We start from the raw sequence: 144,179 nt of genomic DNA, 5'->3' as shown, positions 1-144,179 counted from the left end.
CAGGCTTGGAATAATGCAGGTTCCAAAAGAAACTGTCCAAATATTTTAACTTGTGTAATCACAGAGGTCATATGAGTATAAAATGTGGGTCCCAGTGAATTTAATTAACTCATACCACAACACAATTATTTGAAACTGTTAAATCTCACAAAATGATATTTGGGGGGAATTTCTGAACAAAACTGGGCAGCCAGAGAGGAAATCACTGCAGTCAGCAATGACATGGTGCAGCAACCTTAAAACCACAGTTTGATGCTTTTACATGACAGTTTTTGGAATCGGCTTTTGGAGTTTTGTTTAAACCTTTAGGTAGAGAATGCAGCAAATGCCCTGGCTTGTGACTGTAGCCACTGTGGAATTAATGTGCAGCACAACTGATGACAGATATAAACCCTTCAGTAATTTTTTTTTTTTTTTTAAATTAGTGGCCCTCTAGTATGTGCTCTGATGGTCCCGTGTGAAATTACTGTGACGATTTATAAAAAGACTGTCGATTGATAGACGTGATTGACGGACTCTCCCTGCTTCTCAGTCTGGAATTGAACCAGACTTTTGGAGTTTCTGTATAAAGACTTAACAGTGATTTTATACTAGAAAGCAACAATTGTAAGTGACACCAACAAGATCTTCAGTGTTAAATGCAGTCACCCAACATTGTAATGAGATTCACATTTGTAATTGTGATGCTTGCTAGTGTAAAGTAACCAATGGTAGCCTCGGTATGTCGGTTTCCTGTAAGCTGAAAGAGAATTCAGTTGCAAATTTGGTAACAGAAGATCAGGAATTGGCATCTTGTCTGCATCAGGTCTTTGTCACTCTACAGCTTGAACATATTAGAGAAATCTTGGTGTAATTGCAGTAACTACAAATGTCCTGAACCTCTGCACCAAAGTGAGGTGCATACAGTGTTTTACTGCTGTGAGAGTGTACACTGTGGGCTGCTGTTAGATGAATCAAGGCTACCAAATTGAACTAATTGCACTTTTGCCCACCCAGTGAACCTTGTCTGGGACCCAGGAGAGAAAAGGCCAGCAAGCAGATGAGTACATTACTGAATTTGACTAATTGCTCACATCTGCCCAGTTTGCTCTGCTGGGGATTCTATAGAAAGACAAAGAGCAAGGCTGGAAACATATGCAGCTAAACATTTTCACAGATTGTTTATTACAGGTCACTTAGAGTCTGTAAGATATAAATATGCTGATCATTTTGCATCTGAAATGTATGTGGCCAATGCTTGTGGCATGTTGACTTACCAGCTCAAATACATGATTTTAAGCACCTTTCTTTGCCCCCCCCCCAAAAAAAGAAGAAAAAACAAAAACAAAAACATGGGATGACTGCTTAGGTGAGCAAAAAGAAAGGTTTGCACTACTAAGGCCTGACAACATATGGAGGTTATATGTTAAGTGTAAAAAAAGAAAAAGCAAAATTCTACTGAAATGCAGCTTATTTTTACTTTTTCACAAAGTAAATAGCAATATTTTATGTGTAATTCCGTGATTTATAGCTATGGTTTATTTAACAGTGTTTTCATGTGCAAAATGCTGCCTTTACATCTAATATGAAGACAATGGAGGGGAAGTAGGCTTAGGAGAAGGAAGCGAGTGGAACAAAAAGAGAAGAGAAGGAGTGTGCTGGGATAGCTGTTGTCTGACCAGAGGTTTCCTGGGCAGAGTAGAGATGATCTCTGAGTCTCACAGCATGAATTCCATACACCCTTCACCACACAAACAGCGTGAATCCTGTGCACTGCATGTGTGAGCCTTGTGGCTCCCACGCACATGGTACACCATACTTTGGACACACATTCACACACATACACACTGAGTGAAAAACATGGATAAACTATCACTCCTACTAAGATCTAGTAGTGATAAAGACAAAAATAATTTGTCTTCATCCAGAGGCAAAACAATACACAAAATCCTCTTTTTTTTCATTAAAACTGGTCATCTTCAAGGGTGGTGCTGTGCCTTATGGTCTTCAAATGAGAAACATATAACAACCACTAGACTGCAATTCAAAGATGCCACAGCTCCATGCTAAAAATTTGTCCGTCGGGTACTCGGCTGTGATTTTTATCGAACAGTAAATGACTGCTCTCGCTTCCAATTTCCTCCAGCCATGATTTAAAAGTGCAGTAAATAAGTGCGTACACAACTTTCACAATGTGCAACCATCTGTTCAACTTGACTGTGGGACCAAACTTTTTATCCTCACCTCAGGATTGATACATCTGAAGGCATAACACCCATATCTGCTATGTAAGGTCACGTTCCCTTTGTGCATTTGTGGGCCTTATTGTTGTTGTTCTATTTTTTGTTTGAAGTTTGGTGAAGTGATCACACTGTACCTTATGTACAAGATTTCAGAAAAAGGACACCATGTGTATGGTTTTAAGGGAAAGAGAAGTCTTTTGTGTCCAGGCATACTGCATATCCATGCACGAGGGCACAAAGCCATCCCCCTGTGGCCCATTGTTTTGAAAGGGTATGACTCTTGCACCCTTCTCCTGGCTGTTAGGGGAATAGAGCACAGTCTGGCTAATATTTAACTAATGACTGTGTCTCCCAGATTCGACCGCCCTCCTCTCACCAACTGCCAGACCTGAGCCATCTCTGCAGTGAACATCACTGAAGTGTGGCTGTGTGAAATAGAATGCGGAGGGATGGGGCTCTCTGCACAGTATCAGGGGAAAGGGATATGGGAGAAAATAACTGTTGGAGAGCCCATAAAGGAGCTGTGAGTGAGGCGGAGATGGATGCACACTGTTGTGTGGGAGGCCAACAAGTCCAGCAGTCTGAGAGAATGCCATATGCTACCTTGAGGCAGGAAAAGTCTAGCAAAAGGCGAAGGAGAAGCACAGAGAAGAGTGGCTGGTTTCCATCAGCACTGATATTTGTCTGGCCTCCATGTTTCTCATCAGGGTGTACACTTTTCTGCCAATCTTCCTCATGGATAGAGAATGTGGTAGAGTTAATGTGGAAACAAGAGAAGGGGCTGAAAGAAGAGGAAAGGCAGGACAGAGATAATGAGTGAAAAGGCATTATTAGATAATAAGGTCTGTGTTTGTCAAGTGGGAGAAAGAGGAAAAGAAGACAGAAATCTGTAAGGGCAAAATAAGGAAAATTAAGGGGAAGTCAGAGAGACAGGGAGAACAAAGAGGGGTTGATAGATATAAAAGATGGAGCAGGGCTGATTATTGTTATGGTGCCACCAATGTGGACTGAAGCCCATAGTGCTGCCAGGCAAATGTAGTATTAGTCACTTTAATAATTAATCACCCTGGGAGCATGTCGTTTGAGCCATGCGTTGACCCATTTCTTGAACATTTTTCTCAACAGGAACATATCCACAGAGCCCTTTTTCTTCTTTACCTCCATTTAGTAAGGAGGGGGTGCAAATCCTCTGGGTCAAGCCTGGTCATTTATTAGCCACATTTCTCTGGAGAAATAAAAGTAATCTTGCTGCTCTTCTCAAAGGCTGGAAACCATGCAGGGAGACAGAATAGTGGCCTCGGCTGTGGCCCAATGGGCCTTGCTGACTGTCTGTCCTGGTGAAATATGAAGCCCATATGTAGGACGGCCCTATGAAAGAGGGACCCAACAGAGCTCCTTCAGGCTTTGATGCTCATCACCACAAAAGCAGATGGCAGAGTCCTGGTTTTAAAACTTTTTTTTGCAACAACCCCCTTCTCTTCTTTTATCCAATCCTATCCGGCCTATTAGCCCCCTGCCTGTCATGGTCTAGCAGTCTATGCTTAGTCCCCAGGGGGCTTCCAGAGCTATGGAATGAAGTCAAGCTTCCCCATTGACACAGGTCTCTCTGGATGGCTTTGAATAGAAGTCAACTGAGTGAAAAGGCATGTTTTAGAGGACAAAATGGAATAAGGTGTGGGGTGGATCAATACAGCAGGGTTGTTTGGACTTGAAATGCTTTGCTCTCTCTGTGTGTTCAGACAAAGCAGAGCTGACTGCAGGTGGCAAAGAATTTTTCCGGACATTGGGTAAAAAGTAACAAAGGGTGTTTAATGGAAGAGAAACCTGCATGCATCTGTCTGAAAGATTGTGATCAAAGCAAAGAGATAACCAGCTGTGTTTGCTCTCTCTATATATTTATATTCCTACCTGCTTCTCTAAAATAGGCAGGATTTGTCACCGAGGTCCAATATCAACCTGTGTGCTTCACACACCCAAGCAATTTCCGAACCAGAAGGCAATCAAAGACTTAAAGTTAGACACAATGCAAATAGGTCCGGGAGCCCATCTGTAGTAATCCAAGAGTCCCTCCTGCACCAGCCTGATTTCCGTCTCGGGCTCTCTGTGGCACAAGCCAATTAACTGTTTGATTCAGAGCTGAGGATGAACACCCTAATTGATTACATGGCGATAGTCAGTTCAATTATCAATTTAGGCACAAAAAGCTAAGCAGAGGCACAATGAAGTTTGCTGAGCAAGTTCTTCGGTAACTTGGCAGCACAATAGCTGTGCATGTTTGTTTAAGCACAGGAATGAAAAGTAAAGGAGGAAGGCAGGGAGACAGTGGAAGGAACACTGACACTTACTGTAGCTGCTGCAGGTTGTTTACTCGCAGTCTCAGACTTATACCTCTTCTCTGCTTCTTCTGTCTCCTCAACACAGACATTCTTTTCTGCCAAAGAAACACATACAGACCAGCAGACAGACAGAAAGGCACACACATACACATATATAAACACGCACGCATTTGCAGTTTACAAATGTCCAAAAAAACTAAATGTATTATATAGTATGCATTACACACATTCACGTACAAAATACCCTCACAATGCAACACTCTGATTGAACATTTATATGCATAATTAAAACAAAAAAGGAAGAAATGTGCTTTCTACTTGACATTTCTACTTGCTAACTGGCATGCAAACTACATACATGACCGCACAAATCAAAGTTTGGCAGCAATTTAATCACATGAGAAAAACCCTCTTTCCCTGATCATCAATGTGATCGTGTTTTGTTTACTCTGTCATGGAGAGCCGCTCTATTCGATCAAGCTGAAGAGGCACTAGGTTGGGTGGCTGCACTAACAAAGTCTCAATGAGCTGTCTGTCGACAGGGTAATTTCCCAGGGCAGCTCTGCGTCTCACTCCTCATGGTTCTGCTGGTAAAGATAGAAGATCAGCACCTGAATCATTGGATAGGAATACCTCTATGCACTGTCCTCCCTCAGCACACTTATACTTCACTAGCATGCACACCATGCTCTTTGTGGCCTTTTTCCATACTGCTATCATTAATAAGCATGCTGCTGGCCTCTTTTTATTGTGGGGTTATTCACAAGTACACTGAAAGATAATGTATACCAGGTAAATCCATGCATTACTTTGTTTGCACAATTAATAAATGAAATAAATAAAATTTGTAATATTTAACAGGCATATGTGTATTACAAACCCACATGATTAGAGGCATTTTTCCGCTTAAATCACAGAATTATGCCAGATGTCACAGTGCAAAAGAGCATGCCATCAGGGCTGAGTTGCTTATTTACTTCCTTAATCATAAGAAGAATTTAATCTAATAATATTGCCTGCATGAGTGGTTTTGGGTAACACTGTGGGGATGTAAGAGATCTTCTTGCTTTGAATAAAGGAATAGTCTCTTTAGGATTGCATGGAGACAATTCTTTGTTGATAATTTGCTGCTGTTTAAATAATCAAGCTTGAGTGCACTACAGAGAGTCTTTTTCTTGAAATTTACATATCCGTGCAATCCGGGTCATTATGAATAAAAAGAACAGCACATGGTAATGTACAAAGAAGAATGAAAACATTCTTTTCTATAGAGCTTTTGGCTGCACAGAAAAGCCAACCAAGGAGCTGCACATGGCTGGAACAACTGCGGACCAGGATGTTAAAAATTTGAAAGGTGTTGAAGCTGAAATAGAGCAATTTGGATGCTCACACTGATACACATGTACTAGCACATTAACCAGGACACAAAGTGGCCTTCAATTTCTCCTGTCTACTGTAACATGCTGGCTGGCAGAGAAAAACACCTTTTTGTCATTACAGGTCCCTGCCAGGCACTGATGACTGTTCACACAATGACACATAAGTTACACCCCTTTTCTATTAACAGGGAGCTGTGCAGGATATAGAGACAAGAGGTGATGTAGAAAGAATGCACAGGCTGTTGGGAGTGAAGGAGTGGGGTGGGGAGACGTCTCTGCTCAGCAATTTTTTAAATAGTGGTTGGAGACAAAAAAAAGTGTGCCAAATGGACTTCTCCATCAATCTGACAGGGTTCTCCTTTGCTCAGCATGGACTTCTAAGGATGCTGTGTTTGTGTGAGTACAGGGGTGCACAGTAGGGGGTTGCATGGATATAATGCACTGCAAGTGGTCCTCCCAGATGGTTGTCTCCCTCTGCTAGTAGGAGGTCTTCAGCCTTTATCTATGACATGCAGTATGTCTTAACATCATCCACACACACACACTGTTCTGATCCAAGGCTGGGGCCCACAGGACTGAGAGAGAGGCCGGGGGTCCCAGTGCAAGAACAATTCCCTGCTTCCCCTCAGTCTTTCTTTTTTTTTTCCTGGAGAAAGAAAAGACCTCAATGACAGCCACTGCTCGGAAACACAGGGGACCTCGAATGCTTACTATGTTCTTTTGGCAAGGACTATCTTCCAAAACTGATGCGCGCACACACACACACACACACACACACACACACACACACACACACACACACACACACACACACACACACACACACACACACAAAACCCCACACATGAGTGTGTTCACACACACTGATATGCACAAATGCCCCAGCATGGCTCCATCCTCCTCTGTGGGTTGAAGCCGGTCCAGAGGATCAGCATTGTTGTAGAGGCTTCATGAGGCAGAGAGTAAAAGTCTACAAGAGGAGGAGGAAGAAAGACTATAAGAGAGAAACAGCCAGACAAAGAGATGCCAGGACACACTGAGCCACAACATTCCTAACCAACTTTCTGCCAACTTCCGATCTTGTCCACGCAAGGTCGACTTTGAGATGCACTGAAATAAACCAAGGGAGATGCTACATGGGGAGGGAAAAGGTGCAGTGAATAGCTGTTGATAACAGGGAAGGGTGACAGGGTCTAGATTTAGGACAATGCATTTGCTGCCATATAAGCTGTATTTAAAAAGTTGTCCACTTCAGCGTCCTCCGCAATGGCACCTTGTTACCACTTAAATCTCCAGGAAGTCATTTTTCATAAAGGGCAGTATGTGTCAGCGTGTGTTAGTGTCATAGCGAATAGGGGTTATTCTTTTCTCCTTTGACCCAGATTTTCAGGCAGAACTGAACAGGGGACATGAAAGACAGGCCTCCCATTGGAGCGAGGGTCATGTGCAACCTGAACAGAGGAACACACCGGCACGGCCAGCCGAGCAGAAAACACTATTATGCATACGCACAGTCCACACAGACACAGAGCACATGTGCTTTCAAAAATGCATGCATGCACACACACCTTCAAAAACATTCTCATGATCAAGATCACAAAAGGGAGGGTACCTCATATGGAAATGCTCTCCTCTCATCTCCTCTCCATGCACATACACATAGCATATCAGTTCAGGGAACATGCAATCACATATGTGTAATAACTGTTGCATACTGGCTTAACCGACCCTTGCTGAAGAAAAATACATGAATTTTTACATTTGCAAGGACCTGTGCATTTGTGACTATATTACTGCTTGTAGCCTTGGGATATTTTAAAAGTTATACACACACTGAAAAAAAATGTGATCAAGTTTAGCTCTGAACATGGCAAAGGTGAAATAGAGTGATGGCTGCCTTTCTTCTCTACAGACACTGCCTAAATATGATGTAACAGACTGCACTGTTGTTGGTGTAGGTGAAATTAAATGGGTCTTATGAAAGCACAAAAGCGAGTTTGTCTATTTATCAAAGGCAGTATTTCCAGTTCCTTTTGATACAAGAATAAGAGAGGGCAGTACTGATAAGACAGTGACATTGGTCTCTGCGTGTTCGTCTGTTGATAGCCCAAGGAGGGGGGGGGGGGGGGGGGGGGGGGGGGGGTAGTGGATAAAAGATGGGAAGAGATTTGCACCATGGGGACAGAATTAACAGATTTACACAAGGAAAAGGGGAAATTTACAGCCAGAAATGTGGATGCAGTGGAAACACAATACTGGGCTTCTGCCAGTATTAAATATGGCCCCACACCTACAACCAGATGCTTCCTCACTTCGGATGCCTCTGCCACACCCCTTATTCCTCTCTCAGTTTTAATTTCGCCAAAAGTCTCCTCCATCTCTCTCGGGATAGGTAATAGCGAAATGCTGTCATTTCAACAACTCAACTTTGTCCCACAACCAACTGCGCTGTCACAAAAAAATAGTCTTTACTCTGGATATGAGTGACAGCCTTTGGCCAGTCTCCTACCACTGCTCCTTATGACTCCTAAATCCCTTAAGGTGCACTTCTTGTTAGAGTTGACAAGTCAGTTTGGAGGGGAAAAAAAGCCATTACCAGAGAAGAAAGGGATCCGGCAGCCTCCCGCTGGTATAAATTGAAACCAAATACAATGGCTCCAAGCCAAGTAGGCATTTCGGGAAATTTAATAGTGCCATTTCTACACCTTGTTAGTAATTCAAGTGAAGTTTTCTTTACTTTATTTGTGACATGTCTTTGCCAGGATTGGTTCCATTCTATTCTTTACATTTATTAAAGAACAGATTTTTTTTCTGTTCTTTAATATGCATGAAGTACCTATGAAAGAGTGCTGTCCCAGTGACTTCCTGCCAATATTTTGATAGTGTTGTGATGAACTTTTTTGGTTGAATTTTTGGAATCCCTCATCACCTGCTTAGTAATTGCAGCCTCTCTTCCTCCTCTCTAGTCGCACAGTGAAGCCTGGGAGCTGGGCCACATGGTTTAGGCCTGGGCTACAATGCACAAGGACAAGGGGGGATGAGGAAACTAGTGGGGGTTCAGAGGCATAAAAGTTCCTTTCTTCTCCACCCTAGCCTCTTTCTTTGAGCCAGAACAGAGGGTTGCCACGGCGATGAGGTTGGTCTGTCTCCCACAGCGTGGTCTGGGAAGAGCAGCAGATTGCTCTGACATTTACTCAGGCTGGAGGAAACAGAGACGACAGAGCAGAGAAACACACAGGCATAAACACACAGGCTGAGGGGAGATGATGATATGTCAGTGAATGGCAGCAGCATAAAGTGACTGGATTAAACAATGACACCTGCAAAAATCTGACGGTTGACAGAATTGGCTGCTTTTAAGTAAAGCTTTTATCATCTTCTCATTGTCCATTCATCTCCAACTTCCATCCTTGGCTGCGTTTTTCATCTCATTTAGATCTTGCCAGGATGTCAGTAAGCCAACACATTCCCATCCAAATCATATTTACTGCTGAATTCATGCAATCAATCAATGCATGGACATGAGCACAGGCAACACTTCAGAACAAAAAAAAATTGCACATACAAACCCACACACATTGGTTTGTCTCTTGATGGTCATCCCATCAAGAGACAAACTAGTAACGATGCCAACAAGCATATCAGTCAAAACTGGGAAACTTGGCCAGAGATAATAACTTTTTGTTTTCCATTTCAGCGCGCGCACACACACACACACACACAAAAAAAAAGTTGACACAGCAAAATATATTTTAAGCCCATTCCTTTAAATCACTTATCTTGAGGTGTGTGTGAGTCCTTGTGCATACATGTCACTGTGTGCATGTGTGGCTCTAAGGGTTGTATTGTATTTGGATCTTGGATTCACCAATCAGTCAGCAAGGAAGATCTCCACGCTGATAAAACCTGTGAAAATTGAAAACCGTCAGAAAGTCAAAACCACTTTTCTGTTTTTCTCAAAAGCTGTTCAAACACAATCTGCTTCTGTATGAGGGGTGTCAACAGGCAGGCCTATCAGCAAATAAAATAAAGGAAGCAGAAGTAAGAAAGGAAATGCGTTATGTGGGTGAAAAAGATAAGCACGCAAGCAGCGTAATGCCGCATTTACTGTAAACATGCAGTATTTTGCCCCTATGGGTTAGTTAGCATGTACAACTCGCAAAAGACAAAGAAAGAAGAGAATTTATATGCCAGTATAAGTCATGCAACGTGCTAATGTAAGTGTCAGCACTGTATGAAATACGTATATGTTCCACTGCATAAAACTTCAGGAACGCTATGCTAATGTGCACTGAAATACAAAAAGCTCCCAGTGTTCGCTTGTGAATGAGCTTTGTATTCCCTTCGATCGGAGCGCTGATGGAAATATTCACTTTTAGCCTCAGTCTGAATCAGTGGAATCTAATTAAAGGCAACTTCTTTGGGAATACCCTTTGTTACCATTACCCATATAAACATGGAGGCACACAGACACAGTTCTCCTAACCTAGTGTTTACACAGATCGTGCCAGTACAGTGCCATGAGTGCTAGTTGTTGGTTTGAGGTACTGAAAGCATGAAGGAAATTTGAAAAGCTCAACAGCAGCTTTTTCTTAAAAAAAAAAAAAAAAAGCCACATTTTTAGAGACCTCATTGTGAACAGTTTGAGAACTACTTTCTGCCAACTGTTTATCTCACTACAGATGGCAGAAAAACAAGGTCTGTGGGAAATCTTTTTTTTTTTTAAAAAAAGAGGAACTGTGTCACTGTATTCAAAAAGTCACACACCAAGAGTTAATTAAAAAAATTAAAATCAAAAATAGCTGTAAATGCCTATTTTGTAGGTGGAAGTCTCATTTATTTATCTGGATCTGTTACTCAGAACTGTTTTGGTGATCTTTGAGCCCTAGAAAATGAAAGAAGATTTAAAAACCCACTCAACAATGACACCAAATAAATTATATTCAGACCTTACACTCTCTATTTAATGCAGTACAGCAATGATTATTGGCTTTTGTATGTGGCAATAAATAAATAGATAAATACTCTTATACAGTCTTTCATCTGCCTGAATTTAGATTATGTTGATGTGGTGGTCAGTGAACAAGACAGAGATATCAGATATATTTTTAAAATTATTAATGCAGCTTAAAGCAGAAAACATTACCATCTTCTAAGGCATCAAGAAAAAAAATTAACTTCAATAAAAGTCAAAGTGAGGTATCTTGCACAAACAGTTGTGTGTGTGAGCTGATGTTTTACAGGATAATCAGCCTCTGTTAGGTGAAGCATTGGCTCAGTTATTGAAAAACAATATTCAGCATTATGTTTAATATTCATCAGTCTAAAAATTGTTATTTAGATTAATATTGCATACCCACATTTCCAAAATTAACGACATTGATTCCTTGCAGCTTTTTTTTTGTTTTTTTTTTGCCGCAATAAACTTCACTAGGTGCAAACAAACTTTGAGGCAGAGGCATCTAATAAACTCCAAAACAAGCCAGGACTCCTCACTATCCAAAATAGCACTGACTGTGCTTTTTAATAAAAAATATTTCAAGGTTTTCCTCGCAGACATCAAACACCTTAGTATTCCCTTGTGGTGGTCGTGTATTCTTCTTGAGTCATTCAAAGAAATGAAAACAACGCCCCCTCTGGTCAGTCAAGATCCATTAGCAGCCTCACTGTGTTTCATGAAAGTGAACATAACACTTTTTAATAAGAGACTTAACTAATATGGAAATATGTGCAGTCACTGTCATTCCCCCATTGAAATGGAAATTGGCAGTGTTGTTTAAATGAAACAAACTGCGAGTTCGCGTTCCAGGGCTGCTAATGATGCTGCAAGTGTATTTTAGTGTATGAGTCATTCGCTAGCAGAAACAGGAGCTAATTCTGAGTCCCAGCAACTAAATGTCCATACCAGAAACAAAAGCAGTTGCATGACAGTCTAATCTAGATAATTGATGCCCATGAAAGGAAAGGGAACTTCACCAAACATCGCATGCATCAAAATAAATCCTCAGTTTAAATCTATCTTGATTTAGCGTCTGCTTGCTGCCGCTGACCCTCTGCCTTCCCTTTGCTAATTTGTGTAATTAATTTCTTGCCGTCTTGTTAATTGTATGGAGATTACCACTTCGTGTTAGGTGCTGTTAGGTGTTGAAGTTGCTAAGCACACCAACAATCAGCAGAGGCAGAGTAGTAAATGGGGCAGAGCCTCAAGTGTTTTGAATAGTTTGGTCACTCACCTATTGACAAGCTTAAACTAGTGGTCTTTCTCTCTTAAGCAGGCATTGACATCAATATACTGTATTAAAACAACTGAAAGGTGAAGAGCATAACTTTGATCCCATTTAAAGGCAATGATCTGCTGGGAAACCTTGGGTCCGGGCATTTATGGGGATGTTAGTTGGAGTCATACCACCCAGATAAACACTGCTGCACACCATGCATTCCCTCCTAATAGCAATGGTGCTTCATGACATTGTCCTCCTCAGACAAGACAGTTTGCCCAACCACACCAAAAAAAATAAATAAAAAAATTTAAATGCTCAGGAAGATCTTGAGAAGTTCAGCAAAAAGCAAACACACTGACTCAGCCTCCAACCTCCTCACATCCAAATTTGAAGGATTCAACAGGACGAGCATGATTCCCATCCAGCATCCCCAAAGACCCACGCTGAATGCAACTGTTGATGTCATGACAATATTGAAAGTTGCTTCTACTGGTGGATTTTGAAAACACGTGCAGTGTTATCAGTATCAGTGGGCAGTTTGGGCAGAATGACAATTCATCATAATCGGAATTGAGATTTTCAGATCTTGTTGAACTCACGTGATCTCATGATCAGTAGTGTTTCACTGCACTTTAAAAGCACAAGTCATAAGTCTCTGCATCCTGTTTTGTAATTGCTGCCCCTTTAACTCATCTTTCTGCTTGATGCTGCTTTTTGTTGTTGTTTTTTACAAAAAAACTCATCTTGAAGTTTCTTAACATATTAAAATGTGAAACAAAAGCTATCAATATCAAAACCATTTCCTTAGCTCTTATCTAGAGACTTCTTTTTTTCTCTTGATTCTCTGTTACCTGCTGGCATAGCCAAAGCTTCATTTGTGTACTCCATGTGTATTCAGTGCATGTGGTCACTCCTACAGTGATATGGGGATAAAGACAGACCAAATGATACTTTGTAGTGGATTTATCCTTTTTTGCATATAATCTTATCACTTGCTGAAGGCACTTTGTTGCAAAAACCCAGAAGGGGTCTTGAACTTGTTCCTCTCTGCCACGTGTCCTATCTGCTCCTCAGTCTCAGGGGGTCAAACATTCTACAGAGGCTGAACTCAGGGGGATAGAAGCAGCAGGAGTGAAATGAGCCTGGAGGGGATCTTCTCACCCTGAGACGAGTGATTACTTCACTGGGACTAAGTTATGCTAATGCATTCATCTCCAAAAGCAGCGTGATTATTTAGAGTTCCTCACCAACTGTTTTAGATTTTGCCTGCTTGCTATTTTATGCAAAGATGCTTTTTTTTCTCTCCCCCCAGTGCTCCATTGGTACAGTGCTTGCCGAGCTGAGTGAGATAAGAGGGGGGGAAAAAAAGTGGAAGATTGTTGAATTCTTTGCCCTTATTTTAATGTGCCCTTGATGTGTGAATGAATGCAAATCAAAATATGTCTGCTTTTCTCTCCAGAATGTATTGCATGTTGCAGTTCCACAAAATGACAGTGGAGTGGAATAGAGCAGATGATGATATTGCATACAGTATATCATTTTGGTTATTTCTCTGGCCCTCAAAATTGCCCTATGTTTTATTTAAAAGGTTTCAGCACTTTCACTTTAATCCATACAAACTTAACGTTTTTTTCTCCCTGCCTCTGCCTCAGAACTAAACCCTTTGTAGTCCTATTTAGCCAGTTTTGATGCCGTATTCCACCTGGTGCTCTGCATGCTGTTTGGAATGAAGCTGTGTCCTGGCCTGGCCGTGGTGTTCCTGTGAAGTAGCGTCAAGGGATATTACCATAATACCAGACTGAATATGTCAGAGCACATTCCCTCTAATCCTGAGCACACTGTAATCAGAGGAGACTGGGCTTCCTACCACTGTGGCCGCGCAAACACGTGCCATTGGTCTGCTGAACTCTGCAAAGGTGGTGCGGGTGGGGTGTGAGGGTGAAGTCTGAAGAATTGAAAGACTTTACCAGAGGGGAGGAGGGGAGGAGGGGCGGAGTTAAAAATATTTTAAAAAGCAAAAACAAGAGGAAGAGATAAAGTGATGTGCCAAATAGAGAAGAAATAAAGCTTTGGGACAAGCTATACATTGCAGAAATGGTGCAGTGGTGGTCCAGAAATGAGGGGAAATAGAAGAAGTTGCAGGGAGATTTTATGGGATTCTGAAGGGCTGTAGGGATTTGCAGAGAATTTGGTGATTTCTGAAAATGAGAGCACTGCCCAGATGCAATGCAGAGAGCAGCATCTGCAGTATTAATTACAATACCCCCCACCCACCACCACCACCAGCACCACCCCACCCACCCACCCCATGCCCACACACACACACACACACACACACATGCACACACACCCAACCCTGCCCCCACCCCTGCTGTACTCCACCACCTGTTTCCTTTCAATGGCCCCACAATACGTGAGTGAAATCAAGGAATCCACATTCAGCGCTATGGCTGATGCAATCCCGTACAAACTGCATCCCCCGTGCCCACCCATCAGCCCCCACTCACACAGATATTTCGAAAAAAATTCCCTGCGGGTATCTTGATGTCCTATCTATTAGGAAGTGAAAGTGAGAAAGAGCGCAAATAAAAGCTCTCTGTCACCCAGGATGTCTTGTCCATGCGCTTCGTTTCTTCCTTGCTACTGAATTGATTTGGTGAGTGAACCGCTTCGCTGATGGTGAGATTGTCGGACCCAAGAGGACTGAGGCGCACTGTGTTTGTGGCGTGATGTGCACATTGCCATGTCAGGACTGTGGTTGTGCTTGTGTTGCAGTTGCTACATATTGCTCCTTTCTGAATCCCAAGATTACATCTGTTCACTTGGGATTGTTTTCATGCTGCCCTCATGGAAGGAAGGTGAAATTGTATCATAGATTTAAGCTCGACACATTTCACAGCACTCTGCCAGTGATGGGCTGAATTATGGTTTGATCTTCACTACCTAACGGGTGAAAGCAGGGCAGAATCTGTAAAGTAACACAGATTAATAGAATATGTAAAATGTCTCTAAAAGAAAGATCTGCATAGAGGATTTGTAGGGGAAAAAAATTGCACGAGATCAACTCTTAGTGCAGATTCCCCTCATAAAATCAAGTGGTAAGGGCCTGGGCTTATCTGAATAAGGTGAAGGGTTGTTTGGGGGGGGGGGGGGTGCAAACGCATTACAAGCCTCTTATAATTGAAGCTCTCTTCCAGAGAGAGAGCATGCTCATGTGACAGACCACAACCCCCTGCTTAGCCCACAGAGTTATCAGCTCCATTGCCCCTGAGTGCCATTGGCCCAGATACAGCTGGATTTTTTCTAGGTGACCATTCAAAACATTTAGTGGCAATTTAGAAATTTGCTTGTCAGATCTATTGTTAGATCTCTTTGCATCTGAACCCTGAGTTCTTTAACTGGCACTAGCTCTCTCTCTCTCTCTCCCTCTCTCACTCTAACACACCCATGCTCACATGCATCCACGTACGCAGGTGCATGCAGAGCTGAGGAGCTCAAGCAAGAGAAAAACATACAGAGTGAGGCAAACAACAGAGAAGAGAGTAAGCTGCAGTGAAAATAATATCAGCTGTTACAATACTAATGAACACCAAACGCAGAGTTAGAACAGAGACAGAAAAGTACATTTCCCTTTTTTTTTTTTTTTTCTTTTTAATGCTTGACCTCCTGCTGAGATTCAGAGGCTTTAATTCTCCTGGTGATGTTGGGATCCAAACAGCTACAGTGAATAAACAAGATTACCCATTTGGACATGCCAGTAAATCTTATCATATTGGAGCAGGGAGAGGGGCTGGGAAACGGCACCAAAGCAATAAGGTTGACAGAGGCCAAGACGCAGGCAGCCATGGTTCCTGAGCACATTTCTACCCTCAAACAAATCTTCCTATTTCCTTTTTGTGATTTACTGTAGATTTTCTTCTTTGTTTGTGGAGTGACTGTGATGTTTATGTTGTTGCACCAAAAATCGTCACTCTTCATAGGCACGAAGCGTGTACTGTATCAAATATTATTCCTTGTCAAATATTTATTACCAGTGGATTTTTAGGAAGGCTTCATTATACAACCAGTCATTTTTCTGTCTTCCTCTCTCATACTCAAAACATAATATTCTAGGAAAATGAAACTCTGCAAAGGTTGCAGCTAGAAAAAAAAAGTTTCTTCAGAGAGCTGTACAGCCATTGTACTTGCAGATGCTCTCATCAGTTTGAATATGATTTGGTGAAGATAAAAGGAGGGTAGTTTTATTGGGTCTCTGTATGCTCAGACTGTAGCCTAATTTTCTTTTTTTAACATAAAGCCATACCACGCAGAAGCCTCTTGTTACTAAGCGGCCTTGTGCCAGATTTGGTTCTTAGCATGAGGCAAGTAGAAGCTGTGCAGCGTGCTGTAGGGCTGGGTATGATGAAGGTCGGGGGAAGTCAGACATGGCAGCATGCACCAGGCTCCACCAGACACAAAGGCAGCCAGAGGAGCTGTGCCAAAGACAGGTTACTAAGGGAGTTTTTCCTGATTGCATCATGAACATCATGCCTCATCATCATGAATTCATGTGACTGAGATCATGAGAGGCAGTTTTTATGGGACCATAACCTGTAAATAAGATGATTACAACAGCAAACATAATGTGGGCGGGGGGGTGGAGGGCAAGAAACATCACTATGCTAAGCATACATGACAACAACAGTGATAAAGGATTTAGGGCTTATGGGAGAAGAAAGATGTGGGACTTGTTACCACAATATATTTGACAAGAACATGCAAAAAGATTATGAAAAAAGACTCACACACACACACACACACACACACACACACACACACACACACACACACACACACACACACACACACAAACATATAGAAACTCAACTGCACTTGATATAAGGATGACAAAAAAGAGGAAAACAGCAAATTTTTTTTCTTCTGAGCAGACGCTGATCTTCTTAAATCCCTGTTTATCTCATGTTAAATCCGTGTAATGTGGATTAAGACCTGTTGAAACATATATGCAGTTATATCACTGGAACAGACTGAGGTGGACTTCTTTGCCAAATCCTTACTTGGTTGCCCTGGAAAAAATGGCATTACTGATAGGGGTGATATCAGTTTGACATACTGTTATCTATTCCTTTGACATCTGTGGCTGTTTAGGGCACCATGGCTGTTTAAAGATTAAGACTGTTTCATGGTAGTAGAAAATGTATAACAAGCTTATACAAAGTTACTTTGACGGGTCAGTACCACTGACACTGTTGAACTAGCCAATACATACCTTCTTTATTGATATTTTTAACAGTTAGCAAACACTCCAGAAGATTTTTGTATACTAACTAAGGCCAGATGCATCTATGAGCTGATATTGGATACCTACCTACCTACCTACCTACCAACCTACCAATCAACCAACCAACCAAACCTCCTGTCACCAGGGAAAAACCAGGGAAAAGTCATTGGCAAATACCTCCTTGTGGTTGCTTTAGTTGCTACAACATTGCTTGCTGTCATTGTGGTTTGAATGGAAGTGACAAACTTGTCTACAAGCACTCTCTTGCTACTGTCCAAGCTGTTGTCAAACTGTGAAAAGTGTGACCAAGTGAAAGCTATACCTTGGCTGCAACTCTGAGGCACAGCTATTAATTTTAAGGTGAACCATTTCTGGTTTTATTAGCATACAGCTAGTAGTTAGCAAGTACTTGCAGACAAACATGAAAAACTACAGGCAACTGTGGCAACCTGCTAGCAACCAATCACTAGAAGGTTTTTGGTGCGGCACTTTCTTTGCAACCAGTTTAACCCAGTGAGAGCCAACAATCTCCAGGAATACACATTTTTCCCTGGCAGCCTGAGGTTGTATAAATCAGTATAGGCACTAGTCCAAAACCTCCCATATCCTTCAGGTTCTAATTACACAAGTCACAGAAGTGATGCTTACAATATTTTCAGATACCAAAATTCTAAAAAGAAATAGAGAAAAGAAATAGATTGAAATAGAAAGACACGCTGGAAAAGCTACACATGGCACAGCAAACACTGTGGAAGATAGCAACCAGTGAAGCTGTCGTGATAGGTCCGCTCCAGCTTGTAGATCAGAAAGGCAGTAAGAGTCAGATATGAAAGTGCATTGCATTGTTAACCTGAAATATGTGTTACCATTTATATGAGACAGCTGGCATTGCCATTGTGAAATCAGTTATGTTCCATACTGTAAGGCTAAAATTCTTTATACTGGCTTGCCAGTGTAATATAACTAAGATATCTTGTAGTTATGTTAGTAGGCTACTTGGCAACCATCCCAACATTTCTGTCTGTGTCCGATATAATAACATTTTAAATAAATTACCGTCATACTAATCACAAATGATGCATTTAAACATTTAAGAGATAAACAGTGACATGTTAGTATAAGATGTGTGAGTATGGGATGTAAGTATTAATGATTCAAAAATGTTGGACTAACTAAATAAAAAAGAGGACACCATGTCAGTGATTTAAAGCTACTTTTCACTAAAGAAGATTATGTTTAAGTCGACATTGTACATATTTCCCTATGAAATAGTCACATACAGACAGCATTTAATCACCCAAGATTTATGCTAGATGCCCAAAATCTGCTAAGGAATAAAGCTAAGTGACTTCATGTTCTGAGCAATAAATTCCACAATTCACCTGAAAAAATATATATATGTGTATATTAGCACCCTTGATGGACTGGTGACCTGTCTGGAAGGGTACCCTGCCTATCTGAGACAGGCCACAGACACCCATAATCTTAAGTTGGAAAAGCAGTTAATGAAATGAATTGATGGAAATTCAAGTGAGCTTTAAACACAAAAGTTGTCACAATATCTTAATGCAACAAAGTTGGTCTACAGTGCAAATTGCTGATTGCAAAGTTTACAGTCTACTTTTAGGCCATTCATTTTAACGAAGCTGCACTGACAGCTTCTTAGGATGTGGTGTTAATTAGTTTGGAGCTGACTCGGAGTTAACGTTCTGTACATGTAAATGTTGACAAGTTAGATCCAGTATTCTCCGTGGGGTTGTGCAAGACCAAAGTTGTAAAAATCCCCCATTTTTAAGCAGGTAGTCCCCCCCCCCAGTATTAGATTTATCCTGAAATCTATTTGTGACTTGCACTTTTTTCCCAATGAAATAAATACTGCAGATTGTTCAACCAATGAGAATTCAGTCAACTAAGGGCCTAATTAATGAAAACACATGTTCTACTTATACTTATTAAATTTTGACAAATCAAAACTTTTATGACTACAAAGGGGTAACATCCAAATACATGCTTTTTCTGTATAAGAAAAAAGTTTATATTATAATATAGCATTCATTCCTTTGTTTTGCATTCTTCTTTTGGCATATTTCTAGAGCACATGGGTCAGAAAAGACAGTGGGACAAATACTGGCGCAACACCATCAAAGGATGGTGCCTTACTAGGAGCTGCCTCTTTGTTTAGTTAATCTGCAACCTTTTACATTTCAAAAGTGACCTTCCCAACACAGCATGAAGGTATGCAAAATGTATCCACACACACACACACACACACACACACACACACACACACACACACACACACACACACACACACACACACACACACACACACACACACACACACACAAACACAGCGACAATTAATCTCTGCTCTGTGCAGCCTGCAACACCCAAATGGACAGCATTGGGACATCACCGTCCTCCCAGCATGCCACAAAATCCTCCTCCTTTAGCTCACCACAAAAAAAAAAAACAGATGAGTTTTATCAATAGACTCACTCACTCATTCACTCACCTACTTTAAAATTAAGTCTCATAATTTTCTTGCTGCTATTATCATATTATAACTTCTACCACTGTTATGTCTACCTGCTGTGAAAATAGCTATAGTAAAGAAAACCTACCCTGAATGACAAGTAGAGAGAAACAAAAAAAAAAAAAAAACCCAACATACTCCTGCAGCAACACATGGGAAAACACAGCAGCAAAGACATGTAAATATTTTCCTTGCTAGAGAAATTAATAAATAACTAGCTAGCCCTTCCTTACCAAGTGTGCTGAACACCTGCTGGATGGTGCAGATCTGCAGTGTCCCAATCTGTGATGTTTTCATCCCACAAATAAATAGCAGCCAGGTGAAAATGGTGAATTCTCCTGACTCCATCAGGAGACTTCAGCCTACCAAAAGAGCTCGCAGCTGCCGGCTGCAAGTGAACATAAGGGTGGAGAGCCAGGGATGTAATGACTCTAACACACTGAAGTGACTTATACTTTCTTAGAGCTGCTTGGGATATTTGTATGTGTATCACAACAAATGTACACACACACACACACACACACACACACACACACACACACACACGCACACGCACACGCACACACACACGCACACACACTCCTCACCATGCCTGATACCTTTTGATCGCAGTAGTGGAAGAATGAGTGAAACTGACAGGGTGAGACAGACAAATAGATGGAAAAAGATAGAAAGACTATGTGTGTAAGAGAGAGGGAGAAAAATTGAGAGTGTTTGTGTGCAGCTTGGCTTTGTGCATGTCTCTGATTGAGCACATGGTCCCATTTGGTTTCTGCTGCATGTCTTTTTTTGAGTATCTCACATGATCTTCACCGCATGTTGGTGAAATGCATGTACAGTACGAAGATATTTGTGTGTGCAGCAGGGTGGGGTGTGTGGGTGTGTGTGTGTGTGTGTGGGGGGGGGGGGTCAATTGAGTCATTTTGATACAACTGCTGATCTACTCTTGGCAGGGAGAATGACCGTGCTTATTGAATGGCTGCCTGAGTACTCTAATGAGGTAATATTACCACACCAAATGATGAAAAATTCATGTTACAAGTTGGTGTTGGTGCAGATGGCTCTCAGGAATTTCATTTGCTGTTTGATATTCTTACTTGCCAGCTCAGCAGGCACTATTGTATGATTGGAGCAGGGAAAAAAAAAGAAAAACACACTTAAAGCTGAAAGCCCAGGCTATTATCGTGAATAGCCTGTAGACACTGCAACACAAGTGGAAAAGTGTGTTTGTGTATGCACCTCTGCGCTTTGTGTGTGACTTCATGTACTGTAAGCGTATGCGTGCATTTGTTTGTGCCTTTGTGTGTCTCTGGGCAAGAGTGTGTGAAACACAGGGGCAGTGAGGGTGAAGGCATGCATACTGAATGCTAAGTGATTATGCTGCCCATCTCATTGGCATTGGAGAGCTTGTACAGCTCTGATAAGTGCATTTATGGAAAAGTCAGCACAGCTTTATCTCGTCATTGCAGGTTAGATCACACAGATAAAAAAGGATTGGACTGCAGAAAGTAAATAAAAAAAAAACTCAAACCTGAGATAAGACACCAGCTTCTAAGGTATAGCAGCTAGTTTCAGACTCACACTGCTTTGTGACTGCTCATCAGTATAGTGCCTATCACTAACCTAGGGATGTGTACGGGGCCTCACTAAGACCTCCAGGGATGGTTCAGATAATGTTTTCCTGAAGAAACTACTGATGTTAGATTGTGCTACTTATAGTTGTCTTGGGCTGATTTCTGACATCTTGTGCTGATGAGTTTTCTCCTCAAGGCTACACCAGAGCAATCACCCTGTGTAACATTGTGATGTATGTAAATTTAGGCAGCTTCACCTTCAAAGCATTTAATCACAAGTGATTTTTATTCTTACTGTTTCTGTACATTTAGGTCTGTATTTGCCATCCTTGCCAAGCTCGATATCTGCCTTCTTTATCTTTTTAATACGCTGCTTCTCATTCACCTAACACATTCCCCTGAAAGCCTAATTTTTCCCTAATACTGCCATCCCTTGGTATGTCCTCAAACCTCCCTGTACCTTCTCTTCTCTATGTGTTGAAATAAGGCTCCAACAGTGAACCCTTAGGGTGATGGTGATGGAATGCATTTGGGGGGCCAGCAGCTTTCTCTCTCCAACCTGCATGCAAAATCATCCCAATGGGGAATCACTGGCTCCTGTTTACAACATAGAGAGGGGTACGAGTACCATGGTAACACCATTGCTCTCCCCAGAACCCTTGGCAGATAGATCTGCACAATCACTCCCAGTTAAAACGTTTCACTGTTGGATAAAGAAAAAAAGCTGAGGAGAAGAAAATTGGCTGAAAGTATGCTGGCGCACATCCAGTCACAGTGGAAGTCTGTTTTTTAATTCCTTTTTCATGTTTCTTGACTTAGAAATTAAATTTATGAGCATGACAGAATGAAAGATGCCTTTATAGTCGCGTAAACACGTACTGTATACATAAATCCTGCTCGGAACAAGTCATGCACCGTAAACACAAACACCCCAAAAAGTCCAATCAGTACTGCAAAATGCACACCAATGTGCTCACAACAGCAACAGCAACAAAAAAAATAAAAATCAAGAATACACACATTCAACCGTGCATTAAAAAAAAAAGTCTCTCACACACACTCAGTGCTGGCAGAAATTGCTGGTTTTTCACTCTGGCAGAGTGCTCAAGAGATTAAGCTCAGGGTAATTTATAGTATTTTTGGTGAAAATAAATGCTTTACCCAGGTTTCCATTTAAAAAACCAATTTATTGATTTCCACTGTGGATTTTTTGCTAAGTGACCCTGGCAGTTAAATATTCATAAGCCATTAAAAATAAAAGATGCACATTTTGTACATTTGACCCGCTGTTATGTACAGCACAGTCTATAATCTGTTCAATCCCGTATACTGTCCCACTCAGAGGTGAAGTGAGCACTGTTTTGCAAACAGAAAAACACCATTAGTTTCCCACATGTTCAGCGTTGATTAGGACTGGATGAAAGAGACTGCAATCTCCTCATTTGGTAGATAGAGAGGCCCACAAATATCTCCATAACATTATTCGGTTGCTGTTGTTGTTCCAGAAAAATTTCTCTCTCTCTCTCTCTCCCTCTCTTTCTTCAGATTTAGGAATGTGCCTGTTGTCACAGCATTTGGATTGGATAACTGAAGGGAAACAACAACAAAAAAAAGAAACTTAGAAAACAAGTAAACCTTTAATAAGTTTGAGGAGAGAAAAGAGTGTATTCTTGTGAATCCCTTTATGTAAAATGAGGAAGATGGTAAGGGAAAGAGGATGTATCAGGTGATTTGAGAAACAACAAAAAAGGAATTGGGGAAAAAACAGCTCTTTTTCCAATAATACACAATAATTTAGTATTTTACTTAACTAGGTGTAAGAGAAAAAGATCAGCTTTCTTTATTTTGTTTTTTTCCTTCTCATCTGCTCAATATTGTCTTATTTAGTTCTTCAATAAGCTTCTCACATGTCTGCCATTGCAGGATTGGGATTCACTAGCTCAGTGTGAGTCCCCCCATCTTGAGAAATTATGCATTGGCTGTGATGCTCCCTGCTGAATCCCTGCTGGGGCTGAGCGGTGTTCTGGGATGCAACCCAAGTCTAATCATCCGCTACAAGTTTAAAAGTAGCCATGGGTAGTTTTTCAGTGGCGGGGAGGAGGGACCACCATGAGGGGGCCCTGCAGAGATGCTCTGCAGAAGCTATGGCTCTATCCAACTGTCTCCAGATGAAGGAGGGCAGGTAATGAAAAGCAGAGAGACAGATAAGGGAACTGAGCAAGGTATTTGTTTCCGCAGTTAATAAAACCACCCATTCCACATCACATTCATCACATTTGCCCAGAAAGTCCTGACGCTGTGACCATTTAGAGACACTTTGTCCATGTCAAGTGTCTCACATACACAATGTGACCACTTATGCATCCTGTGTGACCATGCAAATGTGTGCACGTTTGCATAGCCAGGAAACTACTTTGGCTCTTCTTTGAATTAAATATCTCTCCACCATTTACTATGTCAGCTGAACTAGGGTTTGCATATTTATTCTTTTAAACACCCATCTGTCCATTTTCTTGACCACTAACGTATCTAATTCAGGATTGCTGTGGGTGGGGCTATCCCAGTTGTCATAGGGTGAGAAGTGGGGTGCCTGGACAGGTTACAAGTCTTTCTTCTTGTTATTGTTGCTGTTTGGCATGTTTTGTGCTATGCTGTTGTCCTTGAAATGTGATTCTAGACCTTGTGAAAGGTTTGACTCCAGGGTCAACTCTGATTACTAAATGTTTAGAGCTCAGTCAACTGCTACACCTCAACCACTGAGTTTGCCCTTATCCTTGGTCCAGTGTTTATACTTGTAGTTTAGTGCATTCCCATTCATGAGGCTCATAGTTTCACTCAAAGAAAATAAGTATTCTAAAATCTATGCCCTCAAGATCTTTCAGGGCTTTTTGCCATCAAAATATCCAACTAGCCCTTGCGCTCTGCCTGCAGTAAAGCAAGACACGAAACATAACACCATTCCCCATTCCCCTCCAATCTCTTATCCCTTTATCCTCTTGTCATTTACTCCTGATCCCTGATTTCTTCTGTAAGCCGACTTTAGTTGGATAACCCCGTAAATGCTTTGAAATTCAATGAGGTTATCACTTCAGAATATGCTTAATTACAATCACAGTTGTGGTTAACATGGAAGTGTTTACACTAAATTGGGAGAGAAAAAAAAACACATAAGGATAGATGAACAAGAAGAGTTCCCAGGATGTCCCTTATACACTGGGGAAAATAAGTATTTGATACCAATTTTGACAATTTTGCAACTTTTCCCACCTACAAAGAATGGAGAGGTCTGTAATTTTTATTGTAGGTACACTTCAACTATGAGAGAATCTAAAAAAACTCCAGAAAATCACACTGTATGATTTTTAAATAATTAATTTGCATTTTATTGCATGAAATAAGTATTCGATACAATAGAAAAACAGAACTTAATATTTACATAATACAGAAACCTTTGTTTGCAATTACAGAGGTCAGACATTTCCTGTAGTTCTTGACCAAGTTTGCACACACTGCAGCAGGGATTTTGGCCAACTCTTCCATACAGATCTTCTCCAGATCTTTCAGGTTTCAGGGCTGTCATTGGGCAACGTTGAGTTTCAGCTCCCTCCAAAGATTTTCTGTTGTGTTCAGGTCTGGACACTGGCTACGTCACTCTGAGACTTTGAAATGCTTCTTACGGAGCCACTCCTTAGTTGCCCTGGCTGTGTGTTTTGGGTCATTGTCGTGCTGGAAGACCCAGCCACAACACATCTTCAATGCTCTTATTGAGGGAAGGAGGTTGCTGGCCAAAATCTCGCAATACATGACCCCATCCATCCTCCCTTCAATATGGTGCAGTCGTCCTATCCCCTTTGCTGAAAAGCACCCCCAAATTATGTTTCCACCCCCATGATTCACTGTTGGGATGGTGTTCTTGGGGTTGTCCTTCTTCTTCTACCAAACATGGTGAGTAGAGTTGACACCAAAAAGCTCCATTTTGGTCATATCTGACCACATGACCTTCTCCCATGCCTCCTCTGGATCATCCAGATGGTCACTGGCAAACTTCAAATGGGCCTGGACATTTGCTGGCATGAGCAGGGGGACCTTGCGTGCTCTGCAGGATTTTAATCCCTGATGGCATAGTGTGTTACTAACTGTCATCTTTGAGACCCAGGTCTGTTCAGGTCATTGACCAGGTCCCCCCATGTAGTTCTGGGCTGATTCCTGACTTTTCTCAGAATCATCCTTACCCCACCAGGTGAGATCTTGCATGGAGCCCCAGTCCAAGGAAGACTGACATTCATCTTGTGTTTCTTTCATTTTCTACCAATTATGTCAACAGTTGTTGCCTACTCACCAAGCTGCTTCCCTATTTGTCCTGTAGCTCATCCCAGCCTTATGCAGGTCTACAATTTTGTCCCTGGTGTCCTTAGACAGCTCTTTGGTCTTGGGCATGGTGGACAGGTTGGAGTGTGAATAATTGTGTGGACAGATGTCTTTTATACAGGCAACGAGTTCAAACTGGTGTATTTAATACAGGTAATTACTACAGAATAGGAGGACTTCTTAAAGAAAAACTAACAGGTCTGTGAGAGCCAGAATTCTTGCTGGCTGGTAGGAGATCAAGTGCTTATTTCATGCAATAAAATGCAAATTAATTATTTAAAAATCATAAAGTTTGATTTTCTCTATTTTTTTTTTGATTCTGTGTCTCACAGTTGAAGTGTACCTATAATAAAAATTACAGACCTCGCCATTCTTTGTTGGTGGGAAAACTTGCAAAATTGGCAGCGTATTAACTACTTACTCTCCCCACTGTACATTTTTAGCTGATCTTAGAAATGAAGATAACTTTTCATTAAGCCTTTTCTTGACCATCATTGCAAATTATTCTACCCAATAATGAAGTAATAAACTTATTGCTGATGTGATGTTTTGTTTGTTGGAAAGCACAGCCTATGTTTGATAGTTACTGTGATTAGAAACTGGAGAGGACTGTTGATTGCCTTTGAGCTGGAAATTCAGTTGTAATACAGCAACACGCAGTACTGCTTCCTCCTGCTAGCCACTCACCTCTAAGCTGCAAACACAAGCTTTTAAGGCTGAAGAATGTTTCAGCATTGAGGTGTTGGGGTACCTACATCCTGTGGTGTGCACTTCCTCAGAAATGCAATTATAGCACACATCAGGGCTAGAGGAATATGTGTTTGGGGCCAAAAGAATTGTGACTGACCTTCGTGAGCACTTTTCCTCTACAGGTTTGCAGTGCTGCTGGTATTAGTTGAGACGCAGGACAACACATAGCAGGTTGAAGAAAGGGTAAGTAATTTTCTCCTTTGCAGTAACACTAGACAGATTCCTATTTTCTTATTTAGCTAAGCTATTTCAAGCTGTAACCTCTTTTGTGCTGCATTTGTCATTCTCCATCAAGTGAGTGAGTGACAGTAAACACGATTACTTCAGGTGTAGAAAAAGCGCAAAACAGCCAGATAATCCACAACATATCATTTTGTATTGTGGTGGCACATTCCCATCTCTGTGCTGGCCTCTGAATGCATCCGTATAACTTGGATATTTACACTGTGAGCATTACAGCAGCATTGTAGAGTAGCATAACTTAGCCTTTGGTTTGTTCATGCTGGGGAGGCAGCTGCTTTGTAGAAGCCGGTATGTTAACCCCACAGTTATTTTACTGTTTTAGTGACTTTGGTTTTTTGCAGCAGCAGCCCTGACATATGGAGCTTTACTAGGGAGAACTAACAGAAAGTTAATCTGCCCCTGATTCCCATGGCTTGGCCAAACTCCCCCCTTTTAATAAACTAGGTCACAACTAAGCACAGCCAATCTAGGAGAAGAAAAAGCCCCACCAACTAAAAATAAACAGTGTGGTACAAAGAGAAAAGAAAAGAAAACAAAACAAAAAAAAAAAACATTAAGAAATCAAAATTGGATCTCTTTGTTCTCAATTTGGATCATCACATCTTCATTTTTTCACTGCGGTACAGAGGGGTGGAGACTGTTTGCAGGCCAAGAACAACCATTGTCTTTGGACTAGACAATAAAAGAAGAAAGCCCAGCACAGCCTACAAGCACAAGCCAACCCAGAGCCTTACACATGAACATCGAGCTGGTGTAATCCACTATAGACATAAGCTGCAGAATGTAATTGAAACAGTGCTGACAGCAGTGCAAAAGATGAAACACAGGCACAACGGAGGGAGGGTGAAAATGGCAGACGGCACTTTTCTTGTGGCTTGTGATGCAGTGAGAAGCTTGTGCTTAGTTTAGGTAATCCTTTCTGCTGGAAATACAGTGGAGACAGTTCCCTTCTCAACTCTGATAACACAGTAGTTAGGCTTGTGTCTCTCAGACTGCTGACCACCTCTCTTCTCCATATCTATCCTTTCCTCTCCTCTCCCGGGTCTTTCCTGCACTTTGTCGTGGCAACCCTGCAGGCATGCTGTCTCTCCTCCTGAGCTCAAAGATTCTGCAGCACCTAGGATGTGCCTCTCATGGGAGAGAAGACAAAAAGAGGCCCTAAGAGCAAGAGGGAAAACTGAGTGTAGGAGACGCAAAGACGGGATAGATAAGGGGAGAATGAGTTATGTTTTCATGTTCACAGGCTGTCCTTTTGATGTACACACCAAAACAACCTGAGGCCCACAGCAGCCAGTCCCAATGGCTAACATGACAGTCAGCTTGGCAGCCAGTCCACACGCTGGAGACTCTACTCCGCCTTTATTCCCGCCCTGTCCTGCCGTGCTCACTGCCATCCCCTCCCTATCTTCGTGGCATCCCCCACTTCCCACTTCCCAACCCTCCATCTCACATGCCAACGCACATTTGGCACCCTATAACCAAGCCTCCCATTTCTGCCAAGCAGTCTCACTGTTATGCCAATGATTTTGGAAGCAACCATGCACCATGAAAATAGCACACCATATGCAACAGGAAATGCTGCCCACTAACACTAAACTTTCTAAATAAAAACGATAGGCGGGCAGAAGCCTTTTTGTGTGAGATCTCAATTGGCTGGATCCCAAAATAAGAAAAGAGAGAATGAGGAACAGCACTAGTCCAGACTCACATTTGGCAGTGTTGCACTAGCACCTCTGCCCACAACACACATATAACACACTCTAAGCATTATTCATTTTCATTACAATGATAAGGCCAGCGCCACATAAAAATAATTACAACAAAGGAAGGAATACTAATGAAGATATGGATAATCATTATATGCATACATGGCCAGCAGTGCTGTGATCATGACTGTTGTTGTTTTTTATTGTCTTTCATCTCGCTTAAGAGGCGATGAAAATCAATGGCAGGCTCTCCCTGCGGCTTGGCAACCATCAACAACCCACTGTAGAGGATGGAGATGACTCTCTGTTATAGCTCCCTTATTTAACCCACACTCGAGTGCCACACACACACACACACACACACACACACACACACACACACACACACACACACACACACACACACACACACACACACACACACACACACACACACAGTCAGGCACATCCACATGTGTACACATTTATTGTACATACACACGCACAGACACACAAACTTTCCTCACCATAGGCTGCAGAAGGAGATTGCTATCAGGGTGAGGCAGGGTTTTAATTGATCTTGGTCACAGTTTAATGTGAGGCAAGGATTAGCCGTTATCGGTGGAAGGAAAGAGGGAGAGGGAAGGGCTTGGGGAGGAGATATCACAGTCCCTGACGTTAAAACCCGCCGCCCTTGATGACAGGAATTCTGTGATGTGACCCACAAAGATGTGAGTGTGCTGCTGGGAAAGTACTTGTGGAAAGCTGGGCAGTGGAGAGACAGGCGACATCAAGCTGAACTTAATCCCAATTTCCCTGTGACGTTTTGGGCCAGATCTTGGCTATTTCTAGCCCTGTGTGGAACGAGGGATAGAGACGGTGCCAGATTTTGGCTTGTGCTATTTAGATCCACAACTTGGTATTAAGCCTTATTGAAGCATACAAGACATGAAAGTGAGGCACTTTTGATTATTGGCAGATGAATCATCAGAGAGCTAAAGGACATAAGAGAACGGCCCGGCAAGAGGTATGGGAGTCCCTTTGCATCATACTTGCACAGTATTGGCATCCAGAGTCAGAGTTTCTGCAGTCCTTCTGATTCCCTATGGTTCAATAAAACAGGAGATAAATAAGGTAAAGTGCAGACAGGGTCAACATTAATCACCAAATTACACAGGTTCAAAATATAGCGCTGTGTCTTGTGGCCACCAAATATCAGTGGGGATGTGTGTGTATATATATATATATATATATATATATACATATATTAGCCAGAGATTTCAAAGAGTGCTTTCACTGCAGCTTAAATGCCAGGGCAACATGAAAAAAGCAGTACAGTGTGCCAGTTGGTGAAGCTTCAAACTGAATGAGGGAGAAAAACATCACAGCTCAGTGGCTGCTTCGTTGTTTCTCTGTACATTTTTTTTCTTTCTTTCTTTCTTTTTTTTTTTTTCTACCAAAGAGAACATTGTAAAATTCCTAATCAGAAAAAAAAAGAAACACACAACTTAGGAACAGAGCACAAAAAACAGAGAGCAGAAAAGCTGCATAAAGCAGCTTTAGCACTCCAATCTCATGACTCTGTGCATGGCAAGGAGCTATGATTGGTTTTGTTCAAGTGTATTTCATTGATAGTGGAGGCTTGTGGCTTCAGGCGGTGTAGACAAGCAAAACAAATCATCCTAGCCATGAATCTGTTGCTTCTTGTGCTTCTCTTTTCTTCTCTTTTGGACAGTTTTCTCATTCAGCGCTCTTCACTGACAGTAGACTATAGTTCAAGAGCCTCTTAACAGTCTCCCTCACCCCACTCCACCCCCAGCCGCCTGCTTTTTCTCAGAGTTCCCAAGACAACACTTAACCCAAAGGATGGATGAAAAATCAGAGGCAGCAGAATGTCCAATTTCTCCGCAGAGGATCGGTTAAATGAGACAAGGTTTGATTTGAGAGTGTTGTCTTGCATAAGAGCCATTTGTAACTTCGTTGTGTAAATGGTCAATTCGATATATAGCACAAACATCCGCTGGATAAGAGACTGAGAAACAAGATGTCATCAGCAAGCAAATCCCTTTCCTACATTGAGCTCCTGATTTATGGTGTATAACGTGCTCAACATGATTGACATAATACTGATTGTTATGCTGTATAAGCTAATTAAATTAGGAATGTTTTATAACTTCAGGTTTAAAGCGTCATACTGTAAGGTCTAACACACACACCTTTATGAGCCCCAAACATCTCTGTGCCCCCACTCATTCAGGACCATAAAAACATATTTATGAGAGCATCAGGCCATTGAGCCACAGCAATGTTTGCCATTTTCTCTGCGCTCTATGATTCCATCCAAGCGTCAAGATTGATTCTTAGAGCTCCTACTGTGTCACCCTCCATAAGGAATATGTATAATTCAACAGCCTGTTTTTTCCTTCTGTTTTTTTTTTTCCCTTTTTTTTTTATAAACATACACTCATACTATTACCAACCCTCAGCGACGAAGCCATCCAAGGAAAAAAGAGGATTGTCTGCTTGGGGGACAGAGCGGAGGGGTGGAGGAGGAGTTGCTGGTGGATTGGTGCAGCTTTTTATTCCCCTCAATGCCCAGAGATGCTGCTAACACAAGTCCCATGTTGTTCTTCGTGCAGAGACACTAACAGACTGTCACATGGTAGGACACTGCCAGCTGAACACTCACCAACAGCAATCCTGCCTGGCAATTGTCAGCCTGTCATTTCTAATGGCCACAGTGGGCCAGGTGCTCGCAGAAGAGGCAAGACAGTCGAACACACGCAGCAGCCCGAGCTTTGTACCTGAGCCTAGAAGGGAAGTTACTGTTGTGTCTATGTGGCTCTGAGTGGAGGCAACAGTGTGTACTGTACTCTTTAGGGGAAACAACTAACTGTGTACAGTACAAGTGGTGTTTCTTTGTGCAACAGTGTGTGTGTGTGTGCATGCATAGATGAATGTGTACAATGTGCAATGTCTGTGTGTGTTTGCGTGTGCATGTGTGTATGTGTGTGTATGTGCATGTGTGTGCGCGCGTGTGTGTGTGTGTCTGTGTCTGTGTGACTTTGTGGACTCCTGTATGTGCGCATTTCTGTCAGGCATTTTCCCAGCAACGAAGGGCTCGCTAGGCTAGGCAAGACTACAGTCATTACATCCACACTCTCGCACAAGCAGATGGCAAAACAGATGATCCTCGCTCATCTCACTCATGACCATCCATATTTATTTCATGGTTGCTGGCCCACAGACTCCCCATGCCTATCACTTCTCCATGAGTGCCTTGGCAGGGAGAGGGTTGCCGACGCACACAAGTGTTTGGATAACAAAATAGGCATGAAAAAGTAAGCTAGTGAGAATGAACACAAGAAAAAGCTGTGAAAACCAGGAAGGAAAACAATGGTACTTGCCAGGGGTTGCCCATCAAAGCTGTTAAATAACTTCACATTGATCAAAGATAGCAGCAAATCCATGTGTTGTTGTGAGCTACTGTTCATGACTAAGGCTCTGGTCGATGCTGGTTGACGTGATTTATACTGCTTCTTGGAGTGCCAATAAATGAAATGTCTGATTGGCTCAGTGTAGAACTAGACAGAATAGCTCTTCACTCACAGCCTTTGATCTTCTGCTACTTACAGGGGAAATGGGGAACCTTGCCTAAGACGAACTCTCAGAAAGCTACATACATTACTGTCCTATCCCCTGGAGCTAGGCCAGAGCTAAAAAGCCCAAATTGGTCTCCACCAATGTTGTTTAATGGAACCCAGTCTGGTGAGAGGCCATTTTAAATCCACTTGACCAGCTCAATACAGGCTGTGTGACATCAATGCAGTATAGCTTTTGCTGAGGCAGTAAAGTTAGGCTTTTTACCAGGTATCCTAATTATCTCCATCCTTTCCTCTCTGTTTTATCTATAGAAGTGAGTGTTAATGGGTGGATTTAATCCAGTGTAATCATCACATCTTACCTTAGCCTTCTACTCACCCCGTTTCTTTTCTTCCCCTTGCTCATTTATTGTTGATGTCTCAGCGCATACTTCATGGCCTTACCAGATCTGGCAGCAGTCCTGGACGATGGTTGAAATTTAGGTTAATCATAGGAAGTGACATAGAGGTGTCCCCCAGGGCCAGTGGCTGAGTGAGCAGCTCAATTAAGAGTAAACAGCCTCAGACAGGGCCACCCATGCAGGCTTGATCTCTGTGAGCTTCAGGGGAAAGGGAGGGGAGATCTCAGCAAAGTCTTGCCTGCCTTCTCTTTGCTCTCCCTGGGCAGGCCACGGATTCAGCACTGGCACTGGCAAGGCAGAGCCAAGGGGCACAGTGACCGTGTGCTCTGTCGCAGATTATTCACCATAACTGCAGGGGGGCTTCAAGCGGGACATGTGACACACACAGATGAGTGGAGAGCAGCTTTGTTCCATTATCAGTCAGGCATGGGATTCTGAGAATGATGGCTGTAAAGAAGGAAAGGGCAGCAAGAGTGGGAATCATAAACATCATCCAAACCACCATTCCCCATTTCCCTCCCTCCCTTATCCTTGAGCCACACTCAGAGATGGGGCCATGGTGGGGATAGTGATAAGGACAGATTGTGGCCATACTGTTAGCAGGGGTATAGAAAGAGCCAAGAGGCTCAGAATAGATAGCTAGGTCTATCAAGGCTAAGAAAGGGCCCTTGAGTCTAACTGCTGTCATTTCCAATAGCAACAAGCAGATAAAAACAGCTGGTGCCCATGGAAAAGCTCTGCTGCTGATTTGTTTAACCCTAGGACAGGAGACAGGTGAAATCCTCCCAAAAAAAGTTGTGTTGCCAGAGGAACAGAAAATATGTTGTTAATTTTTCATCACCGAAAAAATGCATTTTTCTCTGTTTTTATAAAACACTGTGGAAATATTGACAGATGCAAATTAAGCCTGTGTTAGAAATGGTGAGACAAAACAACATCTTGTGAAGCTTAAAAAAATCCTGTGTTTTAGTGTATAATTTAAAGTATAAGAATCAAAGAGCTGGTTTGGACGGTATTTGAGCTACAGGTAAAGTTGTCAACAGTCAGTAATTAGTTTACTTGGAGATGCTGGGCATAGCATGCAGTGTTTCCAACGGAGAGAATGAACTCTGACTGCATTGTGCAAGAGGCACATGAACAAAGAGGTTCGGGGTGCTCGGGATGAAGGAGCAGCAGGGGGTTTGTCCAGTGGAGGAGGTGTAGTGTTTGCCTGGGCCGGAGGAGCACTGTGAAAACCAGACTCAGAAAGTGCTTTGGCATGTATATTTTTACAGCCTCTTCTTTACATCCTTTTTCATCATCTGTATGAAAATATTATTATATTCTCCAATGCAACACCCTCTGGAGCACAATCAGGGCTCTCACACCTATTAGAGTAATAAACATGCAAAGAAGATCTCCATATGGACAAGAACCATGAAGTAAGCTGGGTCCTGTTAGTCTTGGTTTGGGTCTTTTTATGTGCCTCTTGTAAGACATTTGTTGGGGCTCTTTCCTTCATACCAAGAGCTTAGGATATATGAGCTTAGGTTATTGCCCATGCTCTGCCTAAACACCAGGTTTCTGAAAGCTTTTGCTTAATCGTGCTGACAAGCAGGCAAACGGGCAAACAAACAGCAAACATCACGTACATCCACCTCAGAGGCAGACAGATAGTGAGAATATCTAAAACAATTTCTAATAGTGTTTCAAGCATTCTTTGCACTGTCATCCACATTAAAATACGGGGGAGCAAAAATTCTGGCTTTTGTTTTCTTTCACATTGATTTCACTTTCATTTTGCTGTTGTTACAAAGGATCTGAAGTCGATAACAATAACAAATCTGTGGTACAATGAAAAGGAAACAAGCAAACAAACAATGATAGCAGTTCCACTGTGGGCTCTTTCAAATAAAATGACTAAACATCGCCTGAGCCAGGCCTTTTATCAGCTGAGCTGTACCTGTCTCAGGCTGAGGCTCACCCTTTGGCTTTGGAGGAGTATGGTTGAATAATTATAATTACAAAAAAAAAAAATCAAAGACTTGCACTGAACTAAATTTCTCCCTGTAACTGGGACATTGCACCAAATCAGGACGTAGGCAAAATCTTTAAAAACAGTAAGAGTAGCAATGCGGATGACTTCATTACCACCATCAATCACCCAAGCTCGTGGTGACTGTCAGATGTCACCTATTCTAATCTCATTCAAGTCATCTCCTCTTTGCTTGCTGACTAGCAAATAAGATAACTGGAAAAAAAAAAAAAGTAATGTGCCATCTAACGTCACCTTTGAGTTCTGTGGGACGTGTTTTTGTGGCAGTTGTAGAGGGCAGGTTGTGGCGCCCTGACCTGTAGTTTCTCCAAAAGGATAATGAGCCCCATGGCTGCCCAAATGAATGGCGTGGGTGGCCAAGGTTCAGTCTGTTTCCCTATAATGAGCTTCCATCCTTTCTACAATAAGCCACAAGGCTTTTCTGCGCCTTCTAATTCCTCCTATAAGAAATATGGACAAAAAGCAGAGTTCAAATATGTAAATAGCCTTGAGCATGATCATGCACACCATTGTGTGGAAACGTGAGCGTAAACAATAAGAAATGCAACACCAGCTGACATTTTGAGGTCAGCGTCATTCCTCTCTACATCTCTGCCTCCTCAGGATTCCTGATTAGTTGTAGTGGCTTTGAGGGGGACATTCTCACTGTTTGTCCGTGGAGCTAATTAAGAGCGACGCACAAAGCAACAAACAAAACAACATATCAGCTATATTAAATCTCTTCTGAAGGCACTGAGTAGTACAAACATGCCACTCACTCAGCCTCCCACCCCCACTCTCAGGTCGTGGTGTGCTTGGTGCTGAGAAGACAGAGAAAGTAGACAGTGCAGTGATTTTGGCCATCAAACACATGTCATCTTCCCCGAGTGGGCAGGGAACAGAGGTGGCCGAGGGAGACAGTTTGTCAGCACACTATTGTGTGATGGGTGAATAAACGTAGTGTGTTTGCGTGCGCTTGCGCTCACGCGTGTGTGTGGCAGGGGCTGAGGGGACCAGATAAGCGGTAGACAGGAGGGAGAGGACAGTCACTCACAGTGCAGGGACTTTTCAAGTGCAAGCCTGTCAAGCATGGACTCCTGTGACAGCCACACTGAACTCCTGGTGAGCTACTATTTCCCCTTCCATGGTCAAGATTACGATGATTGTCCTCACTGCAAAGGCCACCCATAAAGTCACAGAACACAGATGTTAGGCAGTCTGGCTGAAATTTCTCTGTCTGCGGTGGTATAACATAGACATGGACTGAAATCAGCCTGAACCTCACCTGGCTGTCCTGTGGTGAATTATGCAGGCATGTATTTGTGAAGTAAGAAAGTAACATTGCACTACCAATACACGCTGGATGTGTTAGCAGTGCAAAGACAGAGAGATTTTTCACCTGGAGTCTTCCATGTCAGTAAAAGAGCAAAATTCAACTAACAACTTTATTGGAAACTTAGATTTCACTTGTCTTACAGCGAGAGAAATCATTATCAACTACAGAGGAGAGGACATAAAAGTGCCGAAGGGGAGATGAAGACACATGTAGAACAGTGATTTTCATACCCTCATGAATTTAAAACACCTCCTGGTTTTGCTTTATTGTTCCTTAATTAGTGACAGAAACAGGTGTGAACACGGTCCAGTGGAATAAACAGTGAGTGGCATTTGCTGCTGCAGAGTCATTGGTTTCCACAGGAGGGAGGTCAGGGGTTGGGGGTTAATTTCTTTGAGTCTTTGATGCGACCACAAATGGCTACTGACAGAAGCCTCGTTCAGGCCTGTACCATTAATCCGATGGCATCTGAATGTGTTGGCTCTATGTGCAACATGATGACTTTTTCTGCAAAATTTGCAATGACTGTCTTAGTAGCTCAGCCCTGGTAGCCTTTCCATAGGACTTTCAACACCACACAAGTCTAAACTGCATATCTTCACGATTCAAGATTCTTTATTGTCATGTCTGCAGTTGCAAGCAACAGCAGAAACAAAAAAGGTGTTTCGACTGGAATGAAGCAGTGCAAATAAATTTAAAAACAATCTAACTAAAAATAAATAGACTAAGATATAAACAGCAATAAGGCCAGCAGCCAGGGGCATTCATACTGAATAGTGAGAGCCTAAGCGTTGAAGTGCATATGCTGTACTCTGCAATTAAGATTGTGCATAACAAGAATTGTGCAAATGTTCAAAGAAGGTCCCTGGTCACAGTTTGCTTAGTGCTCTCACAGCCTATAGGAAGAAGGGGAAAGTTGAAACGTCTGCTGGATCTACAGTTGATGCTCCTGAACCTTCTCCCAGATGGTAGCAGGGAGAACAGGCTGTGAGATGAGTGGTAAGGGTCTTTTAGGATATCTGAATTTTGAGAATTAAGAGTTTTGTTTACAATGTTTTTTTTGCCATTTCTAATCCAGGAGACAAAACCCTCCATTGGTGCAGCACGCACGCACACACATACAGAAAGGCACTTCCGTTAGTGGCAAAGGCAGAGAAAACTAAACGTTCAAAATTATTATAATACACTGGAGCGGGTGCTGACATAAATGCAACAAGTCTTTTGGCTGTACAGCCAAATTCAGACATTTCATGTCTCTGTTGTAGGAATGTTTGAATGAATCCTGGAGAAATACTAATACAGCTGACCTGTGTCTGAATTACAGTGAAAGAAAGGCTCACACCTGGCTTTTTATGTCGCTTTTTAAGCCCTTTACATACATGGGATATGTAACATTGGTGGCTTCATTCGTCTGTTTAAATAATGGCGATCTTTCTTTCCCACAGGGGTTGGTCGTAAGTTAATGTTTCTCTCATCTTCACAGAGTTGTTTCGGAAAGAGCAGCAGTGTACAAGCAATATTTTCATTATGAAATTGACCCGATCAAGTGTAAAAATTTAAAAAATGAGACGAACTTGATTGGGTTCTAGGAGAAAGTTATACTGCTGTTTAGGGCATTCTCCAAAACAAGCCGTTTTTAGTGAGCTGCGACTGAATACTTAGTGTTGAAAGTGATATGCAAATATTATTAGGTCCTGCTTAATAAGATTGTCATCCTGAATTTTATGAAAAAGTGACCCGGATATTCATCAGGACTTCAAGCTGATCCATTCAGATGTTGTTAGATTAAGAGACAAGAGTATTTCCCCAGGCTTTCTAGGACTAGGCTCTGACTTTAATCAGAATTGGTGTAAACTGACCTTTGACAATTTAGCGAACTGCCACTAACCTGTCTTGCATGAATGAAGAGACAGAGCTTATTTGTCAATGATCCAACAAAGATGACTCAAGCTGACAATTTTCTTTTTATGTCCCTATGTCACTGTTCCATTGCCTTCAGGTATCCGAAGGCTGTAGGTCTGTCTGACTTTGTGTTGTATGTTGTTTAAAACTTGCAGCTTCTGACACATCATGCTGCATGTCAGCCAGGGAAAATGCAATCCATCATTGCATGCCTGGATCCATAAAAATGCAAACAGGCGCGTTTGCATATTCGGACAAATATGGAAGTGGAGTGTTGCACACACCCTAATTCTCAAAGCAGAATGTTTGCTTATATCTCTCTTAGCCTACTTGAGCTGCGACCTGGTCAGCCAACCATAATATTTGCCATGTGGCAGTCAAAACAGGTTTGTCTCTTCATTCGGACCATTCCATGCACATTGAGTTAACAGGTTTCCGGTGTAGTGAGGGCATGTCAACTGGAGAATGCAGTAATCAGTCATATCTCACTTCAGGCATGCTTGAGCTAAACCACAACCTACCACCATCTTTCCTCTCCCCTACATCCTTTTTGCTTTGTGTCTCTTGAGCACATAGTGCGGGAAACGCTTAATGAATCAGACAAGCTGTTCACATGGACAATAATGAGCAGGTTTTGGTTGAGGGGAACCACAATTTCTACTTTCCACTAAAGCACTTGAGCTAGTGTTACAACAATAATGAATGGTACCACAGGGACTGCTGCTTAATATACTCTTATTAATAGGGCAATACCACACCAGAATTGCATACTGTACATCGCCAAATGCAATTACTTTCTTTCTAAAATTTTCAGGAATATAAAGCTAACTCACTGTTTAGGAATTCCTCTTAACAAACCAAATTAGGTTATTCAATGTAAACAATGAAAAAGTATATCTGTAACAATAAGCCACTTTAGAGGGCTTTGATGTATTCATGGATAAATTGCCATATCCCCCACCCCCCCTGCAGTGGCCCTCAGGACAATGTTTTAACTGATATAAATCAGCTTTACTGCAACTGGTCAAAATTTCCTTATTCACATCACAGAGCTTTCAAGTGATCATCTATCAGCAAAACTAATCTATTTTCCTCTCAAAAGGGGCTCTTTTTCATTTCAATTCATGGATCCACTTAATTTGAGCACGACCTTTTTTAATACAACACATATTATGTGGAACAGTTGTACCCTTGAGCAATGTACTTTACCTGCATTTCACTGGTTCAAAGCTTCGCTTTGCAAATGGGTTCCAGAATTTGTGAGTCACTTGGGATGAAAGCCTCTGCCAAACCATGAAATAATAACACTAATATTTACATAAGGTCTCAATTGCTGCTAATTCTTTTATTTCCCACCATGTGTAATGCTATGATTGACAGTTCCTCACAATGTTGTTAGCTTTTGACAGACAGTAGGGCACAACCCTGGCCTGCAAGCCCCCCTGCCATTGTAAAATATAGTGTATCTAAGTCACATTGGTTATCGGGTGTGTCTTGACTAAGTTCTAAACTTCCTTCCAGACCCTTATTTTCTAAAAACAGCTCTGATCAGGGTGAGGATGTGGCCTTACACGTGCACTAACAGGGAAAGTACAGAGCACGCAAAAGCTGAGGATGTGTTTAAGACAAGATTGGAAAAAATGCAATCAGGAAATACTGGAAGGAAGGCAACTGCAGAGAGCAAGTGGCCAGTTAATAATAGAGCTGATAAGAGAGCAGCGTAACCCAAACAGTATGCAGACTAACTCCTTTAAATCTGGTCTTGCAGGAAAATAAGTTAATGATTTGTATGACTCCTGCAATCCCCATGAGCTGAATGTGCAGATACAATGAAATACAAATTCCTGCATCTTAGCCCCCACCACCCCCACCGCCTCCACCACCCTTAAATATGTAGCTTACAACGAGATTAGAAGATTCACATAACAACTAATTCAGTTTTATATTGTAAAAATGATCAAACACATTAAAGTTGGGTGATTTCAGCGCGCACAAATACATTTAGCTTTTTTGCTGTTTTCCAATCCCAACAATCTTCCCATGCAGCCTCCACTGAAAATCGTCATTTGTTATTTCCTGCACTAGGCGAGATCAGGGGACTAACAGGAAGGCTTTGTGGTAAATCAAACCTTCTTTTTTGTATCAAAACAACCTTTTCTTCATTCTCAGAAACAATCTGCTGGGCTGCTCTGTCTCCCAAACTGTCCCCAGTAACAGATGCTTATTCTTAGCCTATTGAGAAGAGATGAGGGGATCAGGCAAAAGGAACCAGTTCTCCCATATGTGTCAAATCAAAACAAGGGTCATGTTTGTAACATGTGATCCAGTTTCTTATTCAATTAGGGAACAAAGAAATTTGATGTGCAACTAAATAGTTAATTTTGCAGTAGACAATTTCACAGACATGAAGCTGAAATGCATTTATTTACCTGCTCTCTTTCATAAAGCTGATTTACAAGTACTGACCTGTACACCCCCCCCCCCCCCCCCCCCCCCCCCCCATCCGAAAACAGTGAGGGTCGTAGACTCCTTTAGTCAGATGGAAAAGATCTATTGACCCTTAAGACAGCTGAGGTGCACTGGTAGATGTTTAGCTCCCTTTCTTGGCCAGTCTTTGGGCCTGAACACAAGGGACCTTTGTGTCTCTCTCTCCTTTGGCTGGCAGCTGTGGGCTAAGCACTCATCCATAGATCTACACATTTGCAATTTTGAAGACGTAGAAGCAAAACCCTTTTTTTTTTTAACCTTCTCTTTTTTTCTAATGTTAGAAATCTTGGAATGGAAGCACAGTGAGTACATACAGGCGAGGTTAATTATTTTTACAGTGTTTTTCTTTCCAAGGAAAAACAAAAAACAGAAGAAGACAAACAGTCGAGGAATGATGGACAGTGAGAGTTAATCAAATAACATGCTGAAATCCAATGGATTCACTTTACATTATATGACTACAGTGGATGTGAGTGGTTTTTACAATCTAGGGAAACTAAGATACATATTTATGCTTACAGTGAAAGGAATTTGGTATTGATTTAGAGCATGTGGGCATTAACTTAAAGGCTTTTTAGACTTAAGTGCTGTGGTATGCTTTGTTTATATCTGTCCTATATTCATACAGGACCATGAAAGTATGTTAAACAAGTATGCCAAAGCATTCCAGATGTTGCATTTTTAAATCCTGTCATTTCTACTTAGTGTAAAAGTTCAGGAACTCCATTTGGAGTAAAAACCCCTTAAAAAAGGCAGTTTAGCAGCGCATTTGGTTGGATCAGCAGTCTTTGATCCACTCTTCTTCCTCCCTAACTGTTGGCTCCCCTGACCTTTTGCAAACCCAATGTGACATTCACCTTTCGAGCAAAGACAATTTGACAAATAAGTGATGACCATCCACATTTTTAATTTAGGAGTATGATGAAAAATTAACCGTGGCCAACTCAAGACCTGGATTTTTAAACAGGTCCACCTGTCTTTCCCACATTACTTTTTCCTTCCTCTCCAAGAGAGCTTCACCAGTCAGAAATTTGGGACCTGATCCGTATTGGACTAAATGAAAAACCATCTGAGCTGACTGAGGATAAATCATCCCTATCCGCAATGTGTGACCAGCTGCAGTATCATCTGTTATTAATTAATTCAATCAATAAAATAAAGTAAAAAGATGTTTTAAATTGAAGACATACTAACGTCCATTCCACGTGGGTTTGGACATATTGGCACCTAGAGCCCAGGTATGGTTCAATAAAGTGAGTCACAACCTGGATTAATTAGGCTAAGACACTTTGGATCCACCGGAGCACTGCATTGGGTTCCGATTCCTCAGAACCAAGAGAGCTCTATTCTCTGCCATCAATCCATTTTACACAGTCTCAGCTCTTCCTTTGTAGCCCACTAATGCTCCTCTTTTCCTCCACCTCCCCTCGTAACCCCCCCTTCCTACCCCATAACTAATCCTTAAAATGCCTCTCACATAAAATGTGGATCTGGCATCAGACTGCCAGGAACAGGGTGAGAGAGGAGATTGGAGGAAGATTCTTAAGTTGTAACAACCCCAGTGGCAAAAAGGATGCTCCACAGACCCTGTTTCCTTTCCTCATTTGGGACTTATTCCATTATATTCCTTTGTCATCCCCTTCTCAGCATAATAACTCCTGAAAGGTAGATAACTATTAATAGAGTTCGCACAGCACTGCAGTCATATGGATTGCCCCGCAGCGCTGTGACTAAGTAGAACTGATGTCTCCTGTGACAAGCGCTCATGTTGCTGTCATCCAGGACGTGCAGGCACTCTGCATACATTACTGACTGCTGGCTTCCCCCTCTCCGTCCCCCCTTTTGGATGGCACCACAGCTGTCCCAAAGTGAATCCCAAATGAGAGGATCTGTCAGGGTTTATTTGCTGCAGGCCTTGATTTGATGCTATTACTCTGCAGATGGAGAGACTGGCTCGGTCTGCGGGAGTCGAGAGCTGCTGGTGGACATTGCTTGCCTCAGGCTTGGCCTGGTGGCACCGAAGCACATTTTGAACAAACAGAGCTGAAACTGATAGGGGGGTAAAACAGTTTTTAGTCTCTTAGTGTGTCCCCCTAAAAATAACAACCTCCTCTGATTTTTCAACACACCCTCGTGTTTGTGTTCCATAGGCCAAATGACTAAATCTTTCTCTTATCTTTCTCTCATATTCCCCCTTCAGCCAGATGTTCCTCATTCATTTTTCTTAGATGCAGCTGCATGTGTAAATAATCCATGATTTCTCCTGTTAGATGGACGGATTGGGGCATATTGTGTGTCTGGTTAAGTAAGCAATCTCTTCTTTTGTACCAAGGGTGTAGGCCTGCCTTTTTCTTTTTTTTTTTTTACTTTAAAGCAACATCCTTAGCTTTTCATTGGGTCTGAAGGCGACAGACAGTCTGTGTCAAGATGATGAGGTCAATCTGTAACCATAGCCCTGGCAGATCTTAGCTGAAAGTGCTTTGCTACCTGTTCAAGGCAGATTTCCTGCTGTTGCTAGACTAGCGGAGGCTTGCCATATCACCCGTTTTGTATAAGGCCCCTGAAGCATCTTTCTTCTCTGTGGCTACCATCAACTGCAACAACCAAGAGAAAGACTGACAGCCGACCCGGCGAGGAGGTGTGCAGGCAAGTCAACCAGAACAATAACAAAACTAGAGTCAGAGGCAGAAAGGGGGAGAGGACAGACCCTAATAATGGCCGGGCCGTGGCTTGACATGCAATGAAAAGTGACAGTGGACGAGTCATCCATTATTTATAGCAATGCAGAGCTTGGTTATTATTTTTTTTCAGCAGCATGAGCAGCAAGGGATCATGGCACAAAACAAGCAGCCAGTCGTGGCCTATTGATGTGATTGTCAGCAGACAGCGAGAGGCCAGCCCAATGGTGAAGGAACTGTGACTGTAGCTGTGGCCTAGTATGGACAGTGCATCTAGGACAGGATTCACCTTGACTAATGCTGACTCTGTCTCTGTCCCTCACGTTGTCATAGATACGTGGAGTCAGTGTCAACTGTGGATTGCTCAAAACAATCTCGCTGCTTATGTGTAACTTGACATTTTAATGGCATAATGCAATGCTAAGTGCAATGTTAGAACATAAATGTATTTGTTAGATTTTTATTGAGCGAACCGCATTAACGCTCTGGCAGCCTACGATGTATTTTGTTTCATAGCACTACTCCTCTGTTCCACTGTGCAAAAACTCATTGTGGAAAATTCTCCAAATCATCACGGGCTGTTGATGGGGGCCAACAATCAAGTGACACATTTATCAGTGAATGGCAGAATTGCTGATGTCAGTGTGAGACCGGAGTGACTTAATCTATGTGTATGGATTAGCAGAAGTGTTCAATAGTTCTGTCCAGGCGACTGAATCGCTATCGTTGTCTCAGCTATTTATCGGAGCTGAGCAGAGACAAGTGTGCTTGAGCATGGCTTACTACAGAAGAAATGAGGAGAGATGCCACGGACACCATCAGGGCTTTTCTGGCACACAAGAACGCGCCATGACATCAGGAACAGATGTTGCACATGGTGAGGCCCATCAAGGGACAACAACTCTGCATCAGTCTATGAATATTTTAGACAGCTTACTGCTGTACTTATCAGTGAAAACACACTCATGCCGGGCAAGGACCCAGACAGTCTGATCTTAAATTTGGGGGATGCTGTAATGATTTTACTGAAGAAGTGGGAGAAAAATGCACAATAGGTAGATGAAGTGCTGGCTTGTGAAAAGAAGGAGAAGACGTTGTGCAAGCATCCATGAGGTGAGGACAAAGCTCACTTCATCCGGGCTCAAACAATGGCGATTCTGTCAAAGCTTTGGTGTTTATTTATCTAGTGTAATGTCAGACTGTAGATCTTTTCTATATATGTGTAGAAACTGAGGTCAAAATCCACATTCCTGTAATCCACACCCTTTTCTAAGCACAGCTTGAACCAGAAGCCTTAACCTCTCTTTGACCCCTGAGGAAGAGAATCCCTCAACCTGATCCCCGGAGAGACTTTCATTACAGACAAAAACAGAATCCATGGGTGGCCAGTCATATTCTGATATCAGGGCAGAGGACATGGATTTGATATGAGCCTGGAAATAGTCCTATAGACTTCAGAGTGAGTCCCGGGTCCATGTTGAGCTTTAATGGACCTCCTCCTGCTCATCAATCACACGTAAGGAAAATGCTTAATTGCAGATTTCAGGCCAGTGCAGTAGACTGACATCATCCTAGCGGAATGGGAGAGAGGAGAGGGGTTTTGAATTGCCCGTGAGCTGTGCAGACGGATACCACTTCCTAGTAAAGGTAAATGTCCTTCTGAGTTATGAGCTTGTAGCAGCATTTAGAGTTATGGTTGACGCAGATCAGCTCAACATTCAATATCACAATTGCAGTAAAAGCTGGTGTAATGTTTCTCATATGGATAGTAGCATAAACCTTAGACCCCACCAGGAACTGAAACACTGCAATATGGACATACACTACAGTATATAGAGCAAGATGTTAATCGGTCTATATTTCATACCTTAAGACTCAGTTAGGAAAATATGATTCATTCGTGTTTGAACTTTTCATATTTTTATAGAAAATATTTTAGAGCACGAGTACAATATGTGTTTGCATTGAAAACAACGCGAAGTTTTCCCACACGATTAGAAGATTTTGAAACAAAACAAAACTCACATTCCTCGGCTTCCAGCTCAAGCTGCACAGGGTTCAGGTTTGAGAGAGAAATGTCTTCTTTTCCTGTGGTAGTAATAATGAGGTTGATTTTATTCAGTTTAATATTCATTTGAGCTAAACACATGTTTTGTGTCAGTATGAATACATTTCCCCCCACTTGAGCATTATCCACTCTCCAGCCAGACAAAAGGGAACCCAAGTGATTGTAATTTTGAAGCACAACTTTGTTCGCCATGACTGACATCTCTTTTTTTTAATTGACCCCAGGTCAAATAGGGACTGGGATAATATTTTGTTAAATTATTCTCATTTCTCTGTGAATCACATTTCCATATATCTCCACTTCATGCCTTATTTATTACCTCCCTACAATTACCATGCAAACGATGTCTTAACTGTCACCCCTTTCTCCCTCTGAACAGTTTAGTAAATATCAAACCATATTTATTATTAATAAACCCACAGCTGAAAACCCCCTTTTTATTTATAAATTATTCACACGCTCAAAAGCTTGGGGAGTAAGGGCGCCCTCCATTTGATGCCATGGAGGCCAATATAATTAAGACTATTGGCTCAAACTGATGCTGGTGCAAGTATTATCCGTTTTGCCCTCATCTATCTGTCCATCTGTGCGAGCCATAAGAGATCATACATTTCAATCACAGCAGCGTGCCTGGTGACAGACTTTGCACAATGGATGTTGATTTTATTATCACAGCACAACTGCTGGAGACACCCCGCTGCTTTACAGCTCACCCAAACCCTGCCTTCAGTCACTCCTTGATGGTTTCACACATGCACACTGTGTTTTGTGTGTGTGTGTGTGTGTGTGTGTGTGTGTGTGTGTGTGTGTGTGTGTGTGTGTGTGTGTGTGTGTGTGTGTGTGTGTGTGTGTGTGTGTGTGTGTGTGTGTGTGTGTGAGAGAGAGAGAGAGAGAGAGAGAGAGAATGATGAATGATTTCCTTTGATTATCCTTCCTATACCCAATCTGATTTGCACTCTGACACAAGTAAGTACAATAAACAAGTATCTGTCTGTGTCTTTCTCTCTCACTCACTCACTCATTCACACACACACATTCAGACACGCTCATTTACCCATGTGCTCAGTCACACTAACCTGGGTTGGCTTCCCAGCTGTGCAAGCTGTTTTTTTCCATCAACATGTGTTTACTGGCAGGGGACCCTTATGTTTGCATTACAGGGAGGCAATAAACAGGAAGGCCAGCCCCAGGGTTTTAAAACTACTGTTTTGGGGGGGGGCCCTCATGAGGCATGAGCCCTAATCACCGCGTGGTTCAGTGTTTAATTAAATGCACTGCTAAATGTCAAAAAGGGAAATTCTTATTTTTGCAGTTGATGTTTTTTTAGTTATTTATTTATTTGGAACACATCAACACATGCTGTAGTCCTCAGTGTCCAAGTCTACACACTTTGATGAATTTTTCACAGTGTTATGGTGCTTCAACCACCTGGATGTGCTAACAGGGCACATGTGTTTGTGTCTTTGTCTGTGTGTGTGTGTGTGTGTGTGTGTGTCTATCTAAATGGAGGATGTGTTAACATTAAATTCATTCTTTGCATGTGTGAAAGACTGATTAACCAGATGACTCCAAGGCCTATTATTTTGGTTAATCAATAGATTCTTGAATAACTAATGAACAACATCAAAGAACAAGCCTACAAACAGCCACAGGCATGTGATAGACTGCAGTGTTTTCATCTCTTTATAGAAGCCTTAGCTTTTATTGAAAAATGATAATGATTTTGCTCACTTTAGTGCCCGCTACATGACGGTGAACAACAACTAACTGAACTAACTTATATGAACTTATACCAAAACCAACTAAAAATCAAATTACCATTTGGACTGATATAATAGTGGCTAGGGTAAATGTCATTAGTTGTTTGGGTGAAACTGAGTACATAAAAGACAATAAGCATATTAGCAAAACAATTTTACTTTTCTGACACAGCAGTTGATGATTTAGGCTATTATTTAAACAGTGTTAGGGTTTCAGAGTCAAGTGATCATTACACAGTTTTGGCCAAACAACGTAACTTCATTTCCATCGTAATTAATTTCTAAATCTGTTGCATAATGGAAGGCAGGGATTCAGATGCTAAAATTGGCCTATGTCTGACCAAAATAGAAAAGTTGTTGTGTGACTTCATTGAGAAGAAGGGAGAATTTCTGCCTTTTAAAACGAAAACATTCTTTAGATTTTTCTCCTTACACACAAATTTTGTCTGTGGCATGTAAACCACAGTTCATGAATAAATGAAGACGATACAGTTACTATATAATGCATATTAAGGTTTAAAATTTGGGAATCTGAAATTCAGTAGGCTATGTATTGAGTTTGTTACAATAAATAAGATCAATATTACAACCTGTACCTCTAGGCTCTTATATAGTACTGCTTTGTTTTTTTATATAGAAGTATATAATACTGTGAAAAAATATTTGCCCCTTCCTGCGATAGTTTTTTTTTTGCATGTTTATCACATTGACGACTCATCCAGGAAGTCACTGAAGAACCCAGAACAGCATCTGATGAGCTGAAGGCCTCACACGTCTCAGTTAAGGTCAGTGTTCATAATTAAACAATAAGAAAGAGACTGGGTTTTAAAAAAAATGGCATTAATGGGTGAATTCCAAGGTGAAAACCACTTCTGATCAAAAAGAACACAAAGGCTCGTCTCACCTTTACAAAAAAACATCTCGATGACCTTGAAGACTTTTGGGGAAATATTCTGTGGGCTGACGAGAAAAAAGTTTAACATTTTGAAAAGTTTGAGTGCCGTTACATCTGGCAGAAAACTAACAAAGCATTTCATAAAGCGAACATCATACCAACAGTTAAACATGGTGGTGGTAGTGTGATGGTCTGTGGCTGCTTCGCTGCTTCAGGACCTGGACAGCTTGCTGTAATCGATGGAACCGTGAATTCTGCTGTTCAACAGAGAATCCTGAAGGAAAATGTCCAGCCAGCAGTTCATGCCCTGAAGCTTAATAGCACTTGGGTTATACAGCAGAACAATGATCTGAAACATACCAGCATATCTACCTCTGGGTGGCTCAGAAAACAAAATGAAGGTTTTGGAGCTAGGCAAAGTCCAGGCTTAAATCTGATTGAGATCAGTTGGCATAATCGTAAACAGTCCTTTCATGCTCGAAAACCCTCCAATGTGTCTGAATTAAAACAATTCTGCAAAGAAGAGTTGGCCAAAATTCCTCCACAGTGATGTGAAAGACTCATTGCCAGTTGTTGCAAACAATTGCAGTTCCAGCTGCCAAGGGTTTTTAGGTTTAGGGGGCAATTACTTTTTCACACAGGGTCAGGCAGGTTTGGACAGCCTTTTTTTTTTCCTTAAAAAATGAAATCATCATTTAAAAACTGCATTTTGTATTTACTCTGATTATTTTTTGTCTATATAAAAATTTGTTTGCTGATCTGAAACATTTAAGTGTAAAAAATATGCAAAAAAAACCTAAGAAACCAGGAAAGGGGCAAATAATTTTTCATTCTGTAAATGATTTGGAGTAGAAGAAGTAAACTGATGCCCACAGCAGGAGTCTATATTTCCCCCTACAGAACACGGGCCACATTGCCTTTCCATCATTATATTCTGTGGATTCATATTTTTTCAAGTGTTTTTCCACCCAAAGCTGTTAGAGCAGTCATTTAACTGAGAATAAGTTTTTTTTAAATGCCCTCCTCGTGATGCCCACTCAGCCAATCGCAGCCCCCTAGGGGCGGGGGCCATCCCCCCACCCCACACACACACACACACCCACCCCCCCCGGCAAGCATCTGAGGAAGAGGGGCTCCTCTGGCTCAGCTTCTGCCAGATTTGGCTACCCACTACCACCACCAGATGACTGTCAGTGCGCATTTCCAATTGGCAGGAGAGAGAGAGAGAAGTAAACCGAGGAGACCGATCGGGGAAGAGTATGAGAGAGTGAAGCGGGAGTGAGTGTGTTACAGAGGGAACACAGTGAGAGACTCCAGCGGAGGGGCGAGAGGTAACTTCACGGAGGTTATCACTGCGCACTGTCGAGGAGGAGTGATCGCTTTTTTCGTGCGGCATGCTGAAGCAGGTTACAAAGTGGACTCTGGATGAACCTACTGATTGAAATGCCCGATTCTCTAATGGACTGCTGGAGAACACAGTGAGGCAAGAGCTGTGCCACAGTGGCAACGAACGGACACTGGGAAAGAAGCTGATGCAGAAGGGAAAGTTATCAACTGTGGAGATGTATTGTTAACTGCGAGTTTACTGACTGTTCGGACCATTCTGAGTCATTTCTTTAAACTGGATGTTATTATAGAAGAATCTCCGGTTATCCTCATCCCGGTGCCGCGGTGGACCATAACCAGCTCAGTCGCATAGACAGAGCAAGACTCTTCCCACAGAAAAACAATCAGCGGCCAGAACAACTAAAATGTCTTCGTTATACCTCATCTTTTGCCTTATGGTCACAGGTAGGACATACTATGATTTGTCATCATTTACCACGCAGGTCTTTATTATTGGGAAGGATGGACCGCGCTCCATACTGGCGCGCTGCGTCAAGACATTCAGTGCGCTGCTATAGTAGCGGGGCATCTGATCTGCTGCAATGCTACATTTCACTGCTGTTAATTGCTGGTAAATGTTTAATTAGTTTTGAAAGAGTGATTACATCAGGAGGTTTTACTGTCTGCGAGCAGTCCTGGATGAGAAATGGCACTGCGTAACTGGGGTTTGCAGTGATTTTTTTTTTCCTATTATTCAAACATCGGAAGGCTGAGCGAAGTGAGCTGTCTGTTTTAGTGGACAGGCTCAGGATTATGATTCGAGGGCGCACAAACGGAAAGTTTAACTTATATGGTTTCTTAAACCTGGGTACCGGTTGCGCCGGACCGCAGTTTCTCTCCACACGCAAGTGTGCCTTTAAAACGGGGAATGGCCGAGAATGGTTATTTAAGCAGGTGAGAACAGAACAACTAGAGCTGGGAATGAGATATCTCAGTGCGGCGCGCTGCATCTTTTGCCCCCGAAGTTGGTCAGTGTTGCACTGATATCCCGTAATCAAAAACTAAAGCCAGAGGGGGGTTCTACTGGGCTGATAGGGTTGCTTCTAAAGTTTTCTTTTTTCTTTACATGTGGTGCGTAAACGGGCAAAAACAGACATAGTATATCCATCACGGGGGGCAGCGTGGTCTCCCGGGGACATGCATTTGAGATGAAGAGAGTGAGTGCGGGAAAGGGGGTTGGGGGGGGGGGGGGGGGGGGGGGGTGACGAGTAAGTAAGGGGCAGAGAGGATGAGAGAGACACAAACTAGAGAGGGAGAGCATTTGTTTTTCTTGAGACGGGCAGACATAATGCACCTGTTTGCCCCCGCTCCCTTCTATACAAACACCACCGCCGACCCCTGTTGCTTTTTATTTGCAGAACGGAGTTTGAGTCATTATAACAAAAATATTCAGAATAACCAATATCAACATTTCAAAATGCTTCGATTTTCAAGCCATTTTGAAAAAAATAAATTGAGTTTTGACGCACGCCTTGTTTCCAAATGTGATTTGTCAGCTTTGTGTTCCATCCACACTTCAACAATTTAACTTATTATCAGTTATCCTTTAACTGAATAAACACAATGATACAAAAAACAGATGTGTTTTTCGGTGTAAACGCAATCATTACGAACGAGCAGGCTTTTTGAACAGCTGGTATAATCTATTTGAACCGTTTTGCGCTGCTCTTGTTGCAGAAAAGAAGCTTTCAGCAATTAACACTGAGCAACTGTGGACTTATCAGCATTTTTCAGCGTCGATAAACTAGCGCGTGGTATTAACACTTTTTGGGGGGAGAAAAAAATAATTAAATTTAAATGCACCAGAATAGACAACAACATCACACTAAACACAGATGTTTTCCGGGGCGGGGAGAAAAGATGGAATAATGAAACTGAAATCCTTCAGGCTTTTTGTATCTTCGCCTCAGACAGACGCAGTGTAGTTTCCTGACTGAATCACGCACACTTTCAACAGCTCTCTGCAAAAAGGCAAAGCGTGCCTAATGGCCATTTGTTGTGCATACATCTTTATCCTCAGTGTGGTTTTGTCATTATTCAAGGCTCGGGGGAGGGATATGACACCAGTAAACCTCCACTCCCTGACAGACTAGCAACAGCTGGATGAGAAGGAGCAGTAGCCAGACAGTGGCATATTTTCCGGACCCCCAACACACACGCGCATGCACACACTCTCTCTATCTCCCCCCTTTCACACTCACGCACACAAATAATGAAAATGGTAACAGCTGCCCTAATTAGAACCTAAGAGACCCTAGACCTCATTTATTGTGTCAGTCTTATAAAGAGTCACAGATGCTCGAAATTCTTTGCACTCATAAATGTATTTTGTAGTACTGAAATTTGGCTCCAACACATGGCTTCACTTTGAAATTTATGTATGGCATATTGCATACATTTGTGAGTATGTAGTCTTGTACAACACAGATAATTTACTTTCCCGGATAGTCCCCTGGGCTCCCAGAGGAATTGGATTCCACACTGAATCAGTATTCTGAGTAATCTTCAGTGAGCTCTTCTTTGGAACCTTTTGCTTTGGGTCGCTTGCGTCTCATCGGGCCAAGTTCAAAGGCTGTGAGCTGAGATTACAAGTTTCTCTCCATTCCTCTTAAGTCGTGTCACCACTCATGTTTCACTATAGTGTGGCAGTGTGGAAATTTTCCACCTTGCTTCTTCTCACAGCTCTTTTGCCTGGTTGCAGAATGTGTGACTGTGGAACACGGGGACAGGAGAGCGTATCTGCTTAATGGGCCGCAGGCAGATGGGAGACTTTCACCAACGGTTGAAAGTCTGTTCACATTCATACCTCATACAGACACAAACATAGAAATAAACTCTAGCTGAGGAAGTGATAAATGCAGCCTGAGCTGTCTCCTTCCCACCCTACCACCCTTGGTTTTCCCATTACCAGATTTGTCTTTAAAATATGGAGTACAACAGTGCTTGAGGATGCAGTAACAACATGGCCTAGGAGGTTTTGTTTTAGGGAACTGCGCATATTTCATGAACTGCTGTTTTGCTGCTCTTTGAATTCTTGTGGAGGGAGTCAGACTGAAGACAAAGTTGGGAGTGGAAGATAGAGGGAGGGGAGTCTTACAGGAGGGGTAAGACTCGGATGTGTCACCAGTGTCTTGATGATTAAGCGGACAAGCAGTGGGTAAACACCGAAGAAGACCGCTGAGCATTGTTAACCTTTTCCCCGAGTTGTTACGCTTGTCTCTGTCACACAAACGCACACACACACAAACATACCAATGTGCTCTTTCTCTTTGTTTTACTTTCTCATTTTCTCTCCCTGTATCATGCTCCTTTCTTTGCTTTTCCTCTGTGATGACAAAGATCGAAGATAAAGCAGAGAGACTAAGTGGCAGAAAGTTTGGAGGTAAGAACTCTAGCCAGCCAAGGAGGCGTGTAAGATATGAGGTGCACCAAGTGCAGACACAGCAGAATCTGAACGCGGAGTCCTGAACAGAAGTGCCTCGCAAAATTTAGGAGACAAAGTCAAGGCAAAGATACAGATAATATTTGGCCAACTCGATTTTCAGTCTAAGGTGGGTTTGTTGTTCATTTTTGTATCTGACATTTATAGATGGCCACAAAACAAATGATAAATTCATATATTTATTTTACATTTTAAACAATATCAAAAGGCATGCATTTTAGCTCTCTTAAGCATTTTAACGAAGTTACAGTAGGTTAGTCAGTGACTGGCTGAGAAAGGCATTCATCACAAATGATGTCATACACACATACAGGCACACACAAACCAGCAGTAATGAAAGTCCAAAATCTGCAATAATGACCTGTTGCTTCCTTTCATCCTGAAGACCCGTTACGCACATGAGGCATTGTCTTTCTGCCCTTCTTCATATCCTCCGAGTCCCCCTTCCTGCACACACACACTTGCAGCATTTACGGAAGAAGAAACTGGGATGAGAAAGGAAACAATGGGGCTTCATAATGTTGCTTGTCTCTAATCAGCTTTGCCATATGGGTAAACACAGATAAAGAACTTGGCAGTGTGTCCTGAGGCTTTGTTATCAGCTGTTAGCAACTTAAGTGGATGTGCACACTGGTGTGGCTCAACACAGGAAGCCCAAGTAGCCAGGTAGCAAACTGTTGATGACACTTGGCCTCTGCGATATTCTTATTACCTCTGCCCACCCATCCGCTTTTCCCTCCTTACTCCTTCCTTGTGTCTGTCTCTGCACATCCTCAGCATGTCTTCCTCTGGGGTGGTTTGAGGAGCCAGAAAGGAAATGACAGGGAACAGGACAATGGTAGCTTCCTGCCATTTCCTAGAGTCTTCTTCCCCAGTTGTGACTCTTCAGGCTGTATCACGAGCATACAGAGACGGGTGGGGACAGCACACATTTGTTGACTCTTTCATTCTTCTGTACAAACAGAGTAATGGAAAGAATAGAGAGAGAAAGAAAGTGGGATTAATTCTGTGCATGTCATTAAAACAGACCCCAAGGGAAAGAGTTGTATTTATACAGTCGCAGCTATTTTAAGAAAGAATTGTATTGCATTATCTTCCCCTAAAATGCAAGTGTCACTTCCTTTTAGAAAGATATATCACCATTTCAAAAGACCTTAAGCCCAGAAACCAACATACAACAGATGCACTAGACCACACATTCATTTTTATTTTCCAATCAATTCTTGCCCTGCAAGACAAGAATTTCATATCTCCTGCTGAGACACAGAAACCAACAGCAAATTGAAATTTATCTTCTGCGTTGCAGCAATATCTGTTCCTGTGTTATCTTCACCAGCCGCTTTCCTTAACCTTGCATTAAAGATACAGTAGCTTTATTGGAGTAGAATTCTGGCAGCTGGAAAGAGTTTCAGGAAACCGTTCAGTTAGGAATCCCATCAGACAACATTTATTTAGCACTGGATTTATTGTTTATTTTACTTCTATTTTTTTTTTACTCTCTTTGCGTGAACTTTGATTGGCAGTGGCACTTGATTAGAAGGACGTGAAATATTCAGCAGCGTGCACTAGGGCTTATAGTGTGTGCACATCATCCAGAAATGAATCACAAGGAGCTCACGGAAGCAACACCCGAAACACACATGCGCACCCACAGAGGTCAAGGGCGCACACTGGGGCTGTGGATGATGAGCCGAGATGAGTGTTTGGCATCTTCGGGGCTGTGTGCTTTTTCTGGAGCGATTAGTCAAAGTCCAACTGTCTAATTAATGATGCTCCAGCTCTCAGGACATGTCATCTTCTCAACCAGCTAGGGGTGAAAAACACATTCAAGGAAACAAGAGAGTGACTGCCTGCTGCTCACTTTATTAGAAATGGAAAGATTGTATCCTCTTGTGGGAATAAATATTCTAACTACTTGTTCCTTGAACTCCACCATCCCTTCTTATTCTCTTTTTCATCACTCCTTCCTAACAGTTCAAACTGCCTGGAACACCATGGCTAATATCGTGTTAGTGACTCAACCATTAACCAAAATAGTGGGTTGGCTGTGGCTTGCTCTCTTCTTCCTCTGCGCAATGAAAGATTGTTCTGTGTTGTTGTTGTTGTTCTGTGTTGTTGTTGTTGTTGTTGTTGTTGTTCTGTGTTGCTGTTGTTGTTGTTTACTTTGTGAAGGATTGGAGAAAGTGTAGCCGTGTCTTTTATTTACATTTCTTCGGCGGAGAATTTCAGAGAGGGTTGAGAAACTCGCCCTGGGAGGTCTGCGAGAGAAGGCAGCCAATTTGCTATCAACTGAGGGATGTCAGTCAAAGCGTATTGATCATGCCTTTAACTGCAGCTCCCTCAATGGGAAAACATGTTAATGTTATTGAGCTGTGTTGAGATGTGAGTAACAGCGAAGAATGTGTGTGGCTGGTTGAGTTGGGTGTCAGTTGAACTGGTAGAAGGGTGTGTCTCTCTCCTGAAGCCTGTTTTTGGCAAAGAAAGCTGATGCAAAAACAACAATGGGCTCAGCATGAGAATAGGAGGAGGAAAGGAAAGAAAGAAAAGGGAAGCAGAGGGGTCAAAGGGATTTACTGCCAGGAGCCTAGCATTTCAGGTAATGGATATGCTTGTTTCAATGGAAACCAAACCTGCTGTTTTTCTTTCGGCATAGCAGAGGTGAACAAAAACCAAAAAAAAAAAGTTGTAACTGACTGCAAGTCCGAGGGGGATTAATAGCACCTCAGGCTAAACATTAGATCTCAAGCGTACACTTGAATGCAAAGAAAGTGGCGGTGTGTGTACCTGTGTTAGTGTGTGAGTTGGGGAAAGCAGGTGTATGAGGGATAAGTAAGGGAGCCGTATGCTGGAAAGCTTTTCTGCCACATTCCTGCGAAGCATCAGCAAGGAGGGCAAGAACACATGGCTAAGTGCTTCCCAAGCTGGCTGAGGTAAACCTAACACCCCTCCTGGAGGAAGCAGCCCAACCATTGTTCCAGCACATTGCACCCGTCTGACTGAGGCATCCTAGTGCTGTGCAGATCCCAGGGGGCTGGAAAGAGAACGAAGCAGACGAGGAGGAGAGGGACTGATTGTTCCCTGCTCAAACTATCCACAGATGGGGCTATGGCACAGGATGCTTGCTGTTTGCTTTAGAAAGTCCCAAGCGTTTGCTTTGCAGTCATGGTGTATAGAATGCTCTTGGGGATAGAGGAGAAGAGAGTTCTTGTGGAGACAACAGCAGGGAAAGGGAAAGAGACAGGAGAAGAGAGAGAGAAAGACAAAGAAAGGTATAAAAAAGGACCCTGCTTAATATGATGTCAGTGTAAATATGGTGTCATTGCCAAGAAGGGAAGACAGATGATACAGCCATACAATGATCGGGTAGTTGGGCAAAAGAGTGCTCAAGTCCTCCCCTGTATCCAAACAGAGACATATAGAGCCGAAGATAATGGAGATGGGAGGGAGAGTAAAGAGAGTGAGTGAGGAAGAGAAAAAGGAAGGGATGAGATGCAGGGAACCCAGGCTGCATCCATCATGTGGTTTGGTGCAGAAGCCATTTGTACCTATTGTTCTCTATAATTTGTTTTCTCAGAGCCTGCAATGGGAGGGGTGAAGAGGAGACACAAAGCTATGGCAGCCATTTATTTTTGCGCTAATTGCATAAGTGAGACAGCATAATTAGACATATAGCTAAACAGACAATAGGCCGAGAGATGCGCAAAGGGAGATAGACGGGGAGGTGCAGATGAATTTGAATAGATGAGAGGCATGGCCCTCTCCATTTCAAATTCAAGAGTGCGAGGAAACATGTTAAATGTAGTAAAGGGGATGGAGAGGGATAAAGGGAAAGGAAAAGGAAAAGGGACAGTAAAGGAGACGGGGCGATAGAAAGGATAAAAGATAAGAGGGAGGGAGAGAAAAGCCCTCTTCACAGACAGTACTTTGAGGTGCGGCTCAGTGCTGCTGGAATAGTCACCTCATTTAATACACCTGCTCAGCGGGTGGGGAGGGAGAAGTATAAGGCGATGCTGTAAAGGAAAAGAGAAAAGGGCAAAAGAGAAGAGAGGGAAGAGAGGGAAGAGGAAGCAGATCTCATCTCAGCTTCTTCAGATCAAAGGCACTGAGTGGCTACAGAAGGCTGTTTGCTGTGGCTTGTTTGGGAGGGTCTCTGTCTATGTGGGGTCATGGGGTCACAGGGTCTGCTATTTTGTTCAGGCAGCATTACACTACAACACAGCCACATACCAAACACTTCGCAGTCTACATCGCCTGAACATTTTTTTTTTTTTAGAGACTTTTTACAAAGTGATGAAGCTGCAGGAAAGCTGATTAGCAGATGGAGGATACCTGCTGTAGAGGACAGAGAAGTCAAAAATTTGTTAAAACTATCTCAGTTTGGGGAGAAACTCTGATAGTTTTTTTCAGCTAACTGGTCTGTGATTCTAGCAAGCACAAATCCCTGTTAAATTCTCTTCATGTGCTAATGGAGTTGTGCATCTGCTCAGGTTCGTGTGTAGGCGGTGCATGGGTGTGTTGAACATGTCATGTAGCCTTTTAGGACTGTAGTACAGGGAAAGATAAATGGGCCCCTAATGAAGCCACACAATCACAGGCCAGTTAAAACAGCTAACCAAAGATTGAAGGGCAGTCAGGGCTGACTGGAGGACTATTGAAGAGAGAAAAGCTCTTGCGTCGGCACACTATAGATTAGCGACTCACTCCACTATAGACCACAGCCTAACTACCTTTCTTTCTCTAAACAGTCTTCTGACACTCTATCGTGGCTCAAGTCAACTCCATGATTGTTCTGGGGAGTTCTTTAAAAGCCAATTTAAACTCAGTTCTTTGTTTAACTCCCCAGGAACTCAAGCTGGGACATATTGCATCGGCCATGTGTTTGTGTGTGACTGAGTGTGTCTGTGCTCTTTTGTGGTTTAGATTTCAGTTTTGTGTGAGCTGTCTTTGAGCATGTGATGTTTAGTTAAAAAAGAACTGGGTGTATCTCAGAACTGGCAGAGACTAGTTTTGTGGGTGAAAGAGAGGGTGCATGAGAGAAATCAATGGCCCAATTCAACCTATTACAGCCATGACTGTTGCTGTAATGGTGTGGAAATGGACAGTAGTCATGTGGATCCCCTTTATATCTCCGGGCTTAGATCACAAGTGAAGCTCTGATTCATTTCCTCCCAGCTTTGATTTAAAAAAAAAAAAAAAAAACATACTCTGAGTATTTCAAAGAGTCCCTCACATGATGGTGAGGAGGAAAAAGATCCTTCGGTTTTGTGAAATGGTGGAAACCTTTTTTCTGCCAGGTTTGCCAAAGGACAAACACAACATTGGGCTGCAATTTTCCTCAACAAATAATGGCTCTTCCAGGCTTCTCTCCTTCCAGTTGTTGCCTCTTTGATCCCAGGTAATGTGTTAACAAGCAATGCCTTCATAGAGTAGCCTTACATTAGTATGTGTATTCACACCGAGGTGTGAGTGTGTGCATGTGTGTCTGTGTTTGCACATGTATGGCTCTATAGTTTGCATGTGAGTTTTCACACCAATTAATGAATTGCTTTATATGTTCACTGAGGTGCCGATGGCCTGTCTCCAGTGGGGCATTACCCCCCCCCCCCCCCCACACACACACACACACACACACACACACACACGACCTGCCACCCCCCCACCCACCCCGTGTTAACCGAGGATGGGCTGGACCTTCTTTCACACTAACTCATTAATGATACCAGTCTAATTAGTGCCTGTGGTTCCAGACAGGGGACCCTGGAAGACACGGCACCATTGTGAGCTGGCTTAATCAGGGGACCACTCAAAGACCGAGGACCCACTGCACCAGTGAGAAAGTTCACACATAGAGAGAGACCTGCTTGGACTCGCACTCAAATTAGCCTGCTGGTTCATTGGGGCAGGAGTCCAAAAAAGGAAAAAGAAAAGAAGTGGCTATATTTTCAGATTTCGGACCATTGAGGATAGGCTATTTGCTCATTCCCATTTAGCTCCCTCTCTCCCTCTAGTAGTTCTCCTCCTGAGGGTGATGCAGAAATATGATTTAGCTCTCCTTCATTTCTTCATCCCTCTTCTTCACTCCAGATAATTCAATCTGTTTAATATCAAATAATCGCTCCCAATTTTTCAGCCTGTTTTAACCTTATTGCTCAAACGGCTACCTCGTTTGGGGGGGGGGGGGGGGGGTGTTTGAGGGGGGTTGGCAAGAAAGAGGTAGCCCAGGCAAGAAGGACAGCAAGCAGCTCTCCAAGGAGTGCCTCTGTTTGCCATTCTCATTGGCCTTATGTGAAACAGTGGGCAAATAGATTCAAAGATAGAAGAATACTAAAGGAGACAGAGATACAGAAGAAGATAAAGGGAAGACAGAAACAATGTACAAGAATCAAGGGGAGAGTAGGTGATGCAAGTTGTAGTACTTGAGGTTTGGGGCTCTAACTTGTGTCCCACAGCACTTAACATGCCCCTAGCCATCTCTCCTGGCAGTTAATTAGAATCCAATAAGGTTGCCGCCTGTTGGTCATTGTTCCTCCAGTGTGTTTACCCTTTCCAGAGGCTCCATTCGCTGCTTAATCTGCCGAGAAGCTGAATGTCAATAGGTGAGGCCAAGACTCCAGAGCCCCGAGAGAGAAGGAGAGACAGAGCAAAAGAGTGAGAATCAGGGGGTGAAGGAAAGGGGTCAGTTTTCTCTTTCCCCTCAATATTGTTCTCTGACGTTCCATTTCTTTTGCACCCCCCACCCCCTTGCATCTCCACTTCTCTTCTTTTCTTCTCACTTCTAATCCCTCCTCTTGATTGTTCTAAGCTGCTTTCAGCCAGCCCCTGGGAGGGTGGGGGGGGTTGGAGTCTGTTTTAATTAAGATTTAAAAGACGACTCCCTCAAGAAGGGAGATTTAAGAGCAGGATGGACTAAGCAAAGTAAATAAGTGAAGGTAGGACAGATTGTAGAGATGTCTCAGCAAATAGTAGAAATCAGTATAAGGAGAACGCTAAAAAGCTATTATTTAATACACAAGACACACCCACACACTAATGCAAACACAGGAACACACTGAGACATTTGAGTGGATAAGCCAAATTGGATTTCTTTATTTTATTTTTTTATTCGTAATCGCACGGCACAATCTATACAGATTGATCTAAACTTCCTGTGATTCATACCATATCCTGTGAGGGTGATAGGGGATCAGTGGTAGCCAGCAGGCAAGCTGAGGGAGTTATCTCCACACTGTCTAATGATCGATCATCTGGGTTTAAGAGCCTGTAACGCTTCGCTTGTTTATCAGAGCCCCAAACCAGAGGCCTCTTAGTAAATGTGACCTGCAAACTCTTGTTTTGCAGAGAGATAGATATAATGCATGAAAGAGAAGAGAGCGCTCAAGGGACGCGTTTCAAATGCTAAAACTTTGCTTATGTTGTTTTTGCAGTATAATCAGATACGATTAGAATCTAAACGGATTTTTCTTTGCATGACATTTGGGCGGCAGTGCCATGAAAGTTGCTCTTTCTCTCACATGTTGCACACAAAAGAGGTAGCCCAGTTCAGATGTGCTCTTACGACTGTGTAATTTAAGCAGGGGGGGCTGCTTGGGTAGAGCATGCAGGAGGCTGGAGACGTGGCACCCACTTGGTTGCCTGCTGTGCATTCTTCTGCCTGTTAACTGCACTATTCTCACATGAGCTCAATTGACCATCACGCAGGCTTTACACTATTGATCTGGCAGGATGGAGACCGTATAATGTCGGCTTCAACTGAGTCAGACAATTGCGTCCCTCACATGCAGCTCCATCGGGTAATGTCTAGAAAAGTTCTAAGGTGCAGTGGATGTGTGAAAAAGCTAGGCACTTAACAGTCACATCACACCATGACAAAAGGAGATTTCTCTCGAGAAGCCTGGCCACCAGAGATACCAGCTTTGCTTTACTTTCACCATGCAAACAGTGTGTTACAAAGTGTTATGCTGAGGAGCAGTGCGTGTTGCTACAGCCCAAGAAAAGGCATGCGTTACATGTTTGGTAAAACAGTCACATAACACACATCTGCCCCTACTGCAAACTGCTCATTCTTTATCCAGAGTGAACAAAAAAAACACACCCCAAGACAAAACACACAATGAAGTGTTTAAGTTCATCAAACCACAGACTTTGGTGCAGCCGGTAAGGTGTTAAAGGCCAGACAAGGGTCGAGAGCCCAACCCATGGCATTCTCTGCTATGATACATCCCAACACACAGCCACCATATGTCCAGGGTTTCACAGTCAATGAGCCAACCCACCCACTGTGACAAAGACCCATTCACACCCAGTTGACTCTAAGGAAATCTGCAATGCCATGGTATGATTAGGACAGAATGCAGCACTGGTGCAGCCCTTGGCCATTAGAGGAAAAGAATAGACTAGAACAAACGCAGAAATAAAAGGACTGTTAGGGAAAAGGATATCTAGACAAAGAACTTTAAAAAGCACTTTGACTGGATAAACGTAAGAATGATCTTGCCCCTAGCTTGCTACAGCTCCATCGCTTGCCTCCATCAAAGCCCCCTGAGACTCTCCCAGCACACTCTGCCTCCGTCACTCACAACTCTCTTAATAAGGCCAGCAGTAAACGGCAGGAAAAATATGCAAGGATGAAAGATCCCTCTCTCATGTTCTTGCTTTGAGGATGTGTTTCCGGGTGTCAGGGGAAGGTGGGGAAAATGCAGCTTTAGAGTAATGCTGCATTTTAATAGAAACAATAAACTGCTTATAAAATAATATTTTGTGTCCCATATCCTGTTGTGTAGCAGCTCTGGGAACTTTTGGCAGACATGAAAAACCCACCTAGAAGAAAACCCATGCCAAAGAATAAAGAGTGCAGAGCTCCTGGGGGAGAGATATATCTCACATACATTCTTTCACTGCAGCGATTAATATCTAGGAAAAAAAAGGTCAAACCTGACTTGAAACGGTCCAGTATATCACAGTTACATTTGGAGGCTGCATTTCATACATCAATCCCTGCTGTGATGTCTCATCAGCCTGGTCACACTGGGGAGACCCACACTGCAGATTATCAAAGATTGATGGGGTGTCCTAGTTAAAGACAGGGGAGGAGAAATGACTGGTTAGTGAAGGGAACTATACCCTGATCCTTTCCAGAGGTGATGATTGGAGGTCGCATGGCAACATACAGCCCAGTGCAAACATCATCACTGCATCTGACTTATGTCAGGCTTCACTGCTGTATAATCCCGAGACCTGACCTGGGGTTATTTGCAGACGTTGCAGCTTGGGGTCGTTGCTCTCACGCAATACACTGCTGTCTGACTCAGGAAGCTCAAATCAAGTACTAAACTTTGCATCTCCAGTCTTCCACTTCCTTCTTCATCCTCCTCTTTATCAGAAGACAAAACAAACTGACAGAACAAACAGGCAGATTATCCTAAATCCTTTTTGTCTAACACACAGCCTAAAAATCTCTTATCCACTGTTCACTGTCATCCTACCCATTTCTTGTTCAGAGTGCTTGCTTAATAATTAATTGATTAATTAGTTCGCTCATTAATCATTTATTCATTAATCATGCCCTGATTTTTCTAGAGGAAGTGGTGCAATCTGAAAAAACCCTGACTTCACATTTCACTCTAATTATGCTCCTTTACTAATCAACGCTTAAGAAATGGAGTTTCAGGAAATTAGTTTTCCCCTTCCCTTCTTTTTCTCAGCACAAAGCAGAACGTATTGAGGTCGGCAGGTAACACTTTTTTTCCCCCTCACTTTCTTGTGTTCTGGAAGCTCTTAGTCATCAGTAATTTTAAAGGAATGTTTCAAGTTACGGGCGATCTGATGAACAGAACATAAAATTGATGTTAAATTAAAACTTGCCTTTTCATTGCCTCTGGATGAGAAAAAGAACGGGAATTCTGGTCACAGGCTATCCTCAGACATTGATTAATAAGCAGCAATTTGAAGGCTGTTTGTAAGAACAGAGAGGTGGCAGCATTGTGAATCACACACTTATTCTCTTCACCGGATCCATGGCTCTCCTGGGAGAGGAGGTAATTTGTTTAATCGCCAAGAGTTATGTTCTCTGGACAGAGAGATGGGGAAGATAGGATAGTTCAGAAATATGTTCTGCAATGTGGAGTGAGCGTGAGAGGGAGAGCAAAGAGAAATATTTTGAACAGGTTTAATTAGGAATGTTTGTGTGCCTTTGTGTTCCTGTTGGATGCAGAGTTCACAACAGAGCTCAGCTGCTTTCTCTGAAGAGGCTCTTGTCAGCTGCTGACAAAAAAGAATTATGCATCAAATTAAAGAGAGCTCCAGTGAAATGGAGGCAAGTCGGGCATTAACCTCTAAGCTTTAAAAAGCACACATATTAAGCAACACTAATGAGACTCTCATTGAGCTGCCTGTGTTTTATATTCAAACACACACAAAAGCGCAGCTCTGACTTCAATGTGCCACTGCAGCTTCTGAATGAGGTTGTCTCTTTTATTTATCTCAACAGCAGCAAACACTGCGTAAGTGAACAATAGTGTAGATGGCCCCTTTACTGTAATAAGATGCATACATTTACGGCATTACCACCCTCATTAAAAAATAATAATAATAAAGGGGAAAAAAATATTAATTATGAAACGCACTACTTCCTATCGTGAAGAGCCAAGGGGGCCTCCACTGGGCTCAATTAGGAAGAGCAGGCCACAAATCCCTTGACTAAATTAATTGATACCCCAGAGCATTAGAGCCAGAGTCCCAGTACAGATTCTATGCAGAGAATTCCTTTGTTTTCATTTCCACTGCATTTTAAAAAAGCAAGAGATGGAGGCAATTTTCACATTAGCTCTTCATTGTTTTTATGGATTTTAACGTGTCATTTATTGATATATTTGTTTTGTTTACTTGTTTTATGGCTGCAGCTGAGATTGAAAAGATTTACATTTTTTTCCCCCCACTCCTGTTTCATCTTTGAGCTGCCTCACTGCCACATGTTGTGAACCACTGCTATTTTATCCACCATGTCAGCTGTTATGCACACACTAAACCGGGGCTTTTGCAAGCAGCGCAAGAAGTTAATGATGTAAAAGCACAGTGAATTATATTGAAAGCCCTTCCATCCAAACACTGGCGAAAAAGGGGGAGGGAGTCAGAGAGAGAAATTGGGATACAGAGACAGAAAGAAAAAAGAGAGAGAAGCGGGGCTTTTTTGGGGGGGGGGGGGGGGGGGGGGGTGCAGAAAAGGGCTGGAACTGTGACACAGATCCCGCCAGCAGCTGTCTTGTGGTGGAAACACCAGGGGGTAAGCAGGAGTGCAATGACAAGACTAGCTCAATCAACATCTTGTCAACATGGCTGGCTGATGTGTACAGACAATTTCATACCACTACCACTGACTCCCTCCCCTTTTCTCTCCTTTTTATATGGCTTTTTATTTCCTGTCCTCCTGCCAGCCAGCCAGTCACTTGCTATCTGTCTGCGTGGAGTCGGCTCTCAGCTCCCCTAGCTCTTGGCTTCATAGTAGGGGAACTGTTTAAAAAGCTGTGCTGGAATTATACTCAGAGAGATGCTTTTGCCCACTAGAAACCCTAAAGATATGGGACTCTGACATTGAGTGTGCATCAATGTGTTCATGTGAGTGGCAAGTGTGAGAAGACAGTATAAGAATGAGTGTATTTATGGCACATTGTTGGGCACTGCAGCACACTGACTGTGCGAGCCATTCACATACACTCACACACTGACTATGTCACATCAGCACTCTTGGGCTCTTACCCAGCCTCCCCCTTTCTTCCCTCACTCCTTCCTCTCCCTGTATGCATACCACTCTATTACACTATCCACTGCATCTGTTAGCAGCTACCCAGGGAGAAACTCGGCTGCTGCTCGTCCATGCGATCAGCCTCACTGCTGCCCTGATGTGTGCAGCGCCCTATTCCAGCAGGGTAAAAACCTCATGGTGACAGCCTCGGAGACAGACTGATTACAGCATTCCATCAATCCCCTCTCAGGCTCGCTCCTTTGCAATTGAAAGCTGACAGGAACCCACTTTTGCCATTTTTACCTTACCTCAGTTTTTTCTGGTCTTTCTAAAATATAGTGCCTATTTTTTTTTTCTGTTGTTCCCCCTACCCTGCTTTCTTGAGTGTTGTGTTGACAAGCTGACACAAACCCCTGTGATTTTCACACCAGGGATGCAGAGAGCGAGAGAGAGGGACAGGGGAAGAGGATACAGGATAGAGTAGAGGAAAGGATGGGGAGGGAAAGTGCAAGGGAGAGTCTGGCAAGAGATGACAGCTGACACAGAGTCTGGAAAAGCAGAATGATGGCAGGAAGAGTCATGGAGAAAGCAAATCAACAATTAGTAGCACCTTATATAACTCTCAGCGGGGGGCTGCTAAGTATTGATTTCAGGTATCATGGCTCACTGACTGTGGTCATAAAGGTGATAAGCAGTGGAATGAGAGGATCGGGCTGGATTTTAGATGGATGCAGGAATGGAGGAGAATGCCCTGGGTTAGGGTATCAGCACAGCACCAGGAGGGGGTTGGGAGGATGACTGGGTCCACTCTCTAAAAAGGGGCCTAGGTCTGAGCCAAGATTTTCACAATGGAATAAAGGCTGAAAGGGGAGGCTAGGAGGATTAAACTCCAGCAAAACAGCTCTTAAAAAGCTGTTAGGCTGCAATTTGGGCACAAAAAAGCAAAATGGGAGAAAAGATAGTGAGAGTGGGCGGTTGGGAGTGCAGCTGAAATGCAATGTGGGAGAAAAAAGATAGAAGAGATCCTCAATGCAGACATCTGCACAGCCACAGGCTGAAGCTGTTTGCAATGGTCCAACTCAAAGAAAAGCACAGAGGTGCTCACCCAAGTAGTGCATGTGATGGGAGGCCATACTGCCATGGGGTGGTGGGTGGTATCTGTTGTTAGCGCCTTTCAAGCCCCTTAGATGTTCTGTGAGAGTCACGGAAATGAGCTTAGTAGCCAGATCAAACATGAGATGGGTGCAGTGTCCCCTTTGGGACATACTCTTTGGTTCAGCTACTACTCAGCACTACTCTCTGTTTATATGCACACACAAGCACACACACAGGAAAAGGAAGACAAAAGAGCCTGACTCAAAACAAAGGGATAATAATTCCATACAGAGAGAAATGGAGCTCCCATTTTCCAGCCCGATTTAGAAGCCTTATCTAGACAAGGCACAATGGATGGCATTTGGAGAAAAGGGCTGTTTATTCCAAGCTTGACACTTTTTTGCCAATTGCCTTGTTTTGTAATGTTTTTTTTTTTTTTTTGGTCTGCTTTTCCTCCTCATTTTCTCATCTCTGGCTCTTATTGTGGGAAAACTCACACCAGCTGGGCTCGGGAGTCTGCCTTAAACCACAAGGCTGAAGTGCAAGTAGATATTGGGTGCTATTTTTTAACATTTTGAATTATTACTGCACAGAGCAAATTGTCCAGTCAAGTCAAGAGCACTTACATTTATAGACCCTGCAGGACTGGATGTTGCATTCTTAGCACTGGATGGGAATGAGGACATGGCATAAAATCAGGACTAAAATAGGGACTCTTTGCAAACACTGCCAACAGCAGTTGAGTGTCATTGTAAAACATAGGAAAATGAACAGAATGGAGAGGCTAATGTTATTTTATTTTTTATTTGAAGTTTCAGACTTACTCACTTAAATTGACTTTTATGCCCTCGGATTCTATTTATTTATTTATTTTTTATTTATTATTTTTCATTTTGTCAGATAGTGTAACTGATTGTGACTGCAATGATTTGGCTGTAAGTGCGCTGTGTGTTAGAACCACATTTTATCTAAAGGTCAACACAAACACACACAAACTTGTTTCTATAGCCCAGAGGGACTCCCTCATTGATAATGCATTCCCTAGCCCCTTACCTTCACCTTATCCATCACAATAAATGAATGCCTAATCTTAATTGCAGCTTTATACTTTCCACTTTAACAAGTACGTGAGAGTCAGCCTGGGTCCCACTGGTGTAAATTTTGTCATGAGGGCTGAACGCAAGACTGTATAGGGGTGTCAGAATGCCCTTCAGTTTGTTGTGACTGCAACTTGTCCACACAGAAACAGTACAGTACAGCAGTAACAACAATGCTTTAAGACTATGACACTGAACAACTGCTTGACTGGGTATCTGCAACCGTCCACATGCACATCTATTAACCTTAGAGTCACGGTTAGCATTAGCTAACCGTGACTCTAAAACAAAATCTTAATCCTCAAAAAGCAGTTCTTACCACATGGGAACTCAATTTCTGTACCCACAGTGACACAAGTCCCCATGGGTTTGTGTGCAGTCAGGTTAAAGTCCCCACCGGGATAACATGCACGTGTGCACGCACGCACACATGCAGAATGACTGCTTCAATCCACTTCTATCAAGGCAGATTTCCAGCGGAGGACGGATCATTGCCGACATCTGTCCGTCCCTTCCTGATCCTTCCTGATGTGAACGTATCCCCTATCAGTTCCAATGAAGGAGAGAGAGCAAACAGCTCCACGGTCAACGCAAAGCTCTTTAATAGGTTTTGCCCAAGTCGGGGAGGCTGTTTTGCACTTAACACCAACCATGTGACAGAAACAGCAAAGTCACTGTGTCAGTAACTGCTAAATGTGCCCTCCAGTGCCTGACAAGTTGCTTACCCTATTAACACTGCCCCAACTCTGCCCACATTCATTCACACATTGAGATGAAACCGCAGACATAAACATACATAGCACATTTTCAGATAGGCAAACACACACTCAGCTCTCACAGTCAGGCAGAAGTGTACCCACACACACACATACACACTTAGCCCCATGTGCATCCAGCAGTGTGAAATGATATTCCATTTTGAGAAATCCGGATTAAAATGTATCTGGCCAAATGTGTTTTTGACCTTGTTCCTGGGGGCAGAAAAACACTCGCGCACATACATAGAGACACAGAAAGGTAAGAAAGAGTGAATATTGCATTTTTGGTATCAGTGTAACATTAAGCACATCACGTGTTGTATAACTAATCTACTCTGTACATATATACCTGCATAACATTCGAGGCAACATGATAAATAAACTCACATCCTCTGCAGAAATGTTGGAATTTCAAGGGGATTGAAGTCTTTCTTTGCGAATGCGATTCAACTGCAGCCAATAGACAAGCTCCCCATTTTTAGTCTGGAGAAAAACACCGAAAACTATTTGTGTGTGTGTGTGTGTTTGTGTATACGTTTGTGTGTACGTGACACTGCAGCACACCAAGAACCAGCCTCCTCACACCCACAGCTCCCTACTTCTTCTGGGTGCTTCTCCTCCACTACTTCTTTGTCAGGTTCTGTTCCTCCCTCTCTCCCCGTCAGAAATGTATTCATGTAATTAAGCTGCTAATACACCGTCAAAGAATTGTCTAATTCAGCAAGGAGGAATTAAAGGAATCTGGCATGAGTCATTAGCCAGTCGTGATGTTCTGTTGAGCATTTTCAATAAGGGATCTGGAGAGCAATGAATCACTCGTATGGTGTGAAGACATTCTCTACAGCACATGCTCCATACTCTATATTTGTACGGCTGCATATGTGTGTGTGCGTATAGTGTTAATTGCCATTTGTGAGCATGAGAAATTGCATGTGGGCGAGTTAAAGAGAAGTAATTCGATGCATGTAATCCATCTAAACAATCAACCATTGCAGTGAACTATTACCCATTGTAAACATTTAGATACTCTGGGCAAGATACTTAATTACAATCAATGTTTGTACTGTTGCAAGTACAAAAAAGAAAATCCCTAACTCGCTTTGCAAAGGGAGGAAAATAAAAACACTCAATAGCTCATAACAGCAGAATGTGAGGGACAGGCAGGCAGACTGTTAAAACAGCACTTTTTGAAGGTATGACTGGAGAATGCCAGCCTTTGGTAAATGCCTAATAGCCTTCACTCGAAGACGTTTCACTTCTTATTGACACTCTCAAATTGGACTCCTTTGATCCTCAGTGCGTGACACACATACAGCAGTGTACCTGCTTGCACCCACAGCTCAATCGGCTTTTAAAGCCCTTTCATAAAATGATGTACAGGGAGACAATACTGGAGAGCCAACATGCCTTGTTCTCTGATCTTTTTTTTTTTTTTTTTTTTTTTTTTTTTAACATCTCAACTATCTATTAACACCTCGTTTGGCCCAGATGGAGAGTAACAGACAATGGGAGCATGTGAAAATGGGTTTTGAGGCAGTTGTCGAGAACCGCAACGGTTTAAAGTGTGGAGCGCTCATGTTCCTGATGAGCTCACTGTTTGACGGCTTTAATTGTGCTGTTGGATGACAGAGGCAGGAGGGTGCAAAGGGTGAGGGAAGCGAAGGGTAGGGTTCAGTCCACAGTGCGCCCTGAGATGAAGTGGTTAATTGAGTGCAGAATAAACAGTGCCAACAACTACGGAAGCGCACCCCCCCCCCCCCCCCCCCCCCAAAAAAAAGAGAAAAACTAGAAAGAATGGAGGGTAAAAAAGGGGGAGGAAAACAGGGAAAGAGAAAAGGGGTGCAGGAGGGAGAAAATCCCAGCTACCCTCTGGGGGGAAAAGCTGCTATTGAAAAGCTATTAAACTTGCATTTAGCAGGATTGATTAGAAATGAAGAGGCCTATTAAAAGAGAGGGACAAGAGGACAATAGCGCGTCTCTGGCCGCCGTATGTTGCCCTCCTTTCAGTGGCTTTCTTCATGTTGGGAGGGGGGGGGGCCTGTCTGTTTAAGCGTTCCCACCAAGAGAAGCAGTTCGGGGGGGCTTAGCATTGCCTGAATAGAACCCTCTTTATCTTCCACTGTCCCCCTTCCTTTCCATTCTCTACCGAGCAACAAAGAGAGGAGAATGAGGGAAGGTTTTTTTAAGTCCTCTTCCCAGCTCACACAGACATCCTACTTAGATAACCAACCAACTGCCTTTCTTTCTCACCTCCTGCTTTCCCCTACGAATTAGTTCCCTCTGGAGTGTTGCCATCTACCCCTGCCAGTAGGGTTTGTAATACTCAGTCTTAAGCATAGTGGCACAAACTGTAGGAACTCTGAATCCGTATTCACGCTGGGTTTCTGCATGCGTGTGAAGGCAAGCCAGCCAATCCGGAGAGACTTTGACTTAAACACAGCAGCGAAACGGCGGCAGTTGTCTCCACTGACTTTCAGCAAGCTCAAACGAATGGGTCCCGCAGGAACTTTAATGGAGTTTTGATTGTTTAACATCCATTTTTACAAAAAGCACATTGAAGGAACGGGAACGTTTTCTCTCCAGAAGCGTGTTTGCTTCATGTCAGTGAGCATGTAACCATATGGTCTTGGGAAAGAGTTAAATAAGTTATGAGGCACAGCTGACTCTTCCTCTTACAAGACACATTTATAGTGGGGAAGAAATAATATTTTCACACGTCAGCCTTGTCCATTCTCCCAGCAAGTCCTGTGCTAACAAGAGAGTAAACTGAACAGTTCGTGGCAGTGTGCTCTTTTCCGTACTTACTTTTTTTCACAGCCCTTAAAGAGAAAGTTTCACTTTCCTCCTGATGCATCTCTGCTGGCACTGCAGAAATCTACTGCTATTACATTTTCTGAAATGAGTACATTGAGGTTTTATAGCTATTTTCTGACTTTCAGTATGAATTAGCAACTTGTCATCAAGGAAAATGTCAATTTAAAGAGTTTTGATGTTCACATTGTCTCTTTTTCATTTGTCTCCCAGCAGCCACCCAAGCAGCCTACTTCTCCCAGCAGCCCCAGGACCAGGTGGTTGTATCCGGTCAATCAGTGACTCTGCCTTGTGTCATTGTGGGTTACCGGGGAATGGTACAGTGGACCAAAGATGGCCTGGCACTGGGTGGAGAGAGAGACCTACCAGGTATTATCACTGACCTCTTCTTCCGTCCAGCTCTCGCCCTTTTTTCCCGCTGCCCTCTCTGTGTTTAGTGCTCTCTCTGTGTGTCCTGCTGCAATTAATGCCAGGTCTCATTAGAAATCAAGTCTCTCTCTGTCAACCTTTGGGGTTTTACACAAATGAATGGTGAGTGAACAGTGTACTGCAGACCGGCTGGCTACTGCTGCACATACCGAACTTTAATTTGTTGTTTAGCATTTTAACTCCTGTAGGAAGGTGGATAATCAATTGGCTTTTGCCACACATTGACATTTAAATGTGTGGCTGACTAGAGTGAAGGTGAAGAGGCTTCCTCTTGACCTTAGCCACCCCATCTTCATTGTGCCTGTATTTAAAGGACAGTCTTCCCATGTGGCAGATTTCTCACGTGTTGCATTTCTAGTCTCATGCTGCTCTGCTAACACAATGGCTCAATGTCTGTCCCTGTGAGGTGCCTGTTTGCTTTCATTTGTGTCTTAAAGAGGCTTGCCACGTTTCTTTTGGCTTTGTTCAGGCCACAAGTCTGTTCATTTTATAGTCCTTTCATTATGTGTTTGTTGTTGGTTGGTTTGTTTGTCTCTGACTCTATTCTCTGTGCTGGCTTCATGCAGGCTGGACACGCTATTCCTTAATGGGCGACCCGCTATCAGGCGAGCACAGCTTGCTGATCGATTCAGCAGAGTTGGCGGATGACGCGGTGTATGAGTGTCAGGCTACACAGGCAGCGCTGCGCTCCCACCGTGCCAAGCTCACTGTACTAGGTAAGATACACAGCTCACGCATGATCCTCACAGCCAGCCCTTGTGCCAAGGCCTGCAGGCTGGCAGTGCATGGGAAAAATCAGGGGAGTGTCTTCATCATAGGACATAAAAGCTTGTGGACAACTATACTAATAATACATGTTCATCACACAAAATGAATCACTTTCACAGTATTAAATGTCTTAAAGTTCACAGATTAAAAAAAAAAAAATTCAGCACTTATCGATAACATTATCTGTCTACTTTCCTGGTGGAAAACATGTTTTGAAAGCACAATTCCAACAAAAGAAAACTCAGCCATGAGAAGGAAAAAAGAAACACCAGCACGCTTAGTTGCGATAATCAAGACTGTCGACGTCTAGGGTAATGTGATTGCTGCAGTCACAAATGACTTGCATAGTCGCTTGAAAGTCTGCATAGTTAGCACATTTTACAGTGAGCCACAACATTTGTCAACCGCAAGGCAGTTTTTACATTAACGTGATGTGAGTGATCTACTTCACACAGACGTTCAGAGGTGGGGTGGGGTGGGGTGAGGTAGTGTAGGGTTGGGTTGGGTTGGAGGAGGAGGAGGAGGAGGAGGAGGAGGGGTACCAGATCTTTTGGGAATTGGAATCGACATAGTACTGCTGGCATCTGGTGGCATGAAAAGGAATATCACTATAAATTAGTCCTGTCAATTGTCCATAAATTGACCTGCAAGGCAAGCATTTTTCATAAAGAAGGGAACACTAAGGGAAAAATTATACAGATCTGTTGCTGCAGCTTATGTGACCATTTTTTTCCACATGGCCCCATTGTCACTGAATCTATCCATTGCATGAAGGTGTCTGTGAAAATTCATTGTGGCAGCATGAAAAGTGGTCCAGATAGCAGTGCCGTGGGAAGGCAAATTAAGATCACAAGTGGCGAATAGAAACATTTCAGCTAAATGAACAGAATCTGACGACTCACCAGTGCTCATCAGCCCAACTTTATCTGTCTATTGTCACTGCCAAAGCTGCACAGTGCAGCACAAAGCAGTATGGCCATCACACGCCCACACACAACCAGAGAAATGCATGCATGGAGTCATGAAAAGTTGATAAAACTGCCACTTTAACATTAAATGTACTCTTGAAAGACCAGAGCTGAGACTGAGTCTGGTGCTTCATGAACATTATGTGCATTTCATAAACACATAAATGAAATCAGGTGCATTCCTCATGTTTTTGTGTGGACGTAAGGAGCGTGTGCCTACTTGCGTGTGTGTGTGTGTGTGTGTGCGTGTAAATCAATGTGGCCAGATGAGACCAAAGCAATCCTGCACAGTCAAAGGAGTCAACAGTGGGAGTGCAGTCAGGGGAATCGGCATGGAAATTAAAATCACCTAGCACTCGGATTCCATTAGTGTCCATGCCGCGGCAGCGGAAGGACCTCTGACAATTCAGATACACACAGTGAAATTGGTTCGGTAGATGGTGCAAGAAAGGCCACCACAAACCCCATGTTTACGCCTTCTCTTATTGGTTGGGGAGATAGACGCCTTCATCAGGGGTGGCACGCTTGGCTTGACAGTGGTGCGTGCGAAACCATGCAAATAAATGAACAAATAAGCAATTCAGTTGAAACATCACTCTGCAACAGTAAGAGCAAATAGAGCAATAATGCTAGCCCCAAGAAAGGAAATAAATAAGTTTGAGTGTGTGTGTGTTTTTTTTGTTTTTGTTTTGTTTTTTCTAAATGACAACAGCCCTCAGCCTTTTCTCCTGTCTGAAACTACACCTTGTTAAATAGACACTTGGCAATAAGAAGGTATTGTTATATATTGACGCTGAGCTAAGAGAAACAGCAAGCTCAATATCAGTAATACTTCTTTTTGGTTCTTTGCTTGCCTGGAGCTATAATGAGCCTTTTTGTTTTCAGCTGTATGTTTGTTCTGCTTTACAGTTCCTCCTTCTGACCCTGTGGTGGAAGGCGGCCCTGTTGTACGTCTCAAGGCCCACACACCACACAACCTCACCTGCAGAGCCTCAGGAGCCAAACCTGCTGCTGAAATCACGTGGTACAGAGATGGAGAAGTCATGGAAACTGCAATTTATTCCAAGGTACAGTGAGAACAAATCTACGCTTTCCATTATTATTCGATCACTACACACCTACACAATATTACAAACTTTAACAGCGGGCAGAAATAAATGCAAAGCTATTCAAAAACAGAAATATTTTCTCTTAGGGTATAATACTCCATCTTTCCTCATATCTGCTTGGATTTTTTTCATCTGTCTTTCATGGTACGCACAGTTTCTTTTTGTATCGCCACCCTTTTCTCACAAGATTTGTTCGCTCAATCTCTGCAGTCCCCCTCCCATTTCCACTCATGGCTGACCCCCCACCCCCACCCCATCCCACCTCAGCCCTCTTCACTCTCTACCCCCCCCCCTTTTTTTTTTGCTCACTAATGCAGCGACACTACAGCATAACTGGAGCATGCCAAAGCTCAGACAGGCATGAGTGTTTCATACAGTAGAGTTTCTGCAAAGAAGAAATCACCCACAACAATTGTAAAAACACAATGGGGATGCGCCAGAGCGTAAGCCAGCCGCGGCTGGGAAAGTGTCACATTTTTCATGCTCTCTGACCACGCTAAACGATGCTAAACGCCACATTTAAGAAGGCGAGAGCGCAGAGTGAGAAGGGAGGGAATCGGGCTACAGGGGGAGAGAGAGGAGATGAGATGAGATGAGATGTGAGGAGGAATAGAGGGGGGAAATGAAGACAGCGCAAACTGTTGTTAATAGCTTTGTGAAAGAGAAAAAATAAACAAGAATTTACAACATTAAGAAATGAAACTGGGGGTAGACAGTGCTCTGTCCGAATGAGGGGTGGTGACAGGGAGTGATGTGATCCGATCTAGCATAAAAATGCTTTTTGTGTGTCTGGTTTAGAAAATGGAAGAGCTGCTCCATTGATCTGGCTGTCCAGGGAAAAGGTTCAGCTCGCCCCTGCACTTTTCCAATGATGTGTGACACCCCTTCCTCACTGTCACCGCCTAAAAAAAAAAAAGGACACACAGGCATCTCAGTTTTCACTTTTTTTCCCCATGTCTGTGTGTATGAGGAAGAAAGTGTGAGTGCAGTGAGCCACGTCTTCAGAATCTACACCTTTCCTCACTTAGGCGTATTGATTTCTGTGAGCAGTAAATAGATTTAAAAGATGATGACAAACAAGGAGCGCCGACTGGGAACACTCTCAGAAATGTGGGAACAGCACAATATCCCCTGCTGCATCATAAAATATATGATTTAACTGCCATGCCAAAGAACAGGATGGCAATTTTTAATGCTTCACACGTGAAAAAAAAAAATAAGACCCCAAGTGTCACGGAGATATTCCTAAGTGGTGCGGTCACTAATGGCATGTGACTTGTTGTGTGACGTCTTGTCCAACCTTATAGTCACTAATGGAGGATAGGAAGAGGGAAGCGGCTGTCAGTATGCTTCCAATCATCCCAGAGGACAGTGACTCCGGACGCACCTACACCTGCAGGGTTCTTAACCCAGCTGCCCCTGCTGGACGACAGACATCAGTCACTATCAATGTCCAGCGTGAGTTCAGCATCAACCTGCCTGCAAAGATTTTGAAATGATCACAGTGTAGCATGCTGTCAACAGTATTTTATGGAGATAAATGAATGCTTTTGCAAATTCATACACGTACACACATACGTGCACATCAGAAACATGAATGTTCTTGCTTCTCACAGACCCTCCGTCAGTGACTCTCTCAGTCCAGCCTCAGACTGTAACAGAAGGAGCCAAGGTTCTCTTCATCTGCTCTGCCTCAGCCAATCCTGAAATCACTGGATACAGGTATCTTTCCTTTCTCTGTCTACTCTAAACCTCTATCTTGAACAGAGATTTAAACTTCTAATAAAATGCATTTTATGAGCTGCAAAAATGTTGTGAGGTGAGAAGAGGGGGAAAAAAAGATGCCGAGTAGATTCTTTGGATTAAATGGGCTGTTTGATTGGCAACATTTGATTGGCACAAGCCACAAATCAGCTAACGGCCACTTGGATGCGCATCACTTGGTTCCTTTCCTGAACTAATGCAGCTGTATAATATGATTATTCATCTGTTCCAGGTGGTCGAAAGGAGGAGTTCCCATCTCTGAAGCAAACGGAGACAGCCTTGAGGTGACAGTGGACTTCTCTTACTTCACAGATCCTGTCTCCTGTGAGGTGTCCAACTCTGTGGGCAGCACTAATGTCAGCACTCTGGTCGATGTCCAGTGTGAGTTTAACTGAAAGCAAACACTGTATGCAATGTGGTTTGTGTTTTCAGATATTTGAGATAGAGCAGCTTCAAAAGAAAGGCTCTTATTGATTCTAACTGGCTGCCTGCATTGCTTCCCCCTAGTTGGCCCCAGACTGCTGTCAGAGCCTAAGCCCATGACAGTGGATATAGGGATGGATGCAGCCTTTACTTGCGCATGGACTGGAAACCCTCCTCTGACCCTGGCCTGGACCAAGCAAGGCTCCAGTGTGGTAAGGCAACAAAAACTAGTCACCACGTTTTCTTGATGCTAAAGCCTCAGCACCACACCTCAACGTCATTCCTCCAGAGAGAAACATTCATACATGGCCTTGAGGCATGAATCCTTCACACTTTTTCCCACACTTCCTTTTTTCAGGCTGAAACTTCAACACCTCCTCTCACCACTCTCCCTGAGGGCTAAAGCCTCTGGCAGAAAACTGCCTGTCCTATGACAGATTCATAGAATATCATCAGAGCACATGACATGTTGTCATAATCCCAACTTAATCAATCGGTCAATCAGTCAGTCATTCAGCGGGTGAATTACAACTCGTACTTGAAACTTTTGGAGCAGCATCTCCTGTTTCTTGACAGTATAAAGGCCAGGCTACACTTGCATATTTATCTCCTTAAAGTCAATTTCGTAGGTGGAACAAATGGGACACTTCCACTTTCACTTTACATCATCCTGGTAAAAGTGTTTTAGCTTGCACGCCATTAGTGGGGGCATCCCATAGGAGATCTCTCCTGGCAACTAATGTAATTTCTGAAGCTATGCTGGAGAAAGCACCCCCGGTAAAAAATGCTGTGGGATGGCATAAGCAATGCTGTCATCTCAAAGAGAGAAAGCTTTCAGCTACACTAAGGGAAATGCGCAGGCATTTTTCTAATCCACCCACTGCCACTGTCCCTCACACAGCCATGAGTAATAGATTAATTGGGTTACTCCATAAGCGTGCTGAAATTTATTTAAAAAAAATAAATGCAGAGTGAGAGGGAGATGTGAAAATGGAGGGAGAGAGGGAGGAGGATGGAGTGGGGGTAAATGGATTAATCACAGCTTGATGGAATGACAGGATCAATGAGCTAAGGAGTGAGTGAGTGTAGCAGCTCCAAAGGGTAGGGCCCACTCGCACATACTTCGTTCTGTCCCCACTGTTTAATTGCAACAATCTCCACAGCAGCACGGTCACTCAGCGGTAGCTGGAGTGTTTAATGCTGTGATTAAAGCTCTTCACAATGAAATTAAACTCAAACCACCAGCATTTGTTACAATGGTCAGCCCACCTCTGTGCTGCCTCCACAGCGAGTGGGCCACTGATAAAGGTCCCAGTTTTCTTTGCCTGCCTCTTCTTCTCGACACCTTGTTCTTTCTGTCCGTTTCTGTCTCTAACATACTTCTCACTTGTCTCTCTGGATTTCTCACTAGGTGCTCAGTAACGGTAACACCTTGCAGCTGAAGGCTGTTACTCAGGAGGATGCTGGCACATACACCTGCAAGGCCATTGTACCCCGTATTGGAGTTGCAGAAAGAGATGTCACTCTGACTGTAAATGGTAAGATGCTTCTTGAAAAGGAAAGTAATTAGGTGCTTAAGTACGTGTTTTTCGACTTTAAGCTTATTCCTCATTACAGTAAAAAATATATACTTTAGATTTTAGCTCTGTTACATTTATTTGACAACTGTAGTTTCTACTTGCTTTATAGTTTAACATCTTAAATTAAAAACATTAAAAGAAATTTCAGTAGTTTCCAACAACAAAGCAGAGTTTGGTGCGTGCTTTAAAGTTTTCAACATTTCACAAAAAGAGCAAAGATTACAGAAAAGATTAATACTTTATAATTTATCTTGTGTGCGCTAGGATGGGCCTGACTTAATTCTGATATATGAAATGTGATATAGTTACTTAGTAATATATCTATAACATCTACCTATAACTTCAGTTTTATTTGTAAGAAAGTGTTTTTGCATTCTTACTTTTTTAAACTCTGTGTATTTCATTCACTTTCTTTCATGTGCACACCAGGTCCACCGATCATCACAGCAGATGCCACGCAGCACGCCGTCAAACACTCCAAGGGCAAGCTGGAGTGCCGGGTGGGAAGCAGCCCCCCACCTGATAAGATTGTAAGTGAGCCTCTTATTTGTGTTGTGGGTCATTCTCTTACGTGTACGAGCTTACACACTCCACGTGTGCACAGTCCATGTTCCTCGCCCCACCCACATAAGAAGGATCACTAAGATGAGCTTTACCCCTAACCTCACCTCCACACCTTTGCACCAGCACATCTCCACCTCACTTGCTAAAACAAAACATATACACTGACACTGACTGGAATGATTGTAGAGTTATTGGCGCTGCAAAAGAATGGCTTCCTGCAGGTTTCAGCCAGACCACATTCAATTAGAGGCCCAAGAGGCATCACTTGTCTGACCCTGTTGAACTGCTGAATGTACGCTGGGCTGAGAGAGGATAATTAGGGTGCGAGGAGAAGTGAGAGACAGGTGCCCTGCTGGCCCTGTGCTAGAGACAGCAAAAAGTAGCCTCATTTCCTAGTGTAGCTACCTAACCCTCCTTAGGCTTCACCTGCAGGGCAAACGTGGGAGGCAGCTTAAACATGAGCCTGTGAGTTGTGTCAGACACGGAGCACCTCAGAGGTCAGCAGGGAAAAAGCAGAATAGAGAGAGAAACCAGCATTCACTCAGCAGCAGGCAGGGATCTAAGGATAAACAGCCACGCCGACCTCTGCTTTGCTCACTGGTGAAGAATTCTTCATAGAATGGTGATTTACTCCCTGTTGTCTATTCTCTTGCTCCTCTCCGCAGGTGTGGACCTTTGGGGACACGAGCCTGTCCTCTGGCTCCTCCGGTCGTTACTCTGTGCAGACAGTAACCAGTGACCACGGAGTCATATCCTCTCTGGTGCTATCTGAGACTCTGGCACAAGATTTCCAGCTGCGCTACAACTGCACTGCTTGGAACCGCTTTGGCACAGGCACGGCCCTGGTTACTCTGAAGGAGCAAGGTACACACTGACAAGAGTAATATTCCGATACAGAAGTTATAGTGATAGTCTCAGTTCTTGCTGTGAAGAGGGCTAGATTGGGTAAAAGTAGTGCCCCTGTCTTGTGCTTATCTTAATTATGCTCTTCTAATCGATATGATTTAATCAGCAGATGGCTTCTTTAATGAATATGTTTGCCCCATAACATAGATATTGATTAGGGACAAAAGTCAATTAGAGGAAGCCACATGTGTTTGCATTTGAGATCATAGTCTCTATCACTGTCTTAAAGCCAAGCTCAGCATCTCAGGCTGCAGCCACCTTAAGTGGTTTTAAAATTAGACAGCGGTAGCATGACTACACCGATGCTAGGGGAAACCTTTGTTGCAGTAGACACCAAAAATGAGGTCCTCGCCAGTAATTTACATCAACGTAGCAGAGCAGGGTCTCCAGAGAAATGGGCAGCGCTATCTCCTGGAATCTCTAATTAGATTACTGTCTATTGCTTCATTGCATGTCAGGCCTTGTTACCCTTCTTTCAGAGAGATTAGAGACAATAGCCAGGCTGTGAGATGCTGGATTGCCCACATGAGCATATGTTACAGTCACTGTGAGAAGATCAGGGCTTACTGCAGATGAATTTATAGGCACTAGCGCATTTCTCAGATTAGAAAGGCAAAATAACAGATCTCTTCTGTTTCTTTCATTTGCTCTGATCTGCACTCTCTTAACACTGACACTTATGTTCTGCTCTCTCTCGTTTCATCCCTCCCCGTCTCTTGACAACTATCGACCCCTACCCTCTCTGCCACGCATTTCTTCTGTTACTATTGTTCTTACAGAAGCACTGCCTATGTTGATCATTGTGGGTGGAGCAGTAGGTGGGGGCTGTGTCCTGCTCATCTGTGTCATCACTCTGGTCTCCCTCTGTTGCAGGCACACAGGCAAAGGTGAGCTCAACGGTTAGTATGGGCAGGAGGGTCAACAGCCAATTCTTCAAATTGAACATAATAAAGTGCTTGCAAGCTGAAAATTGAAAGGATTATGTTCAGTTTCGTGCAGTTTCATCTTGAGTTTCAATAGAAAGCTTTATGGAAACTGTTTTTACAAAACTCTTCCTCAGCAATGTCAAGTGAATTTATTCTTGAAATCCCATAGGTAAAAGATGCACTCGTCTTTCCAAGAGTGACATCAGAGTTCAGATTGTTCACAGTGATCACAATGCTACACGAGGCAATGATGATGAAGAAGATGTCAAAGAACCTATGGTAGGTTTATTTTGTTTACCTTCTCTCTATGTCAAACATTTCTATGGATTGAGAGAGAAAAATCTCTACTATTATAACATAAAGCTGAGGCTTTCTTTTGTTCTAGTAACATCTTGTTCATCCTAATAATTCCTGGTCTTCCCTCAGGCTCCGAACAGCAGCGAGTCTCCCGGGACATCGCGCACAGAACACAGCGACCTCCTGGAAGAGGAGGAGGACGAAAGATCGGACATCAAGGTAAAACTAAAAAACATTTCCTTGAAGAAACTCTCAAAATAGCAAGCATATTTTTTTTTTGCATTCTTTGCATGTGATACTGAGCTAAAGTCAAATTGATGTTTAGTTTTCTTTTCTCTCCTCTTTTTCAAAGGATCCTACCAATGGCTACTACAATGTTCGTGGCCATGATGATCGTCATATTCGCAGCAGTGGATTTTCCGAATACGTGCCCAATTCTCGGCCAGTCTACACTCCATCGCAGCTGCCCTCCCCCAGCCCTGTATATGGTCAGCATGGCACCCAGCCTCGTGTCTATGACTTCTCCCACCGATACGCAACCACCACAGTGAGCAGAACCTCATATGAACAGCAGCAGGCTGCCCAGCAGCAACCTGCCCAGACAGGCAACATTTATCCCACTGACCCCCTCTACAGTGGCACTGCTTACCTACCTGCTAATTATGGCCATGCCTTCACCAGCTACGTTAAGCCTGCTTCCTATGAGAAGGTGGATGCGTATGACCAATCAGATCAGGCCAGCAAGGTGTCAAGCTCATCTCGCTTCTCTTATGCCTCATCACAAGTGTCCTCCCAGCAGTCTGACTATGGCCGGCCCTCGCAACGTATGCAGACTCATGTCTGATTGGGCAAAAAAATAGGGGGAAAAAAAAAAAAAAAAAAAAAGAGTACAGAAGCATTGAGTAGATAACTATTGTCACCACGTGTGGGTGGACTAACATGAACTTTCTTTACTCAGACAGTCCTGCAAGGATTTGTTAGGACAACATAAGAAGGGAGGCATGATTTAGGTTATGGATAACCAACCTACCAACCAACCTGTGATGGATGGCAGCATCTACAATAATGTTAACAGTAGAGCTCCTGAGTTGGAAAATTCAGCCGATTGTGATGTTCAAGACAAGCATATGATGAACATTACAGTGCGATACCTCACTAGGTTATCTCTACACGATGACCGCCCAAATTTGTGGAGATGTTCTGGGCCAACTAGAAAAGAAATTGAACGCATCTCTTAAATTTGGGTGGCCAAAATGACTGGGGTAGCTGTTTACCTGCATTCCAGAGTTTACTTTGTGTCAACAATAATTGTAAACATGACCTCTAAAATACTTTGAAAGAAGACATCACAAGCTCAGACATACAGTATTCAAGGAGAGGGGAAAAAAAGGTGACCAACCTTTGTTGTCTGTCATTTTGATGTTTCGTTGGCATGCGAAAGGAATTGTAAGCACATTTGTGTCTCTATCATTAACAAATTACTGAGCTACCCACAGAGACAGACATGAACTATTCTGCACAACAGGCTAGCTGCACTGACCAACAAGTGCTACAGGCACTCTATTGTAAGAAGAGTCTAATCAACAGTGGAATACATCTGGACTGAACTGTATTTCTGGAGCCTCTGATAACATGATGGACACAGAAGTGTTGCCTGCCAGTGAAAAAAAGGAGACATGAAGAGAATGTGCATATTGCCTTCATTTTAATGGAGGACTATGTTAACTGTATGTTGAAATGGACAAGTTAAGGCAGTGAAAACCCAAAGATGGTAATACCTGTATAGATAAAATAGGGGCTGAACTGTTGATCAACCCCCGGCATTGTTTTCTGCTGTGCTTTCTGATTGTAAAATCAAGAGTTGGATCTTACTAGAACAATCAAAAGTGATGATTTTTGAAAATGTTGGCAATCTTGAACTTGAAATAAACTTGAATGCAGCGTCAATTTCGGCAGGCTTAGGTGGGGTAAGATGTGCGAGGCGGTCCTGACGGGGACCACCTGCTCTCAAGTTTTACATCTCAACTCAATCAAATCGTCTCAATATGTTTACAAGAAACAGTACTACCCTGAAACTGAGTATCTGTACAAATGGCTGAGTCCATACTTTCTCTCTGTTGCATGCAAATGATGTGTCTAGTGAAACTCTTCAGCGTTTAGATTCATGTCCATTTCATGTTCGAGACATTGGTTACTGCACCTGACCCAGCTGCATTCCACTTCCTGGATGTTTCAGTATGGACGCTTGTACTGCCATTTGTCTAAAAACCATTCCCAGGCAGCCTAATGAGAGAACAAATGTCACTTAAAGTGAGGAAGCAAACATCATCGCTTGTCTTTATTTTTCTATTTTGTATATGCCTTAAAAGTACAGCGTGTAAGCTGCTCTACTGTAAAGTATCTTTATATACATATGTATATCTTCATTTATTTTATTTGGATTCACACATTTTCTTGTCTGAGTTGTTCATCAATCCTCTGAATGCAGTTACTATGCTTTGGAACACAACTAATTGCCATTTGTTTGTTCATTCTTTTAATATTGTATTAAGAATTTTATTTGCTAAAAAATTAGCTATTGTTGCTTGTACCTTTGTACACATATTTATATTTAAATAAAACCATTTCCGATAAAGAGCATGGCTCGCGTGAATCCTCGGAGTTAATCAGCCTGGTGAGCTGCTTCATTGGGCACGGGGAACAGTGAAAAACAAAGCCTCCCATGTAGCAAAAATGATGAATACATAAATTAGCAGCACTGTCTATGTTGATTTTCCTATTCCCCCAGTGGTGTGCTGCTTTTAATGAAGACAGATGAGATGGTAGAACCCCCACTGTATGTGTATCCACCTCCTGAAACCAACATGCCTATCTTGTAGGGTAATAAAAAAAGAGCTGCGACAAAGGTAGGTATTATTTGACAATATGAGTTTGCCATGTCACCTTTGTTCCCCAGGTAGGCCCGCTGCTCACGACAGGGAGGAGAAGAACACGCTCATTACAATTCTACTGTGAGAAGGGGAAAAGTCTCGCAAGACCTGCATTCATTATGCACAACATAATACAAAACAAGACCCCATCAAAGACAAATGATACAGGTAATGTAATTAGGTGCAGTGGAATCAGATAAAAGATGTTTATTATCATGGCTCATATAAAAATAGATACAAACACACACACACACACACACACACAGAATAAAATGGTCAGTATACAATGTTCATGAAAATATCTAAAATGTGTAGCCTCTCCCTGCTTTAAAAAAAAAAAAAAAATACACATCAACACTTTTAAACTATTCGAAGTCTCAACAGAATTTACAAAAACAAAACCAGCTGAGGATTATCCTGAACTATTATTTAGTCTAAATTTTCTCCCCTTCAATAAATAAAAACTTATGGAAAATCTCTAGAGTACTTATCCTGAGTGTAACAGTTCCAGAATCAGTTTGACATGTGGATTAGAATAAGCCATCAGGTCATATGAGTTGCTTTGGCAGTGACCAAACAGAGGAAGCTCTCATAGGAAAACTATGAGAAACTAGTGAAAACGCCACTAATTTACAGTCAGGCTGTGTGACGGAAGACCCCAGCTGACCTGAGAGAGTGACCTGAGAGAGTGACCTGAGAGATGTGTTCAAAAGACAGCTAGACCTAAACATCATCCTCTGCCCTCCTTTTGAATATGACATTTTGGCAAATAATTCACAGACGAGGCCCTCTGTAAATATAAAACAAACTGATCTAGGCTGCTACAACTTCTTATGAATCACTCCAGTCTGACTCTTCAATGCCCATGCTAGTGTTTTTGCCTTTTTGAGTCTGCTGACTACAAACCTGGTGTACTTTACTGCTGACCATTTTCCAGAACAAACTGTGGGCTTTCAGATTGATTACTGCTTTTTCTACCTTCAAGGCAGCGTCTGGTTTTCATTCAATTTAGCAGGATAGGAAAATGCGCCTACCTACATTTTTGTTTGTTTTTTTTTTGTTTTTTTTGTGTTTGTTTTAAAAAGAAACTCCTGTAATCACCTAAAACCCTAAATTTATAGCCATTTTCTGCATGAGCCTACTGGCAGTGAGCAACATTCTCTGCAGAAAGGGGATGAAGGCATCGCACCAGTTTCAAAATATAACACTAAAATTTTAAAACAAAAGCACTTTTCAGGGTATGATACTGTACTCAAACACTCTCAATCCAGTCACACTGGATAAAAAGAGGAAAAACTATTCCCAAACTATACATATTTCATAAATTGCTGTATTGTGTGTATTTACCACTAAAACAGGTCACAGACTGATGGGGGTAACTATGCTCACTGTGCTAAAGAATGCCATTAAAACTCTATAAAATTGTGTGTTGGTGTGCTTTTTTTGATGGGAGGAGCTCGTGTTAGCAATGACAAAGTGCTTGAAGTCATTCATGTGAGTAGCCGAGTCCATGAAACAATATTCTCAGCCTGCTGCTAAATGAGCAAACCTTGCTCAGATTTGTTCTGATCAGAATAAAACTTTCTGTCCCCAGGATTTTTTTTAAGCACTGATGATGTTCCTTGCTCTGCAACCCACCCTGTTCCTCACATGACCATCAAATATTTATCTGCTCTCTGATCCATTCTCTGAGCTTGGTGACGCGTGAGTAGACACCGGGCTTGTTCCGACGAGCACAGCCCTCTCCCCAGCTCACAATGCCCACCTGGAACCACTTCCCACTCTCCTCGAAACACACCAGGGGGCCTCCAGAGTCTCCCTGGTTATAAAGGTTGGAGGAGAATGGTTGTTAGACTGGGATTGGATTTGAGAGAGTGATAATTATACACGTGTGAAGATCTGTGTATATCAGCAAAGTGGCTGTTTTATCCATTTCTTTGGGAAATGTGCACATATATAAAATTAAAACAATTTTTTCACTCAGGGGAGCACAGTGGCATAGTGGTTAGCACTGTTGCCTCACAGCTAGAAGGTCTGGGTTCAAATCCACCTTGGTCTGGTCCTTTCTGTGTGGAGTTTGCATTCTCTCCCTGTGTTTACGTGGGTTTTCTCCAGGTACTCCAGTTTCCTCCCAGAATCCAAATACATGCAGTTAGTGGGGTTAGGTTAATTGGTTATTCTAAATTGTCCATAGGTATGAATGTGAGTGTGAATGGATGTCTGTCTCTCTGTGTTAGCCCTGCAACAGGCTGGCGATCTGTACAGGGTGTACCCTGCCTCTTGCCCTGTGATAGCTGGGATAGCCTCCAGCCACTCCGTAACCCTGAACAGGATAAGCGGAAGAGAATGAATGGATGGATTTTTTTTCCCCCTCACCTGGCATGCGTCAACTCCTCCAGCCAAAAATCCACTGCAGAGCATCCTGGAGGTGACTTGGCCTTCTGTGACCACATCACACACAGTGTCATTGATGATTTTCACGGATGCTTTCTGTAGTATCTGTGCACCTTGACCTGAAAGAGCATGACAAAGGGGTCAGCACTTTGCCACATGACCTCTGTGCTTGTTGCTAACATCAAAAGGTATTAACAGGCTGGATTAGTGTTAGCTAATGAAGGTTTAAGAAGTGACCCAGGAGAGCTGACATCTCTGTTGATATATGGATATAGAAAAAGGCTTAATTGAATAGAGCAGATTAGGGAAAAGATGAGAGAAAAGGGAGACAGGGAGAAATGGAAGAGAAGTATGTCATGATTGGGGAGATTAAGAAATGGGAGGGACATTAAAGAAAAGGAAGAAAACTGAAGGGAGTGAGACAGATGAGGGGAAGGAGGAGGCAGGGAGAAAAGATTAAAGAAAGATGAACAGTTTAACATGAGGAGGGTGCAGGAGAAGCAAGATGTTTTAATTCTGATCTGTGTTGGATAAGCAAAAAAAGAAAAACGTGGTAGACCGGATCACACAGTGGCCGACAGTGAAAACCAAACATACATAAATAAAGATAACTACGGTTCTACAAAGAATCACCAATACATTCATAATACCTCCTTCTCGGACAGCACCCCAGCCTGTGACCCAGCAGGACATGCCTGCCGGGAAGATGTGGGTAGAATCAGGTAGGCAGATGGGTTGGATGGTGTTGGTGAACTCCAGAGGCTCAGTGAGCTCCAGCAGAGCAATGTCATAGTCAAAGGTCATCTGATTGTAATTCGGGTGGGGGATGATTGTCTTCACTTTGCGGGCCTGCACGTTGTCAATCTTAAATTGGTCCCGCATGCCACTGTAGGTTTGCCAGCTGGATGGAACCAGGTTCCTGAGGTAGTACAGGATCATGGGGTAAAGGTTCCAATTTTTTCATATGTAGGTATAAAATGGCAGGTAAGAAATATGATGAACATGACATAATCTAATGTAATGCACCAACATGTAGCCCTGCAACATGTGCTACATTTAAGACTTTAATTGCAACTGTTGTTTTGTCAGCTTGCCAAATCTGTGAAAATGAACACATTTCCAGCTCAGTCATAATTCAAGAGGCTCAGGCTGAACAGCATGGTTAGTGCACCACCTATAGGGCACTCTGATGAATACATCCCCATGATTTCATGGATGACACACATAGGAACCCTCACCATCATCAAGTTTCTTTCCTGAATTGTAACAGAGCGAATGTTTTCATTCAATTTCTGTATAAACTCTTCTTTTCTGCACAGTTCTCTTTTTTCCCCAGGTGAATGGACAGTTTAATAGGGAATGTGTTACATAGAATTTACTATATAGTGGTGTGTGAGTGCTATGAATTTGTGACTTACGCTGAGTTGCTGGTGACAAAGCAGTGAGAAGCCGAAAGAAGCCACCTGTTAGAGATGATTGAGGCTCCACAAACGTGCCCCTGGGTTAAAAAGTGAAGGCTAACCTGCCAGGGCCACTCCCCTATCTCAGCATTCTGTCCTCCTACAATGCGATTCAGCTTATAAGGCCTGGAGCCACAATCTGTAATTTACCAGAAAATATAATTGAAGTAAGGGGCATAGAAAGTAAGAGGAAAAATCTGAAAATTAAGTTGAGCTGACTTGAAGCCATCATGATGCCAAACTTGGCTGTGAGTGCTATTATGACTCTTTGTAATCCTAATAATGCACACTTGCATACTAGCTGATCCAAAAAATTAAAATAAATAAATAAATGCAGACAAAGCCCGAGGCTTAAATGTAGGGGAAAAAAAACAAACCAAAACAAAAAAAACTTCAGAGATAACAAGAGCTGCTCTCAAAGAAGAATGAAATAAATAAAGCAGTCAAGGCCTGGGGCTCTTTTCTAACAGACAGCCCATCGTGCAGCTCAACTCAGCTTCTCCAATCTAGTCTGAATGGCAGTGAAGAGATTAGGTCCACTTGCAGCAATTTTTAAAAACCTGAATCTTGTAAGGGGAAAGAGATTGAAGCATGCCTTACCACAAATGGACTCATCCGAGTTATCAGAGCAGTCACTGACGCGGTCACATTCGGCATTCACCTTGTTGACACACTCTCCATTCTTACACTTGAAGTTAAAGCCAGAGCATTCACCCACATCTGTAGTGGGGTGGAGAAAGGTCCCAAAATGAAAACAGGCTTTAACCAGTAAAATACTATGCAATCAGCAGGGCTTCACAGTGAGGCTTGAATACACAATGCAGAGTGATTGAGGAGCTGATTGCATTGATTGGACATATTGATTGGGGTTGAGGTCTAATATTCCCTCTTTATTCACAGAAGTGAAAATCAAAAGGAAATGCAAGGGTGCCCTCGGTGTGTGTCTGAGTGAGTGAAAGGGAACCTGATAAAGAGTGAAGCACAGAGCAGGAGGAAATGAAATAAAGAGAAAAACAAAACTAACCAAAAATGCAGTTAGTTAAGAATCAGGCTTTCAGAGAAACATCTTTGTTAAACCAACAACTAAGCTGCGCTGTGGATGAAGGTTAATTACTAGATGGTTTGTGTAATATGCTTTTTTTTTTTTTTTTTAAACCAAAAAAATAATAATAAAAAATTTTTTTAAATGGGATTTTCTACTGGGTAACTGGATGAGACTAGAATATGTGCTGCCACTTACTGGTTGTACAATTGGCCTCATCGCTCCCATCTTCGCAGTCTGTCTTACCATCACACCTAACAGTCTGTGGCATACAAACGCTGTTTCCACACGACCACTCGTTTTTGTCGCAACCTTGAGGCAGCAGAACATGAGTTGAAGAAATTGTAATAAAATTAAAAAAGAAGAAAACTTGACTAAAAAGACAATAAAATAACTTTTAAAAAGGACATTAGTGGTGCAGCCACGGTAGCCATTAGCATCCAGAGTTCTTGCATGTATTATATATGATTAAGCACCTGAAAGGACGCTTAGCAATCTGGGCAAGGCTTCAAACAAACTCCACTATAGATAAATAATGAGCGTACCCAGCCAAGTCGTCAGTGACCGTACCATTAGCAATGATGGACTTTTAATGCTAGCACAATTAGCACAGCAAACAGGCTAAATAGGTTTTTTTGCATTCCCCAAAGAGTGCTCTATTAGGTGGGAATACTTACCGCACATTTTCTCGTCACTCCCGTCTCCACAGTCGTTGACACGATCACATACCCAGAGTTTCGGTTTGCACATACCATTGTCGCAAGCAAACTGGTCCTTGTCACATTCTGAAGCAACAAAAATTGCATTAAGCAATTCATACTGATGTATATATGAATGACTGGAAAATGGGATCTTATACAACAGAACATTACAACATAGACAAGTGGGTCACAAGATACAGAAACTACAGAAAGGAAAAAAAAAGTTAAGTTTTTATTTATATTTGGAAAAATACACTCAGTACAAAAGAACTGAAAACCTACCTAGCAACATCTCTTAAGTTTACCAATTACCACGTTAAATGCATTTCATTTAATGTGCACCCAAAATAAAAGTAAAAACGAAAAATTTATCATCAGTGAAATTTTTCTTGCCCATTAGTATTGAGATCTTCACCTCTTGGTGAAGACAAAATAAGCCACTTTTTTACTCTTCAGATTGGCTTCTTTGGTCAAATGCAGAAGGCAAAGTGTTTCCCCTCTTTTATGTTGTTCAGCTAAGCTAACTAACTCGCTGCTGGCCAACAAATATGACACTGATATGAATCTTTCTTTCCAAGTCTTGGTTTAAAATAAATAAATAAATAAAATCCCAAAATGTCAAACAATTCTTTTAATGTGTAAAGAGGAAGATGTAGAAATCAGGATGCCAAAAGAATTTCAGGGAACAAAGGTAAGAAAAGTGGGGCTGGGATAAGGAGGAACTTACGGCACTGCCTCTCATCGCTCATATCACCACAGTCGTTCCAGCCATCACATTTCATTTTCTGTTCAATGCACATGCCATTGCTGCAGGCAAACTGGCTAGGGCAAGCTTATACCATAACACATAAAGGGAGAGGGGACAGAAAGAGGATGATGACAAATTAAGCAAAAGGGAGTGATATATATTCACAACATAAGTCATGCTGCTGGTGCTTGTCCCTGTTGATTAGAGCAATTAGAAATACATTTTGGAAAAACTGGGATACAACAAAAAGTGGATGGTATTGAAAGTGGCATGCTCCTGACTGACAGCAACAAATAAAATGGACTCAATAAACAAGCTCTTTGATGATTAGTATAGCTCTTGTGTTTCACAGCCACAGTTTCCAAAGCTTGATCATTGAACAGCTCCATTTGACTGCCAGTCAGTTACCATCTAACGACACAGTTACTGTGCTGTCTCACTCTATAATCACCAGCTTGAACTGTCACTGTCACATTGTAACTGACGTTTCCCTCATCTTGCCCATGTTGTGAAAATTTAGATGAGACACAAGACTTACGGTTTGAAGGATCATAGGAACTGTACTCTGCACTGAAGCCTTTGTCAGTGTGGGACCCATCAGAGTGGAAAAAAACATCTAGGATGTTGGTGTTGGAGGTCAGAGCCAGTGAGGTGGTTTCGCCACAATACCTGGGACACAATACCAATGTTTGAAGCAAAATTCAGTGTTGTACCATGCTACAGTATCTTTGGTGAAAAAAGTAATTACTTATGAAAAACCAGCAACAAGCAGAAATATTGTGACCATACAAAACTGAAAACAACTGCTGACATTTAGAGTGCTTGACAATTAGTCAAAGTAGACAGGAAGTAAGTAAACGAGATAAAGAGTGGATTTAGGAAACTGATGTGTGTGTGTCTGTATTATTTATATTTTTATATACACACACATATACATACACACGGCCCTATGTTTGATCCTTTCATACAACACAACCTCATCTATGTCTCTTCTCTGTGGCAATGATGCTATTGGTGCAACATGATGTCACAGGAACTACACTGGCATGATGACATCAGATACACCACTGTGGACCTGTTTGTTTTTGCATTTTAATAAGATTTTTGTGATTGCGGCACAATGGGGAGTTGAGATAACCAAACTAAATCAACAAAGAGGAAACAAAAAGGGTATCACTATCCACTTTTTGTAGCCCAGATTTTCTTACCTGGTGTCCATAATTTTCACATAGTCTTTGTGACACACACGCGTGTCCACTCCAGGTTCCTTCATGCGGAACATGGTGAACTTCACCCGTACCTTGCTCCCAGGGGCGACCTATAGCACAGAAGAATAGGTGATTGACTTTTCTATCATACACAAAACTCACAGAACTAAGTACACACAAAGCCACAACTATCACGTGTAAATGCAAGCACTCACATGCTACAGCGCACACCTTACACACCCCAACAAACTCAACGAAACACACAAAACACCGCAGCCCAGCTAGAACTGCAGCAGAAATGGCAGTCTGACAGATGAAGATAGAAGAGGTACTGAGCAGTAGTGCTGCCTCAGCATCCCGCTCATGGCAGGCTAAGCATGGTGAAGGAGGAGGGTGGGTGTGTGAAATGGTTCAGACAGAGGAGGGGTTGGGAGAAGAGGGAGTGGTGCAAACCTGGATGGTCCACCTGCAGTCCATTGCAGGAGGATAAAAGCTTGGGTAAAGTGGGGACATTAAGGTTCCCTTATTCGCAGACAGGGTGCCACCACATATAACTGAAATGAACGTCATACAGTACATTAACATTCTTGCAGGTCATATTATGATTTGTAATAGATTTAAGTATATATGTAAAACACATCTAAATGAACTGAATATGTAGTAAGGATGGTATTAATATAAATTTCTACTTTATTACCACTGGTCTTGGGGATAGCTTTATACTGAGCCAGGAAGCCAGGTTTCCCTGCATCAGTGTCAGTTATAAAGTTAATCAGCATGATGTTGCCAGATGACGCAACCTCCAGAGGGTTAGAGGGAGGCCTCTGACCACACTTCCTGTAAAAAAAAAAAAAAAAAAAAGGAGCAGTAAAGCAAGAAGGTAAACAAAACTGGATACAATTATGGAATCCAAAAAATAAAATAAAATAAAAGTTTGTATCAAAATAGAAGACAACCATGAAGCCAAGTTACATGTCTGATGGATTTTCTTAGTTAGAGCACTCAAGCACAACTATGTTTTTTTTTTTTTAAGCCACAAGCACTAAAACACCAATACAGCAAACAATTTTAAAATGCATTATAGAAAAATAATAATACTTTAAGAAGAAATCAATAGATAAGCAGTGGGAAGTGGGGAAAGAGAAAATGATGTAGAGAGAGATGTGTCAGCTCTGGACAGAAATTGCTTATGTGGACTTTCAAAGTCAAACAAGGGGAACATTAGCAAAAAGTTTCAGCATGGCTCTGCTGGCAGCAGAGTCATGGAGGTGTGAATGACGCTGCAAGTGCAGCAATACATCTACCCTCAGTAGAATAATGTCATTATAGAGTATTATATTATGGCTCTCATAAACCTCATGTCACCTTGGATAAAGCTGATCACTCAATAGCATTATAAAAATTTTATGCATCACTTGGTAACACACATTTGTTTGGCAGTGGTTTCTAAGTTTGAAATTGCCTACAGCTACAACTGATGCTGCATTCAGGAGCTTGTAGTTTCAGAATCATATCCATCCCCCAATGACAAAGTGCAATTACACACAGTGGTGTAGCAGGATTCAGGGTGGCACCTTTCACACATTTGAAAGGAGAGGTCCTTTTGAGCCAACTCAATCTCACTGAGGTCTCAAAAGTTGACAATAAACTGGACATATAGCATTAAGGCTTTCAGAACCCAAAAAAAAAATGTAATCACAAATCCAGTGAAAGGATTGAAGTGGAACATGTTCCACCCACATCAAGAAAACATTTGTTCAGATATCCTTCTGCAACCTTTAAGTCAAATATAAAGTTACTAGTTGTCTTCTGGGAATCTCTTTGATCATCAGGGATAAAAGAATAAGACAAATGTTGGTCAAAATCCTCACAAGTTTATGGTAATACTATGAGTCTAATATTGTAGCAATAAATAAATAAATAAACAAGCCAATTTACTGGTTTACTTTTTGTCACCTTGTGAGTCTGTATGAGTCATGGCAACATGTGGTCGTGAAGACACACAGTATATGTAGAACTAGTACAAAGGTAGTTTTTGGTAAATGATGACATTTCTTTCTCAGGGAAATATTGCAATGAAAACTGGAAGGCATTTGGCTCATAAATGGTATATTGGTAATACCTGAACCACTGATCAAGATTTGCCTTTTACTTCCTAAGACCTGAGCTCCGGTTTTCAATGCATTTTTAATTTCTCCAGGATATCTGAGATAAGATGGACCTGATATGCATCTTAATGAAGCTTCTTCTTTAAACAGGAAGCTGTATTTTGTTACATGGTTGTTTAATATTTTTGTAAAAAAAAAAAAAAAGGGTTTATTTTACAGCGTAACACAACAAAGTTTATATGGCTTAAAGTATAAAACATTACTGAGCAGAATGAAGTATAAGGTGCAGCAAAGCCAAAATGTAATGTCCACATGTGTGGATGCAGGGTGTTAGGAGGTTAATAAATTGTTACTCTTGCTTGTACCACAAAACGTCTGGATATTTACAGCCCTACTTACACTGTAATGGCCTGAGAATAGTCTGAACTCAAGGAGTCGTAGATGGAGACAAAGTCGTGAGAGCAGTCATCCTCAATGTGGAAATAAAGGAAATTGACAACTATAATGTTTTCCTCTGGAGCTCGGATTTGCCACTGACACCGTAACTTGGACTTGTAGCCTGTAGGGTACCCTGGAGATGAAAAATTCTTTGGCGTTGCATCAGCATCCAGAGGACTGAAACACTCATCTGGGAATGAGAGAATTGGTTAAATCAGAGTGTGCAGGGACATGTGGGACTGGGAAAGAGACAAGAAAAAAAAAATCTGATCATCATCATGGCCAGTAGTGCCTTTGTAAAACACATGTTATACTTATATGACGACAGTTAATATGCAAATTAATAAACTGTTGCATAAAGTTATGACATTGTTTTTAAAAAGTGTTTCTGTAATTAATTCTACCCTGTTATTTAGTGTACTGTGAGAATGGCTAATATGTAATGCAAAATAATACATCCGAAAGTTATAAACCGCCAGACAGTGTCAAAGAAAAGTGGCTCGCTCTTGCCCAGTACTCAGCTCTCAATCTCTGACTTGGGCAGCAGCACATGTACAGTACAGGCTAGACCAGCCATTCGTTACAGAATGGCAGGAGTGTGAGCATCTAGCCAGCTGGAAAATTACAACTGCGAGTGATTGAAATGGGACACGCAGTACTCACCGGCTCTTGGGTCCTTGGCCACACGAAAATCTGTGACTGGAGACACAGAGAAGGGGGTGGGGAGAAACAGAAGGAAAGGTAAGAATGGGTCACTAAAGTTGGGAGGCTGATAGAATTTGATGCATGAGCCTAAAATATTTGGGTTGCACATTTTCTGTTCCATTTCCCTGCGGTTAAGAGAACCGGTGATGGTGTGTAGCTCTTTCTGCTCCATCTCACCTTGCCCTACAGCAGCAGCTCATACATCTCTGTCTAACTATCTGGGACAGCAACATCAAATCATACCCACAGAAATCATTTTAAAGAGGACCAAAACCACTGAGTCACAGGGCCAGCACTTGGCTGGTGGCCAGGATGTGGACAAATGCAATGTGAATGCTGAGAAGACAGAAGGAAGAAAAATGGCTGTCTCGAGCGAGGCCAGGGCCCAGCTAATATCATTAGAGGATCCAAACAGCATAAAATGTGCAATCTCAGATGCAGCACAAGCTGAGAGGTCTGGCTTATCAGTTATCATCTTATCAGCACAATTCAAAGGAAGCCCCTGTAATATAAATACAAACCAAACAGAATACCAAACTTGATAGCATTTGACAATAACCTTATTTTGATCTGTATTCACAATGCTTTATCTTATCTTGATTTTTAAATATCAAATACTAGAGCCAGCTACAGCAACCTTGTTGTGTTTTCTGTTCTTTCGTGACGCTAGCCACCAGAACCTGGTGTTACATACGTGAGGAAGTGATTTCACTGATCTTGATATCCTGTAAAGTTCTCATGCGGCTTTGTTTAATGCCATTCTCCAGTGCATCCAACACCCGCATCTCTGAAACGTCTGGTATAAGCTCCAGTTCAGTTGTTGGAACGTCAAACCGAGACCAGTAATAGGCTGTCACGCCCTTGCTGGTGTGAGTAGAGAAACAGAAATGGAAGTAAGCAAACAGACTTGGACATTCAAAAGGACACAAAAGTAAGCTGAACATGTGGGATTTGGATTATTCTGAATGGCAAAAGCCAAACTCATACAATCTAAAAAGCTAAATAATACTAGAGGTTACAGCGACTGGCCACTAATTCATATATTATTACACTAGAGTGCTACAAGCATAGCTGTGGGTGGTACTAACTACATTTATCATTGTAATACTAGCAACAACCAAAGACCTTTGTACAAAAAAAAGGACTCTTCAAGATTTGATGTAAAGTTTAAAAAAATAAATAAATAAAGCATTGTAGCTGACTGTCCCCTCACTATTAAACAGTTAGAGGAACTCAAGATAACAACAGTACCTGAATCCAGTGACCACAGTTTTGGTATAATATTTTTCAAGAACTGGATCTTCCTTTAAATAGTTCCCAATCTGTGTAGAGAAAATGCATTTCACTTATCATTTACAAGATCTGTGCATATATTCATACTCAACATATAAATATCATAAAGCTGAAACTACAAACCATAAGTCAAACATGTACACTGCTAGCTAAGTTCAAAGCTAGGGATCCTTGTGGGTTTAAAAAAAAAAAAAAAACAGTAGAGTCAGACTATTGGTCAGATGCAGATAAGATGTCATTTGTATGACTAGTGATAAAATAAAAGTGATATTAAGTCTGAGGAAAGTGGTTAACCTGATAATGCAGCTGACTAACATAAAATATTCTGGTATTTTTTGAAAACTATTCTATATTACCAAAAGTATTTACTTATCCATCCAAATAACTGAATTCAGGTGTTCCAATCACTCCCATGGCCACAGGTGTATAAAACCAAGCACCTAGGCATGCAGACTGCATCTACAAACATTTATGAAAAAAATGGGTCGCTCTCCTGAGAACGAAGTGAACCATGATAGGATGAAACCTGTGCAACAAGCCCAGTCATGAAATTTACTCGCTACTAAATCTTCCACAGTCAGCTGTTAGTGGTATTATAACAAAGTGGAATGACAGCAACTCAGCCACAAAGTGTTAGGCCACATTTAAAAAAAAAAAAAAATAAAAAATCAGAGTGGGGTCAGCAGATGTTGAGGCGTATAGGTCACCGACTATCTGCAGACTCAGTTGCTATAGACGTCCAAAGATTAGCTCAAGAACAGTGCGTAGAGAGCTTCGTGGAATGGGTTTCCATGGCTGAGCAGGTGTAGCCAAGTCTTAAATCACCAAGTGCAATGCAAAGCATTGGATGCAGTGTTGTAAGCAAGCCAGCACTGGACTCTAGAGCAGTGGAGACGTGTTCTTTGGAGTGATGAATCACGCTACTCTGTCTGGCAATCTGATGGACAAGTCTGGATTTGGCAGTTGCCAGAAGAACAGTGCTTGTCCAAGTGTACTGTGCCAAGTGTAAAGTTTGGTGGAGGGGAGGGATTATGGTGTGTGGTTGTTTTTAAGGAGCCAGGCTCGGCTCCCTAGTTCCAGTGAAAGGAATTCTCAATGCTTCAGCATACCAAGACATTTTGGGAAATTTTATGGTCCCAACTTTGACAGTTTGACGATGACCCCTTCCTGTTCCAACATGACTGCGCACCAGTGCATAAAGCAAGGTCCATAAAGACATGGATGAGCAAGTTTTGTGTGGAAGAACTCAACTGGCCTGCTCAGAGCCCTGACATCAACCCTATAGAGCACCTTTGGGATGAGTTAGAGTGGAGAATGTGAGCCAATATCAGTGTCTGACCTCAAAGATCTGCTTCTGGAGGAATGGTCAAAAATTCCCATAAACATATTCCTAAACCTTGTGAAAAGCCTTCCCAGAAGAGCTGAAGTTGTTATAGTTGTTAAGGGTGGACCGACATTAAACTCTGTGGGTTAAGAATGGGGCAACACAGTGATGTGGTGGTTAGCACTGTTGCCTCACAGTGAGAAACTCTGGGTTTGAATCCTCCCACAGCACAGAGACATGCAGTTAGTGGGGTTAGGTTAATTGGTGATTCTAAATTGCCCATAGGTGTGAATGTGAGTGTCAATGGTTGTCTGTGTGTTGGCCCTGCAACAGACTGACGACCTTTACAGGGTGTACCCTGCCTCTCGCCCTATGACAGCTCAAAAGAATAAAAGTGGCAGAGAGTGGATAGATGAGGAAGTCACTCAAATTCATATGCACGTGAAGGCAGACAAGCAAATACTTTTGGCAATATAGTGCATATGCTCATTTTGAATTAGATGCTGGTTTTAAACAAAACAAAAAAAACAAAACAAAAAAAACAAAAAAAACACAAGAGAAACATGCTGGCAAAGCTATGTAAATCTGAAAAATAATAAGCCTGGTGGAGGATCTCATATCTTGAGGTTAATAACTCAAGTAGTATTGGTATTACAAAAAAAAAAAAAAAAAAAAAAAAAAGAGCAAACCAGAGAGACCTTTAGAAGCAATAGTTAATTTAACAGTTCAAGAGAACGTATTTTAATGAAAAATTTTAGTGAATTTCAGGACTCCATCATCTGCAATCTACCATAATACAAATATTCAAAGAATCCAGAGAAATCTCTGTATAAAGAGACAACGTTGCAAACTAGCAATGGCTGTGACCTTTGAGCTCTCGAACGGAATCAAAAAACAGACACAAACAGCAGAAATGACTTGGGGTCAGAAAAAGAAACAGTGAAACAACACTGCCTGTGTGCCGTTAAAAAAGCGATGGTGCAACAACAGTGGTAAACATGACTGCATCTTTTTTTCCTCTTTTAAAAAAAAAAAAAAAAAAAATGTTGCTTGCATCAAATTCAAATGAGTATACTTTTACAAATATGATCACTTTAAACGTGTAATCTGTTCTCTTTGTTCCATTTTAGATTAAATGTAAGGTTTAATTGATATGCAAATTAGTGCTTTATGTGTTGTCTAGATTTTACTCAGCATCCTTTCCAACTTTTTTGGAAGCGGAGTTGCGCATCACTAAGCTTTCATCCAATTGTCTAGTCATCTCATATTCTTGTCCAGCACTTCCACTCTAATTCTCAACTAACACCCTCACTTATGTAGCTTTCAGTGAGAAAGTGTGTGCTTGATGGGTTTGAGGGAGGGCTTTTTGTTATCAACATTCTCCTAAGTGGTGCTACAAACATCTCCAGTGCCTCCAATAATAGGAGATGCTCTTGAGGGAATTACTCAGGGAATGCACAGAGTTTTATTCCACCCATACAAATGTGCCCTTTAGCGCTTTCTGTGCACTGGGATGGACATATTTAAAAAGCATTTCCTTAATGGAAAACAACATTCAGTGCTAATCTTTAACAAGGGAACTGAAAACTCTGCTCAAAATAGTTAACAATAACAGTAACATTGTACATGAGAAAAAAAAACAAGAACAAAATTGGGCATCAGACTTACAACTGTCTCCAAGTTTTCTGCCAGACTCCGGAATTCTGGGCTGCTGAGGTCCTCCAGCTTTTGGTCATAAGGTTGATTAACCAGCTTTACACGCCCACTAAAAACCGGTATGGAAAGACGGCGCTGCTTACTTGAGATGGCTCCTGGATCAGCATCTTTAACTTGGAGAGAAGCAGATGAGAGTTAAGTGTTTGATCAACAAAATGCAATGAGATAGCTGCTTCTGATGAAAGGGGAAAGTTTTAAACAGGCCTTGAAGCACTAGCTGAGGCTGTACAGTGCAATTTTATGCTGTGAAGACAGCTTGCATCTCAGGGCAATTAAAACAGTCAGTCGAATCAAGATGGTGTTTATCAAGACTTCAGAAGCCTTTTTATCAGGCTCTGGATGCGTAAATGACAAGAAAGCTGCGCCATGGTCTCTGTGACATTTTTCTCCTTTGCGTTATTAAAAAGAACGTCAGAACTGTCAAATAGGCTAACACTAATGGGAAATTACAAAACCCAAACAAGCCACTCTTGCACTCATATTCAAAGAGCTGTGCCTTCACAGCAAGGGTAAATGATCCACTTCACTGTTTATCATGCCTTAAAAGGTTTGGCAGCAAGCAATGTTAATGCAAATATCTGCAGTGCTTATTTAAAATGCTGTCAAGAGTAACTCTGATTTTCGGACAGATCGTCCACACGATGTCCGGCTACTGTCTTCATCTTAAATCTATCAAAATATATCAAAGCACAGTATGACATACCAAGCACCTTCCCTGGATGGCATATTAAAAGAAAGTTTTCAATACTCACTGACAAAAAACCAAATGAGGAAGGCTGCAATAGCTGCAAGGATGAGAACTGCCACAACAACGCCAATCACGACGCCGGTCTTGCTCTTTGATGGGGCCTTCTCTTTCTCGGTTAAAAAGTCAATCCGCTCGTGATTGCCACTGTGACCCTGGTGCAGAGAAAGAGCAAAAACACAGTGAGAAAACAAAATAAAGCACATTCTCAGTGCAGGTAACAATTACACCATGAAATACAGAGAAATATTTAGTTTTACCTAAACCTTAAAATAGACACCAAAATTCTTGTGTATGAAGAGGACTATAGAAAAGATGGAGATCGCGCCGGGTCTGAAAAGTGAAGCCAGTGTGTAATTTACTTGAACCTCTATTCTAATGCATCCTAATGGCCATCCCTTCGTCTCTGGTCAGCAGTATAGAAGTCTATTAGAAAATGACTGCACAGCTCATTTGATTTAGATTTTAATAAAGGTTTTTCTAATTATCTTATGGTCTTTATTGTTAGCATCAAATCATATTTAATACAAACTGTTTATTAATATTCGAAATAATGGTCTCATTTAGAGGATGATATAATTTAGAGCGTGACGCTGTATTGTGTGTGTGTGTGTGTGTGTGTGTGTGTGTGTAAAACGTCAGCAACAAAAATGCCAAAACTTAAGGCTTCATAACAATACTTCCAAATTACAACATTTGATATAAAGTCTAGTGTTTAACAGGAGGATTTTTTCTGAAAATCTCTGTATGCAATGTACAGACTACTTATTTGATACATGTTTTTGTACAGAATGGTATAAATGATTACAGCCTCTAGCCATCATCTTCTCTGTGAGCATTTCTATGAAATTTGAAAACATGGAACTTTTTATACCTTTAATTTGAGAAACTTTCCAAATGCATTAAACCCATAACAGAAGCGATAAGAGCATCTTAAACAGGTTCAAAATTTTTGCATCTCTCATGAGTTGTCCTGAAGAGTCTAAAAAAATTTAGCTCCCTGTAATAGAGGTAGAACAGTTTTATTCTAATAATATGCTGCAGCGCTGCAACAGTTACATGATGTGTTGTGAAATGCTTTGGACTGTCTTCCAAGTGTGACAAGTTTAGGCAGGTCTGGCAAAACCTGTTTAGCAAGTGTGCCTTCTGCACTCATGCACCAGCACACACATGCCTTACATTTAGTAATTCTGCAATAACCAAGATAAAACCTCATAGAATATATGGGTAGGCACTTCCGTGTGTGTGTGTGTGTGTGTGTGTGTGTGTGTGTGTGTGTGTGTGTGTGTGTCAATTCTGTATGAAAGTCTCTTGCCAATCTTGTTCAAGTGGGTGGACAGAAAGAAAGGTTTTAGGCCTGTTAGTAATCAACACACAATGAATTCAGTGTCTGTAGCCCCTGAGTGAAGAAGCCAGAGTGCCATTAGGGATGGAGAATCACTTTGGTATTAAATCAATTTGTCAGATGTGCTGCCCCTTAAGATGGGGGCTCAATTACATGAGTCTAGATGATAACTCATGGCAATTAAGGGCTATTCTTGCCTAGCTAGGGCTTCCACACATGCTTTCTAATTGGAATCTGCAACAGCAATCATGGGCTAAAATGAGGGGAATCATTAGATACAGGGTCAGCAAGTGCTCCAGGGTCTCTCTTTATTAGTCACCCTGATCACAGCCTAATAAAACCATTACATACTCTTCATCATATCCCATTCTGCACTAGAAGAAGGAAATACTATCTGATTTTGAATGTGTAGCCAACTCAGTGAGCTATGCTAAAAGTATTATAGTACTATTATAGTACTGTAGGCCATCAATCAACACTGAACTAAAGCTACAAGATGTTGACATAAACTGACGCAGTCTACTTGATATTCAGGTGTACAACATACCTGCTAAGACAGCTCTGGCAACTGCATATACTCACTGAAAAATACACAAGGATTCTTAACAACACAGCCTTGTGATAGAATTTTAACCTTCAAAGACACAGGCACTCAGGCACTTTGTGTGAGCACACCACACAAGAGAGGGCACCATTTACAGGGCTTGTTATTGTTGTGATACAGTAGCTAACTATGGCAAGACCTCAAACAAGGCTGTGGAAATTAAAAAAGGAGGGGGGGGGCAGAATCGAATAAGGCACAGACAGGTGAGGTCAGGCAAAGAGGTAGTGAAGAAAGAGTTATCTCCTGTTGCTGTGGAAACAGATGATTCAGGACATGGGAGCCACTGCCCTATCTGCAACCTCCAGTTGGTGAAGAAGATGGATCTTTAGTTAGCTAGCCAGCCAAGCTCAGTGGTTCTCAAATGTCTTTAAATCACAAGGTGCACCTCTGATAAAAAAAATACTTTCAAAACAAACCCTTGTGTTTGTAGCGGTGCAGTTTTCCTATGACTAGAACTGATTACAAAGCACAGCTGAACATCAAATAAACCACATTTTATCCCTTATGATCAATTAACATTTGCATTTTCTGATACTGTTTGAATTGTTCAAATAATTGGTTAAATATATATAAAGTAAGTCATAAGTTTAAAAAAAAAAAAAAAAAAAGATTTGAGTGGCATATGTTGACTGCAACCACAACAGGAGGAGGAGCACAAAAAGACAAATGACACACAAAAAAAAAAGTCACTGGATGAGTTTAGAGGAGGAGCCTATCAGACAGATGTATTAGTTTGTCACAATTCAAAAGGAGCACTCGCCAAACAATAGGAAAAGCAAACACCTTTAAGCAAAGCAGAGCATCTTAGATTCGTTTTACTCCAAAATAAATTTAAAATAGTGCAATTATGTGGTGAAAATCTAAACACCCACCAGTGTTTCAAGTTATGGCGGGTCACTCAAGGACAGGTTGTGTACAACTTCAATAAACTCATTAGACCAATGGGTTCAAACTAGAGTTAATGTTTAAAAGAAAACAATGTGGGTCACCACAGGTTTGTTAAACATTAAAAAGTGAGCAGCAGTATTCAGTGTCTTTGTTGTCTAACCGGTCTTACGAGTAGGAACGTTCTGCTTATGAGGTGTGGTCTAAAAGCTTACTCTTGAGTTTCTACTATGGTTTTCAGTATATTCAAAACCAATTTATTATACTATGAGATACCACCACTCCACTTGATTATTTTTAAAGGGACTCTATACATCATGATTTCTTACATAATCATTGATCTGGCAACTCTATTAAAAAAAAAAAAAAGTTGAGAAAGGCAAATGTCAAATCTTATACAATTTAGCCGTTGTGCTCTACTTTAAAGTAGTTAATCAATACTACAGAAGAAGAAAACATCCCACAAGTTTTGACACACTTGACATTTTATCCACAACCAGACTGAACTATTAAACAGTTACAAGTGGCAAGTGTAGTGACAATGATTTCACAGCAGCCACTGTCATGTGATGTCTTCAGTTTCAGGGTCCTAGTTTTGGGCATGCTGACTCACCTTCAGAGCATTATTAGCTGTCCAACCATAACAAATCGAAATGTCTGATGTTAAAAAAATTTTTAAAAAAAAGGACTACAGACACACTTGTACACACCCACTGATACTTCAAGACTTCCTCTTAAATGGGTGTCAACTAAATCTGAGCTATATGCAAGCAGCCATGTTTTCACACTATCGTGTTTGTTCACACGGGTGCTGCCTGGTATTCTGTGCTATACTGCCCAAGGAAAAAAAAAAAAAAAAAAAAGGACAAGGAGGGTGATTACTTTGTTATGTTCTCTCTTTCCATTTAACTCAAGTGTTTATAGTACTCCTGTGTATTTCTCAGAGCTGCACCTTCTGAATTTTTCTGGGGGCTGCAAGCTCACGAGAGGCCAGGCATTAAGTATTGTACTGCCATACCATTGTTACAATACTCAAGGACAGTTTATATATCAAAATCAATAGACCAAATCCAGAGATTTTTCTTCTGAATTTTTTTCCCAAGTGCAGCCCTAGAGGCTACATTACACACACAATGCAGATCCATTGCGTTATGATAGCAGCAGCTAATACAGCCTCTAGCTGATAGCCTCGGGCAGAGATGAGGACAGGCTGGCCATTTCTTTTTAAGTCCAGACACCCAGACATTTCTCTGTAAAACTAGTCTGTAGCCTCACTAGATGGTGACCTAAGTGACATCAATTAATGCAGATTTTACCAAGCTCCCTATGGAGCCACAGCAGGCTTTATTGTAGCTTGTTAAACATATGCAGTAGTTAGCCTTAAAATCCATAAACACGCTTATGTCTAAAAAAGATGGCATTACCTTATATGCCTTGGTATGGTGACCAAAAGAGCCAATCAGCACAATACAGACTGTAGAGATGTCATTAATTTTTAGTGAGCAAACTCCTACACACATTTCTCACCTGACAATACCTCCGAGCATACCATGGGAAAAAATGTTGAACCAGGCTGAAGGTTGGGAAGAGATAATTCAACAAATCATCCCTCACTGCATCTTTCTCACTACTGGAGGAAGAACAATATATCAGGTTGTGCCCACTGGCACATTCTGTACCCAAAGATGCAGACGGTGGCTAAAGCTGAATTATGCAATAAAGTCTGTCAGGCTGAATATAACTGACCACAGTTAAACAGTGTAAGATTAAAGCTGTCTTCAGTTTTGCCAGCGTTAACTGGGATGCATCATTCAGTGAAGCCAATACGAGTTTTGACACCATCACTGCATTCCCTTTACTTTTGTTGCTAGATTTGAACACAGCTGCTTGAAATGTGGACTGAAACAGAGAAGAAAAGGCAGCACGGCCTTGCCTGAAGGATTATTTACCGACTGCTCTGCTGAGTCACCACACAAACAGAGAGCAGACTGACTGCATTAATCACAATATTCCCATTTGAACCAGCATCTAAGATCGACCTCATTGTGAGTAATCAATTTTTTAAAAATTGATTCAATAGATAAATTACTTATGTAATTTATCTATTGAATTTGTAAAGGTATCTAGTTTTGCTTTAAGATAAAAAGGTGAGGTGTGGATGTACCCATTTATACTACATCCATCCAAACCCAGCTTTGTTTTATAGATATTTCTGTTATTCAAGTACCTTTTTACTGTGCACTGCAGAGAAACACACGCAGGCAGTTCGACTTTTACAGCACATTAGGAAAGGTCAAGTAGTAAAGTGATGGTAAATACAGTAAAGATACAAGATCTGCATGCGGCAAAGCAGGAATTGTGCAGCTGCAAATGAACTACATTTACAAATCCTGATTTCATTGTCACATCTCAACATGTACACATTTAAATTTAGAAATATTTAGAATTTCCACAGATTTCTAATATTGTAAAGACATGCCACAACTTTAAGAAACCAGAAAGGACAGTGAGCATTTTCTCTCATCTTTATGATCACAAGGCTGGACAAAATTTGAATGCATTCATTCAGATGTATGCAGGTGTGAGTTTACCATCTACAGCAACTCTTAGACTGTAACATGTGATTTTGATTCTTGCAGATATGCATTTTATTTCCTGGGAAATATCACAAAGCGAGAATTAATATAAAAAGGCAGCATTTTTCGATGTCTTCATAGAAGCCCGCGGTCAAGTCAGAAGATACTCTTCCATTTATTTTGGATCAAACGCCTTACACTGACAGCATCCCTGACCTTGACAATGGCAGTTGAGATATTTTGACATGTGCTACTGATTATTATTTAGGTATCTGTTAATGTCATTCTGAATTTCAATCAGGTTTTAGAAAAATGCATAGTACAACAACAGCTGCCCCTAAAGTTCTTAACGATTTTATCAGTGCAATTGATAATAAACAGCACTGTGCTGCTCTTTTTATAGACCTTTCTAAACATTTGACACTGTTAATCATGTTCTCTTAAAACAGACTTGTAGAAGTGGGTTTGTCAGAGCAGACACTAAATTGGTTTGAAAACTATCTCACCAACAGGACTCAGTGTGTGCACGTTGAGGGGCTAACTTCAACTTCAGTCACTTTAACCAACGGAGTACCACAGGGGTCAGTCCTAGGTCCACTCCTTTTTATTCTCTATATTAACAACATTACACAGAATGTAGAGAATGTGACTTTTCACCTTTATGCTGATGACTGTGTCATAGACAGCTCTGCACCTACTCAAGCACAAACACTGTCTCAATTACAGCTGGTTTTTGACATTGTACAACAAAATCTTTACAATTTAAAACTTGTTTTAAATGTGGACAAAACAAAAGTCATGCTGTTTTCTAACACCATCTCCAAGTCTAAATCTGTGAGCCTGCCCCGGATATCTACACCTCAGGGTACCCAAATAGAAGGTGTATCAGAGTACAGATATCTTGGGATCTTAATAGATGCATCTCTTTCATTTACTTCTCATATTCAACAGTTAATCAAAAAACTAAAGTTGAAGCTGGGTTTTTATTTTAGAATAAAATCGTGTTTTTCAGTTGAGGCAAGAAAAAAAAAATTGGTCGCTGCAACATTTCTTCCTGTGCTTGACTATGGGGATGTTCTGTACATGCATGCTTCATCTAAGAGTCTACATGCTCTTGATACTGTGTATCATGGAGCATTAAGATTTATCTTAAACTCTAAGGCTCTTACTCATCATTGTTTGCTGTATGACGGTGTCGGATGGCCCTCCCTTAAGGTTCGCAGATTTAAAAATTGGTGCGTTCTTATATAGAAGTGTGTTCTAGGTTTGCTTCCCTCCTACCTTCAGACCCACTTGCAACAGAAGAGTTCAGGTCCTTACACTCTGCGGTCTCAGGATTGTTTGTTGTTGTCTGTTCCTAAGGCCAGGACTGAGACAGGCAAAAAAGCATTCCAATTCGCTGCTCCTATTACATGGAACGAAATTCAAAAAGACCTCAAGCTTAAGGACCTGGTTTCAATACGTGAGTTTAAGGCAATTTTAAATAACCTGCCAATGACTGCAATGAGCTGTAGATGTTTTGTTTAATTTTTAATGACATCGTTTTGACCTATATGGCTGTTTTCTGTGAATATTTGTCAACCCAGGACACACTTGAAAAAGAGATTTTAATCTCAATGTGTTTTTCTTCCTGGTTAAATAAAGGTTTGAAATGAAATGAAAATTAAATTCTAAACTAAGTAAGAAATATAGTTTCTGTTCCCTATTCCTTTTGCTAGTTACTCAAAGTACACTTTGTGGTACATAACGCAATGAACTAGCCTGCAAGCCTAAACTCTTTTCACTCAGCCGTCAAATAAAAGTTGAAGTGCAAGTGGTTTTAAGCAGCACTGGCCAAAGCCTTGCAACCATTAATGAATGTCTTTGCAAAGAGAAGTTCACCTTTGGCTGTCTGACACTTTTATTTCCACCCACATGATGTGCTGGTAATGCACAGAGTCTTAAACAAGACAGAATTACAGGATGAAATAACAAGAATTGCATGTACATTTAAATAATGTATGCATGTTCTGGAAGAATTTGACCTGTAGGTTAGGCAAAATACACTCTTAGCAGTTTTATCATCCTATTAGCCCTTAACATTCAAGCCTGAGTAAATATTCTTCCACAAAAAGCCTTTAATGCCAAAAATAATAACTTTACTGCCAAACTGATACTATTGCCAATCTGATTACTTGGTGGCAGCTCTGCTACAAAAGCCACACCATATCATTGTGGTGAGGAACACTGAAAATGTGGCACTACTGCAGATATAAAAACAGTTTGAGTGTTTCTTAGAAAAAGTCTCAGCGACACTCTGCCCACACAGGCTATGGAGTTTTTCAGAAGGGGACAATCTACAGTTTAGATTTTTAAATTCAACAAAGTAATTGACATTCAACTAAGTTTAAACAAAAAGGAAATGCCACTCATATGGTCAGTAAAGGGAGACAAAAACCAATTATGCAAACAGAAGCTAGCACAAGCTTGATTGAGGCTCTCACAGTTTCACTCCCTATTACTGCAGGAAAAACAACTCTTCTTTGGCAGCGCCCAGTGATCGTTCAGTTTTAATCACTACACCACACTTACTTGATCTGATATGACACTAAACATACCTCCATCCATCCATTCACTTCTGCTTATCCTGTTCAAGGTCGCGGGGGGCTGGAGCCTATCCCAACCGACATAGGGCGAGAGGCAGGGTACACCCTGTACAGGTCCCCAGCCTGACGCAGGGCCAACACAGAGAGACATCCACACTTACATTCACACCTATGGGCAATTTAGAGTTTCCAATTAACCTAACCCCAGTAAGTGCATGTCTTTGGACTGTGGGAGGAAGCCGGAGTACCCGGAGAAAACCCACGCAGGCACGAGGAGAACACGCAAACTCCACACAGGAGAGGCCTGGGCCAAGGCGGAAACGAATCCAGGCCTTCCAGATGATATTCTACCTGTGAGGCAGCAGTGCTAACCACTGCGCCACCGTGCACACCTAAAAAAAAATATTGGATTTGCAAAAAGCTAAAAACTAAAAGACCATGGATTCTGAGAAAGTACAATTGTTCATTATTTCTAGCATTTTTTTTTTTTTTTATCTTGAATTAATTCCGATTGATCAATTAAGATCGATATCGAACACAAATTGTAGGCATTTTTTTTTTTGTTGTCCAAAATGAAAAACCCTAAAGGACCAATTTATCAAACTCAAGAGGTCCCAGTTTATGTATTCATTAAGAGGGAACTTCATCCTGCTGAGCCTGGGATGGGCGAGGCCCAGAAACATTAGTCGTTTCAGACCATAACCAGCAGAACGCTGTCAGGTGCTAAATGTATGACAAGTGTTAGATTTTACAGAAAAAATATTAGTTATTGTTTGTGTAGTAGAACTGTGCGAGTGCGTACGACTAAACAGGAATCAGTGGGCTACTGCTGATCCCAAAGACTAAAAAGAAGAAGAAGAAAAAAGAACTAGATAAAAATCTGTCATGTTAAGTTGTACAGGAACTTACAGCGTATCTGGCGGCACACATCTTCAATGAAGGATCGAGACAACCCTTTGTTTGCAGCTTGTTCCTCTTCACAAAAGTTCAGCAAAGTTACGAATATTGAAGTTGTCCTATTTCAGTATAAAGTAAAACCGTGTATTTGTACTTGTCTAACGATGAAACAACGTTGTTGCACACACTTTCTTGAGTCGCAGTGGGCCGGGTTGTTGAAACACCTGAAGCCGATCTCTTCTTTTTTTTTTTTTTCCCCCTCACACGCCTATGACAAGCCGCGCCCCTAAACACCTGCTGGCCCTGCCCCCGACCTACAAATAGCACGTTAGTGGTCATTTAATGGCCTTCACTAAGCTGTGAAAGCAATCACATTTCTAAATGTCCGTGTATGCTCTCTGGCAGTGTTAAGAATGCGGGGTAACATCTTGTTCAACCACCTGCTCTGTTTGGGGACGTGCTGGAAGAAGAATTTTTAATTTCTTTATTTCCAAGACATGTGTTCCCCCTGCTGACCGCTTCCGGAGATTGCTGCCATACATACATATATATATATATATATATATATATATATATATATATATATATATATATATATATATATATATATATATATAAAAGAAAATTCTAAATTCTAGATATCACAATGTTGTTCATTTTTCATAAATTCTTTAACCATTCTGTATTCATGTGGACTGCTCACAGTATATAAACTGCGTGTTGTATTAGTCTACAGTACAGTGTCCTAGTTTACTACACTCATCTACTACACTCAACATAAGGACTTAAAACTATAACAAATAAGCTGAAGTTTTTGTGTTGCTTTACCATACTGTCAGTAATACTTTAGAGTACTTTTAGAACAACAGCATCAACAACAACAATAATAATAAGTACAAAAATGTATATTTCAGTGCCATATTTACCAAAGGCTGTGCTGACTTAATGGTTTTTGCAGTATGTGTATGTGTTAGAGTGATTTTTGCTTTACAGAATTTTCACTGTGATGATTTGCGGAGACTTGAAGTATTTCAAAATCACACACATATAGACAAGATAATTACAGTTCTGTATTTTGTATAAATCTAGAGTATTTTAGTATGTGGAATACCCCCCTTTTGTTTTAATAACAAAAGTTGAAAACCCTCCAAAGATCTTATGATGTCAGGAATGCTTTGCTTACATAAATGTTTCAGGTCAGGTAAATGATGAGGAAGGACAATGAGAGTCAGCACTGCTTGCTCTTCTTTGGTCTTAAGGTAGCCGGCGCAAAGCTTTAAGTTGCGTTTGGGGGCACCGTCCTGCTGCTGTGGTATCAATCCTCCTCCAGAAAGATGCAAACCAGGAGCTCTAACATTTGAAGAATGAAGGGCTGCCTCTTGTTGTTCTGGGTGTAGTCAGTTTGTTGCAGGTGTCCATCTTAAAAGCTGGTAAACACCTAGCAGATTTTAATAATCCCACTACCATGTTTCAGTGTGTCCTTGTATCATTTTGACTCCTGTTTCTCTCCTTGCAGACAACCTTCTATTACTGCCACAGATCTCAAACTTAAATTCATCATTTACATCTATTTAAACTGTACATCACACTCCACTTCACACTCTATGTTGTCCACTAGGCCCCAAAACTATTCAGTCCTAAATATCATCATAGTAATAGTGATAGTGCATGTGGAATGAGCTGCAGAAGTTTTTAAAATGAAATAAACTACTCTGAGTTTAAATCTGCTGTGGCAGACATTGAGCAGCACAAATGCTTTATTTCAATTAACTTTATTAACCTTCATGCCTTTTTATTGTATTTTCTCTCGTTTTATTTATTTTTGGCTCTTTAAACAAATGTTTTTATTTTTTAAATTCATTGTGATCAGGCTGTCATTGTAAAAAATAACTTTTCACATGGCCCTTCCAATAGTATTGTGTTGTTAGCTGCTGGTATGACTTCGCCCACTGCAAGTCCAGGTTTGAAGTGTGTAGGTGTTGTAGTTTTGGAGCTGGATCAGTTCTAGTGTGATCCAGATGCAAAAAAAGTGCTGAAATGTGCCTTTATTGAAGTTTCACAAATCAGATAAAGGTTTCACAAATCACACACTTGGTTTTAAATACTCTATTAGTGCAGAATAATCTAGTCCAGGTTTGAAGTGTGTAGGTGTTGTAGATTTTTAACTAGAGCAGATTAAAGATGCTGAAGGTAGCGAAAAATTAAGTGGAATGGCCCTTTAGCCGTTTCCCGAATCGGAAGCTGCAGTCGGAAACCAACTTCAGCTTCGTGATTATTCTCTAGATGACAATATCATTAAGTCAGCATGCTTTCTCTTGAACTCGAACAGCAACAGCACTACGGGCTGATATATAAACCACGTGAATCTCTCTCTCTCTCTTAATGTGACACACAAAGTGAGCGGTTGCCTTGCCTGCATTTCCAGTTCATCACCACCAGATGTCTCTCTATACTAAGCCACAGCGAGGACGTCAGGCGTACAGTCAGTGATAAATACCCGCAGAAACAGGGCTTGGTTCTGTCAGACTTCATCCTTATAAAAGCCCAGGCTGCCATTGGAGAGCCCGTTGGCAAGAGCGAACAGGAGGAAGACGCAGGAGATATATAGGGAAGGCAGTGTCCATCACTTCAGCCGATGTAACCAGACAGCTTATGTTGGAATCAGTTATTATATAGTAGCAACTTCGTCACAAAAAAGAGGCAGAAGAAGGCGAGAAAATGGGACATACTGCAATACCTATATTGATGGCTGTATTGTCATTATGCGTGCGGAAAAACGTCGAGGTAAGAGCAAGACAGTCGGAGTCTTTAATAACAGCGCGCTGCAGTATTGTTGTTTCGTTCACTGAATGACGATCGGGACAAAATGTTTTTTTTTGTTGTTTTTTTTTATTCATGTCTGCTCTGTACGTACCACGCACAGAGTTCTGCTCTCCCCAGATTGCTCACAATCATCTAGGGCAGGTTTAATTTGTAAATGCACCGTCCCGTGTCAACTAGAGTAATGACACACATCGCCCACGAAAATGCAGTGATAGTGAAAATGTTTGAGATGCAAATACTGATATATGATGTAAATGAAAGCCCACGCTCAGGAGAGTCTTCGTGAAGATGGTTTACAGTATATTTGGCTCGCTGCGTCAAGCCTGGGCCTGTACTGACATGATGAATGTTACGGGCCTTTTGCTTCTCTGGAAGGACGGAGATTAAATTCCATCTCATTTCACCCCATCTGGCGCTGTCAGAGGAGCAAATCAGCTCGCATCCGTCCTTTAGAGAAGTGCTGCAGCTCTTGAGCAGGATGGAGCCATCATGCATATTCAATTGGTGCTCTGTTGTACATTTGGTCTTCATGAAAGAACACTGAATTGATTAATAACTTGCAGCCCAAGAGCCAGGAATTCAATTTGTTGTCAGACTTTTGACAACAAATTTGTGCAGAAACCTCTTGTTTCATAAGATGCTGGGAAGTGTTATACTGAGATTTATATCTTAGTGCCTACCCCATAGGTAGGGGTAGGCACTGAAAGTCTCTTATACAGAGTGAAAGATAAATGGGCCACCAGCTACTCCAGATCCCACCCCTCTGGCTCATTGTGACTTACAGTCAACTCACAGTTTAATGGACTTGACCTTTATTTCTCAATAACTCTTCAGTCACTCATCATCAGGCAGGAATGCAAGTTGGAGGATTGGTGGTGTTGGGGTGTGTGTGTGTGTGTGTGTGTGTGTGTGTGTGTGTGTGTGTGTGTGTGTGTGTGTGTGTGTGTGTGTGTGTGTGTGGGCGGGGGGGGGGTGAGGAGGAGGAGGAGGAGGAGGGGATAGATGAGTCATGATGTCCCAGCCAGAGCTGTGGCTCAGGTCAAACACGTTTTTCCTAATGAAGAGTGATTGCATTTGCTTCTAACGTCTGAGGTGGCACACAGAGCACCCTGGTCGGGGGTTCAGATGGATCTTAAGATAGTTTGTGAGCTGTTTATTCATTAACCATCATCCACAGTGAGTCTGTAGCAGTCATAAAGCCTCTCCTTTCATTCTGAAATGATTTCACTTCTGTAAGAGCCTTAGTGGGATTACTGCTATACCGAGGAACAGGCTTTAGCTTCATACAAGGAGACCTGCTTGTGAAGGTTTACAGGGAAGATTACACATTGAGAGGGTTGACTGGCTGGATTACACTGTGGTATTAGTCCTAATAAAACTGTCAGCTTCCCTTAATTCACTTAACATGAATACAGTTCAAATATGAATGGTGTGAAATTGTTTTGACCTCTCTATTATTGTGTACTATTTAAACAGAGCATATTCACTTGAAAATGGAAATTTGAGACAGTACTTTGTATTCATAAAGCCTTTATTTGTAGCTAAAGCACATACTCAGCATTGTCCTGTGTTCTTATTGTGAATGGACCGACACATTTTTGCCAGGCTGTCACATGTGTCATATGTCCAGTAAGAGCTTCCCTGCTATCTCAGCTTTAATAGCACTTACCTGTCGATGCACTCTGCGCATTAGCAAATTGACACACAAAGCAGTTTTCTCCTTGATGCAAAAGGTCAGAGAAAAAAACACCTTCATGTCAGCCCTGTGAACTTGTGTAGTGTAATCTGACCTGAATGAAGAGCAGATGAATCTTTGGTTTGTTAGGAGCTTTTCCCATTTTTAATAAGAGTGGTCAATATGGGTAACATGGCACACATTTGGTCACACGTCATGAAAATTGTGGTGATTTCTGTTTGCCACCGATATTGGATTTGAGAGAATTTTTGCACCAATACGAAGATCTTTTATTAGTTTCTCACATCATTTTCCAGTTATTTTACTATACTTTAGCTAGCATGTCTTTCATTATCCATTATTAAAATACACATTTTCTTAAAGAACCATTTATTTGGCCTGCAAAATATAAAAAAAAAGAAAAACACTCATCATGATTTCATGTTCAAACTGCTTATCTTGTCCAATCAGCACCTGAAGGTATTCTACATAATAACAGAAATGTGAGAGAATCAGCAAACATATGCATATGAGAAGCTGAAACTGAAACATCTTTGCATTTCAAATTATTTTCTCTGGAAATAGAAACATTTCCATAAAGGACTGGTCTTGGTCCCCCCAAAAAACAAAATCTGATCTTGTCATTGAACAGTTCTTGTCTGGTGATTTGCATCATTGCCCGTAATGGTTTAATAAGACCAGAGATATTAATGAAACAGCTGCTACTGCAGAAATGGCTGCACAAAAATCTGTGACAGTTGACAAATTTATATACCTTTGCAGTATGTTTTTAGACAGAGGCCTGAGCATCCCTGTACAGGAATGATACAAAGAAAGCAATCATGGAGTGATTGTGTGTGTGTAGCCATATTTCATTTTTTTTTTTTTAAGAGTTTACTATAGATTGCTATAGAGTCTACAGGTATGCTCAGCTTTAGTTGAGTTCTCTATTTATCAAGATAAATAACTGCAGTGCAAACTGGTGCCTGAGCACTCCAGTACAGAGGCAGGAGGATAGACCCAGAAACAAATGCGCTGTTTCAAAAGATTATGTGGGAAAGCTTTGCGCATAAAAGGGGGCTAGAGAGAGAGAGAGAGAGAGAGAGAGAGAGAGAAATTATGTGGAGAAGATAAAAGGCAAGAAAGATGAGAAATACATTTTAGTGAACCTGCATATCAAATAAAATAGTAATTCACAAAGTTGCTGTGTAACCTGCTCCACCCCACGCTGCCACCTCATCAGCAGTAGCAATTTCGGGCCATACAGACGCAAATGCCTCCCACTCCCATCTGCCTTTCAGTGTAGTAACAAAAGAGGATTTGTTTAAAAAAAAACAAAAAAAAACAGAAGAAGCAAGATAAGGACAACCAGAGCTCTCTCTCTTACACACACAAGCACACATACACACAGACACTGCCCTACACTCACTTAATTAATTTTAGAGCCAAGAGATAATCGTATTTCACTAATGGATTCCTGTGTGCTTGCTTTTCTCTGCTATATCCGTGTGCCAGTGGGCATTAAAACATACCATTCTGTTGTATCACATGTTTTTCCCCTGTTCTCCATATCTCACTTCCTTTCCAAGTTTCCCAGTTTACACACACACACACACACACACACACACACACACACACACACACACACACACACACACACACACACACACACACACACACATGCATGCACAGTTCCAGGATTAGATCTTGCAAAGTCATTGCTAAATGAAACCTACACTGTACTGCAGGAAAGAACCACTGTAAAGCAATGGATTTGTTACCAGAGTTGATAAACTAATGCATGGCATTAATGCACCCTTTGGGCAATTGTTGCAACCCATCACACTGGAACAGTGCCTTATGCTTAGTACTGTCGGGAGGTTTCATTCTCATTTGTGCTGCCAGTTGTTTTGAGAGCCTGGGTGGAAATTAAGAAAGTGTACAATTGTGTATCCCCGGGCGTAGACTTCATCCAGATTCTCTGCAGAAAATGAATTCGCATTAATTGCACATTTACGTGGCATCCTCCTGATAGGTTCAGGGAACCTCTGCCAAATCCCACTTACGATGATTCATCTTGTTTTCTGGCCTCTCTGAAATATTTCAAATTATAGATCTCGGTTAAACACAGAGTTATTTCTAATTTAAAGTGTAGTAATATTTGCTCAGGGGGCTCATCATTTAGTGTCATCTCTATAGCCTGTCATCATGTGCTGCATTTGATGAGTTAATTTCGCTGGATTCCCAGACTGTGCAGCCCGTTTTAGGTTATGTGTAATCAAAGATTTCAGATTAAAGCTGCTCCCAGTTTCCTGAAGATTACTTTACCTTTCATCATCCACATACTGAATGTCATATATATATATATGTATATATATATATATATATATATATATATACATATATATATACATATATATATATATATACAGAGAGAGAGAGAGAGAGAGAGAGAGAGAGAGAGAGAGAGAGAAAGAGAGAGAGAGATTCATTGGGCAATTTCAAGCTTGGAGCACTTCAATTATGATTCTTTGCACCTGTGTCTGTACCAGCTGAAGCCGAGATGGAACTGTGCATTTTTGATGTGCGCAGTGGAAGATTTGTGTTTGCACATCATAAGTTTGTCCACTGTCACCTAGAGGGATTGAGAGGCGAGCTGATGACATCCAGCTCTGGTTCCTCTCTGGAGTCTTGCAGGGCAGAGATATCACTGCTGCCCGAGGTCTTCACATCCTTCATAACTGCCTCAGTAAGCTTAATGGGTTGTATTTCTGTGGAAAAGTTTAACACCAGGGCAAAGCGTGCCGTTTAGGCCTGCCGCAGCCAGTGGGAGGTTTCAGCGGCACCCCCCTCAAAAACATCTGCAGTGTAGAGATAACACTTGTCCTCCATGTTCAGGAGGAAAAAAGAGCGAGTGAGAGAGAGAGTGAGAGAGAGAGAGTGCACAGTGAAAGAGATTGAAGGCTGGTAAAGAGGGGATTGCCCTGGCACAGTGGATGAATTGAGAAACAGAGGAGAAGAGAGAGTGGAAGTGATGTAGAGCATGCAGAGTGTTGTGTGGGTTGCAGGGCGGAGTGTGTGCTGTGGAGGAAACCATCCCTGTTCCTACTCATCCTAAGCTGCTGGTAGAGGCAAGAAAAAAAATGGCCACAGAAGACAACTAAGTTGCATAAAAACACAATTGCAAAATCTAATTTAGTAATGACCCTGACTGTGTAAGAGTGTGCAAGGTTGTTGGTTCCACAAAGACCAATCAAACCAGTATTAATATTCCAAAGAAGAGCATTGAAACAGTTATGGAGGAGATTTGATGTATTTTTTTTTTTTTTTTTTTTTTTTGGCAAGCCATTTTTCTCTGTCATCTCCCTCAGAAGGAGAAAAAGTTCATTTCAAACACTTTAATCCAAATTGAACAAAGATGGGTAGAAATCACTTGGTAACAAATAGGTCACACACTTGCACTGACAGAGGATTCTGAAGCACAAACACAGACATATGCAGCACACGCTTCGCTGTTTTTTTTTTTTTTATATAAAGATGGCACACTGCAGAAGCTGCATCAATTATTGAAGGCCATGGAAAGGACTGGGCTCTCGCGTGTCAGCATAGCTTTGGCACTTGTCATGCTCCCTTCTCAGCACTCAGAAGCCAGCCCCCTCTCTTCATGCTACCTGTTTTATGTGTGCCCTGCTACTTCCCCACCATTCAGATCCTCTCCCCCACCCTAATTCTACATAATACAAAGGAAAATCCCCACGCCTGTCTCCTCCTTGGCTCAGCCCCTCTCGTCCTTCCTTTCTCTCTCTGTCCCTGCCTCCTCTGTTCTCCACCGCCACATCCCAAGGGCACTCCTTACCCCTCCTCCCTCAGATGCTGCCTCTCCATCTGCCTCAGCAGCGCTCAGTAGCCAGTGACATCTTTTTACTTTTCTTGTGTATATTTTGATTGTTCTTGAATAATTCATTCTCCACCTCACCCCTAGTTTTTTTTTTCTGCCCCTTGCCACATATCCTTGATTTCTGAGATTTTCAGAGGTCTGACTGCAGTCCTTTTCCCACTGAACTTCCCACTTGTCAACACTGAGGGCCAAATTAAAAACTACTGCAGGCAATGTGACTTCCATTCCAGGTTGACACATGCAACCCATAATATCAAAGTTCATCCCCTTTAAAAGTGAGGTCAAATTTCAACTGCTGTCAATAAATGGTGAATAGCCAATCAAAAATAACTATCTGTGTCCCATGTGGCATGATGTCAGCAGCTCTGCACTGAATACAAATGCACAGTGTGGTAATTGGTCTCACGACCAGAAGCATCTTTTATCTGATATGGCCAAACAAAGGGTGTAAGGGTGGAAAATATATGGAGAGAATTGTTCCTTTTATTGCTGTCTGTGGTGGATGAACAGACCAATTGCAATCAGCAGTAGCAATATTCAGAATCTACACACTGATTTGTTTTTGACATTATAAAATTGACATCATCAAAGTGTGTTTCTGTCAGCTGTTTTGGAGCATTAGAATTGTACCAAGAGACAAAGGATTATTTGTCTTGCTCCTCATGAATTTGCATGGACACCACAGCTTTAGCTTCACTTTTTGCATCAGTTTTACATGCATTTTGCACAGGCAAAATGATCAAAGTCAGAAGGATAAAGAGCTGAAAGACTAAATCAGTGCAGTTATGTTTTAATAATGATTTCTTTGTTTCCATGACACTAAAAGAGGAATAAATAACAACTAAACAAACTAACCAAACAGCCCGTCAGGCAAACTGTCATTTTAAACATTAATATATGCCCATAATTTCATGTCGGGGGAATCTCTGGTATAATAGAAACCAGTTTAACTCAGCGTATTTCAAGAGTTAGTTTGTTCTCCCTGTTATCTTACTGCTAAGTCCAAGTACATCAGTGCATTTATGTTGTTCAAAAGAGACGCTTGACCCCCAAAATGAAGATCAGCAGGTCGTTGTTTACCGGTGTTTATGTGCTTTAGGATGTAAATTCTTCTAGAGGAGGGTGCACTTTTAGGATTCCCAAACATCACCTCTCTTCCTTTTGAAAGTGTTCCCATAGCATGTTCCTCCACCCGTTCTATACAGTCTTCACAGATGGAGTGTGGTGGTGTTGCAGATATTTATAGAGGATAAAGAAAATCAGGTGCTGTTGTGACTGCAGTTAACTGTCAACAGTCAGATTCAGCCAGTGATGTGGAGAGACACATTATTTCATTCTTTTCTGAGCTCTGGGTCATTTGTTTGCCATGGCTGAGCTGTGCCAGTTAACAGCCAATACTTATACAAGTTAAGCTGACAGATTAGATACTTCACTTATTCCAACTTGGAAAAATAACATAATGTGAGGGGTCTTTTTGTACAGATTGTCTCAATGATTAAATCATTTTCTCTTCAATTGGGCAGGCTGCAGAGACTTTATATCCAGAGGAAATGAGATAACACTAATATTTAATCTACTGCAGACTGCACAGCCAGCACACATTATCTCACCAGAGTTGTCCAGTCTAATAACACAGAGTCAAAGTAAGACAGGACATGTCAGCCTGACAAGATCTCAGTTAACATCATTATTTTGTCATCTGATTTATCAGATTGTGCTTGATAGTTCTATAGGATTGTATAGCAGTGGCACCAGCTTGCTATTTAAACCGACTCGCAGGTGACCGAATATAATCGGGTGATTCAAATTTGTAACTCATCATTTCTTTTTTGAAAGACTTTGTGTGAGAACAAATTGAAAGAAGTCAGGTAAAGATGAACATTTGCTGAGCCTGATTAAAGTGAAAGCTCATCAGGTGTGCACGGAGGCTGGGTGACCCCTGAAGCAAGGAGGAATTACACATTCTACGGTCAGCCACCGACTCAGCCACAATGAGGGATCGTAAAAAAGAATGAAAACAATTTAATGCTGTCACCAAGAGTGAAGTTAAACTAGTCAACACAGTTAACTGTTAACATGTTTTACTGTTTATTCCATTATTGTATTGTCGGTATTTATAATAGTTGATAGTCTTTAATGAGTGATTATACTGTATTGTATACTCTCTTTACATGTTTCATGATTTGATTAACAGCACTTGCATGGTTAAAAAAGTACAATATAGGGGAAGCAATCAAGTTTTTTTCTCAGTATTGTTTATGGAAAGTATCTGGAGTGCAATCAACCAACAGGCAGTGATGAGAAAAAGCTAACTAACGAGGATTAAGCCAACAATCGGCGACCTGAGGAAGATGGAAAGTTGAAACAAACATATGCGACTCTTTTATGTGAGAGGGAAAGTGAGATTGAGACAGATCCATAATGAAGAGAAGCGAGAGAGATGCTTGAAATTCAGTAGGGAACCAGTTGCTACGGTAACAGGGAAGGTAGCTGGCTCCTGTAGGTGGTGTTACCATGACAACCACCCTCAGTGGCCAAGTGATGCTGAGAGGGAAAATGTGGCGAAGAAGACTAAAAAAAAAACAAAAAAAAAACAGTGTTTACGTGTTTGATGAAACAGATGAAGGGGACGTCAAGTGAGCGGAAGCTGATGTAAAATGTGGGAGAGTGACACCGTCCACGCTGTGCAGGTTTTCATCAACTTTTCTTGGTTTGTTTTCTTTTTGTAAGTGGCCTGACAAGTCAGCAGCAGCTGACCCTGCTATAGCTGTTTGTCCTGCTGTTCATTAACAGAGCACCTGATCACTCTGAACAGCAGGCCAACCGTGCTGTATGAGAGACCTGGGAGGATGAGGTTATTCCCTCAATATGCTTTTGCAGCTACAGGGGTCACACTGGCCGTGCTGGGCTCTTTTATCGGCACTCGTGTGCATTCTGACCTCTCGCTGGGAGTTAAAAGACCAGTTTGTCCTCACTGTGGTGATACCACATGTCTCTGAATGAAAGCACTGAATCAACGTGGTGTGAAGTAGGCTGTTTTATACCATACAGTTATACTTATTTTGTTGTGTGTGGTATGGCTCCTAGGGTGTCCACCACTAATAAGATAGAAATGTTTGCTTTCCCTTATTGGTCACACCTCTACTTTAATATATACACATAGTAATAGTAGTGATGATATTAATATTTACATGCAGCACATACTACTCTGCCTCACTTCTTTGGGCTCACACAACCTATAGCACATAACCTCAAAGCCTCATTTCCATGAGGTGCATCTGCTAGACAGGCTCTCAGGGGAGCTGGCACAGTGATGAGAATTGTGTATGTGCATAAATAAGAGACAGAAGCAAAGAGATGTATGAATGTTTTAACCTCTCATTTTCCACCCCTGCCCCTCTTCCCCCTCTTCTTTTTTGCTGCCTCTCTCCCAAAGCAGGATATTATTATAGCTTTACCATTATATATCTACACTCACACTAGATATAGTTGAACTGCTTCAATTCACCATTTCCTTAGAATTTATTTAAAGAAAAAAAACCTTGCAACATAATTCATAATTTTTTAACTTCTGCCACTTTCATGCGATTTTACCAAAATGCTGCAAGCACTGGAAAATCTGTTAAGATTTTAAGTGCAAAACAAGGGGATATGGATACCAGTTATGTGCAGTACTCAAAAAAAAGTGTAGATGATATCCAAAGGACAATACCAAGGAAGAAAGAATCCAGATCTGCTGCTAAGACAAACGAGTGAAAAATACAGAGGAATAAGCAAAAAGTGCAAGATAAGAAGCAGGCAAGATCAGATCTTATTGATGCCAGCTGCCTGCTGCTTGTTGGGGGCACTATGGAAAGACAGCCTGTCCTTAAGTGGATCAATTATTGCAGTCTTTTAACCTAAACATGCCCTCATTTAGGCTTTGAGATTGGCCTAATCTATTTAAAAGATGCTCAAGGGCACGATGATGTTGCTTTAAGACTTCCAGTCCTGTCTCCCCTGCATAAATACACACTCATCTGATACCTTACTCAGCTGCAAAACTAAGCTATCATCTAAATATATTTCCTGTGTCTTAAATTGAAAGCCATGCTATCTCCTAATCTCCATGCTTAATTCACAGTTTGGTTTCAGGGTGGTTTACCAGTTTTAGAGAGACAGCTTAAAGTGTGCTTCTAATATATAACTCATATTTAGAACATTTAAAATCCTTGAAAATAGATAAATGTTGCCCTTTGCTCCGTTGTGGTCCCAGCATGATTTAGCTTATTTATGTGTTATTAGTAGTAAAATGTGTCATTTAACTATGTAGGAGAAAGAAGCAACAATAGCCTGTTGTAATAGAAAACAACTGTCTTAATAAGTCATGTGTATAATACATTTTAGCAGTGCCAATAAACAATATTCTCCGAGGCATGAAAATGTTTATTAATAGGAATTTGAAGCACTGAGTCCCAGACATTACTCAAACCGTTTGAATGTGTTTATAGCATAAATACAGATTTGAAGAGCTGCAGTGCATTGTGTCACTCTCAATCTGCCTAAGGAAAATCCACTATTCAATGTCAATTGTGTTGACATTAGGATGATTCAGACAGACCTGCAGCGCTCAAATCTCTACTAAGCTGCTGATTCCTTCAATCCCCCGAGGTACCTCTTCAGCTTGAAATTGCATCTGCAGGCTCACAGTGTTTGGCATTAAAATCCTGGCATCCCCCTGTTGTTTTTGCTTAACTGTGAAGGAGGTTCAGCTGTGTTACATAACATCAGAAATTCATCACTGCTAAGACAAAAACCATTTCAGCTTGGCTGTGCTGGAGGAACAGAATCTTGCAGGCACATAATGTTTCCGGACTCTCTCTTGTTTTTGGCTGGATTTGTGAAACATTATTACGCAGTTGTTTCCCTCCCACATATCTGCAGGAGGTGGTTGCATAGAAAGGCTTGTGAAAATGACCAGCTATGCTTTGTGTTTTTTTGTCTTTTCTGGAGAATTAAAAAAAAAAAAAAAAAAAAAACACGCACAGTGTGGCGTCATTATGGTGCGTGACTCAGATAAGGCATTTGTTGAAACGTGGGTGGAACTGAGAGGCAGATTTGTATAGCTGCTCTATGCAACACAAGTATCACAATCACTCACCTCAGTCTGAATATAGCTAAATACTGCCTTTCCATTGAACTGGGGACACCACCCCAAATTTATTTTACTTCTGTGGGAGTTTCGTTTTGTGCTATAATCAAGTTTTACAGAAGCTGCTAAGAAGGCCAGATGGGGAAAAAAGTGAAACATTTACTGAAAACAAAGCAAGATTATTACATGCACAACAGAAGTAAAGTTAAGGAGTTTATCATAAGGAGAGATGCAGGATATTCAAACGGGATATTCATCTTGAGTAAAGTGAGTCCTGTTTGTGTTTGTTTGGCTGGGTTTCATGCTGCTGTTGTATATGTGGGAGGTCTGTATCCAGTTAAAGTCATGGGATTCGCGGATGACACTGCAGCTTTTACAGAAGACAAAAATCTAAATTTTTCCTATGGCTCAGTTGCAGTAGTCTGCAGAACATGGGGTTTTCCAGGGGTTTTTTAGAGGACTTAGGTGCTGTCTGATGGTGGTTGGAATTGTATAGAGGAAATTTTAATTTATTAAATTTTTTTCAAGTTGATTTTGACTCATATTCTTACCATGTTTGTGATCTAAAGTTGCAACATTTATTGTACAATTTTTCTCACTGAATAACATGTTTGAGATTTAATATTAATAATGACTCAGGCACAAAAGAAGGACGAAGCTGTTGAAATCCACGACAGTTAAGCTATTTCAGCAATATTAATTTGAGAAGTAAAATTAGATGGATCCTAAGAATTTCTAGCTGGCATTGGGGGGTGGGGGTGGGGGGGTCGCTAGCAAATCTAGCCTGTTATGTAACATTAACTCTGAGTATATGATAAAAACAAGATGCTCTTTTTCGCATTTTAGCTTACGTATATAGGCTTAAATAGTATTTACTGGGCATCAGTTCAGTTCGGATGAGCATGTGGATAATCCTATGGACTGTTAACCTACTTCTTTTTGTGTAAGGCATTCTGTGAAACACATACTATGATAGGGAAGATTCTTGAGTGCTATTTGGATATAGGTTATCATCTTTGAGTAAACATCTTTGCTTCTAAATAACCTCAGTCATAAAACGGTAGGCACTGCCAGTCTCGAGCTCTGTGGAGTCTCTTGCAGTGATGCCAGCTGACATGTCCTGTATTTTTAAGCTATACTTGAAATTAAATCAAATATTGGGAGCTGACTTTGGCTGCTGTTCCAGACCTAGATGAACCCTGGTGATTATAGGGCCATCTGCTCCCAGTATGCCCAGCTGGAGGCTGGACCGCTGTAATCTGAACTGATGTAGCCTGTGATGTTTGCACATTTCTGAAACCAAAAGCCTCTCTCTTATTTTTTTATACAGTTTATTATCCAATACGTAACACTGCAACTATGTGTGGTTTACAGTAGGAAGCTAAAGGAAGAAATGCAATATAATATTTTCCACTCTGCCCATCAGTCTTGTCTGAATTTAAAATTAATGGCTTCAATTAGCCATTATCTAGAGCTGTATAATAATGAGTCAATATGCAGCTAACCTGCTTTATCCCCCTTTGTCCCTTCTGCATCATGAGAGTCTGGCTACCCTCTTATAACTACATGCAACACCAGGAAGAGGCCTGATGGAGCCTATGAATAATTAAGCAACATGATTACAATGATGAATGCCCCTAAATCTATCTGGCCATTTAGCACTAGTCTAGGGAGAGGGGCCAAACACCAGAGTGTCACACTTTGTGTGAAAGCTGTGAGGGAGGGAGAGGGGAGACAAGAGGGACATCAAGGATAGGGAGGCTGAGGTGGATCAGCTTTTAGAGGAGGCAGAGGGAGAGGGGGGGGAAATAGAGAAAGCGAGAAGGAGGGGCTCAGGAGCAGGAAGACACCCACTATTAAGCCATCTGTGCTGCAGAAAAGCACAAAGATAAAGGCCCGTGTGTGTGTGTGTGTGTGTGTGTGTGTGTGTGTGTGTGTGTGTGTGTGTGTGTGTGTGTGTGTGTGTGTGTGTGTGTGTGTGTGTTTCATAAATGTATGGGTTACTCATGTAAGAGGCTTATTCACACGGGGTGTGGGTGTGTTCTCCACACGAGTGATGGTGGTGGTGGACGGTGTTACACTAATCAAGAGCAATCCAACTAATCAGGCTTTTCACAGAGTTTGTTTAAAGTTTACAAACATAAATTTACTCTCCTCTCATACTGCATGGATCCCTACATAATCATATCTTGTCTTTGGGAATTAATTGACTTCAAATTGTATTGATAGCAAATGTGTACTGCATAAGTTTTGCTGAAACTTTCATTCCACTATACAAGGTATACACAGGTAAAGTGGTGCCAGATCTGCTAATATAAATTCATAAATGTCTACTGAGTGCCTGTTAAATCATTTTTATGGCACATATTTCACACTTACTTTTCATTTTATGAAATGCATTTTGTCTTTTGTGATGTTTAAAACTGTCAAATATCCAATCACTGTCATTATTAAGGTAAGATACTGCACACAAGATCGCTGTAGAGTAGAAGAGAATTAGTAAAGATTAGCTCCTCAGGGGTCTGTTGTCTGTCGTTAATCATCAGGTCTTAAAAAAGTCTTAGTATATCCCAGTGAAAGTTGATTTATACGTACACAACAACACATGATAAGCACACATGTAGGTACATGCACAGCATGGAGCTGAGAGTGTAAGATAACAAAGGAAGTATTGAATAAATAAAAAAACTATAGACACACTAACCATGCAGACATGAAAGCAGAATCATTGAAATTAGTTGTGATATCAAAGCAAAGTTCCTCCCAGCACGTTAGCAGAATTCTTAGGACCATTTGGTTTGGTTCTTCAGTCTACAGTCTAATAGCAGTTGGTAAAAAGTGACAAATGATGGGTGGGCTTCTCTCTTCTGCCTCTTCTGCTCTGGCTTGCCTGCAAGGGCCAAGAGATTGCATCATTACAGAGGATGAAGTCATCCTGCAACATAAGGGTGGAACAGGTGCTGAAAATTTAATTAGAGAAGGATGGAAGATGCTGGTGGAACATGTAAATGCACTGCCCAAATTCGCCCCTGATAGACAAGTCAGTTTTATGTTCAGCATACAGCTGATCATATCTGCTATTTTGTGTGCTCATAACATCATTTCCTCTCCTAGAAAGGCATCTGCTTAAGTGTAATCACACATTATTGTATCTGAACCAAAATTTCCACTGCGTCTGGTCCAAGTGGACTCTGCGCTTGTCTCTGTGAGCGCTTTTAGTTTTTCTTGTGATGCTTTTTTTTTTTTTTTTTGCTGTGGAGGTTACAACCGTGATTACAAAGCAGCACAGTCAGTATGCAGTGGATATGGAGAAGCAGAGCAGAGGAATAATAATAAAATACCAAGGGAGCTAACGGAGGCAAAGAATCTGGTGAAAAGGCAGAAAGCCAATCGATGTTTCTGGCTTTATATCACCAGGTTGTTATTAATGATGCAGCAGCCCCTGCAGTGGGGAGCTGTCAGGCTTCTGGGCTGTCTGCCTGTTCAGCCTCATCAGCACAAGGACATGATATGTGGAGCTCAGGATGTTTGAACAGCACTTCCTCACCAACGTGTAAACTGTACTGTACAGAGATGCTTCAGTACACTACAGCACTTTCTCCCTGAGACATGGCAAGCAGCTCTGCAACCTGTCTGTTACTGGAGAAGCGTCGCTGTTGACAGATTGCGATGCATTATTGGGAAGCCAGCTGGATCGGTGTGTTCAGAGTGTCCATGGTCACACCACAACAGTGTAAACACTCAGAAGTCTAATTGGCTTTAAAATGGGAATTACATACCAGGAAGGCACTGAAACTCTTGTACTGCATGTTGGTTATTTGAAAGGGAATTAATTTGTACACATAAAACATTGACGAAAATGCATACTCTAAGGACATGAATGTGATGAATTCATTGTAGCTAAAGCTATTTTTAACTGAATGAAAGCCGAATCCTTCAGAAGAATATTTCTATGCAGCTGGTGTATCTAGTGAAAGCAATATTCTGATGAAGGCATCTTACACTGCTTGGATATTTGAAAACATTACTTACCTATTTTGGTTAAATTATAAACAGCTTAAAAATCTTCAGAGAAGATGTCTAAATTATGCTTATTAAGTCATGTCTGAAATGTGTGAGTCATATAAACATATTTACCACCATGCTAGCAGCTCTGTAAGCCTCCAGTGAAGCACAGGAACTCCAGTGAGTGGAGTTCAGCTTAGAGCTGAACTCCACTCACAACCTTGTATTTAAGGACACGTTTGACTTTTAGCTTGATAAGCAGAAGAAGAGTCAAAGCTTCTTTCATATACAGAACATTGCTACCAGCAGAGGCTCTGTTGTGTGTATGTTAGTATGCCCGCAACCTCAAATTGGATAAGCGGCAAAGAAAGTGGATGAATGTTAGTATGTATCTTCTGCCAAGACCTGTTGAGAACATCTTTTGCAATTGACCTTTACAAGGTAGACTTTGCACTCAATTAAGTTACCAATTTCATTTTTTTGGTAAGGTCAAATCAATTCAAACTGCTTTAACTCCAAAGCCACAAAAAAAAAAAAAAAAAATCTGCAAATTTTGCCACCAGGTGATGCTATAGAAACAAAATGAAAGTTGCACAGTGCAAACTGCTACTTCTCATATGTACTGAAGCATAGAAGCATAGCTTTGTTCTTAAATTCTCACAATGATTAGATTTATAATATATAAATATGTGATCGATATCTGTCATATTTAATAAATTATTAACAGATAATAGAAAAAAAATCCTCAATGTCCCCAAAAACTGCAAAGCTTACTGAATTAAAACTTAGCAGTCATTTAGCTCATATTGAAGTGTCACTTGTTAGAAAACATCACAGCTGTAAAGTATTCTCACGGGCTTCTCCTGCATGTTTTCAAATACAAACGTGCTTCCTAATTTCAGTTGCTCGCCAGGTAAAACTACTGGCTGCTGCCAGCTTCAACAGGTTCAAGCAAGCTGCAGCAGATTTTAGCAATCGCACTGGAGTTTCTCCAGGAAGTGCCCACTCTAGTCTAGAGTTTATGGGCGATAGTCATAATGCTATTTATTGAAGTGAACAACATGTGCATTCAAGTATGGCTGTGCTGTGAAATATATGTCAAGATTAGTTTTAAAAGCTAGATTACTTAGTGTGATGCAATAATAAAGTTGTATTATGAGCAGCTTGATCAAATAAAGAAAGCCAATGAACATCGTGTGTTCTCAAAACATGGACACTCAGCGGCAATATTCACTGGAGATAAAGACTGCGTTAAACCGGGGTATGACACATAGGAGCTGTCATGATCAGATTCATAGACAGCCTTGGCAAATGTTCTGAGATTGTTAAGCATTGAGTTAAGTGATTTTCCATTTCTTTAAAAAAAAAAAAAGTGAAATACCATAAAATATATTTATGCCTGCCGACTAATGCTTCTTAAAAGCATTTTTACCATTTTAGTAAGAATAAATAGGCATGATGTATGTTGATGATGGTTCCTGTTAGTGCCGTAAGAATACAAGGACACAAAACAGTGAAACAAAGACATTACGTGGTATTCACACAGCAGGGTAAAATGGGTCTAGTAGCTTATGTGATTTCAGCATCTGAGTGATGTTTATGTGATGACTGTAGTGGTGACAAAAATGTGGAGAAGAAGTGCTTCTACTTGTCTGGGTCAAAAACAAGGGCTTCTGCTTCTTCGTGGCGCGACAGACCAGAAATTTACATACCGTAGATCTTAAAATTGTATTGCTTATAGCGGGGATGTCATAAGAGTTCTAATCTAGTCATACATCTGGCTGGAGATTGGGAGTGCAGACTTGTGAGGCTGGAGGTCAGGGCCTCAGGCTCCTGATGGACTGCTATTGATTGGGGGAACGTGGCGATACAGTTGCAGTCGCTCAGCATTGATTTTCTGCAAGTGCAGTAGTGGAGAGCGGACAGAATGAGAGTTGGGCCAGGGGGAGCTGCCAGGTTATCTTCTCAAATATCCGGAAGTTTTTTTTTGTTTTTTTTTTTTCCTTCTTTGTGGCACTGACCTTCCCTGACTCAAAGATATATATCTATTTAGACATTTGCTGAGCAGCTACTCTAGACAGACTGTTTCAGCAACTTCAGCAGTCTTCCCCTTTGCTTATCTTACAGTACACTTAACCAATTAAACGATCCAATTCAGCTCCGTCAGTAACAAGCAACAGTCGGTTTTTAAGGAGGTATAACATTTAATAATGTGAAGCTACAAATTAAAGCGTTTGAACCTAAACACTTTGTACACCCTAGCTAGGTTGTTGGTGCATCACCGTGCTAACACATCAACAGACCATTCACACCCATAACCGCTTCCAATTTAGAATCACCAGTTAACCTAACATGAATGTCTTTCGACTGTGGGAGTAAATCACCCAGAGAAAACCCACACAGGCTCTAGGGAAACGTGGCTGCGTGCTCAGCCCTGGCTGAAACCTTCCTGCTGTTTGGCAGTGGTGTTAATCACTGCACTGCTTTGACTCGCAAACCTTTTAAACCCATATTTAAAAGACAATAGTACAACATATCAGGTGTTTAAACTGTGAAATTGTGTTGCTTTATTTAAAAATATGTTTTTAATTTGCACATTTCAAAAAAAATGTGGCACAGGGCCATATTCATCGCTGTGCTGAATCATCTCTTCTTTTAAGAGGAGTTTTTGCTTTCTAGTGTAGCACTGAATTTAATATGCTAAATAATTCAAGGCCTTCATTGGCATATTATTTGTTGAGATGATGTCAGATGGTTGTAGCTCTGGATTTAAGGCAAGTAGCTTAGTTTTGTTTTGTTGCGATCAAGCAGCATATACTGTATGGATAAAGTATTGGGCTACACCTCTTAATCGTTGAATTCAGGTGTTTCCAGTCCCATTACAACAACTGTGTAAAATCAAGCGTATATAATGTATAGAATGTAATATATAATGTATAAAAGTTGCCAACACACCTGTAGGTGTAATATATAGGTCGCCCAGTACTTTTGCCTATATTTTGTTCAGCATTAATCATGGCTTTACAGACATGCAAGTTACCTGTGCTAGTTACCTGAGCATTAATGCACCGCCACACCATCAGCAGTGCAAGGTTCTGAACTGTGTGCTGATTACAAGTTGCTTAGAGTTTTGCATTTGTGGTTGCAATGAAAAACTGCGTTCACTGACAAGAATCTTAACGTATGCTGTGATTTCCACCAGAGGCTTATTTCTGTTGGCAGTACAGTTTGAGATAGTGGTAAATGACAGTTTTCCTCAACGTCATATTGTTTTGGGAAATTAAGTTGCGTAAATCAAGACATTTAGACTTTTGGAACATATTTCCTTTGCTTTTCTAAGCAGCCATTGTTTCCATTTGTTTATCTTTGCTGCCGTTATTAACTTGCAGTGACTTGCAGGCACCTGAAACTTGTCTGATTGGGTAAATTATCCCCTTGAATGTGTTACCAAGTGTTGACAGCCAAAAATGCTCGAGCACCATTCTTTAGTGAGTCAGTTTTGACGCATTTAAAAAAAAAAAAAAAGGGGGAGAAAGTACTTTTTTCAAATCACTATAGATAATGACAGACTTCAAATTATAACTACCACTTATGAGCATTTTGTTAACGGTCTATGACCCTGGAAGCAGTTTTTGATTTTAACTGACATAAATTGTGTTCATTGTGTCACCTTCAGCAGCTGTGCAAGAAATTTCTAAACAATATTCAAATAATCTAAATGAATAGATGTGAATCATTTTCTAAAGAAGTCTGTAAAGTCATTCACAAATTTAAAAAAAAACTGCTTTGGGAAACGCTGAGCGCTAATGAAAAGTAGATGCGCAATTTGTAAGAAATCTGCTAAGACATGCAGAAACACAAACCCTGCCCAGCATAATTATAATGCATAGATTGCTCAGGGCTTATTATATTTATTGTACATTTACTCAGAGAGGTTTATATATTTATTTTACCCAGTGTGAATTCTAATTAGGACTTCAAACACTTTAGCTCCATTTGGCCAAAGCAGGGCTTTCCTTTGATCAGGCGTCACTCTCCCATATTTTTTCTCCTCTATTTCTTCCCTTTGGGCAACTTCCTTCTAATTGGCTCAGCGTCGCTCATCTTGTCTGTTGTCAGTAGGTCTGTCTCTCTGTCTGTCAGTGCAGATGAAAGGATATGGGTTGTATACAGGCTCTGGGGTGCGGGATGCCTTTTTTACAGCATTTCATGGTTAGACAGTAAATAATATTGCACATCATCTCCATGAATGTTTCTGTCCAACTGTTACTAAGAAGCCTACATTTTACTTTACATGACCTGCAGGAGTCTTTGAATATATTCTATAAATGTCTCATTTTCTCCAGCAAACATGAGTCAGGGATCCAGCTGAACATGAAACACTTCTGGTTTTTGTTTTTTCATGTAACTTTAGGGCTCATTTCTTTTATGTTTTCTAAAATAAAATCTGTTAGGTCTGTTAAAGTAGAAGTCCATATTTGTTCTGTTTTTAGAGCCCCCCCACCCCACCTCAGCCCCTCCCCTTCTTTATTCCTCCCTGGGCTCTCTCTGTCTCTGTCCTGTGTGTTAATGTAGTGAAGTGGTGCATCGGTCAATGAGCTTGTATTAACACCTGACTCCCAGCCCTAGCTGCTGTTTGTTCCTCTAGTGGGGTCCCCTGGGTCCTCCCCCAGGCAGAGGCAACATATCCCACAATCAATAACAACATCCTAGAAGGCAGGGGAAGGAGAAGGGAGTGGGGAAGCAGTGTTTTTTGCAACAGACCCTCACCTTCTACTACCATCCGCTCCCTGTTTTCTCAGATGTCAGGACTGTCAGCAAACAGGGAGCACAGGCCCACCGGTTGGCAGTCAGGCTTTTAATTTGCCCTTTCATTCATTTTGGGGTATTTGAACAGTGGCTCGTCTATGGATCTTTTCTGAATTTCAAGTTTTCTCGTAAAGCTTGCAGTGTGCAGTCTCCCACATTAGCCTCTTCTTTCTTGCGCTACATGCTCCCCCTTCTCTTTCAATCTTTCTCTCTCTCGCTCTCACACTAATGTCAGATAGTGCTAGAGTGCATTTAGGAATTATCTGTGGTCTCTCCGGCATGGATGAGCTTCAGACACAATATTCTCAGCCACTGTGTTTATATTGACTCCTCCTCATCTGTCTTGCCCCCACCCCTCCCCTTTTGCTTTCTAGGCTTTGGCCATGGCTGAGGTGAACGGGCCAGGCCCCCAGGTGGCAGAGCCACAGATTGCCATCTTCTGTGGCCGTCAGCTCCTGCACATGAACACACAGACTGGCCAGTGGGAACCGGATCCTCGGGGCCGCCGGGGCTGCTTCAAGGACCCCAGCCAAATCCAGTCCTACTGTCAGGAGGTAGGAATCAGAACTTTACAGGGGAATGAAATAAAACCGAAGAAAACTAAACAGCTCTGAGGAAGACCAGACTAGAACAGCAGTGTTATAAAATTGCTGGTTTAGGAATAATGTTTCACAATCTCAGCTAAAAACTGCAACAGACAAAAGGAGGAAAGTAAGATTTCATATTCATTTTCTCTAATTTGATTTGTCTAACACGTGTCCTACCAAACCTATATATTCATCAATATATAGTGATGGTGGTCTGTTGGAATATTAAACTATTTCACTTGCACCACCATCTACCTTCTGTCCTGTCGTTACCTACTGCTGTGTGTGTACTCTTTAACATCTGTTGCAAAGCTATTAGTTGTACACATACTGTCCACACACTCCTTAGTTTGACATTATGATGGAAAAGGCAGCCAGGCGCCATCTGGAGGCCAAAATAGACATAGCTGCCACAGACAGCAGCAGACATGAGCTTGAATGGACTGTAATGCGATTAGCTGACATATTATGCATTTGAAATGGCTTTTACACAAAGCCCTCGTTTTCCTTGATATTTGTGAAGAAAGCGTTTTAGTGTGTATTCAGACAGCAGGCTACAGCTATATTTCTCTCACTAATAAATCTCATTATGTGCTTGCGCTTCAAATGATTGGCCTAAATTGAAAATCGAAATAGTCCAGTGTCAAATTAGAAATATTGAAAGACAAGAATGGCCATTGAAATGATTATGTCTAATATGGCTTTAGACAAATGCTCTACATAATGCTTCATGAAGTTAAAAATATATATAAACTGCATGGCTCTCCCTTGTTAGTCTTCTCCCCACTGACAGCGCTCTCCCTGATCTTCTTCCCTGATCCTGCTACTTCTGCTCTGCCCCATTCCTCATCTTTAACCAATTTTACCCCCATCTGCTCTTCCTCTTGTCTTTATTCCCTCTGTTCTGTCCTTCTACCTCTCTGTTTCTGTGTTTCTGTCATCTCTGCATGTACCTGTGCAATCAGATGTACCCAGGGCTTTCAATCTCCCATATAGAGGAGTCAAAAAGGCCTGTCACCATCCCTTCCTGGTGTAAGAAAGGTTGGGGCCACTGCCAGACACACTCCTTCATAGTGCTTCCCTACCGCTGCCTGGGTAAGAAAAACACAAGTCACTGCATTACATAACACAATAACAAAAAAAGTTGATTTTGATTTTCTTTTTATTATATTATTTACTTGCTTTTTTATTTGATTTTGTTTTTGTTTTTTTGCCATTTAATCTGAGTTACCCAAAATAAACCATAATTCTGATTAGTTTTGATGGTTTTTTTTCCCATATGGGTAGTGAATCTAACTAATACACAAGCTAACAAAATAAGCAGCACAGATTTAGATATTTAATTTACCATTCAGATAGCAGCATTTTTCATCTCTGTCAGTGCTACACATTTGTAAAATACGTTACTATCAGAACTGCAGACAGGCAGCGATAACAGCTGGAATGTGCCGATCATGCGACAGAATACAGTACTGACCAAGCATGCTAACAGGCCACTAGGTGGCCAGATAGACTAACTATGGACGAGTGGCTGAATGAAAGGGTAATGAACAGTAAGTCACTGTGGGTTCAGTAAAAACTTACATTTTCATGCATCGCACTGTGAAAACTGCTGTAGCTTATTTGATTTCTACAGCAGTGCCTTTCATATGGGTGTTCCTTCCTCCATGATCCTAAATGAAGAGCACAAATAGCAGTGATAATGTTTTATAAAGAACTGGTTTTTAAAAAATGGGATATACACTATAAACTGTTCATTTCTGTTTGGTTTACCTTATTAAAGAGAAGTAGCTAGGGCTCTGCCTTTATAATCTCTGTAATAAATATTTTACATTCATTTTAAGCAAAGTACATTTTTACTTTGTGTCCTTGACTTGCTACAGTAACTGCAGTTTGTCTAAAGTGCTCGCTCATTACACATTTATGCTCTTTCAGTTCTTAATGATGCACCCTAGCCTTATCTAAGTCTTCCAAGTTACCGTCCTTCCTCTGATTTATGTAATCTATCCAAAGCACTTCTTGTGTTCCCTCATCCAAGGTGCTATTGTGAGGTTCCTGGGACTCACACAGACACACACACACAAAAAACATAGCTGATCTCAGGTCATCTTCTCTGGATCACTCCAAAGGAAGTCTTATTCTGACCACTTCCAGTAAGACCATGGGTCTGGTTGGGCTTCTGACCTAATGTGCCTCCTTTGGGCTTGGAAACTGTGCACTCTTCACCTGAAAATTGCTGTTTGGTCACTGTGTCATAGACGGAGGCCACGTTCTCATCACCAGTGATGATTCCACACACAAGTTTAATCAGTTCGACACAGAAGTTAATGTGTGCTCACTGCGTACGTTTGAGGTCTGCGGTGAAAATGTAGGCGTGGAAGTGCAGCTGCTCGTGCTTGCATAATTATATCTTTGCGTTCTTTTTTATTATTATTTTTTTATTGAATGGAGTCCCTAAACTTTGATTACACTTTTGCATTCACTGTCTGCTATAGCCTGTCCATATTTTATAAGTCGTTTCAAGTAAAGTCAAGTAATCTTAACTGTTATTAAACTCCTGCTGCTTGTAATTGTCATACACTGACGCCACCATTTCTCCACTGGCGCTGCAGAGGGCGAGTACGTGAGTGAACCCTTGTTGGTGCCCGACCGATGCCGTTTTCTCCACAAGGAGCAGATGGATGTCTGTGAGAGTTACGGGTACTGGCACTACATTGCTAAGGAGGTGAGAACCAGATTAGTGTCAACTTTTAGACAAATTTTAAAAAGGTCATCAGCCATTTGAAAGCAGCTGGGTATATTTTATGTGAATGGCAAATTTTGTAATTGCTCACCCAGCGCACATTTTAAAACTCCAAAACAGCTAGCTCTGACTGTAATAGCAGACCAGACATGTGGTGTATCGTCTATGATGTCATCAAAACTCCCACCAGAGATGATTTTCTGGCAGAGAGGTGCCACACGCCCTCATAATACCGCCTGTTAACTTCTTGTTCCCAGAATAGAAATTCAGAACTTTGTTTTTCTATATGTAGAAACACTGTGTAAGTTACTTACAACTAATTACACTCTCAATTTGACTTTTCTTTATCAGGATTGCACAACAGACAATCTGGAGCTCCACAGCTATGGGTTGTTGTTGCCATGTGGGAAACATTACCGGGGCGTTGAATACGTGTGCTGCCCCGGCCGCGGGAGTTCTAATGATAAAGGAGAGACAGAAGAAAGAGACGACCCTGCTGCTCCTCAGACACTTGCAATCCAGACGAGTGGAAAACTCAACTCTGTGTAAGATGATTCAGCTTGACCACGCAGGCGTGTAGTAAGATGGCACTGTGGTTTGTGTGAAATATTAATAGTCACCCATTTTCCACACAGAACCAAAGTGACAGCACCCACTCCAAGCCCCTCTCCTGAAACAGATGTTGATATTGCTGATTTGGAAGTTGAAGATGAGGAGGTGGTAGAAGACGAGGAGGAGGAGGAGGAGGAGGAAGAACAGGAGGAGGAAATTGAGGAGGAGGAGGCAGAAGAGGAGGAAGAAGAGGAGGAAATGGCTGTGAAGGATCCAGAGGAGTATGAATACCCTATTGACTCAGGTCCCTACCAAACATCAGACTACTTGGATTCCTTTTACTATGAGAAAAGCCAAAAACCCACCACCTCTTCTCCTCTGATGAAGGGAGACAGCTGTAAGTGTTCCTAACTGTTTTTGCTCATGTCCCGCTCAGGGTTTATAGTACTGTTGTTACCTACTTTTTTGTAGTTCAGTTCAGTTCACGAAATGAGTGTGTTCGCGTGTTTATGTGTGTGTGTGTCACGTCAGTCTGGTGCATAACACAGCGAGCTCTCAGCAGTGTTCATACTAGCGTGCACAGTAAATGGAGCAATTGACCACTTCATACTAGATTTAAGGGCCACAAATAATGATACTACTCATTGTATGTAAATAAAGGAAAACCACAACTGGTTAATCTTTTTCAGTTGGATTTGTTTTGGGTGGTATTATAGTGGTGTTCAGAGACTTATTTTTGCTCAAAGCTTCTTTAACCCTCATCGTATCAGTATATTTAACATAAGGACCACAAACTGGGGTTCCTGGAATACAGGCTTAGAATAAAGAAATAATATACATAGTCCTATTTTTTTAAACTACAAAGGCAGATTTTATACAAGTTGATTTAAAATACACAAATTATAGCAATGAAGGAAACTTATTAAACTCATTCTTTCAGTCACTACCCAAGACTCATGACCATAGGTGAGGGTAGGAATGTGGACTGACCAGTAAATCAACAGCTTCACTTTTACGCTCAGCTCTCTGTTCACCACAACAGATCGGTACAGTGCAGTACCGATCCATCTGTCAGTCTCAAGCTCCACTTTCCCCTCACTCATGAACAAGACCCCGAGATACTTAAACTCCTCCACCTGGGTTAGTAACTCATCCCAGACCTAGAGTCAGCACTCCATGGTCTTGGAGGTACTGATTCTTATTCCTGCCACTTCACACTCAAACCGCTCCAGTGTAAGCTGGAGGTTACCACCTGATGAAGCCAAAAGAACCACTTTGTCTGCAAAAATCAGAAATTAAATCCTGAGGCCAGCATAGTGGAGTCACTCCACCAACTGGCTACGCCTTGGTATTCTCTCCATAAAAACTATAAATAGAATCGGTGACAAAGGCAGCCCAGGTGGAGTCCAACACACCCACCCACAGATGCTGTTAAACAACTGCTTGGTGGCGGGGCCCCTGGGGTGGATGAGATTTGTCCTGATTCCTGAAGGCTCTGGATATTATAGGGCTGTCCTGGCTGACACGTCTCTGCAACATTGTATGGAGGTCTGGGGCTGTGCCACCAGATTGGCAGGCTGGGGTGGTGGTTCCCCTGTTGTCATTTTTACTTTATTTTATTTTATTTTATAAATTTTTAAAAAGAAAAGAACATGTGAGGTATAATGGAACTACATTAATATTTATGTGGTTTGGGGGTTAAACTATGCAAGTAAAAATGAAACTATAACTACTAACTGTATATTTATACATTATTTTGCTGTTTTTCTTTTACTTTCTATTCATTTAAAATAAAGGAAACACCTTTTTTCAAAAATTAGTTAAATTATATGTCTTAAATGTGCTTATTATTACATATTAATTCTTAAAATATGAATCCTAACATTATATATAATATTTTAATTTCATTAGAGGATATGGTGCAATGTTTCCGGTCTAACCAAAATGAGGTCACATACTGTGGGCTTCCTAGCAGTTTGCCGATTTAGCTTAACAAAAATCACAAAGACATAAGGAATTAGGTTTAACTTATCCTCAAACAGTTTTTTTCCCAGTCTTTTAAACGTTATTTTGCTTCTTTCTGATTGCTGTCACTTCATGGCCTGTCCTGACCCTTTTTAATTGCTGGATAATTTCTCTGTGGCTCTTGCAACCTATGTGACAGTACCAACCTGTTTCCTGTCTTTCCCATCTAGTGACTACAGCTCGGCCCACAGATGGTGTCGATGTTTATTTTGAGAAGCCAGTAGATGACACTGAGCATGCCAACTTCCTTCGTGCCAAAACAGACCTGGAGGAACGCAGGATGAAGCGCATCAATGAGGTACATTTCACAGGGCTAAGAGCAGGCTAATGGCGTCTTGGCTGCCAGGTCACACTTTTGACAGGTTATTCATTAATCTGGGATGAGATTTGCTCATCCATCGCTCTTGTCCTCTAATCTAATTCTGCAAATGGCAGGACAAATGGCCTGCTCATGTTCTGCCTGCATTCAGGAGAGCTGATAATGAAAGACGTTTCTTAAATACTAGGGCTGGATGTATGACTTAATCATGTGATGTGGAATCCCCTATTTATTTCAATAGAATCTACTATGCAGTAGTGAATGTGTATTGCACTTTGGCATTAAAGTGCCAATTCCAAGTAGGATGTTCCTTGAGGAATTATAGCAAGATTTTTGAATTGTTTTCTGACATTTCTTGACAAAGCACAGGTTAAAGAAGAAAATAACTGTGGGGCTATTTTAATGAGGCAGCTGTCATACAGATTCAAGATTGTCTTTTTGATTTGGGTTTCATCTGTGGTATTGCGTACCATACCACCAGTGCAGTGTTGTCTTTGTAATGAATGCAGTCAGACCATATTGTTGAACTGATGCCTAACTACCCCCCTCAAATAAAGAAAAAAAAAGTTATTAAACCAGATAGCTGTATCTGCAAGTCCTGCCAGTTGAGTATTCTAAGAAGTCTATCTCTTTCACATGTCACAAGGACACATTTTGTGTGTTTGAATCCCTCAGATCATGAAGGAATGGGCAGAGGCAGATAACCAGTCGAAAAATCTGCCAAAGTCAGAGCGACAGGACCTGAACGAGGTAAGCAGACATGCATCAATCTGCTTTACTGACTTACAGAATCCCAGATAAAATGAAAGCTTATGGTACTCATCGTTGTATCATTTTTTTCTCTGCCAGCATTTCCAGTCTGTGCTCCAGACACTGGAGGAGCAAGTTGCTGGAGAGAGACAGAGGCTTGTGGAGACTCATCTTGCCCGAGTTGAGGCTATTCTCAACAACAACCGTCGCCTGGCCCTGGAGAACTACCTGACTGCTGTACAGTCCGAGCCCCCTCAGGTAAGTCTACCCTGGAATATAGAGGAGGAGAGAAGATACAGTTAAACAATCCCAGACCTCTTGTAGATGCTATATATATACTGATAACTGGCAGGGAGGCGCCTTCATCCCATTTTCTGGCCTTTCCTCACTCTGTCTCCCCTTAAATTGTGTCTTCTAGCCAGAGCATGTGCTGCAGGCATTGAAGCGCTACATGGCTGCAGAGCAGAAGGACCGCAGACACACACTGAGGCATTACCAGCATATTGTGGCCGTTGACCCCCAGAAGGCTGAGCAGATGAAATTCCAGGTGTGTGTCTGAGAGCTTGTGAGGTATTTGGTTTGAAAGTGCTTATCTCACACACCTGTGCTTTGGACATGTGAGGCTCCTTTCTGCTGAGCACAGAAAACATTGTGTGCTGAAGACTTAGTAGGCCCTACAGAACTCAAAGATGTGATGCAGCTACACGTCCTCCATTCATTATAATATAATCAAGGCCAGTCTTTTCTGACTTCAAAAGATGTTTTACACACAGGACTTAAAAGCTGGTAGCTCAGTAATAACATAGTTAGAGCAGGGCTATAATTTGAAAATAAACAGGTAATAATTAAGTTATAAAGTTATATGGAGCAAAAAGGTTTAGTAATAGCATACTGGTATTTTGGGAACAATATGGTAACGTGATAAAAAACAAAACACACAGGGGTAATATCAGTAGTAATTTGGATTGAAAATGTAATATTGTGAGATTGAAAGTAATAAGATGACAAAATTGAGGTAATACATTATAGGCTAGTATCAGCCCATTGTGACTTGTAGTTTGAGCTCTATTGGTCATTTCTTGAATCCATTTGTATTTCCTGCAGGTGTACACACATCTTCATGTGATTGAGGAGAGAATGAACCAGAGTCTTGCTCTGCTGTACAAGGATCCTACATTGGCTGAGGAACTGCACAGTGACATTCGTAAGCTACACCGCTGTTACCGAGATTTTCACATCTGTGGCTTCTGTTCTATTTTGTTGTTTTTTTTAATGCTTTGGTATTGGTATTTGTATTGATGACTTCATGTCTCATTTGCAGAGGAGCTGGTCAGAGCAGAACGAGGTGACATCAGTGAGCTGATGACCACCTCCTTCTCTGAGACTCGCACAACTGAGGAGCTTCTGCCTGCTGAGAGCGAAGAGGAGAAGGATGATGAAGAGGAAGAGGAGAGAGCCTTCCAGAACAGGCCCTATCCCCCTCGCACTGGTACACATCCCCTGTTAATCATACACACTTTAGCAAATTTGTAATCATGGAGTGATGTAAAAAATAGACAAACTACTTCTCATGGGGTTGCTCTGGTTAATAACGCTTTCCCCCTGATTTTCTCCATAGATCTGCAGTCAAATAATAAGAAAGGTGAGATAGGATTTAATATTGTTATAGCATTGAATTTCCCCCTTTACATGAATTGTTATGTTTCTCTTATCTAAACATGTTACTGCCCTTTTGTCTGTAGATGATGAATATGATTACACTACATCTGAGAGAGGCCCAACTTATGAATATGAGGAAAAGGTAAGGTTATGGTCATTTTAGCCAGTCTAAAAGGCTCTTAATATTTGCTCAAGTATAGCTGTATGTCATGTGTGTGTCACATGTGTATGCAGTATTTTCTGTGACCCTATATTTTGCTCACCCTTGTTGCTCTCAGATCAACACCTCTGCAGAGCTCAAGCAGGCGGTCAAGCCTAATGAGATTGCTAGAGATGAACTGGTAAGTGTATACGCGTTATAATTCATTTGATATAAAAATAAAGAAAGTAGTAGACCAGTTTTTCTTTGCCTTTTGTGTAATCTGACATATTGATCTCTTTCCACAGCAGCCTGATGCTTTGGAGACGTTTAACCGTGGAGCCATGGTGGGCCTGCTGGTGGTAGCTGTGGCTATCGCAATGGTGATGGTAATAAGCCTGCTGCTGGTGCGCAGGAAGCCATACGGCACTATCAGCCATGGCATCGTTGAGGTACGACCCCAGCTAGACCATTAATTTAAGTGAAGTCCTAAAAGAACATGTCTGTTTTTGCATTTCATAGTTTACACTTTGCCTTTTGTATGGATTGAACATTACTGAGTATTAGACACTCTAACTGCTGACTGGCTTCAGCTACAGAAATGAGAGTAATTCTATCTATTTAACTCTCACCAATAAAGTAATTAACTGTACTGTTACTTTAAAATGATGATTATTATCAAGTTTAGATTTTTTTTTTTTTTTAAGTTCAGAATCTGGGCTAGACCTCAAACAGTATCCTTCCTGTCATACAGTGCTTCGTTAAATGTCTTCCTGCCCCTGCTTGCCTGCTTATTCATGTTTCTAATGCATGTAACCTCAGAATTGCAGATTCATTTGCAAATTTAAGCTGCAGCCAATGTGAAACAAAACTCACTTTCTTTTGCTGACTATAACCTCATGTACTTGTTAAGATGTCCAGACATCCCAGCTTTTACCAAGTATAGATAAGCTTTGACTACAGACTGTGTTCTATCATCAGTATTATCAAAGTAGGTTTTGGGAGTTTCCAAGCGTGGACTCTGTGTTGAATCCATCCATAACTTCGACATCATCCTGCTTTCCTGTCATGTCTAGCAAGCAGTTTAGTTATATCTCAGTTCATGATGCAAGCTTGCTTCTGACTTTTTCTTTAGAGCGTTATGACTCAGGCTCTTGTGTGTCTCGCAGCAGGTCGACCCGATGCTCACACCAGAAGAACGACAGCTCAACAAAATGCAAAACCATGGCTACGAAAACCCCACCTACAAATTCTTTGAGCAGATGAACTGAAGCACTGGGGCAGCCAGCAAGTCATGCCTGACCACATGTTCTGTCCCTCAACTCTTCCTAACAGTGGTATCCTAGCTGCACTCCCTTTGTTGGATTTATGATATGTTGCAAATATAAAGTAACTGAATAAGTACGGGGGTACATCCCAAACCCATTGTAAATGACCAACAACAGCAACCTATCATCAGATTTATCACCTATTGTAATCTAATACTCCTTCGGCTTAGAGTCTGAGGATTGTTCTTTGCATTAGCAGTGTCACAACATTTCATAATCCCAAAAACATTCACCTCATCCCCGTGGCATGACTTGACCTACTGCTCCTCATGAGAAACTGAATTTGAATGGTGCATAATGCTTTATAGTATTTATTTTCAGTAGTAGTGTCTCTGTTCAAATTGTACCACAGTTAGATGTGATGTTATCTGTGTAGATGAGTGTGAGTGACAGTCGAGTTCAAACCTGGCAGAATTCCCAGTTTAAGTAAAAGTTAATGATAAAAATATATGAAACTAAACATACCTCCATGGGGAGGCGTTAACTTTGAATGTGTGAGACATTAAAGGCTTTGATTTAAAACACTGAAATCCTAAAAGGCCACACTAATCGATACAGAACTATGTGCAAGTGGTACAAACAAAGGAGAAAAAAAAGAACACCAAATATTTCCTTTAGCTTATTTAGTCCGTGAATGAGTTTGTTTTATTTTTTCTCCTATCTAAAGAACTGTAAAACCGAATAATCAGAAGTCTGTTATTTTGATGAAAGCATGACAACTTGGTGTATGATGCTGCTGTATTAATTTGTGTTGTTCCCGTCATTGCTTTTGAAAAGTCGGAAATGTCACAGTTCAAAATGGACACTGTAAATAACGTAAGAAGTACATACTGCTAGATGTAGACATTTCTATGATTAATTTGCATTGATGTAATGGAATAATACATAAAAATAGTACATTGTGCTGTTATGAGAAGGAGAAACATTTTCCTAACATGGCTGATTGAAAACGGACTGTTGTAAAAACCAGCACAAGACAACGACACAGCAACTACTTTCTGAATGTATTTAAGGTAGATGTTGAGACTCCATCTTCTTTTCAGTACTGCATCATTCCCTTAGTAAACCTTAGTAGGAGTAGTTAACTTCAGCACCTCCAACAGACTACATGCCTGATGCCCTTCTCATCACTTTGTGTAGCAACCCGTTCATCTTCACATCTTTTTTGGCAGGTTTGAATTAGAGCGGAGAAGCTGAACGGTTAGATGTATCGTACCGCGCAGAGCAGCGGAGTGTAAAGAGGGCACAGCTATAGTAATGTGTCAGTGTGTGTCGTAACTCTGAAAAACTGACCCCACGTCAGGCATCATAGTCGTACTGTTTAACATCTTTGAACACAACAGCATTGAACGTTAGTATTCTGCAGATGCTGTATTCATAAAAAGCTTTCTCACTGAATGATTCATTGTAGTTTGTCATATTTATGATCAACATAGTACATCATATAGGTACAATAAAAAGGGACTGCCCCCCTCCTTTCTGATTAATTGTTAAGTGCTTAGTGTATCAGTTTGATTTCATTTAGCAACATTATGTCAGATTATCTGGGTTATAAAGGTCAAGGATGTTGCTTTTGATTCATCAGTCTTTAACTATATGCTATATTATACAGATAATCAGTTCCAAAATCAGGTTACACTTTATTTTTTGTTTTTTTGGTTATACATTTACTGTAAAAAGGAAAAAAAAAAAAAAGAAAGTAAGAAAGAAAAGCAGCTTTTGTTCATTTTAACAAACATTAGATTTGTTTGTAAAGTTTGTTCGGAAATAAGCAGAGTTTCAACTACTGGATCTATTCAACCTTCTGTTTCTTGTTGTTAGGTGCATTCATTGCAGGTTGCAGTCGTGTTATGACAGGTGAAGAGAAGTCATAGCCCCTGTATAATTTGTACAGCTACCTTAGTGAATGAAAACATTGTATGTTCACAGTTTAAGTCAGTTGATCGTGTAATGATACTACTGAAACCATAGATGAGAATAAGCTTGCCTGTGTTTCCCAAACCACTGAAGGTTTCCTACCAGCATTTAGCAGACTTAGAATGGTGTATACTGTAGTTACTCAAATCACATTTGTACTTATGTCCTCTGTCAAATTCTAGACTTCTTTGTTGGTCTCTCCCCCCACCTTACTTCCCAATGGAATATAAACAATGTTATTGAAATTTTAATTGCTGCATTATTGCCTTTTACAATGCTGTGTTTTGGATGTAATTATTCTGTATTTTTTATTTATATGTAATAATCATTTGGATCAAGGGTCGTGCTTCTCGCGTGTAATTTTAGAAGCCTGTATAAGGAACACTAACAAGTTTGTAACATTCGTAAATGTGAAACACAGACAGACACATTGCCTCTGCCTAATTGACAAGGAGTGGCACTAAGCACAAGATGAACCAAACTGCTCCGTTTGTGTACTGGTTGCTAAATGTTAGACATTTATCCTGTCTGTCTGAATTCAATTACACTGCAGAATCTTAGGGGTGGTGATAGTAATATTCAGAGAGCTGTTCTTCATTTTCATTAAGAGTTTTAACCAAAGACATGCTCCATAAATAATCAGACAGATCATTGAATTTGGCGACATGTTTTTCTGTGTAACTGTACTGCAAGCAATCTGACAAATTGAAACTGGTGACGCTAATTAATAGACTAATAAAAATGAGTGACCCATAAAATATTGTCTGTGCTTTTTAAAAGGTTCTTACATGAACTTTTCTCTTTCTGTACAGTGTAGAGGAGGGGTGAGAAACAGATGGCCAACAGAAAATGGTAAAAGTTGAAGAAAAATGTACATTTTTGATACATTTTTTTTACATTTCTTTTACTGTCTCTAACAATAAATCACACTATAGCTAATGTCCATACCTCACCACACTGAAGTAAGGGGCTGATACATTTCTTTGGTTATCTATATTTATATTTCCTTGTAGTGTGGCTGTTCATCATCTGTTTGCATATCTCAAACTAAAACAGAGGCTTTTTTTTTGTGTGGCTTTTTTCTGATCCTGCACACAAGCTCAAATGTGGCACAGTGAGTTAGACATCACTGATCTATACTACAATCACATAAAGGGAAATTCATTGTCATCAACCTCAAAGAGCCAACACGAATATTGAATATTGATCATGATGTAGCTTGTGCAATTCACCCTATGATGTAAAAGCCACAGTTAACGGGGGGAAATCTGGCTAACCCACACTGGAAAATTTGTTTTTCCTACTACTGCCTCAGTTTTCTTGGGAAAGAGAAACTTAAAGTAATCTCAGTTCACATTGTTTTGCTATTTAACTGTATGCTTCATTCGTGAGATGTCTGTTTATCTTAAACTAGTGATGTGATATGGCAGCAGCTGTGATGGATCTGCTCATTTGTGTGCTACACATTGATGTAATATTTAGTAGTAAAACTTTCTGCATGATAAAAATCTTAACCAAGGTTAAGATAAGGTTTTCTCTCAGCTTTCAGTATGGAGTTTCAGTGACTCCTTAAGCCACACTGTCAGTTCTGTGAAGCCAAAATTGCAGTTCACTTCCTTTGTCAGGAAAAGCTACAATGATAGCATCACTTCTTTAACCTCTAAAAACAAAACATATTTCAGCAAATACAGTTCAGCTCAGCTAGAAATCACATGCGTGTGTCAGAACTCAAACATTTCATTTGCATTACAGTTCTGAAACAGCCATCCAGCCCCAGAGACATACAATTCATCTGATTACCTGTTCTTTACAACATTGTTAGTAGCTTATGGGTATTTTCCTTTGAGCTGAATGCCGTGCAGTGAGTAATGCTATACTGTAACTGTGTTATGTGTATTTTTTTCATGCCTGCTTTTTTTTTTTTTTTTATTAATTTTAAACTTGCCTTGACACAGTTCTCAAGTAGCTATTCACCTGACAGTCACCAGCGTAGGCAGGTCTCACATTTCCTTCACCCACAAATTACAAAGAAGTGTCAAGCCCCAGCCCCTGTCTCTGCACAGGTTCACTTCTTCCAAACCACAACACTGACGGGTAGTCCTGCTTACCCAGATTACTGTGAAAACGTTCTGTGGCTGTACAGTGACAGTTTGCCATTGATGCTTCCAACACGCATAACTCATCCTGGTAGTGGTTCCTCTGAAGTCAACTGCTCACATACCGCCACTGTGGTAATGTACGACAACTCATATTAACCCAGACTTTAAACAAGTTGCATTCTGAGTGTACTTTTTGTTTAGTTCAGTAACACTTTGAT

The 144,179-nt window shown here is 41.5% G+C and overlaps 3 protein-coding genes across 5 annotated transcripts; 2 read left to right on the top strand and 1 right to left on the bottom strand.

Moving 5' to 3' along the window:
- The first annotated feature begins 48,881 nt into the window (after nt 1-48,881).
- Nucleotides 48,882-82,433, top strand: kirrel3l (kirre like nephrin family adhesion molecule 3, like). Of its 2 annotated transcripts, none has more exons than XM_030750172.1 (15): nt 48,882-49,529; nt 70,278-70,433; nt 71,060-71,209; nt 73,139-73,296; nt 74,646-74,796; nt 74,955-75,060; nt 75,335-75,483; nt 75,610-75,737; nt 76,937-77,063; nt 77,535-77,635; nt 78,335-78,533; nt 79,355-79,474; nt 79,671-79,780; nt 79,928-80,017; nt 80,151-82,433. In XM_030750172.1, the coding sequence occupies exons 1-15, from the start codon at nt 49,490-49,492 to the stop codon at nt 80,640-80,642; spliced, it is 2,277 nt and encodes a 758-aa protein (XP_030606032.1). In that variant the 5' UTR covers nt 48,882-49,489; the 3' UTR covers nt 80,643-82,433. The 2 variants fall into 2 exon arrangements, with proteins under 2 accessions (XP_030606032.1, XP_030606033.1); XM_030750173.1 differs by having other exon boundaries at nt 79,355-79,462; nt 80,151-80,642.
- A 487-nt stretch (nt 82,434-82,920) lies between these two features.
- On the bottom strand, nt 82,921-107,749 carry st14 (ST14 transmembrane serine protease matriptase). Its single transcript, XM_030749030.1, has 19 exons — nt 107,515-107,749; nt 98,618-98,765; nt 97,818-97,978; nt 94,784-94,854; nt 94,227-94,396; nt 93,491-93,526; nt 92,789-93,017; nt 90,979-91,118; nt 90,735-90,835; nt 90,282-90,391; nt 89,612-89,742; nt 89,053-89,157; nt 88,302-88,409; nt 87,823-87,936; nt 87,183-87,302; nt 86,541-86,721; nt 85,773-86,041; nt 85,105-85,241; nt 82,921-84,547 (listed from the first exon to the last, which is right to left on the bottom strand). The coding sequence occupies exons 1-19, from the start codon at nt 107,533-107,535 to the stop codon at nt 84,386-84,388; spliced, it is 2,514 nt and encodes an 837-aa protein (XP_030604890.1). The 5' UTR covers nt 107,536-107,749; the 3' UTR covers nt 82,921-84,385.
- A 2,273-nt stretch (nt 107,750-110,022) lies between these two features.
- On the top strand, nt 110,023-142,620 carry aplp1 (amyloid beta (A4) precursor-like protein 1). 2 transcript variants are annotated; one of them, XM_030749032.1, is made up of 17 exons: nt 110,023-110,286; nt 130,218-130,397; nt 131,396-131,525; nt 133,043-133,155; nt 133,525-133,718; nt 133,809-134,122; nt 135,921-136,048; nt 136,745-136,819; nt 136,919-137,077; nt 137,238-137,366; nt 137,924-138,023; nt 138,141-138,308; nt 138,438-138,461; nt 138,562-138,620; nt 138,757-138,819; nt 138,926-139,069; nt 139,790-142,620. In XM_030749032.1, exons 1-17 carry the CDS (start codon nt 110,221-110,223, stop codon nt 139,886-139,888), a joined length of 2,145 nt encoding a protein of 714 aa, XP_030604892.1. In that variant the 5' UTR covers nt 110,023-110,220; the 3' UTR covers nt 139,889-142,620. The 2 variants fall into 2 exon arrangements, with proteins under 2 accessions (XP_030604892.1, XP_030604891.1); XM_030749031.1 differs by having other exon boundaries at nt 139,787-142,620.
- The last annotated feature ends 1,559 nt before the right edge of the window (nt 142,621-144,179 follow it).

This window comes from Archocentrus centrarchus, chromosome 16 (genome assembly GCF_007364275.1).
Source record: "Archocentrus centrarchus isolate MPI-CPG fArcCen1 chromosome 16, fArcCen1, whole genome shotgun sequence".
Taxonomy (NCBI): Eukaryota; Metazoa; Chordata; class Actinopteri; order Cichliformes; family Cichlidae; genus Archocentrus; species Archocentrus centrarchus.
This window is presented reverse-complemented; position numbering and strand designations above follow the sequence as displayed.

Bases quoted from the DNA above. Each gene is read 5' to 3' on its own strand.
- kirrel3l (XM_030750172.1), top strand. From the start codon at position 49,490: ATGTCTTCGTTATACCTCATCTTTTGCCTTATGGTCACAG. The intron at 74,797-74,954 runs GTGAGTTCAGCA...TGCTTCTCACAG, and splicing joins AGTCACTATCAATGTCCAGC to ACCCTCCGTCAGTGACTCTC. The intron at 77,636-78,334 runs GTAAGTGAGCCT...TCCTCTCCGCAG, and splicing joins GCCCCCCACCTGATAAGATT to GTGTGGACCTTTGGGGACAC.
- st14 (XM_030749030.1), bottom strand. From the start codon at position 107,535: ATGTGTGCCGCCAGATACGCT. The intron at 86,042-86,540 runs GTAAGTCACAAA...GTACTACCTCAG, and splicing joins TTTGTCACCAGCAACTCAGC to GAACCTGGTTCCATCCAGCT. The intron at 84,548-85,104 runs GTGAGGGGGAAA...CTTTATAACCAG, and splicing joins GAGGAGTTGACGCATGCCAG to GGAGACTCTGGAGGCCCCCT.
- aplp1 (XM_030749031.1), top strand. From the start codon at position 110,221: ATGGGACATACTGCAATACCTATATTGATGGCTGTATTGTCATTATGC. The intron at 133,156-133,524 runs GTGAGAACCAGA...TTTCTTTATCAG, and splicing joins GGCACTACATTGCTAAGGAG to GATTGCACAACAGACAATCT. The intron at 138,024-138,140 runs GTAAGCTACACC...TCTCATTTGCAG, and splicing joins GGAACTGCACAGTGACATTC to AGGAGCTGGTCAGAGCAGAA.